The 136,287-nt window shown below is 39.8% G+C and overlaps 2 protein-coding genes, 2 long non-coding RNA genes and 1 other non-coding gene across 8 annotated transcripts; 3 read left to right on the top strand and 2 right to left on the bottom strand.

The window, feature by feature from the left end:
* Positions 1–1,044: 1,044 nt before the first annotated feature.
* LOC114022376 lies at positions 1,045–3,805 on the top strand. The gene is made up of 3 exons (XR_005225110.2): positions 1,045–1,508; positions 1,984–2,026; positions 2,863–3,805. It is a non-coding gene; the product is annotated as an uncharacterized LOC114022376 (long non-coding RNA).
* On the top strand, positions 1,767–1,897 carry LOC114022499. The gene has a single exon (XR_003566582.1). It is a non-coding gene; the product is annotated as a small nucleolar RNA SNORA24 (small nucleolar RNA).
* Positions 3,806–9,297: 5,492 nt separating the features above from the next.
* PRSS12 (serine protease 12) lies at positions 9,298–75,605 on the bottom strand. Of its 3 annotated transcripts, XM_007054444.4 has the most exons (13): positions 74,802–75,605; positions 63,870–64,008; positions 60,125–60,303; positions 57,150–57,294; positions 47,683–47,861; positions 46,626–46,767; positions 45,029–45,225; positions 41,534–41,675; positions 30,764–30,969; positions 29,129–29,207; positions 25,246–25,368; positions 15,180–15,460; positions 9,298–12,909 (listed from the first exon to the last, which is right to left on the bottom strand). In XM_007054444.4, the coding sequence occupies exons 1-13, from the start codon at positions 75,187–75,189 to the stop codon at positions 12,602–12,604; spliced, it is 2,508 nt and encodes an 835-aa protein (XP_007054506.2). In that variant the 5' UTR covers positions 75,190–75,605; the 3' UTR covers positions 9,298–12,601. The 3 variants fall into 3 exon arrangements, with proteins under 3 accessions (XP_007054506.2, XP_027689742.2, XP_027689746.2); XM_027833941.3 differs by lacking the exon at positions 25,246–25,368 and having other exon boundaries at positions 74,802–75,353; XM_027833945.3 differs by lacking the exons at positions 57,150–57,294; positions 60,125–60,303 and having other exon boundaries at positions 74,802–75,358.
* Positions 75,606–102,009: 26,404 nt separating this feature from the next.
* Positions 102,010–102,925, bottom strand: LOC122465417. Its single transcript, XR_006290263.1, has 3 exons — positions 102,628–102,925; positions 102,276–102,512; positions 102,010–102,153 (listed from the first exon to the last, which is right to left on the bottom strand). It is a non-coding gene; the product is annotated as an uncharacterized LOC122465417 (long non-coding RNA).
* A 2,371-nt stretch (positions 102,926–105,296) lies between these two features.
* METTL14 (methyltransferase 14, N6-adenosine-methyltransferase subunit) lies at positions 105,297–135,980 on the top strand. Of its 2 annotated transcripts, none has more exons than XM_007054445.4 (11): positions 105,297–105,579; positions 106,093–106,181; positions 107,226–107,313; positions 110,235–110,315; positions 110,998–111,085; positions 120,129–120,219; positions 123,030–123,171; positions 125,711–125,803; positions 127,349–127,465; positions 130,553–130,763; positions 134,222–135,980. In XM_007054445.4, the coding sequence occupies exons 1-11, from the start codon at positions 105,358–105,360 to the stop codon at positions 134,533–134,535; spliced, it is 1,536 nt and encodes a 511-aa protein (XP_007054507.2). In that variant the 5' UTR covers positions 105,297–105,357; the 3' UTR covers positions 134,536–135,980. The 2 variants fall into 2 exon arrangements, with proteins under 2 accessions (XP_007054507.2, XP_037753044.1); XM_037897116.2 differs by having other exon boundaries at positions 105,430–105,579; positions 110,124–110,315.
* Positions 135,981–136,287: the final 307 nt, after the last annotated feature.

Raw genomic sequence — 136,287 nt, forward strand, 5'->3', positions numbered from 1 at the left:
ACCCAGGTATGGGAGGGAGAGGAAATGGGTGGAAAGGGGGTGCACAAAGAGCCTTTGGTATGGGAGAGAAGCACTGGGGTAATGCAGGAATAGGAGGCACAAAGAATCCCTTGCTATGGGAAAATGGGGAACCCTGATATGGGGGAATGGGGAGGCATGGGGGAGAAAGCAGAATGAGAATGCACACATTTCCCCTGGTATGGGGAGAGGGGGAATTATGGGGCAGTCCGGACCCCTGGTGAATGGGGGGTCCTGCTATGGAAGGAAACAGGGAGGGAGAAATGAGGGAAAGGGGGCCAAGGGGGGACACACAAAATCCATGGCATGACCAAAAGGGGTCCTGAAACAACACACAGGGAGTTTCTGGAGGATTGGCAATGGAGGAATGCAAGGTTCCCCGAGGTCTGTGCAATACACTCAGCCTATGGACAACGTGTGCAACTCCTGAGGATACATAAGCACCCTAGGGGCTTCTATATCTTGAACTGGCTGTTGTGCCCCAGGAACCATTGGGCAGCTGCATAGGAGAGCCAAGCTTTCACAGAATCATAGAATATCAGGGTTGGAAGGGACCTCAGGGCCCTGCTCAAATCCCCAATTTTTGCCCCCAATCCCTAAATGGCCCTCTCAAGGATTGAACTCACAACCCTGGGTTTAGCAGGCCAATATCTCAAACCACTGAGCTATCCCTCCCCCCAGAAGTTGCTCCGGACCAATGCAGATAACACACAGGCGCGCGCGCGCACACACAGGACGGAATTCGGGTGCAGCCGGTGTATCAGTAACGTTCAGCTAAGTGTGCACAGAGCACGCGGCAACCTCCCCGGCTGCGACCCCGCGCGGTTGACAGGGAACCACCAGGGTCTTTTCTCGCGCGCTCCCTCCTCCAGCCGCGCGCGAGGTAGGCCCCGAACAGGACAGCTCGCACCTGCGCAGTCGCAGCGCGGAGAAGAAGGGGGAACTCGCGCCCGCCAGGAGCGACAGCCCCTAGCCCACGGGGAGGGGCCAGGGCGCAGCCACGCCCCCCTCACACACGCCGGAAGTACGCCTTGCCGGAAGGGGCGGGGTTGCTGCCTTGGCGAGAGAGAGCCGCGTGGCGGGCGGCCACGGGCGCGCTTGCTCTAGCTGAGGAAGGGCAGCGGTAGCCGCTCGGTTGGGGTTGGGAGCGACGTTCCCTCCGTGCCGGAGAACGGGCCCCGTCTCGCTCCCAGCTACGGGGCTCAATTCTTCCGGCGCTCTGCTTGGCGCGCGCTCCCGCCTGGCCGAGGCCTGCCTTTCTGGCCGGCGCGTGGGTGCTCCACGCTCCGGGCGCGCGGCGCTGACCGCGGGCTGGGGCGCGGGAGGCGGAGAGGAGACCATGGCGCCGGGGTAGGGGGCGCTGGTGGCGTGGCCAGAGGCGGCGGCGGAGGAGGAGGCCGCCGCCTTTCCGGTAACGTGGCTCATTGTGTCCCTGCAGGTGGGGACCGGACCGGCGCGGAGCCGCCGCCGATGGGAGCGGGATGCAGCAGGTAGGAGCCGTCACGCCCGGGAGGAGGGAAATGTTGAGCTCCGGGCCCGCACCGCACTATCCACTCTCGTCTCCTCCGACGGTTCGGGAGCGAGTCAGGGCCTGCCGCCGCTGCTCTGGTACCGGCCGCCCCCGCGTGCCGCCAGCCGCAGGAGCGTCGGGTCCGTGTGGCGGCTGGCACCTACCGCGGGCCCTGGGCCTGGGCCCGGCCCCGGTGTGCGTGTGGGGTGGGGTTGTCTCGGTGCCGCCGATCGCATCAGTCCATGAATCCGTGGGACCTGCCTCCTGTGGCAGCTTCCCTTCCTAGCCATGGAAGAGCAGCGTCTTGCTTTTTGGCAAAGCTTTCACTATCTAATTGGTGAAAGTATCTGACTGGGGCAAGGAACACGTGTGTCATGTCCAAGCTCGGCAGTCACGTGCCTGGCTGATAGAGCCCAGCAATCCTCACTCCCTTCCGTCTCTGTGCTCTCTTCCAGGGTCCTAGCAGACTTGAGACCCAGGGCAACCATCTGTTGCCAGGTAAGTGCTTTGCTTTAAATCTGGGCTCGGAAGTGAGATGAAGTCTTGTAATTATTTAAAAAAAAAAAAAACAACCTGCTTGGTCTGGGGTTAAGACTGAAACTGATTTGCCCTGTGTTGAAGTTGGTATTAAAACAACTGGGTTAGACTTAACTGTCCCACAGTGTGGTGGTTTGGAATGTGTACCATAGTCAAGTACAGGCTGAAAAAAAATCCAAACCAAGATTAAAATAAGTAATTTGGGATAGAAGTCAATAAAAACTAGGGAAATTAAAAGCTGTGTCTATATACAAATCGTTTGATAAGAGTGCATTTGACTATTAATGCTCAGTGTCTTTACTACTAAAAGGAGTAGTCCTGTTCACATTTTAGCTTATTTTAGCCATTTCCTGTCCCTTCAGTGGGAGCCTAAATATGCTGCTCTTTTTGTATGTGTTTTGACGTATTGGATGTTTCCTGTATGTGTTCCAGGTAAACATTTCTGTGATTAAAAAGGTTATTGTGTTGTTTCAGACTGGTTAATAAAGGTGACCTCACACTGGGGAGGCTTTTAGAAAACGTACCTAAATTTTGTTGCTTCAGGACTACTTTTAATACTTGAAACTGGCTGGCATAACACAACACCTTAACAAAATCCGTAGTGCAAAATTAATCACAGATAGGAAAGTTGTACTGTGAACAAACTTTCTAGTCAATCCAGCAAGATAACTGTATTTATCTAATTTGATTGTAAACTTCAAAACTGCCTTTAAGTAAAGCATAGGATGTAGTGGTACTCTTTTTTAATCTTTGTTGTTGGAAGCACTTTCAGTTACTTCAAACTCTGTTTTTTGCAGGACAAACATTCCTAAGTTGTGACGACTTTGAAGAAGGTGGGGTAAACAACACAGCCAGACTTGTAGAAACTTGAAGTAAAACAAGTTTGCTCAAGGGCCATTTTAAAAAAAACAAAAAACCCCTTTTGATTGCTGGTTGGAAGGAGAGCCAGCGGTGAAAATTGTACTATTTGCTTTGGAAAGTGGTGCAACATCATAACCCAACCCAAGAAAGGCTGCAGCCAGCCAGCAACATGAGCCAGTGTTAAAAAAACCTGTCCAATAAATGCTAAAATCTGGTGTGTATGAGGGTAGTGAAAATTGGATTTTTTTGGATGGGTCCTAAAAACTTGAGATGCCATTTGGTTCATGAAGACTGTCTTTTCATAGTTCCACACACAGCCTCTTGGAAGCTGCAGTGCACTGCCTTTAGACTTCCATGCCAGCTGACTTAATGCAGCAGTGTGGCTGGCAATCAAGCAACTAAGTGGGTTGCTAGGACAAAAGCAAAAAAGAGTTTCTAAAGCTCGTGCTTCTGCTGCAAAAATCATAATCTTTCCTCATCTCCCTTCCACCTATTTAAATATGTATATATAGAATGTGTAACTTTTTAGGTTTAGGGAGAAATTAAAACTTTCACTGTTTTATTTCTTTCTCCTGCAAAAAACTAATTCTAAATATCTGACTTAATTTTATAACACCCCCAAATTTTTGTTGAATTGATTCCACTAACTATTTATAATCCAAATATTGGACAGATAACTTGAGATCATGTGCTGCATTTGTAAGTGGTGAAACTAGAAGGAACAAATAAAACTGCACTCCTCAGAACAGCCACAATTCTCATCTCAGAAATTAATGGTCCTTGGTAACTACAGAGGGAGAACCGCACCACTACAGATATTTAAAGTATTACATTCACAAAAATACTAAGCCATTTGAATAAAATACACTGATTACACAACTTCTTGTATATTCTTATTGCAAGTGTCATTCTTTCTTTCTTTAGCATTACTGCCAAGTAGGGCCATGTCTACACAAGGATTGCTGTTCCAGTATGGATATGTCAGTATAGTTTATACTGGCAAAAGCATAGTTTTGCTGCTGTCTCTGGTGGGGACTTATGCCAGCACAACTATGTTCTCAGATCACACCGCACTGATGTAGCTATGTCAGCAAAAGTTTATAGCGTAAACTTGACCTAATGCAGCTCATTGGTAAAGGATACTTCCAGAAAACTGAATGTGCCAATGCCTGCCAAAGTTATTTAGAAACTTTACAGAATGACGTAAGTCATGAAGAATATGGGGTGTGGTGGTTAAACAGATTTCCGTGAGAATATTGTAATTAAAGCCCTAGTCCTGAACGATAGTTGAGCACATTCCAGGCCCATAGTTAGTAGGTACTGAATAACTGAAGGGGAATACTTAGCTGCTTGTAACTTATCGTACATGTGAAACATATCAAAGGATAACTAATGTTAAGCTCTTAAATAGTCAAGGATTTCTCTTTTAGATTTCAAGGAGGTTCACCTAAATAATTCAGGAAACAGGGTTTTGTCGTGCTTTGTTTGGCGAGTCTTTATTTTTAATGAGCTGCTATTTTCCTTTTTTAAATTCCCATAACAGGCTGGGGGCTTTGCAAGAACAGTTTATAGCTTTAATTCATATGTCTGTTGTGCTTTTTACTAAAAGGCATTCTTTTGAATATCTACATTTTCCACAGATAAGTGAAAAGCTTGGTTGAACAGATACAACTGTACTGAAATGTTTTACAGTAGTTCCTTTTGAAAAGCAAAAAACACCAAATTATTGGTTATTTAACTTCTGTCTTTTAAAGTTTTGCCACAGGCTATTGAAGTATGCTCTATAAAGTAGCACATCTGCCGTATAAATGCTAGTGGTCCTTCAGTTACTACTCATCACTTTGTGTTTGAGCAATGCACGAATACTTCGTAAAGAAAAGAGCTTTAAACATTGGTGTCACTGTTAATTTGCTATTTTAAATTTAGCAGAAGAGCAGTTAAGTTTGTTTGGATTCCTAATTATGAGTTTTGAACTCAGTTTTTCACAATCAGACTGTTTTTAAAATGTGTAACTGAGCTAGGTCAAATAGAATGCTCTCTAACATTGGTATTCTAAGCAAATCCCTTAAAAGCATTTGTTCTTCCATGTGAGAATAAATGTTCTTAAAGCACAGCTATGGTACTTAAGCAGAACAAATGATAGTGTTAAAACAAATGGTTTATCTAGCTTGGAGCTGGGACTGTACACCCAAATTGGTAAATTTAAAATGGTTAATGGGTAGAATGCCTCATCTTCAGTAATTAAACTTTGAATAATCGTTCCTTAGTCCTTTTCGGGGGAGGGGTGCTGAGGGAAGTGCATGCACTACTACTTCCCATGGGTATTTCTTCCAAACTGTAATTACACCCACGTGATAACAGGTCACGGAGTTTACCAAAGTGTTATGTCGCTGTCCTGGGTAAATTGGAACCATGTGAATGCATAATTATGAGAATTTTATACTAATTTTGTGGGATATGCCTGTCTTCCACTTGTTCTAAGTGTACCTCTGTTGTGTATTGAAAGGGAGTTGAACATCTGTCGGTATCACTTTTTGTCTGATAGCATAACATCAATTTGTTAGCCAAAAAAAAAAAGCAAATATAAGGAGAAAACATCGTCACTGAGAGTACTGGCTCCTTCAACTCTGATGCTGGATCAACGGCCATCTACAGAGAAGCAGAAATTCATGGGGTGGTAGGTTCTCATTTTTAGCTGCTTCTATGTGTGGGGAAAAAACACCTGAACAAGCAGCTGTAACAAACAGGAAGGGGATTTTCAAAATACCCAGAAAATTTAAGGGGTGGGTTTGATGGTTGGTCACCTGAGGGCAGGGCAGTAGAGTTAAGTGATGACCAGAGTGGCTAGAACAGGCATTGTGGGACACTTCTGGAGGCCGGTCAGAGCACATTAATAGGCCAGGGCGTCCACACTGGCACTGTGGTGCTCTAGCGGGGGTGCATCAAACATCATTCCACTCGCTGAGGTGGATTACCAGGAGCGCTCTAGCCATGGAGTCAGTGCACTACATGTGCCTTGCCAGCGTGGACGCATTGTGAGGTAGGGCCCGCTTTAATGCGCTCTAACAAGTGTAGCCGTGGCCAAAGAAACCAGGAAATCTTCCTCCACTAGGGGTTGCTGCTGCAGAGGAGAGAAAGCAAGATGCCCTTGGACTTGATCTGTCAAGTACCAACTGCAGCTGCTCTGGGAGAAATTTGGAAAGTGCTATGGGGACAAATTCTTGAGTAGGACTAGAACATGCAGGACAGATGACTGGCTTGACTAGGTATCACATCCTATGACAGGAACCAGACAGCTAGGCAACATACGCAAGGAGTGTGGTGGAAGTGAAATGGGGCTGAGACAGCTTTTGCTGAGCTCCGACAGCAAAACATTGGGGGGGGACTAGAACTACAGTACAGGGATGTATCTAAGGAAGAACACATCAAAGGAAAAATGCCTAAGCACTTTTCCTACTTCTCATGTAGAAATACCTTGATAAATAAGTGTACAAATATAAAGATTATTAAGAGGGGCTGTCAGTGACCAGTATTAAGATGTAGCACAGGCTGAGAAATCTTGAGCACCTCAATAAAGGCAAGCTTTAGGGGTTTGTAAATAGCTAATTTGTTCTATTTAAAAACTATCAGGTGAAGGTATTGTGCAGGGGTGTTCTGTTTAGTGCAAGTATAAGCTACAGGGTAATAGCAAGCTAATGGGATGCCATTAGGTCTGGTCTGAATCAAAGATCTGGTGAGATGAGTAGATGTTTATAAATGGGGGGGGGGGGGATGTTGCAAATAATTGAGCTTGGGGAAAGAATATGCAGAGATTGGAGAAGAAAATAGTTTTTTTTCCTAACATTTGTGAACAATGCTGATATATTTTAGGGAAGTAAATACATTGCTTTGTTACTCTATTTGCATTTGGGGATTTTAATACCAAAAGACACTTAGGCCTGCAACTGGTTACACTAAGACATGTAATCATTCAATCATCATGGACCTGTTGTCTGGAATTTATGGTAGTCAGTCCTTGAAAATTATATAAAGCCCTCCTGGCTCAAGTACTATTACTAAATCTTTACTGTCCAACATTTTATGACATAGTTTCAATGTTTTGTAAAATTTCACAATTGAGGACCCCAACTTTCTGATACTCTGCAAGCTGTGGGCTTCACAATCATTTATTTCTGATTACCATTTTTGTCTTCGTTTTAACAGTTTCAGTGGCAGTTACTCTGCTATTCAGAGCCAACATCTGCTTTCATACCCTCTGAAAATTTAGTCTTAAGATTCCAAGCAGCTTACAAATATTTATATCTAACTCCAGAGCTTGATCAGATGTTTTTTTTCACTTGGATGTCAGCGTAACTAATGATATTTTTATGGCTGCTATCTTGTAATGTGACAGCACTAATAACCTCGCCTATGGGTGAGTATAAATAATTCAAGGACTCATACATTTTTCCAAGCACTGGTTCTGCACTTCATCACTGAGAAGAAAAATGTTTTAATTCATGACAGCACTGTTACGTTTAAAATAAACTTTATATTGAAAGATTCTCTCATGGACCAACAAGCACATAGTCCGTCTCTGTACAGAACTGCTGAAACTATATCTAGAAGCCTGTGTCTAATTGATGATATCTGAAAGGATGTTGACAAATTAGATTAAAATGCATAGAATAATAAAAAGCATTGAGGGGTTGGAGAAGCTGGGGGGGGGGGATTCAAATACTACATGCAGCTGGACCTAAAGCAATGTTTCTGAAAATGTGGGGCACATCCCACAGGTGGTCAGGGTGGAAAATATATAAATTGAGTTATTGGCCTTTAACAATGCATGATGGTGTTGAAGGGGAGAGTGAATGGTTTCATTTTTGTTGAAGAGGGGTCAGCTTTCAGAAATCTGGGAAATGTTGACTCAAAGGGTGTTTACTAGAATACATCAAAGTAAACTAACTTTTGTCGCTGTAATTCTCACTAGTAAAAGTAATGATGGAAAGTAGGATACATATCTCAAGCTTGTCACTGTAATCTCATCGCCTATGATAAAATGCCCCAAGTCTTGTCTGTGGCTTCCACCATTGCTTACGCTAGTGATGCATTATGGCTATGAAATGGAGTAATAGCGACAAGGTTCTAATATTTTTAAGTCAGAGTTGAAAATGGTAAGACCAAAAGTGTGCAAAACATTGGAGAGTATATTGTAGTTAGCAATCCTGCATTGGCAGAGGTATTTATCTCAGGTCTGTATTGTTTCTTAATTTCTATCAATATAGCAAGACTTGTTTAGCTGGTTCATTCTAGATTCCAGAAGAAAATTCCGCTCAGTGATTATTCCCTAAAAAAAAATTGTCTGGATATGAAAAGCTTTGGCAAAAACTGATCCACAAAATTCTTCAAAATACACTTTTCCGCCTATTAAAATTCATACCATTGTTAGCTGATTAAATATAGTGTGGCACACTTCCTATATTGAAGTTTGTACATAAATTATTATATACATTGACTTTTACCTATGAAGAGGGGTTCTAATAAATGTGGCAGCTTTTATTATACCAGTTGACACTGTACAGGTTCACTGAAAAAAATATAAAGTAGTAAAACATAAGCCAACTCCATTTACTTCAGATAAAAATGGCATGTTGTCTGGATAAAATTTTAGTGCAACTTTTTAAAATCTAGTTCGGCAGTTCTCAGACTAGCAACCTGAGGATCCCCATTTTGATTGAAAATTTTTTGCAGACCCCCAAGCCCACCGCTCACCTCCAAGCCCTGCCCCCACTCTACTGCTTTCCCCAAGGTCCCACCCCTGCCCCTCCTCTTCCCTCTCCTAAGTGTGCCCCATCCCTGCTCCTCCCCCTCCCTCCCACGGCTGTGCAGGAGGTGCTGGGAGGAGGAGTTGATCAGAGCCCATGGAGCCCCACGGGTATGCAGACCCCAGTTTGAGAAATGATGATCTAGTTAATTACTGAAGTCAAGCTTCTCATGAAAAGAGCCCAGTAAGCAAAAACTAATGGACTGCTAAGAAATCTAAATGGATACTACTCTACTACATGATGATTTTTCTTAAATTCTCCAAATCTGATTCTTGGTGATCCGGGTTCTAAAAATCAGACAGTTCCACATCCCCACCCCAACACCTTTCTTTCCTAGCTTATTGCGCTTTATAATCTACTTCACTACAAAATTCTCAAAGCAATGCACCCTGTATGGCAAGGGTTCTATGACACAGATTTTTTTTTGTTAGATTTTCCTCCCTTTCATTTAGCAGATTCACTTTAGTTATTTTAAACAACAAAGATTTGTGTATATAAGCAATGAAATGTTAATAACTTCAGATTGCATCATCTGATTGTTTCAGATAACAGCAGGCTCTCCAGATGTTGAACCCAATATATTTATTTGCATTTCTAACATACAGTGTTTTATATTCTCCAAATAGTGCAAAATTACAGAAAGTTGTACAAATAGTGTATAAACGCATCTGATTATACTAATATAGCACCAATTCCAACAAGATGTTTAAATTGGGAATGGCCCTTTAAAACACATTCATTGCCATTAAATTGAGGGCCAAGTCTGAATAAGAATTAAATCACATGTAGGGAGTCTACAATATTGCCACAACTCTTTTGCATGCTAACTAAGGTGTGAAATTGGATAATAGTAACAGAACTGAACGTGTACATGGATACATACAGACATGAGTGTAACACTTAGTTACATATCTATCAAATATTAGTACAAGCATTGCATTTTGTGCACAAAAGGCCACAACACATTGTCACAACTGGAATTTCCAGAGTCGGGAAGGGAACCACATACTATTAAATAGTAGTTACTTGTCACAATATTGTACAATCACACATTGGCAATTTGATGACATTGAATGGCCACATTTCACACACTTGAATGTTCCTTGGCCTACAGAGGTTTCATTACATCTTTTAAAAAGTGATAGTTTGTCAAAGATGTCATGAGCAAAGAAAATATTTGTGTATAACAATTTAGAATGCCCTAATGGGCATCCCATGCATCCTAGAAATAGCACAAGTTTCATGTTTGTTTATCTTGAATAATTTTGAGACCACTAACAAAGAAAGGTTAGTATAACAATGTAATAATGCAGTGACTATTCCTTATGGACTAATTTATAATTTTGCATCATTAATACTTGTATTGCCACAGCAATAAGGGTTGCTTTTTTCACTGTGAAATACTTTTTATAGTGTTTAATCATAGGTTTCTATAGTCTTGAGAGTAGTATTTATTAGAGAATCAGCTGAGGAAACACAGGTGTGAATGAATTTTTTGGGGGTAGAGGACTAAGAAAACTGGCTATTATATTATTTTTTAGTCATGCATTGTGAAAAGAAAAATCTTAGAATTTGAAAGGACTAACCTGTAGTCATTTGGCTTTGGGCTCTAATTTTTTTTCTCATGTCATAAATGTAATATGAACAAGCTGATTAGGAATTGGATGAACTATCTGCAAGAAAATATGTTGCAGGTATTGGTATTATGTAGCTGCCAGACTGGACCTACAATGGGTGTGCATGAATGGACTTTGAATCTGTCTGCTCTTGAGCAGCCATGTTTGCCTGTGCGGTTTTCATTATTGCCGTTGCATCAGCCAGGAGAGTAAGTGAATTGAATGCCCTTGTGGCTGACTCACATTTTTAACTTCTTTTCATAAGGACAAGGTAGTTCTCAGTGGATTAAACAATGTACTGCTGAGTTCTACACATTGGCAAAAGTCCCTGTACCTGCTGCAATCCAACAGCATTTCATTACAGCTCTGGCTACTTCCTTTGCCTTAGGCAGGTGGCAGATGCTGAAATTTGCAAAGCTGCAACCTGGACTTAGGTGTATACTTTCACTTGGCACTGTGGTCTGGACTTGGCTTCTAGCCTGGATGCCAGATTTGGCAAGGGGGTGCCTCAATCTATTCAACTAGGAATTTGTTTCTGCCTCCAGGTTAGTTTCAGCACTGCTTATCAGTCTATCCTGTAAGTGGGAATATGCAGAACCACTCAAAGAAGAAATGAAGGTTACTTAAGTGTATCTGGAGTTCAAGATGGGTTTGTGTATTCATGCTTCCTACCTTCCCTTCTCTGACAGAGTCCTTGTTATTCCGTGTCTCTTGCTTTGCAGTGGAAGGACCTGAGGTGGTGAGGACACTCCACCCCCCTTATAGCCTCGCTTTCAGTGTGTTGTGATGCTGAGGGGAGGGGTGAGGGATACAGGAGCACTCTGGCTCAGTGGTTCCCAATATTTTCTTTGCCATGACACACCTCGAGCTCTACGGGCTCTTCCCCTCACCTTGTGGCTACAGCAGGGAAGGGGAGGGACAGAGAAGTGAACCCCTTGCTCACACAGGAGCAGGAGATTGAGCTCTGATTGGTTGCTCCGTCCCTGGAGGAGGCAGGGCAGTGAGGGAGACAGCCAACTAGAAGGTGGCTTTCCCCCATGACCTCACACGTACTTTTTCAAAAAATTCTGCGGCACACCTGTTTGAGCATGGTGGCACATCAGTGTGCTCTGGCACACAGGTTGGGAAACACTGCTCCAGCTGACACTGTTGGAAGAGGTGTTTGCTGTAAGGCACCACAAGGCAGTGAGTACCTGTAAGTGTGGAGTACCTATAAGTGTGAATATGCAGACCCATCTCAAAGAACTCCTATTATAGGTAAGTAACCTTCATTTTTATTCAAGGAAAATGTTTGGCTTATTCTGTATCCTTTAGGCCAGTGCTTTTGGTGCATCCATAGTTAGTAGTGGATGTCAGGATAGGACAATGTAATTCTCACCAAAAATAGCATGTGCCCTGTTTTTTGGCATTTCTTTAAATGAAGATACTCTGTGTTTCAGAAATTCAAATATGCCCCTACCTCCCCCACCCCCTTTTATTTTTTAATCTGGCACACGTAGGTGTACAGGGCACTTTATTTGCAGGAATTTTACTCTACCTTGCTGCACTGACCAGTTGTACTTGGACATTGTGCATTATTCGGGGAGTGGGGGACGCTAACCTGTGTGGACATTTGTTCTGAAGAATTGGGTTTTAATTATTGGCAGGTCTTGCAATCAAACTGCTCTAGCGAAGGGTGTAGACCTACTGTGTTACTAAGAATGATCCAGTGACAAATGTGACCTGTGCATGCAAAGCCTGTGCTGCGCTTAAACCTGAAACATAGATGAGACGGAATAGAAGGACAATGCCTTTTTTTAAAATTAGAGGAGTTCTAAATGGGGCAACCATCGACCTAAATAGGTTACTCTGGAAGTGCGGATTAGAAGTTATTCTGGGAGGAACCTGAAGCATAAATGCCAGTGCAGTCTTCTCGTGGGGAGTAACTAGTCTACTGAACTCTCAAATTGTCCCAATCCAATATTGGAGTAAAATGTTGGCCCCTTTTCCCCTCCAACTTTATGTATATTGCATTTTTCCATACAAATATAAACTTTTGCTCAACATGAAGGAAATTTCACATTAATCTGTAACTGTACAAGTAGTGTGAATATGCATCCTTGATTCAACAAAAATAAAAACATGCAAAACAGAAGAATGTGTCCATTTCCCACCCAGTGTGGGCCCCAGCTGTGCATTGGCTGTGCTGTTCAAGCTGCCCCGTCTGACTCAGAAACTTCCTTTTATTAATGCTTACTGTTTCTGAGTCGGGATGATCACAATTTGGTCACACTTTTTATCCAGGGTACAAAGGATGAGACTTTGGTATAGACACCTGGAGAGTCTTTGATTGCACAGCCATAACCCCAGGAAGTAACCCCATACACAACCCAGCTTTCGCCTGGACGTTCACACATGAGTGGTCCACCACTGTCTCCCTGACAACTGTCCACATGTTTCTGTTCTTGGAGGTTTCCAGCACAGAGCATCCTCCCTGTGAACCTTCGCTTATAACGCTCTTCACAAAGTCTCTTAGGAAGTAGGGGGATGGCAGCTTGTTGTAATGTTCTTGAATAGGCCCTTCCTGTAAAGAAAGGCCAAATAACTGGTATTGAGAGACTTACGATCACCAAATCAGGTATGATTTAACTGCATTTATTAATGTGACTTAAATATTGCTATACAGTGTTACAGCATTAATTAAAAAAGGTGAAAAGGATGCAGACCTCAACTCCCTCAAAAGACTGCAACTTGTAAGAAAGACATTTGGTTTAGCAGCACTTGTATCACAGATACTTCACAAGACAGGATTTTTTTGTTACATTTTAGGTAATTGATTCTACAAAAATATACGATGTAATACTTAAATGTAGTGGGAAAGCTATTCTTAGATAGTTTGAATGGCTATGCGGCTATTGGCAGAAGGGATTTTCATCTCTAGGTCACTGTTCAAAGCCACCTTATTTGGTAATGATCAGAAGTCTTTATCATCTAGCAAGCTACTCGGTGTTAATATATCAAATGGAGTTCATGCTTTCAGTCTGGTTCCTAGTAAACAGTTGGCCAACTATAAATCTGCTCTTACAAAAAATTACCATCACTATGCGATAAGTCTCCTTGAGAAACTAAAGTCAATGAGACCATTCTACCCTTTTCTCCCAAGAAATGATTCCTCAAGGTTTCAATTGAGAGACAAGGTAGAGAAGTTAGCACTGTCACTGCATAAATAGACTTCAGAGTTGTCAGTCTAGCACCTTTCATAAATATCACACTTAATTAAACAAAAGTTCTGTCTCAAATCTCAGTGTTGTTTCAACATATTTTCAGTCTCCTTTTGTCAAAATAAAATACTGGTCTCTAATAAAGTTCATTCAGAAGGAACTAGATTGTTGTGTAGGCTGAACATTTTTGAATGTTTGGTGCAGTAAGTAGCGGCAAATCTTCAAATTCAATAATTTCAAAAGATTTTTTTTAATGTAAATATATATGTGTTTGAATTTTTGGAATAGCCCAAATGGTTATTTCACTTTAGAAGTAGAGGTCCAAGTAAGATTCCATATTTTAAGTCATTTGAATATTTTTTCTGTAACACATCATAAAAACTCATCTCATGCCTCATGATTCTCTCTCTCAGTTGAAAAAAGTGACAACAGCAGCATTTTTTGTTTTTAAAAAATCCTTAATTACCCTTGTATAACAAACTTGATTGCAGAGAACATTTAAAATCTCAGTAAATGTTGCAATGATGTAATTTATTGCATTTAAAGTAAGTTTTGAAGTAGCTAGTATTTCCATTTAAATAGAAGTTCTAAATTTAGTGGTACTATTTCAGAGCTCTTATACAGTGAATTACTTAAAACACTAAGAGGTGTGGGGTTTTTTTGTAAAACACATACAGTACTGAAAACCTTTCTTCCCAGTTTTTAGTTCTCCGTATTTTCAGTATGCTCTCATAGATATGTGTGCATACATGCACACAGATTAATTAATGTAAAAAGAGAGAACTGATATTTAACCACATTTTCTTGCCAATTTTAATGAGTCAGAAGATTAAAGGATTAAAAAGTTGGCTTCTTTTTGCACTGTCGTGAACCCAATAAAAACATAAAAGTAAAACATGGTTATTAATTTACAAAGGAACAGAGCCCTCTGGAGAAGAAACTCCTTCCGCACTCAGTAAAGTAACAGGACCTGCTAGTTATCCAAGTTTGATTGTAAATGTGCTTTGCCTCCCCTGCGTCTTCAGTAGGATCTTCTTTCACTCAAATCTAGCTGCTGAAATTTGGGATTTGGAAAATGGCAGTGGCAGCAATAGAGGAGAAAGAAAGTGCGCTTGATTCTCCGTTACATACGTGCTGTGGCCATTTTTCATTTGATATCCTGGTGTCACTTAAATAAATCAGTAAAAGCATTTCTGGTCCTCATTAATAAGACTAAATATGGCAGAGCTGGTATTGTGTTTTTAAAGGGGTGTGAATGTGTGGGCTCCCATTTGATAGGAGGCTGTAGGAGTGAGTGGATGATTTAACAGTACCATTTAATGTCATTCATTGTACAGTCTGGGAGAGTGAAGAGACAAGGTTAGTGACAGCTCCACTCTTCTTTTTTTTTTTTAAGCGCAAACTAAATTAAAAGAAACTAGTGCTTTTATTCCTCTACAATGATGGAGGGGCTGAGGGAGAGAACAAGCAAACAAAAGCTTTTCTCCTATTTTAAAATGAGGGAACCCGGTACAGTCATTCCACCTTGAATGTTAGAAATAGCAAATTAAACAATTGGTTAAGAAATAGTCAATCTTTGTTGTGGGTGAGGCAGAGGAAAATTTGGGTGTATTAATATATAAATCACTCTCACCTGTGTCACCCCACCCAGTGATGTAACAGCTGGGGGCAGTTTTCTGTGGCCGCTCTCGCCTCAGTGGCAAACATGCAGGTAAGACATGGGTGCTGAATCTGGCACACTGTTCTTCTGGTCCCCGCAACCTCACTAGCGCAATGTCATAGTCGTTGCTGTCAGGCCTGTATTCTTTGTGCAGCACGATCTGTTGGACTCCAATTTCCTCCTCATACTCCTCAGGAACCAGCGTGTGATAATCCCCAACTCGCACGGCATAGTTCCGAGTATTGTTGCCATACCTGAGGATGAGACCAGGGCTCACATCACACAAATTCGCAACCTAAATAGACAACCAACTGACCAAAGTGTCTCTTTACTAATCATATAGATGACAATGCTAAAGTAGTTTTATTAGTGGTAAACCCAATTATCTCAACAATGGTTATGTGAAATTCAGAAGTGTCTTGAAATTCCAAAGGGTGCATTCTCCTTGCTTTGAGCCATACAGATAATGAAAGTTTCCTGTATTCATTTTTAGAGTAGACAATTATTTTAAAAGAACAAGCAGGGACCAATAAAACCTAAAATAATTATGAGTAATACAAACATCCAATATAAAACCACCAGTAAAGACTAAACAGTACTGCAATACTCCCAAATAAACTCATGAAAGGAAAACAACTGTAAAATTCAGCCTTGAATGAAGAAAATGTTGATTAATACTAAACACTTTTTTGGCGGACACCTGAGCATGAAGGCCTCTACGCATCTGAACTAAAGTTATACTAATGAAAGAGCAGTGGAAAAATTATAGAAGGCAGGAAGGACCCATGTCCCCAGATACCTGAAGGCTGTTCAAGCACAGGCAGCTGCTTGTGTGGGATATCCCACACCTGATCATGATTGTTGATATCTGTTTACTACTGTTGAGGGTTAGGACTTACAGGGCTATTTCCAGAAAAAGAAAACTAGTTAGGCTGGGGAAGTGTTGGGTTTTTTAATTATTTTTTTAACCCTAATCTAAAATCACACGGCCTTTTGACTCTCTTCCTGAGAAGTCCCTTTTATAGTAAATAGATAACTAGGACATGTAATAGTTCAACATAAATGTGTAAAAATATCAGGCAGAGATTTCTCAAAACTCTCTCCACATACCCTCTATTCCACTTGGAAATTTTCATGCCCTCCAGGGTCTCACTGTTTCCTGGGTGTACTTAGCTTTGCTCAAGAGTAGGCAGGAAAAGGCTGAGTCCCTCAGGCTGGTCCTGAGCAGCATATAGTCATAGAACTGAGTATCTGTTATCATTAGAGCTGGGCAGGAAAAGGTTTTCTTGTTCTGCAAAAGATTTTGAGATTTCAAATGTTTTCCTGTTCTTCAGTGGGATATATCAGACTTTTCAAAATGTTTTGATTGATAGAAACATCTACCCAAGATAGCTGGTGGTTAAGGAACTCAGCTAGAATGTGAGAAACCTAGGGTCAAGTCAGGCAGAGCAGGGACTTGAATTTAGGACTTCCACATCCCAGATGTGTAGCCCTAATTACCAGGTCGTCAGCTATTCTGGGATCTCCTTCTCTGGTTTTGAGTGGAAATTCCATCCTGGACCTGATAAATTAGTCAAAACTGATACATTCCCAGGAAAAGTTGCAATGGATCAGCATTTTCTGATGAAATAATCAAAAATTTCCTGACCAGCTCTAATTCTAAATTCAGGCAGCTTTCCTGGCCTTCCCCATAAAATGACATGTTATAGGGTCAAATTCTACAGGCCTCATTCACTTCTTACTCAAGAAAAACTTGTACTGTTTGTGGAATTCAGTGGGAGTTTAACCTGGGTAAAAACTTAGAAGTCCAGCAGGATATGGCCCAATATATTTATTACGTTTTGCTCTAATTAAGCAGGAAGAATTATTTAAAATTGCAACATCATCATTTGATGTATTTTCTACATTTTATGTGAAGGTTGCTTTATGGTACTGGAGAAAGTCTTTAACAGCCTCCTTAACAATACTAATATTGTTCTTTCTTCGTAATACTCTTATCCACTACACTGTACTTCCTTTGTGGCTGGAAATTACAATCCAAAAAATTGCAGCTGGCCCATAATAGCTGAAGATTACGGAGTTGTAAAAACTGATCTTGTTTTTACATGGATCTTTCTTAAAATACTCTCAGAAAAACTAACCAGTGAGTCTGTATGATCAGAACATACTATTGATGAAGTTTTAATAATCTCATGCCTGAAAAATAAACTAATGAAGATATTTCCTCTTTTTTTTTTCCAGCTTGGATTTATTAGGTTTATTTGAAAGGTCTTTAACAAAACAAAACTCCACATTTGCAGGTATCTTTTTAGCAATACCCAACTTACTGTTTAGACAAAACATCAATCTGTTGATATCTTAGCAGTGGATCCATTTTCATTAGGGAGTGTCCTTGGAGAATTCTGAGCATTAATGCTAATGCCAAAGATCATTAGGAACAACAGGAATGTGTCCCTTCAAATAAAGGGATGAAAAAATAGTGCTCCCTTTATTGATGTCTTATTTCAGTATATTCAGAAGCTTTTGGTCCCCGCCAGCATGTTTGAGTGTTTGCTGATCTTATTTCTAAGGCTCCTCTCACCAGAGAATGAAAATTTTAATAAGTTTCTAAATCTTCACTGTTAAACACCTCATGGTTTCTCCAGTAATAAAAGTGTCTATTTGACCTTAAGGTTCTGTTCTGTGCCTGATCAAATAAATGACAAAATTCCAACTGACTTCAGTGGGAGTAGGATTGGGCCCTAAGATATGGTATTTACTCTGGTATAGCTTCGAAGGAGATTTTCCACAATAACAAAGTCCATTAGACCACAACTGGTTTCTGGAGCATGATACATCATCTGAACTATGACATCAGCAGTAAAGTCCAAAATTCTGCATCAAAGCAGAGCTGTCAAAATCCCTGACATCTGCAGCCTGTCAGTAATGCTAACCATTTCCTGCTCTGAGAATCCCACGAAGAATCCCACTCTTCCATGTTTGGATCAGCACATACCTTATTTTAAACAGGGCAAATCTATTGACTGCATTGAGTCACTACATCCAGCATGTAAGTTAGTGGTCAGTCTCTGGTGTGCTGATTTAGCCAGTGTTCTTGGATGTCTGGGTTATTATGGTCTTTACTTCAATGCATTACACACAAAGTAAAAGCAGTTAGAGTGATAATTGTTGTGTTTTAAAGCAGTAGGCCTAATTTGGTCTTTTAAAAACCTCTATATTCTAATTTTATTGTATCACTGATGTGTAGTTCTACACTGGTCTCAGATGTCTTTTCCTGTGTTTCCTTTTTACTACAACTTTAACTATCATGTGTACCAATGTGATAAGGTACTAGGTTGAGAATCAGGAGACCTGAGTTCTCATTGTTGCCCCTCCTGTGTGAGCCTGGGCAAGTCTATTTCTGTGCCTTATTTTCCCCATATGTTATACTCTCTTTCATAAAGCACTTTGAGATCACAGTATAGTTTGAATTTTTACATATATACTGCTACAATAGGTTAATTGTGTTAAATAGCAGAGTCCCTGCCTTACATAGCTTCATATTCTGTCTGTTTTCTGATATTTCACAATTCTTGACTTATATGAGAAATTTAAACATCTTTCTGGTACATCTTTTGGTACATCTTGGCTGTGGCTCTAGAACCTGAGAGTGGTTATGGGTTTTGTTTGCTAATGCTGCCTGGGAACTTGTTAGAAACTGTAGTTTACATACAAGTATGTTAAATGAGCTCCAAAGATGGACTAAGCATGGGTTGTATGCACATTTTTCAGCAATATTTCTTGAAAACTATAGAGCTCAAAGTGCTCCTACATATTCATGTATAGACATGTGCTTTATTAGTGAAAAATACTAGTAAGCCTGAAAATATGGAAAATTTTAGCAACATAATGAATCGGTTTCCTTGTTTAATCATGGTACGCCCATCTCTGCATGAAGGTGCAGAAGTAATTCAATAAGCACATGAGCAGTCTTTGCTGCCTGATCACTATAAGGAGCATAGGATAGTAGGCTGCAGAAGTAATGTTGGTACCTTCTGGAAAGTGACTTAAGGATTTCTGTATCAGTTGCAGGGTAAACTCAGTAAAAGGCTATGAGATGTGACATTACCAAATCAAGGGCTCTTTAAGTCAATCAGAGCCATGTTCATTTTTGATGAAAATGCCTGAGGCTGAGTGCTAGTATATGACACCCCTAGTAATGAGACTTCTTGGCAGGCTTTTCACACTCTGTTTATAAGGCTTTGATTTTGTTCCCACTTGAAGTTGATGGAACACACTCCACAGTGATGTACTTTGCAACTGGAACACTATCAAAGTCAAACTCCATTTCATCTTTCTTACTTCTCATCTGTGAAATTATCATAACAGAGGAATAAACATACCTCTTCAGAAACATTTTTACACCCTGCCAAAGAAATAACTCCACAGTTATCCCTGTGTAGCTCACCAAGCTGGACAAGATCAAGGTAGCTGAATGGTTAAGGCTGCACAGTTTGAGCACAGTCTCCCTTCACTCTTACAGAGATTATTTACAGAACAAATGTAATGCTTGGAATGTAAAGGGTATCCTGACACTGGAATGGATTAAGTTGGCAGCCAAATACTTTTCCTCCAGTGTCACATCTCCCAGTTTACATACTCACAGGATAAGAGTTTGGCTGATGTTACCAACATATTAGCCAACTTTTTTAATTTTCACTGAAGAAACTAAGAATCTACAAAGGAAACTGATACAGAATTTCTCCTTTGTAACAGTAAATGGCTCTTTTAAGTGTGGTCTAATATAAGAGATTATATGTTCACTTAAATGCAACCACAACCTACAAAAATGGAATATACATTGTTTTTTATTGACATCTCACTTGTTTTCTCTGCTCAAATTTCATAACTCTGTGACTATATATAAACATTTGGTTGAATCTCACTCGGGAAACCAAATAACGCAATATGTGAGCCTATTCAGTTTAGCAAAAGATGCTCTTTCCTTTGCCACTTACACAACGCTAGATAGTCCAATGATTTTTGCCTTAGGGCCTTTTTTAAATGCTGATCTCATTGCCATTAATAGCTCTCTATTCCCAATGGAAGCCTATACACAGAAACATACTGCTACAGATAATCCTTGATAAAAGTTAGAAAACATTGTATTAGTGATTTTATTAATATATGTCTGAATGTCCCTACTGTATTAGGATAGAAAGATGCAGAGTCAAGAGCATTAAAAGTAAATATCTGCAATTTGCCTAGTGTATCAGTCAGAGGCATACAAATTATAGGTATACTTTTGTCTGCTTGAATGAAACCCTTGAATAGTTGCCCATGTAATACTGGTAATTGTTTGGGAAAATAATCATTTATTACACAGAAACAGGTGTTTGTCCACCCATGCACCCATTTTGTACATTCAAATAAGGGTTTTGTGCATACAAATGAATGTAACCATATACTTTTCAGGTGTATTTTCAGTGACCTAATGGAAATTTAACCTTCTAAATTCAAATGGAGAGAGGCACCTCTTATGTTGTAGAATCAGAATATTTTTTTAAATTAAAAGGTTACAGTTGCATTTCAGTAGATATGGATTTTCCCACAACATTACAGTGCACAAATTTGAGTATGTGCCCTAATGTTTGTCACTGCATTCACCATTTTGAAATCTGCTGGAGGTCAGAATAGTGTTAAATATCTGACACCAGCTATATGACTTAATGTCATAGAATCATAAAATATCAGGGTTGGAAGGGACCTGAGGTGGTCATCTAGTCCAACCCCCTGCTCAAAGCAGAACCAAACCCTAATTAAATCATCCCAGCCAGGGCTTTGTCAAGTCAGACATCAGACTGCTTTCTTTCTTCCTTCAGTATAGGTTTAACAATAAGAACCTCATTATTTTAAAAAATGTTTCTTCTAATTGCTAAACCAGCACTACAGCAAGAAGGAAAGTGGTTTATGATCTCTGATATTGGACTCTATACTGCCAGTTGGGGCTCAACCAGTACACATTTAGCTAGAGAAACTTGCTTATCTCTTTGTCCTCTTTCCCCTGCCTATTGAAGCTCATCTTCCTCACATAACAAGAGGAACTACATTCTCCTTAGTTTGAGCACTGCTTGCTGCTTGTGTTATGGATGTTGTTAATTTTTAGCAATATGGTGAAAAACAGGAGATTCAAGAAGGCTGATTGAATAACAAACTGTAATTTCCAATAAAGTGTAACAGGGTGAGAAAGGCATCTTCTCATACAAATGCACAGAAGTATGAATTAGCTACAGTGCTTCTAGACTGGGGCTGAATGAGCTGTCTGAATACTGATTTACCCTACTCCAGTGCACGGGCATTCACACAAGTCCTGTATAGACTGCTCAGAATTGACTTTGATCTGTAGACAATGATCTTTTGTTCTTTCCAATAACTCTGAACATAATTACGCATATTGTCAAATTTAAACATTGCACAAGGGCCAATACAAAAAAGAGGCAGAGTTGTCTAGTGGAAGGGACTGGGACTGGAAGACCTGGGTTCTATTCTCAACTTTGTCATTAACTTTCAGTGTGACACCGGGCATTGAGCTGCTCAGTGCCTCAGTATCCCCATTTGTAAAATGAGATTAATATTAACTTCCCAGGGATATGGGGAAATTTACTTCATTAATGTTTAAAAAGCACTAGCATCCTCAGCTAGAATGTGCTAGAGAAGAGCTTAGGTCTAGTATGAAGGAAGTACAGTGTTCAAGTAACCTAATGTACTCCTAAAGTGACATCGTGGTCATTATCATTTCATTTTTACTGAATGACTCATCTTTTTAATTACCTGGATCTAGCAATGTGTTACTTCCGGAATTGCAAATTGTCCTGAGTTCTCAGCTGCTATGACAGCTTGTGGCAAAACTTTGTAATAGAATGGGCAGGATATCAAGAAAAATAATATCAAACAGTGATATAATTCTGAATCAAAATCAAGTTGCATCTGTTTGGAATTAGAGAAAAATTAAAGATGGAAGTGGAAACACTACTGGAGGAAAGTGTGGAGTAAAGCAAGCCTACAACTTTGTTAATTTATTTTCACGAACAGCATTGGATTCCTTTAGGCTAGTTAAGCACTGCTGTGTGTTGGAACATCCTGGCACATGGGGAGTGAACCCATTGCTGTATCTCTTAAAAGGGATTTGATGTATTCCCTTTGAGGGCTGGTCAGATCCTCCAACTTGTGAACATGTGTACTGGGGAGCATTGGGGGTGGTATATGGTCCTGTCTCCTCCCCTACTTCTGCTGTAGTGGTTTGTGCCACAGGGGGTGCATGAGGGAGCACCTGAGATACAAAGAGGCCAGAGGCTGTAATTGTGCCCACCAGTTGGATATTCCACCTCTTACATGCACAAGAAGCATTTGGCCCCAGTCTAGTCCTTGATACTTCAAAAAGATAGTCCTAAAACAGCACTACTAGTTCAAAAATTCTTCCTTACCTGACCACTCAATATGAGGCTAATACATTCTCCACACTAAATCTACTGCTAACTACTACATGTGCCTTCATCTATCATTCTCACTGTAAGGCTCTGCATTCTTGCTTTCCCAGATAGGCTTTAGCGAGAGTAAGCACTGTATAAATGGATATTTCGGACACAGAAGGCCAAATCAATCCCTAGTGCAACCATTCAAATCAATGGAATTATACCAGAGATTAATTTGGGCCATAGAGTTGTTTCAGTCCTCACTGAAGATTTGTGTGTAGGTTTATGTGCTTCCTTGCTCAGCTGCATATTAATGAGCAGTTCACGATGGAGGCGTCTGCTCAGATTCAACCCAAGATGAGATGCTCCAGTTCAGTTGCTACATGGGGACAGAAGGATATAATAGGGAAAATATCAATTTTTCTATTTACAACAGATTAGAAAAGCTGAAAAATGTACCTAGTGGATGCCTATTCTTGTGATGCAAGGAATGGTAAAGAGACTGTGGGGGACACCATGAGGCTAGAATTTTTTTATCTTTAGCCAGAGATAGTCATTGGAGAATTTGCCCTGGGTACAGGAACTCTCTGGTGTCAGAAAGATCATGGTGGCAGCTCTGCCACTCTCTCCCCACCACAACCCCAGCAAAATGGGAACGGGGTAGTGTGCCTTGGGCATTCCAGGGACAGGACATGTGCAAACTGGAAAGTTAAAGGAGGGGGCAGAGCATCACCTAGTTCTCCACAGATGTAAGCTAGAGCTGCTTCCTGGCCAGTGGCTGAGGATCAGGGAGCCACAATTGGCTTGCTCCTGTCTTCCCCCTTCTCTGCTATGCCTTAGTGGAGTGCTGATGGGGGTAAAGAATCTGCCCCCATGTGTCCAAAATGTGAAATACACAAATTACTATTAGACAAGATTTCAATAACAGGAGAGAAGGAGAGAGAGTGCTTTGTTTTCAAGCCTTGAATAAAATGCTCTATCAAAAGTCTTTCTAAAGTGCTTCATCCTTAGTTATTACCATGGGACTCATGAACAGGCATGAAGAGGTCAGTTTATAGTCATTTTAATGACAGAAACCCAAGACTTTGCTCTTTCATTTTCTACAACAAAAACAGCTTGAATCTCAGTGGAAAGAGTCTGCGATTTAATGAACAAAGTCTGGCCATTAAGGCTTGAACAGTTACCAAGAAGAGTCCCACATGACTGCTGGAAACATGAAAATGAAAAGATGTTGAGCAGCTGCCTCTAAAAAAAGGTACCAATTTCCATTCATTGTAATGAAAGCAATCTTCTGCCTCTTTTCTAGTGGGAAGTGAGGAAAAAGAAGGGGCCAAAGGTTGAAATTAAATTGCTCCCAGCACACTTAGGCAAATTTTAGCCAACTTCCTTATAATTATTATGAAGTTATTCTATATTTCTTTCCCAGTCATTGCTGCAAGATGTTGGTCTCAAAATGAAGCTTTCTCCACAGCTGTTGATTATATCCACCTCCTTGCTATTTAAATCAGTACTTGTGACATTGCAGTAACTTCAGTGGCAGTGAACTGTGATGTTACAAATATTGGACTGGGCTGTCACAAAAGAAACTGAGCAGGAAGATCGTAAAAAAGAAAAAGTGTATACAAAAAGCAAAAATGGGAGAATAAATATAGAAAAGTTAGATGACAGTTTAATGTAGGTGGTGAAATAGAACAGGCCAATTCAGAGATGATTTGTAAGGGAGCTTTAGTTACATATCAAGTGGTAAGTAGGTGGAAGGGAGCTGAAGGTGGTGTAACTTACTGTATAGTAGGCTGAATAGCTGGAAGAAGGTGTAAGTTACAGCAGCTTAGAGCCTCGTAGACTCACCCCTGTATTTGGCTGAAGGTGTTTTAAAGCTTCCCTGAGAGTGCTGGCGGAATCCTTAAGATGGCTACAAAATACTTAATTTTTGTACACTAAGAAACCAGAGAGTAAGGCAGTTGTTGTCAGCCTGGCTGAAGGAATAAGAAAAACTAATTAGATCCAGACAAGGGCAAGGTGCAAATTTACTTTTCCCTTAGATTCCACAAAATAAGAAGAATGTTTTGATCAAAGAGAGGGTCTTAGAGGTCAGCTCAGGTAGTCTGTAAAACATTACAGGAAAACTGTCACTTAAATTTCATAGCTGACTGTGCCTTACCAAACAGAACATCAAAATACAACACAGGATCCAAGTACTTGTTTGTTCTCACCTCAACTTGCCAAGTTAACAGATACCTGTACACTGTGGTGTTTTGAGGGGCCAGGCCCCTTAGGTGATTATGCTAGGGAAGTCTGAAGCTTTCTCTATAAAGTTTTTCTCTGGAAATGGTGAAATTCTGAACATAAATCTGTTGAGTGATGAATGCAATCTATGTAATGCTAGAATGTGGGAGTAAGAATAGTTTTAACATACGAGTTAAATACAGAACTTTTTTTTTAACAGAAGTCAGTCTCTTTGGGAACAATTTTCAATATACTGGTGGGCAAGAGTGGGGTTTTGCCTCTGTATCATTCCCACTGGCCTCAAAAAGGTAGCAATGCAGTGGTACTGGAAATGTATCCCATTGTTAATCATGCAGTACTACCTCTTAAAACAGTGTGCTGCAGTGATCACCCAGCAGCTGCTGATGAGTGTGGCACCACATAAGAGTCTTCCATCACCATGAGATGATTTCAGTCGGAGGGCAACCTGCCAGGGCCAACCGCCCCTAAAGAGAGAATAAATCAGTCGTGTCTTTTAGTGTACTAAGCAAAATAGAAGAGTAAAGGTAACTGGCAAGCTGTCTTGAGTGTAGAACCACTATTGCTACATTGGTTTAAATAACTTAAGACACATTATTTACTGAGTAACAATTGGGAGACCATTTAATCATGTTAGTATAGCATTCAGAATTCCATTCAACAACCCCCAAGGTTAGTTTACAGACTACTTGGACATCGAACTCTCTCAGCACTTCATCCCACTATGAATCAGTTTAATCATCCCTTCTCAGAATACATCCTTCGTGCCAAAAACATACGATCTGTGTCCCCCACCAAATATTATCCAAGTGAGAGAAGAGATATAGCAGTTCTAATAGTTACCACATAAAAATATGCAACAGTGAGGAGAAGGCTACCAGGCCAAAAATCTGGGAGTAGAGAATGGGGAGAGTTCCATGAGCTTTTCTGTTCCCATTAATGCTAACTGCTCCATCTGCCCTTGACTGGATGTAAAGCAAATCTTCAAAATCAACGAGATTAAGAGAAAAGCAGAAACAACAAGAAATACACGGATTAGCTCCATCTCATCTCTCCACATGTGGTCATCTATTCAAGATAAATCTAAACAATTTAGCAGATCAAGGATACATATTCCCAACCCTATAAAGATGGAATTGACAGTGGGATCAAAAGATTCAGTTCTTACATCTTCCCATAGATAGATGGAACTAGCAAGAAGGGAAGAGAGAGAACAGCAGCCAGAATATAAGTAGCAGCTAGTTTAATTTTGACAACTATCCATTTGAATAGGAATACTGGAACACAGGAATTGACAAACAGGATCAGAGCAGTGTTCCATCTAGTCCAGCGTCCTGTGTCTGACACTAGCAAGTACCAGATGCTTCAGAGGAAAGTAGGGTAATCTGCCCTTCATATAGGTCTCATCCTGGTCTCTAATAGTTAAAAATTGACTTAAGACCTGAAGCATGAGGTCATCCTGGTCTCTAATAGTTAAAAATTGACTTAAGACCTGAAGCATGAGGTTTGATATCCCTTTCAAAATTTTTGTTATTAGTTATGATTAAGGCTATGATTTAGTCATGGGTATTTTTAGTAAAAATCATGGACAGGTCACTGGCAATAACCAAAAAGTCAAGGCCAGTGACCTGTCCGTGACTTTTATTAAAAATACCCCTAACTAAATCTTACCTGCTGAGGGGAGATGCTGTTGCTCCTGGGGAATGCGGGGGTGGCCCAAGGCCCTGTCGCTGCTGCTGCTCTGGAGGTGGGGGCGGCCTGGGGCCCTGCTGCCACCACTCCAGGCTGGGGGGTGGCCCAGGGCTCCACCGCCACTGCTCCTGGGGGCAGCCTGGGCCCCACCACCTGCCTCTGGGCCAGCCCGTGGCCCCACCACCACTGCTGCTCCTCTGGGCCGGGGGATGGCACGTGGCCCCACCACTGCTCCTCCGGGCTGTGGGGCGGCCCAGGGTCCCACCACCACTGCCACTGCTCCAGGACAGTGCCCGGGACCAGTTGCCTGGGGCCCCGCCGAGTCAGCCTCAACAGCTGCTGCAGCTGTCACCAAGGTCCTGGAAAGTCACGGAATCTGTGACCTCCATGAAAGACTCACAGCCTTAGTTATGATAATTCTGGATATTCCTGAGACCCATATAATACCCAATCCCTTTTTGAATCTGTTAAATACTTTGCCTCAATGATTGTCCTGTGGTACTAAGTACCACAGTCTAATAATACATTGTGTGAAAAAGTATTTTCCCTTTTATTGGTTTGAATTTCCCACCTTTTATTTTCATAATCTATCCCCTTTTTCTTGTGGTATGATACTGGCAGAACAGAATTTCCTGATCTACTTTCTCTATACTATTCATTATTTTTTATATGCTTATCCCCTTATTTGTCTCCTTTGTACGGTAAACAATCCCAGGCTTTTCAATCTTTCTGCATATGTCAGTTTTTCCCTGGATCATTTTTGTTGCTCTTTTCTGAAACCCACTCCTGATCTGCAATAGCCTTTTGGAGTTGGGGTGACCAATACTGTGCACATTATTCTAAACAGGACACACCATTTTTTTATGAAGGCTTTATAATATTCTTTGTATCATTCACCATCACATTCCTTATACTTTGTTCCTTATTCCTGTATTCATAAGATATTATGAATAGTCTTTGTGGTTGTCATAATTCACAAATATTAAGAAAACAAGTCTATCTGTATTTGCAGTTATACAAGTGTGGGTGGGTGAACATATGGGAGCATGTTATATACCAATATGGCCAAGAACCAACTACCAGTTAATGCAAAGTCTTATTTTACAGCTATATCATCATCAAAGAAGTATATTTACTTGAGAAAAATGATGTTTTTAAAGCGTTAATAATACCCAACCTCCTTTCATACTATTTAGCCTTTTACAGTTCTGTTAAATGCATAGCAGACCCACAGATCCATCTGTATGGTTCACAGCTATTCTGGATTTGCTTCTCAGGAGAAACTGAAATGGCTGTTTGTCTAAGGAAAGTAATTTAAGCTGATTAAAGAATAAAATTCCAATGTACCCAAAAGTGAAATGCAATATCTGACACTGAGTTTGGTAAATACTACAAAAATTTATCAATGATTATTTTTTGATCTGGTCTTCCGATTTGCTTTGAATGTGTTCCTGCTCTCTTTGTGTGTGCTTTCTGGGAATATTCTAGTGAACAAATTCACCAGCAGGAATGTTAACTCAGACAACAAAATTGACGTGCATATTACAAAGTATTCACATAAAGCAAATTTTAAATTCATAATCCTAAGATTTCCCACTGGAAATCTGTCTGTAAGAGTTCCGCACAGTCGATCAAGAAATTGAAACATGAAATGTGATTTGTGTATCCAACCAATTACTCAAATTTTGAATATTGCATATTCACATCAAATAGCTCACAAATACACTAGAAATAAAAAACCATCCCCTATGCCCCACATGTGGGCTATACAGGAAGGACTATAGGCAGAGTGGCTTCATGGGAATGTCTGCATAATTGGATGTGGGTATGTACCCGAGTACATACCCTCCATAGCTCTCTGCTTTCCCAAGCTGTGCTTCCCCGCTGCTGGAATCTTTTGCCACAGCAAGAAAAGACTGCGGCTACCGGGAAAGGCTCTGGCAGGAAAGAGAGGCTCTGGCAGTTCCCTCTGCTGGAGTTCTTCCCTGCCACAGAGAAACACTCCAGCAGCTCCCCACTGCTGGAGCTCTTCATCCATTGCAGGAAAGATTCTGCCAGCTGGGAAAGGCTCTGACAGAGGGGAGGCAGCAGGGAAAGGTTCATCTGCTATATACCACAATGTGGATGTATAGCTACACGTATTGCCAGTGGCATGTAGTGTAGAAATAGTCAGAGAAAGGTCATGATGCACCATGATGTCCCAAAGAGACTGAAGATGAGGAGACAGAGGAAGAGATGTAGGCTGGAACAGCAGCCTTTAGATGGGGCTGCACAAAGCTTCACTCACTCTGAATTAATGGGTGAATAGTTCATCCAGTTCTAACTGGCCTGGAAAAAACTATACTTGTTGAACAAAATTATGTTCTTTGTGCCAAACTAAGCCCAACATGGCAAAATTCACATTATTAATCTGCATTTATTTCATGAGAAGCAAAAAATTTAATCAGTAGCTAAACAAGGCTGAGGGCTTATGGCAACTGCACATCCCACAATTTTACACTGAAAATGACTTTCACTGTACTGAATATCATTTACCTTAAAGAATTTTTCCCACCAATTATCCGCTTCTGTCGACGATGCAGTAACCTCAATCCACAAACAGAAGCAAGGGAATCTAAACAGAAAATAAGGTTTAGGCCTTAAACTCCCACACAGCAACAATATATAGGGTTTGGTAGAGTACCATCACCATCCAATGAACTCAGGGGGCGTTGTGTGCTCAGGACCTGCCTTGCAGGATCACACCTTATATTATTCTCAAAGTTTGTCAGTGAAATCCAATTAAACAATAATCACATATTCCTACAGCAAAATTTCATTCTGGTATCTTCATGGTGGATTTTGACTCCCACACTGTTCTCTCTCCATACACAGGACTCCCACACAAAGATTTTTGACCCACATCTTTTACAGGTTCTGTCTGGCTGAGAATATTTTCTGAATTGTGATCACTAGGCAATGAGCACTATCACCCATGCCTAACAGAAAGCTAAACAGGTGTTCAAACCATTATCTGCAGTTTTTTTCAGTTCACAGTGTAAGAATGAGTTACCCTTCTGCATGTGATCCACTAAAAAAGAATCTTTTAATAAATATGAAGGTTATAATATGAATAATACACACAAAGAGCTGGAAATCTTTCCTTATTTTTCATGTCTGAAGTGATTTAAATGGAAGACCAATATTCTGCTCTCAGTTACATCAGCGTAAATCTGGAGTCACTCCTTTGACTTCTACAAAGTAATTTGAGAGACAGGGTGGGTGAGGTAATCTCTTTTATTAGACCAACTTCTCTTGGTCAGAGAAGTTTTTGTACTTATACAGAGCTCTCCAGGTCTCACTGGATGGTGATGGCACTCAGCATCTTGCAAGCTCAAAAACTGTACGCTCAAAAGCTTGTCACACCCACCAACAGAAATATGTCCAATACACAACATTACCTCACCCACCTTGTCTCTCTAGTACCCTGGGACTGACATGGCTATAGTCACACTGTATACAAGAAGAAAAGGAGTACTTGTGGCACCTTAGAGACTAAAAAATGTATTTGAGCATAAGCTTTTGTGAGCTACACCTCACTTCATCCTTAGCTGTAGCTCACGAAACCTTATGCTCAAATAAATTTGTAAGTCTCTAAGGTGCCGCAAGTACTCCTTTTCTTTTTGCGAATACAGGCTAACTTGGCTGCTACTCTGAAACTGTATACAAGGAAGTAATTCCTAATTTACACTGATGTGAGAGAAGAATTTGGCTCTGTGTAGGGCTTAGTCCTCAGCTGCAGCCAATCTATGCTTGGCACAGATGGTGGGAGGGAACAAAGGTGGTTTTCTCTCACCTTTATGCCTCCCTGGATCTGGTTTAACATCCAGCATAACTTAAAGCCCTGGCTGCACCTAACTGCAATGGGCCCCATGTGGTTAAGCTAGAGGATTCCTCTGTGCCATTTAAGTTGGCTTTGTGGTTCCTTTCCACTGCCAGAATGACAAAGAGCAAGCACCTGACCCATAGATTTTAAGGTACAGTGCATTTCTTGCCTTTTTTTTTTAAATATAAATATGTATGTTTTTCTCCTGTGAGATCAGATTTTTCACTTTCTTTTATTTTTCTAGCAATCATCATAATATACCTAGTTTTGAATCTATTGCCATAAACCTCACAAAGGTACTTCACCTTTATTACTGTTCCCGGATGCTTTCTTGCCAAGGTAGTCGCAAATCACACCAGCATCTTCACTGTGACGGCAGTTGTGTGTTCCAATATCCTGTTTTATGCAGTCTGTCAGGGATCTCTCATTTCCTGTACATTTCACATTATCCACATGGATTGGTCCTTTCCCTTCCCCAAAATATGCCATAGTCCTTGCTCTAGCTGAGCCTCTGCAAGCAGAACACCGTTGTTTAATTAAAATGTTGTAAGCATTGTCCTACATTTGCCTAAACTGAAATATATAGAAGAGGATGTGAGTAGGGTACTAAGGATGAAGACTTTAAGGTTTTATTCCAAGTTCTGTTTCTAGTTCACTGCAGAACTTTGGATAAGTCACTTACTTCTCATTGCCTCTATTAACTTATCTATACACTAGAATAATAACTAACTAACTTTGGAGGATTTATTTGTTTGTAAAATGCTTCTGTATCCTTAGCTAAAAAGCTCTATGAAAAGGAAAAGGATTTTTATATTGTAATAGCATGAAACAAAAACCCACGCTAATTTTTTTTCCATAATCTGTTTAATCCTTGTCTAAACTCAGCATCTGTGTACATTAAAAATAATTTATTTGTGTTACGATTCTTTCCAAAAACTAAACTGGCGAAATAAGGAAGGAGACCTACAGTTTACTGGGAACTATGTCTTCAAGTATACCATACATTAATGGCAACTATGAATATAAATCATGGCAGCATGGCACAGAAAATCACTAACAGTATATACAGAATATAACCTTCAAACTGAAGCCCCTTGTACTTTTGTTTTAGATGTAAAATAATAATACAATTAGAGAAAGAGATAAATTTCATTGTTGTAATAATACTTTTGCAAAGAGTAAAGTTCAGAGTTGGATCTTTTCCAGCCCAGGCCATGTCCCATACTAATAACTAGTAAGGAGCTGCTATGCTGTCTTTGTGCCACCAGAGGTAGGTAGTTTATCTATCAATTTAGCCAAGCTTTAATCAAAATATTAGAGACTACAGTGATGGGCATTACAGATATCCTTAGATTAGATGGAGTTCGTCAACTTTATCCCAGGTGTAACTCCATTGAAATCAATGGAGTTACACCAGAGATTAATTTAGCTTCATAAGGGCCCATTTCTGCAAAGTGCTTCAGTAGCAGTTGAGGACATGCAAAATCTTGAAGTATTGGGCCCTAAATCTGTAATCACCACTAAAAAACTTGTGTGAAGCCCATTTTGAAATATGAGTTCTTTCATAGGATGTCCAAATCCTGAACTTGGGATGATGAAAACATCATTTAGGTACATGAGACATACATTTATATGGATAGGTGTCAGGCTGAGAATCCATTTGTGGGATTTAAGGCATCTTATTAGGGTTTGAAAGTCTGATCCTTACAGATTATGTGCAATACAGTAGCATTTCACTAATAACTGGAAGGCCCATTGTAAATGACTGAATTTTGCAAATTAGCCAGCGAGTGAACAATAAAAAAGCAAGAATAATTCATCTCAGCATCCACTTTGTTCATTTAAGTGACAGATATAGTTTATTTTTAATTACTTATGATAAAGCTTCATAGTGTATTAGTAAATGTTCTGTAGTGTATTGTGTATAAGTCTATGAAGTATTAGTGATCGAAGACATCCCTGCTGGCTTTGCTGAGAAGTGGGTGAGCACACAAGAACACTCTGTGTGAGTGAGAGAATTACAGGTTTGCAGATTAGTAAAATGAAAGTTAGGGTCGTTTTGTTGAAATACAATGTACTGAAAGAAAAGGAGTACTTGTGGCACCTTAGAGACTAACCAATTTATTTGAGCATAAGCTTTCGTGAGCCACAGCTCACTTCGTAGCTCACGAAAGCTTATGCTCAAATAAATTGGTTAGTCTCTAAGGTGCCACAAGTACTCCTTTTCTTTTTGAGAATACAGACTAACACGGCTGTTACTCTGAAACAATGTACTGAGTGCTATAGAGCTGTAGGGTATGGTTATATTATACCATGTGCATATATTTTCAACTAAGGTATACTACATCTACACGGCAATACAAAATCCTTGGTACGGAGTCTCAGAGCCCGGGTCAGCTGACTCAGGCTTGGGCTAATGGGCTATTTAATTGCAGTTCAAGACGCTTGGGCTGGTACCCTGGCTCTAGGGCCTTGCAAGGTGGGAATGTCCCAGAGCTCAGGCCACAGCCTAAGCCAGAACATCTACACCAGAATTAAACAGCCCCCCAGCTTGAGCCCAGGAGCCCACATCAGCTGGCATGGGGCCAGCTGCAGGTTTTTAATTGCAGTGTAGACATACCCTTCCCTGAGGCCTACCCCCATTCACGGGATTTCAGAGCCTGGGCTCCTCCTGGAGCCCAAACGTCTACACTGCAAGTTTTAACCCCACAGCCTGAGCCCTGTGAACCCGAGTCAGCTGACCTGGGCCAGGCATGGCAGTGCTGCAGGTCTTTTACTGCAGTGTAGACATAACCTAAGGCTACATTTTGAAAAGCAGGACATTATTATGTGTCCAAAGGGATAACTGCATGTCCAGTGAGAAGCATGAGTGCATTTGTGCAGATTAACATTTCAAACCGGGATGTTTAATAATACCAAATGAGGCAGCAAAATAAGTAACACCCCCCCGTGTTGGGAGGGAGTAGCCCAGGAGCAGCTGCACAGGCTCTGCACCAGCTGGGGATTCCATAGTAATGGAAGAATCCCCTTCCACTGGAGAGCAGCACAACATGGCTGGATCAGGGGTCAAAGATCTCGAACGTCCATATAATTTAGACTGGAGAGTGGTGGGTGAAATGTTCCTCTCTTTTCAGACTTGAATATGCACATCTATATTCCCTATGTGGATTTTTGACAACACACTAAAAAGGAGGAATAAAAAGGGAATGCAGAATAAAATAAGTGAATTGCAAAAATCTGCAAAAGAAAATTTTAGAAGACAGCTGACAGAGTTGGTAGCACAAGGTCAAGCTGTCCCTAGACATTTTAATTTGTATGACCTGAACGTACATGCCAGATAAGACAAAGCCTCGCTGACTTTGGAAGCATTATAGGACAATCTTTACATAATGGGTTTAGAATGATTTGTTTAACTTGTTAGCCACAAACGGTGTGTTCCAAATCCTCCCCCTACACCTCTCCGAACAATTATACTGATTGCAGTCACAGACACAAGGAACATACAAACTCCCTGATTTCTGTGGGGAGCTGATGTGTACATATATAGTATCACAAAACAATGACAAATTCCAGGCTTTTATTGCAAAATCGTATCTACTTTGGGGATCTGCCTTTAAGAAAACTTTGTCAAGAGCATCTAGTAATGTTTAGTGAGCTATTTTCCTACAGTTCCTCAGGGTAAATTAATTTACCTGATTGTGAATTACCACCTTTCATTGCTAAACCCTTCTCCTAGGAATAGTTATTATTTACGGTGTGTCATTGTGCTCATAGTGTTTTATTAAATACTTAAAAGTCCACACCCCCCAAAGAGCTTAAAATCTAAATCTCACACAAAACAATACAACATACAAGTCAACAGTTTGTACACAAAAAGATATGGAGGCAAAAGTAGTAGTTTTTAAGAAGAAATATGAAGGAGAAGGAGAGAGAGAGATTAGATTATTCATTGGCGCAAAGGGTATAGCTGCCAAAGCATCAGAAGTATCAGTATGAGTAGCCTGTTTCAAGGGAGCTCTTCCACACCGTTTTAACAAACTTTTCTCTTGCCATGCACTGGTGCAGGCTGCCACACTGCTGATCATTTCTATGCATGGGAGTTTATTCAGTGCACTCCACTTAATCGACACTTGCTTAATCAAAAAATTGTTTTAAAAAGGACGTCTCCCATGGAACAGACTTAAGTCTAATGATGCTCAACGACAAATAGTACTGCTTAATGGGGAAAGTAATTCCACTCATTGGGAAATCTGGATATTTAATGTTATTTAGGTCTTAGTTTTGTGCAAGAATATGCTGTAACAACAGCTTTCAGTCCATCTTTATCAGAAAGTGTATATATTACTTAATTACCACCTTCCACTCCAGCTGCACATGCTGGGTCACCAGAGCCGGTATCTCACAGTTGCCCCAGGACAGGCAGCAGGGTTGGCGCCAGAGCCTCAGATGTATTTAGTGAAATCAGTGGCACTTACGCATCTAAATACCTCTGAGGCTCTGGGCCTCAATCACTATCTCAGTAGTTCCTCCCAGGTTCATGGCCTTATACAGTAACATGATGAGCTCTGCAGGGGCATTACTGTTAAAATGGAGATATCTGTTAATTGGGAAATCCTGTTAATTAGTTCAAAAGGCCCCAGTCCTTGCTCTTTTGAGTAGGACACTAATTGCAGTACATACATTTCTTTAATACATATGTGTGATTTTAATTTGATCTTCTATTTTCTGTTTTCATACCCTGCTATCATTTAAAAAGAAAGGAGTACTTGTGGCACCTTAGAGACTAACAAATTTATTTGAGCATTAGCTTTTGTGAACTACAGCTCACTTCATCGGATGCATGCAGTGGAAAATACAGTGGGGAGATTTATATACACAGAGAACATGAAACAATGGGTGTTCCCATACACACTGTAACAGGAGTGACCAGGTAAGGTGAGCTATTACCAGCAGGAGAGCGGGGGTGTTGTGGGGGGGGGGAACCTTTTGTAGTGATAATCAAGGTAGGCCATTTCCAGCAGTTGACAAGAATGTGTGAGGAACAGTGGAGGTGGTAGGGGGAATGAACATGGGGAAATAGTTCTACTTTGTGAAATGACACATCCACTCCCAGTCTTTATTCAAGCCTAAGTTAATTGTATCCAGTTTGCAAATTAATTCCAATTCAGCAGTCTCTCGTTGGAGTCTGTTTCTGAAGATGTTTTGTTGAAGAATTGCCACTTTTAGGTCTGTAATCGAGTGACCAAAGAGATTGAAGTGTTCTCCGACTAGTTTTTGAATGATATAATTCTTGACGTCTGATTTGTGTCCATTGATTCTTTTACGCAGAGACTGTCCAGTTTGACCAATGTACATGGCAGAGAGGCATTGCTGGCACATGATGGCATATATCACATTGGTAGATGTGCAAGTGAACGAGCCTCTGATAGCGTGGCTGATGTGATTAGGCCCTGTGATGGTGTCCCCTGAATAGATATGTGGACACAGTTGGCAACGGGCTTTGTTGCAAGGATAGGTTCCTGGGTTAGTGTTTTTGTTGTATGGTGTGTGGTTGCTGGTGAGTATTTGCTTCAGGTTGGGGGGCTGTCTGTAAGCAAGGATTGGCCTGTCTCCCAAGATCTGTGAGAGTGATGGGTCATCCTTCAGGATAGGTTTAGATCCTTGATGATGCGTTGGAGAGGTTTTAGTTGGGGGCTGAAGGTGATGGGTAGTGGCATTGTGTTATTTTCTTTGTTGGGCCTGTCCTGTAGTAGGTAACTTCTGGGTACTCTTCTAGCTCTGTCAATCTGTTTCTTCACTTCAGTAGGTGGGTATTGTAGTTGTAAGAATGCTTGATAGAGATCTTGTAGTTGTTTGTCTCTGTCTGAGGGGTTGGAGCAAACCTATCCTTGCAACAAAGCCCGTTGCCAACTGTGTCCACATATCTATTCAGGGGACATCATCATAGGGCCTAATCACATCAGCCACACTATCAGAGGCTCGTTCACCTGCGCATCTACCAATGTGATATATGCCATCATGTGCCAGCAATGCCCCTCTGCCATGTACACTGGTCAAACTGGACAGTCTCTACGTAAAAGAATAAATGGACACAAATCAGATGTCAACTGAGAACACTTCAATCTCTTTGGTCACTCAATCACAGACCTAAAAGCGGCAATTCTTCAATAAAAAAACTTCAGAAACAGACTCCAACAAGAGACTGCTGAATTGGAATTAATTTGCAAACTGGATACAATTAACTTAGGCTTGAATAAAGACTGGGAGTGGATGTGTCATTCCACAAAGTAAAACTATTTCCCCATGTTTATTCCCCCTACCACCTCCACTGTTCCTCACACGTTCTTGTTAACGGCTGGAAATGGCCCACCTTGATTATCACTACAAAAGTCCCCCTCGCCCCCCCGCTCTCCTGCTGGTAATAGCTCACCTTACCTGATCCCTCTTGTTACAGTGTGTATGGTAACATCCATTGTTTCATGTTCTCTGTGTATATAAATCTCCCCACTGTATTTTCCACTACATACATCCAATGAAGTGAGCTGTAGGTCATGAAAGCTTATGCTCAAGTAAATTTGTTAGTCTCTAAGGTGCCACAAGTACTCCTTTTCTTTTTGCGGATACAGACTAACAGGGCTGCTACTCTGAAACCTGCTATCATTTACTGATTGAAGCAGGGTGTGTAGGTCACCTAGTTAATAGTGTCTGGTGCAGAGCAGAAGGGGAAGGAACAGCCATATTTGGATACTGATTCAGCTATTAAACACTGTCCCCCCTCAATCTTCCTCTTAAGGATTTCTTTTGGAGACAGTGAGTCAGGGATTTTCAAAGGAGCCTAAGGGAGTTAGGCACCCAAATTACACTGAATTACAAGTTGCCATTTGCATGTATATTTTCCTTATTTACACACACACCCCCACCCCTGTGGAAAATTAATATATATATATATGTGTGTGTGTGTGTGTGCGCACATTTTTGCACCTGAATATAGTGTTTAAAAAACTGTCCTTTCTATCAATTGTCCTTACTGCTGTGCTCCAGACAGCATTAGTAGAGTGACCTCCAGCCTCTGTCTTCAGTCAGAGAGCAATGGCTGAAGGCTGAAAAAACAAAATATGATAAAAAATTAATGCCTTTATATTTAAAGCAAAAAGCAACAAAACACCACACCGGGATTGCTGTTGCACTTAGGGTATGTCTACACAACGTCTGGGAAGGTGCTTTGTGGCATGGGTAGATGGACACACACTAGTTCCGCTTGAGCTAGTGCACTAAAAATAGTGGGGTATAGGCAGTGGCTCAGGCTAGCAGCAGGAGTACAAGCCCACCCATCCCCCAAGAAACCTAAAATGGTTCAGTACAGAAATATAAAAGGAAAAAAAATCTGATCTCTATTACACTAGTGTAAATCCAGAGAAACTGAGACCAAAATTTGTTCCATAGTGTAGACTGGGAGTATAACCATGCATTGAAAGTGAATTACAAAGCTTTTGCTAAAATACACTTTGATATTAAGATCCCAATACATTAATCAAATATATGGTAGGCTTAACCATTAGAAATAAACATTAAAATTAAATATTTTAAACTGTTTCTCATTCATTATCAAGCTGGTATGTAAAAGAAAAACAGATAAAAAGCAGGGATCTGTACTCCAATATGGTAGACTAGACCCACCAAGCGCATAGGCGCACAGTGGTATATACTGATGTTCCAGTTAATGAATACCTTACAAGGACAAAAACCTGTCCTCCCACATAGAAAATCTGCATGGAAAAGGTTGAATGGAAGTTTCTGCTACATTACCAAAACTGTACTGAAAAAATACCCTAATCTTCATTTCGTATATGTTTATATATTCATAACCCAGTTCTTCCAGAAAAGGGCTCCAAATATCTTAGAATTTTCATCATGCCAATTAACTTGCTCAACAAGCATAAGAGTTTCTAAAACATCTCTCTTCTATCCTTTTCCCCCATCCATAAAATTACTCTACTTGCTAGTCTTTGTCAGACATTAAGTAATGCTCCACGAAAGGTGCATGTTCTTTCAGTTTTAAGTGTGTTTTGATTAGCCACCGTTAATTTTTTTTTTTATTTCACAACTGCTTTTCCTGTTAGGAGGATGGCTTTCTAATGTTCTTCAGATTGTTTTTCTGCTACTAACATTAATCTACAAGTATGCAAGCTGGCTTAATGACAGATCTTTAAGAGTACTATTAAGTGGGGCCTAGACATCTTGCCAACTTGGGTTTCCAGATTCAACTTCAGAAACAAATCTTAATTAAAAGGTTATTAATGTTGCAAAGCAGTATTTTGTAAAAAATAAAAACACAGTTCCTTGTTAACCTTGGGAGCAATATATACAGTAGAACTATTAATTCATTTGTTTTACTCTCTGTTGCACAAGTCTGCATTTTAAGGAAATCTCCACTCCCCTGCTGGCCTGAGTCAAAAATATGTATGTATGATTTACAGGCTTCACATTTTCCAGAAAAAAAAAAACGTAAAGTCAGACACCCTAAGTTTCCCAGTAGCAGTGTTGTAAGTGTAAATCACAGTTATGTAAGTGGAAAATAATACCTCTTTATGAACTTTTAGTTCCATGGTCATTCTTAATGAAAATTGATGTCAGCTTCAGTATTTAGCTCTTTGCCAACATTTTCCAGAAAAAGACTAGTTTTTGTCTCTAAAAAGCAGCACTCACAGAGCCCAATTTTCGAACCTAGGTGTGTAAATAGAAGATCCTAACCTTGTAATGAGACACTCAAATCAGCACTCAGACTGAAGTCTGAATCAGAGCAAACAAATATATGCAGTAAAATCCTCAGACCTGATTGTTCTCACATACATGGCTGCACATAAGAGCAAAGTCAAGCTCCTGGAGTGTACCTGTCACCATTTACTGAACAAGCAAGGAATAAGGAAACAGCCCTCAGCGCAGACTTCCAAGTATGCTGGCTGACTCTCCCAAATATCAGAATCCCCATATATACAAGATTTGTACTCTGCCCCAAGTCCTCTACTTGATATGTACCCTACTATATTATCTTCCTTAATTCTGAACCCCTGTAATGACAGGATATAAATTGAGAATCCAACTATCTGTCTTTGAAATGGCTTAAAAATGGAATGTGGGGATGAGTGAGTGGGTTTGGTGCGTCTGTGACAGAAATATGAAAAGCCTGTGCGTCTGAGTAGGCTGAGGAAGAAGCAGACTAAATGACTCAGTAGGAAATAATACAAATCTATAAGGTTCTTTAGCTTGGAAGTTATTTGAAAAAAAAACACTTAAAGCAAAACAGTCTTTTCTGGACTATTTTCAGATCTTATTAGCACTACTATTTATAAGTCTGTCCTTGGCCATCACACCTACCTTGATTCCTAGTGCCCCAACAAGAAATGTCTAATGAGCGGTGGAAGGCTGATTGAGTGGCTTTGTTCACCAGTGGCATATAAAAGTTAAAATTTTTTTAATTAAATATTTTTTCCTGTTAGCTCTGTTATTTTATTTCAGCAGGCTTATTCAAGTTATTATCATGTACCCTGCAGCCAGGCTCCTTTTATGATCCCTTCAAATCTCACAAACTAAGCAGGGTCAGGCCAGGTCAGTAAATGAACAAAAAACCTCTCAGTGCTGTTGATTCAGTGGCTACCACTCTTACCTCTGAGTCAGTACTAAAGCAATGCCCAAGTCTGGTGGCACTGGGCAGTGTGCTGCTGGAGTTGCTATCTTTTGAACTAGATAGAAAACCAAGTTAATCATTAAAACCACTTAAGACTTCACAACTATTTGAGGTCATTCAAGATCACAGCACATAGATATTAATAAAACCACAGTTTATAAAAACTACTTGTGATCAATAAACAATTACATTGAGCTCTTTGCATGAGTAAGATCATTGTCCCTAATTAGGGTGACCAGATAGCAAGTGTAAAAATAAGGACAGGGGGTGGAGGGTAATAGGTGCCTATATAAGAAAAAGCCCCCAAAATCGGGACTGTCCCTATAAAATTGGGACATCTGGTCACCCTATCCCGAATAGTCTGGCCAAATTCAAAGCTGGTTTTATTGTCTTGACCATAAGTAACTCTTTTCTGTAGTTTCACTGGGAAACGCATTCTGTACTACCTTTCCTTTTCTAACGTGTAACGTTACACTGAACTGTTAAATATTACCCTTTGTTTCACCCCAAACATGGCTACATTTCAGGTGACAGATAAATTATGTCCATGTGCATCAGTTTAAAATCTTTCAAGATTAAAGGTGTTATATAAATTAAGATAATTGTCATTTATCACCAAAACCCAGAAACAATAATTACAATAAAAATAAAATAAAAAAGCCAAAGAATCTCGAAGGTTCACAGATACAGAAAATCATTTCCGTTAACATGAATGGTCATTATCTCTACTACTCAACTCTAGGCTACACCCCAGTGCATTCTTTTAAATATTAATTTTCTTCTTGTTTCCATTATCTTTCCATTCCTGAAGGATGTGGCAAATCATTTCCTTGAACTTTGTTAGTGCTTTAGGAAGACTGGAAACCAAGCTCAGTTATAATCAAAGAAGTAAGGTTGAAATAGTTCAGAGCAGGAAAGAATACTGAGCAGATATGTTGAGCCTAATTCTCTTCTCAGTTACATAGGTGCAACTCACAGAAGTTGAGTGTAAATGAGAATTTGGCCTATTGTGCGTAGATAATATGAATAGCCACATAAATAACAAGTTAAATATCGTATTTATACAGCAGCTTAGTCATTTTAAAATATTTGGTTTTATTAAACAGATTTTTCAATAACTGCTTTTAACCTACACTTCAGTTGTTAGCTGAGCTTAGTAAAGACAATTATGCTTTGGCATTACTGCCCTTTTTCTGAGGCATATTAGCTTCCTTATGAAGAAGTAGTAAAATTGTAGCAGGCTTTACTTTTGTATACTTCAAGGATAGCAGAGTAAAGTATACTAAGCAGACAAGTATTACCTAGTCAGATAATACTCAGTTGCACAAACTTTATGCAGTCAGATATGGTAATCAGATAACCTGAAGAATAGTTGAAGGATTTTTCTTACTTGTAGCCAAGCTGTCGACAGACCACAGCTGCATCCTTATCAGACCATCCATCATCACAAATTGTGCCCCACTGGCCATTGATAAAAATCTCCACACGTCCTTCTTTCTTACTCTCACCATCCATCAGCCTGATGGGAGGACCTAGGAATAAGTTACACAACAGTAGAAACAAAAACTATTATTTTAGGTCATTTCATCACATTCCAGGGATAGGGTCAACTGACACTTATGTTCAACAAGATTTCTACTTTAATGATATCATCTGTTAAAGTATTCATGTATTTTGTCATGGCAGGCAGCATGAAGCATTTTATACACATTACAACAAATCATGAAGTACCACTGTACTCCTTATGCTTTAAATTTTAGGGTTCATCGGTTTCTTCCATTACATATAAATATGTAACACAGCTTATAACTTGCCTGGAACTTACACAGCCCAGTTCTTTCCCCAACCGTAGAGAACAACCTGACTGACTCTTGTGTTATGAGACTACACCCACGATACCCATTTGAGCAGACCATATTCTTCATAGAGGACTTTTACAGGAGGATTTAGCTAAACCTCAACAATAAATACAATCACTCATACAAACCACCCCCACCAAGCTCACCCTACAGCCCAGCAACAAATGTACTAGCCCATGTTACTACAAATGCATTAGTTATACAAAGTATTCTCCAGCATGTTGACTAGTATACTCTGAAGTATTATCATCATTAAAACGAATACATTTGTCCAACTGAATAAAGTATATTCGGTTATAGATTTTCCTTGGCTTTTTTTAAATGATGTTTGTTCATTTACTCTCATTCAGAAAATTTGATAATACAAAATCAATCCGTCTCCCAGTTATTGATATGAATTACTGAGATTTTTACTAATTATGTTCTCTTACCCAAAGGCCAATTGTATATATTATTATTCTAGCTGAGTATTTAGACTGCAAGTTTCAAAAAAACTGTGTCATAAAAAGCCCTAAGGGTATAATTCTCATTTACACGAATGCCCTTTTTCAACCCTTAGGCAGTGCAAGGGCCTTAAAGTAGGCATAAATTCAACTTGAGGCCCCTTTACTCTGTGTAAATGAGAATCATCTCCTCAATCTTTTTGTATGTAGTACTTGATATATCCCTAATATTTTCCATTAGAGTTCTTTCCAATAATTGGACAAGTTATTGTTCCTCCTCACTCTCCCACAAATTGAAGACAACTTAGCTAGAAAGCCAGTGAAAATTACTGCCTACCCAAGAGGGAGAGCAAATAATGGGCCAGATTTTGCTCTTAGTAAAACTAGTGTTAATTTGGCATTAGTCATTGGGCTCAATTCACCCAGAGTTATCTTATTAAAAGTGAAAAAGCTTTAAAACTGAATTATTTTAGCATAAAAATGTTTTTCACTTCAATTTTTTTTTATTATTTACAGTTTACCATATATTTCCTTTTTGCAATTAACTTAGGCTGCACAATTACATTTATTGCTAAGAGAAACTGCGTCAATTACATTTTTGGGGTCTCATATACTAAAACCTTTTTGTTGTTGTTATTGGTTCCTCACCACTCTATGGGAAACATTTAAATTCATAACTCAAATTTGTTAAGTGTAATAAAAAATGAATTACAAACTAATATCTGCAGAGCATTTTTTTTTTTAACAAAAATCTGGTTTGTGTCTTAAACCAGTTGTCTGTCTCCCTTTAATGTTTATATTTAAAAATACTCTTTCTTATACTTTTCCTCCACTGAATTCCTTTTTAGAGGAAATATTTAATACTTTCTCAAATGTTAGGAAACCAATAGTAGCAACATAGCCTTTGTTTTCTGTCAAACCAGAAACATTACAGCAAATCTCAGTCTCCTCTTTATTCTTCTGTTGTAATGAAGTGTGCTATTCTGGAAGAACATGATTTTAGTGTAAATTATACTCATATTATCCAGATAGGTACAGAAGATTTTAGCAATAAAATATATGTATTTTATTGTTACCTCATCTTGGTATATTTTAGCAAACAAGTCTAGATGTGTGGAATTAATATGACTTTCAGGTGAACTGAGGGGGATACGAGAATGTTACCCTATGGATATATTTAACTGAACTGAATCTTGTTCAGCTAGGATTATGCTGTATAGTGTCTCAAATGCAGCAGCGTAAATAGTTTGTATCTGTGCAGACAGCCGCCGTGATTTGAATGCCTGTTATTAGAGGGTTTATTTCTAGCAAACACACTGTAGCAGTCTCACCCATATGTAATCATTGGTTGTATGATACCACAAGAATAATAATTATTTGTGGAGTCTGGGGAGCAGGAGGTTCTGAAGGGAAGAGAGGAAGGAAGAGAGAAGAAAAAGATTGAAGATGTGGAAAAGTGTAGTAAAATACTGTATTATTGCAAGCTGAGATAGCACTTTAAAGCAGTAAATCCATGTTTTAGTTTCACAAGGCAAACTTTCAGGCTGGGATTTTCAAAGGAAATTAACTCAGGGGAGTTAGGCACCCAAATCCCTTTAGAATTCACTGGGAGCTGGAGACCTAACTTCCTTAGGTTCCTTTGAAAATCCAAGATTCAACAACTACTACAATATACTTGGGTAAACTTTTAAAAATATGGGCAACAATTTTACAAAATATGTATCTAAATATAAGCTCCTACATCCATATGTAGCCAACTAAATAAGTAACCTTGTTTTCAAAAGTATTGAGCAATGATACTGTAGTTCCCACGATAGTCAATGTGTGACATTTTTGATAGCCAGACTACTTATGGATTTCGGCACTTATATTTAGGCACACATTTTTAAAAATCTTGACCATAATATTTTATGTTTCTTCTCTTTAATGCAACTTAACTATATTTCACATCAGAAAACAACTTCTGTGTTTGTATAGTGCCTTGCACAAAAGGGTCCTGGTCCATGACTGTGGCTCCTAGGCTCTTCTGTAATACAAGTGACTGATAATGATAATTAATAATACAGACGTAATTCCATGTTTCTAATAATTTTCACTGTCCATCTCTGAATGCCCTCTATTTCTCCAATCTCTCTTTTCAGATGGGGTGCAAGAACCTAAGTCCACAGGGAGGTTTACTAATGATTTATCATTCTTTCAGTTCATTACAACTTGCAGAGTACTAAGTGAAACTCAGTATACCATCAGGAAGGGCTCACTAGGACTAAAAACCCATCCAGACACAGATTTAGGTTTCATTGGCTCTGGATTCACTGCATTACAGATTAACGTTGTTTCTTTATGCCCTGAATATTTATGTTCCCATGTGCAACCTTAACAGCTCCATGTGCTCTTCAAAGGGAGAACTTTCTCTCCCCCTTCACATACACATATGCCTACCTCTGACTGATTAACAGCTTAACTACATACAGGCAGCAGAATAAGTGGAGATTCAAATTTGTAGCATCTTTAAAGAGGCTGCATTCTGTTTGAATCTTTAGGCAGAGGAATGCTGACATTTATTAGTTACAAAGAATGCCTTACCCAGTGAGAATCTATGGCTATCATTATCTGCGTGACAGGTTATTCTGACATCCTCCTGATGGTTGCAATCATGCTTTCCCCACTCTCTCTTTGAGCACTGAAGAATGGTTGATTCTTTTCCTGAGCAGCTGACATCATCCAACCAAATAGGCCCAGTCCTCTCTTCTAAGTAGCTTTCTGATGCACTTTTTCCATACCTGTGTAACAAATATGTATGCATAATTTATGAGCAATACTGCACAGGGGATATGATACTTCAGCACCAAAGAGGAAATTATTATTTGTGAGTGGATAAAACCGACTGCTCTCAAGCACAAAGAGAATAGGCAAATTTAGCTCTGGCAAAAGAAAGTTCAGCTTCCATTTGAACATTTATTTGGAGATGCCACAATCCTGGAATTACGATAGCAGAATTCCTTTCTGTTGTATCATGAATAATGGATGATGACTTCAGAGAGTGAATAAATGAAGCAAGAGAAAGGCAATGTACATAGTAAAAGAAATTCCATTTGTAACCAGACACAATAGGAAAGGTGATGCAGAGGAAATATATGACATTGGAATGAGAGTTTTGTAAAAGATGTATTCTAAAAAATTGCGTTCCAGAGCATGGCTGTTAATTTTTTTGAGCTAGATACAGAAATACCTATAACATGGGTAAGCCTAAGTGACTTTAATGGGAGTTCCATGGGCAAAAGACTGGCAGAATCAAACTTTTGGTTTTGCATGGTGAAGCAGCTTCTCTTTCCAGAATGTGCGTGTTTGGCCTCAGCCAGCAAGTAGGATGATAGAAAGGAACTTTGTGCATGTCTAGGGACTTCTCCATCTCAGACTAAAGTCTCAGACTGAGACAAAAAGTTTCTGATCTTTGTTAAGAGGCCACAAATGTCTAAAAGAGACTGGAGGAAGAGAGGATGGAGCTTGATGGATTTCAGCTCAGATTTTTTGCACATAGCACATATTTCAAAAATTCAGAGGCCCAATTCTCCTCTTCCAAGGTAAAAGTGATTCTCACTGAGATTGAGTATGGGAGTTACTGGTATCCTGCAGAGAAGAATCAGGGTCCATGAGTGCAATGTGTCTCCATGAAACACATCAGTTGTAGGTGGAGGTTTATAACTTCAGTAATATCAAGTTATGGCTGAACTATGAAGTTCTTTTAATCTCAAGGATGAATTTTCCTCACATCACATCCCATCCTGAAAATGACCATTAAGAATTCTCCCAAAAGGCCTGACCAAAGCCCCGTGAAGGCAATGAGAGTCTTCCCCTTGATTTCTTCCTCTACTCATTTAACAGCATAAACAGATCAAACTGACTCAGAGCAGCACTGTGTTAATGTTCTTCCAAATCTGAGAACAACCAGCATCATAAATCATTTAGGAAATTACTTTTTGGTTTTTGTTCAGTGTTCTGTTTCTTACTGCAGTGCAGTATACAAAGCTTTTCACAATACAAAACTGATGCTCATGAGATTATTAGGGAAAAAGGGCAACACAGCACATTTAATAGTTCGCAGAGTACAGACAGTATTTTGCAAAGGTTTATCACTACTGCTAAACCAAGTGTTTAGTTGTCTCATATAAAAGGATCTTACTTAAATCCCAGCTGCCGACAAACCACCTGTGTATTCATCTCAGTCCACCCGTCATCACAGACTGTGCCCCACTGCCCGCTGTAATGTACCTCCAGACGTCCTTCATGACTGCCTTTCCCACCTGCTAGTCTTATTGCACCATCTGTGGCATTAGCAAGTAAGAAAAAGCAAGAATCAGTTCTGCTTTAAGATGCAGTTATCTTGTTATTCCCCAGGAAAAGTAAAAACAAAATTTACAGTATTGGTTCAGACCACACGGCTACCATGTCTGGCAATAATGTTTGAACAGAAGGTGAAAAAAAACCAACCCCATAATGTACCTGTCAGCTGTGCAATGCTTTATATGTAGCAATTGTTCAAGTGCAATGGAAAATTGTTCAAATCATTGATCCTCCCAACTTTACTCACATGAATAGTTTGCAGGACTGGGCTTTAACTGTGCAATGTCAACATATACAGTTTACCTGTAGCTCTACACATTCCTTTGTATATTCTATTTATTTCCAAATGACTGCCATTAAAAAGTCAACATTCACTTACTTCCACCACACAGTGGGAGCTGAGATGCCACTTATAGAAAAATACTATAGTATCTCATATACCACAGGAGAATGACTGTTGATAAATGCTGACCTTTTGATGGTGACCAAACAACAGCCCTCACTCCACATTGAGATATCTATTGTTGTTGGTGGGAGAAGTGTTACAAAATGAGAGCAGCATATGGTTGTAAATTTATATGAGCCAGATTATGCTCCTGATATGCATGTATGGATAACCCACTGTACATGGATCTTTCCCCTTCTGCACAGAAGGGAAACTGGTTACTCAACTTGTTACTGAGATGTAAAGGCATCTTGCTGAACAGCAAGACCTTTTGTAGTTGAAAGTTTCACACATGCTTACAGCTGGTCCTGCAGGACAGAGCTGACATATTTTACTTCTGCCTGTTGCTTGACTTCAGTGCAACCAACATTCTAAAACATATCACTCTTCCAAATCTCTCAATCCTGGGTTTGTAATTAATCATCAATATGCTTATTGCTCAGTAGACTACCTGTAAGAGGTGTGCAGGAAACTCCTGCATCTTCTTTGTGGGCACAGTTGTGGTCTCGCCAGGAGCTCTTTGGACACTCTTCTATGGACAGCTCGTTCCCTGTACAACGTACTTCATCCAGCAGCACTGGGCCTGAGCCTTCTCCAAAGTAAGCCTGGCTCCATGCCTTGGCTATTCCCCTGTCCAAACATAATAAGGAAAGACTCAAGAATCACAAGCCATTAAAAAAAGTCTTTAACTTGGTGGTAGTGGCTGAAATGTTGAATACCCTCTGATCAGCATAATTAACAGCAGCAAATTTTCAAGTAGCAAGTTGGGATTCACAAAAATAGTTATCTGGCTGGTCCCTGAAAATCCATCCCACATTATGCCAGATAGGATTACTAAATCCTGGCTTCTGCAGCCAACTGAGAGCATGTTGATTGTCTCCCCCCTCCCTTCCCCAATTACTTTCATGCCTCACAATGTTTTGTATAAGGTTGTGATATTAGGTATCATCACTATATTCTATCATGTTTTATGCATGACATTTTCCTTCCCTATCCTTTTGAATCTTAGTGACATTCCTAGAAAATATCATCTCTATCCATTTATATCAGCCATGCTGTCCAAATATTCATTTATTACACACTAGGGCTGTCGATCAATCGCAGTTAACCCACGTGATTAACTCAAAAAATTAATCATGATTCATCGCCGTTTTAATCGCACTGTTAAACAATATAATCCCAATTGAAATTTATTAAATATTTTTGGATGTATATCTACATTTTCAAATATATTGACTTCAATTACAACACAGAATACAAAGTATACAGTGCTCACTTGATATTATTTTTTATTACAAATATTTGCACTGTAAAAATGATAACCAAAAGAAATAGTATTTTTCAGTTCACCTCATACAAGTACCATAATGCAATCTCTTTATCATGAAAGTGCAACTTACAAATGTAGATTTTTTTTTGGTTACATAACTGCACTCAAAAACAAAACAATGTAAAACTTCAGAGCCTACAAGTCCACTCAGTCCTACTTCTTGTTCAGCCAACCGCCAAGAAAAAAAAGTTTGTTTACATTTACGGGAGATAATGCTGCCTGCTTCTTATTTACAATGTCACCTGAAAGTGAGAATGAGCGTTCGCATTGCACTTTTGTAACCAGCATTGCAAAGTATTTACGTGCCAGATATGCTCAATATTTGTATGCCTCTTTCTGCTTCGGCCACCATGCCTCCATGCATGCATGCTTCCATGCTGGTAATGTGTTAATTAAATTTGTGATTGAACTCATTGGGGGAGAACTGTATGTCCCCTGCTGTTTTACCCGCATTCTGCCATATATTTCATGTTACAGCAGTCTTGGATGATGACTCAGCACACGTTCATTTTAAGAACATTTTCACTGCAGATCTGACAAAACGCAAGACGGTACCAATGTGAGATTTCTAAGGATAGATACAGTACTCGACCCAAGGTTTAAGAATCTTAAGTGTCTTCCCAAATCTGAGAGGGACAAGATGTGGAGCATGCTTCCAGATGTCTTAAAAGAGCAACACTCTGACGCAGAAACTACAGAACCCAAACCACCAAAAAAGAAAATCAACCTTCTGCTGGCAGCATCTGACTCAGATGATGAAAATGAACATGCATTGGACACATGTCCTCTGGAATGGTGGTTGAAGTATGAAGGGACATATGAATCTTTAGTGCCTGTTCTCAATTTCAGATGACACTGTAAATAAGATGTGGGCAGCATTATCTCCTGCAAATTGTAACCAAACTTGTTTATCTGAGCAATTGGCTGAACAAGAAGTAGGACTGCGTGGACTTGTAGGCTCTAAAGTTTTATATTGTTTTATTTTTGAATGCAGGTTTTTTTGTACATAATTCTACATTTGTAAGTTCAACTGTCATGATAAAGAGATTGCACTACAGCACTTGTAATAGGGATTGAAAATACTATTGTTTTTTTACAGTGCAAATATTTGTAAAAAAATATAAATATAAAGTGAGCACTGTACATTTTGTATTCTGTGTTCTAATTGAAATCAATACATTTGAAAACGTAGAAAACATCCAAAAATGGTATTTTATTATTGTTTAACCGCACAATTAATCATGATTAGTTTTTTTTAATCGCACAGTTAATCGCGATTAATTTTTTTAATCGCTTGACAGCCCTATTGCACACATATAACAATAATGCCATGTACTTCTATAGTGACTTTCACCTGATCTCAAAGCACATTAATTAAACCTAACCCACACCCTCCATAAAAACAAACCTGACATGAAGTAGGTAAGCTTAATTATCCACATATTACAGATGAGGAAACTGTGGCACTGAGTGGTTAAGTGACTTGACAAGCTTACACAGCAAATCAGTGACAGAACTGAGAGTGCAGTTTTCCTACCTCTAGTCCTGTACTACCAGAATTTAACTCCTTTTTCTACATAATGCTTCTTCAATGCAAAAAAACTACAGGAATTCAAAATGTGCTCTTATATTAAGCATCATAAAAGACATTCTGTACTTTAACACTCAGTGACCTATCAGGACTTTTCCATCTCTACTTGCCAGTATCCTATACATCCATATATTCATTTTAATTATCTTAATAGTTTGGTTTCTCTCTATACAATGGTACCTCTGTCCACACTTCCTTTCTAGTTTTAATGAGCAGTGCTTTTCCGATATTCTATTATTAGGGGAGTGGGTGGATCAGTGGATACTTCAGAGAAACTGCTGGCTTTTGGGTTTAAGTACCTAAAGGATTAGTTTAAATTAAAATAAATAGTTGTTTAACAATTTTTACTATTTATTTATTTGTGCATGGGGAAGTGTGCTACTTAACTAATTTGCTTTGACAGAGTAAGCCATTGTCAGTAAAAAAAAGCTTCGCTAACAAGCAACATCTTTTTAGAAGCAGGGAAGGTTCTGTGCGTTCTTAACTTGGACAGGCCTTGAAGATTTTGATCTTAGATTTAATTATTACAACCCCTAAATATCTTTAAAACAAATACTCAGATGCTTTACTGTGATTTTTCAATCTTTATGCACTTAAAATTCAGATAGTCTGACAGGGTAAGAGGTTTCCTTTTCCTTGATTTATCAATTTTAATTAATTATGGAATCACAGAAGTAGAGGGCTGGAAAAGACCCTTGAGAGGTCACATAGTCCCTTATCCTCTCCTTCTCTCCCCCTCCGCACATTGAGGTAAGGGAGACAGGGGTGCGTGTGTGGTTGTAGGCGTGCGCATGCGTTCCAATCCATTTAATGCTTTGCTCATCCACCCTGTCATATATGTCACTGAGTGCACTGCAAGCAAAGACAATGGGCATATCTAGACTAGGAAAAATGGTCATGCTTTAAAATATGTTAGTAACTAACCAGCACCATTTTAAACATAACGTTGCACCTTATATAGAGGATAGATAATGTTTCAAAACATGAAAACATTTGTTTGTGGTCAGCTCGTTAGCTGAGGGGCCAAGGCTTCTGGGAGTTGAACTTCTTGTCCTCTCCCCTTGGTGAATACCTCCACTGATTCAGCTACCCCTGTGCGTCATTTTTGGTATCTTACAACCCTAAGAGTTTGTCTGTGCAAAAGTTGTACTGGTAGAGTTAAAGTGACACAACCCAGCAGTATAGATACTGTTATAAAAGTGTTTATACCATTATAGTTATTCCCATATGGGAAGGGAAATAAACTAAACAATAGGGCACCTTTATGCAATTATCACTGTATCCACATCTGGGGTTGTACTGATATAACTATTCTGATTTAAAAAAAAAAAAAGATCACACACCTAACTGAAATAGTTGTGCTGATACAAAAACAGTGTGTGGGCCAGGCCTTCAATACCCAAAACTCAGGTAGTCCTGATCTCTACATAGAGTAAGGATAAAAATCCCTTTCACCTGCATGTGTAAGGATGGCTTAGAGTAAGGATGGATGGGGGGATCTAAGAAGTCCACTTTATTTTAATAATCTGATACTAAATACTTTGCTAAAAATGTTCTTGTAGCCAAGTATTACATGACACTGCATATAATTTGTAAAATAAAAATAAAAGGTACATTTATTTATACCAATCTTGCAGTCCATACTGTAGCAAAACTTTTATCCATACTAAATTATTACACAGCTTTATGCCTCTTCCTCCCAACAACATCCTCTGAGGGGTGCTCAGAACTTCTGAAAATTGGGATACTTATTTAGGCATCTTAGTAAGGATTTAGGAGCCTACTTTTAGGTACTCACTCTTTAAATCTAGGCCTTCCCCACCTAGTTTCTTGCAAGTGCTGCAACATCTTGCATTTGTGCCATTTTTTTCAGCATCCCTCGTTTCAACATTTCTCCACCTTCATTTTCTTTTCCCCCACCCTCGGTGTTGAGGGATCTCCCTTATCTTTCCTCATTCTGTAAACCTTTTAATATCCCATCCTAAAGCCCGTGCATCATAATGATCCTCCCTCTGACTGAAAGTTGGATGGAATTCCTTCTAGATACTATTTCTGTTAATTTGAATGGAGAAGTGAGTATTAGGCCTCCCTAGAGAAGCATCACATGGCATTTTAGGAACCATTGAGATCTGGTCCTCCAGCAGCTAGAAGGGCTGAGGATGAGCAACAGACAATCAAGGTCTTGTCCTTGAACCCTATGCTGCCACCACCAAGCGTGTTAAACAAAGAACAGGGAAAGAGCCCACTTGGAGACATCTTCCCCCAAAATATCCCACCAAGCCCTGCACCCCCTTTCCTGGGGAAGGCTTGATAAAAATCCTCACCAATTTGTACAGGTGAACACAGACCCAAACCCTTGGATTTTAAGAACAATGGAAAATCAATCAGGTTCTTAAAAGAAGACTTTTAATTAAAGAAAAGGTAAGAGAATCACCTTTGTAAAATCAGGATGGAAAATACCTTACAGGGTAATCAGATTCCAAACATAGAGAATCCCTCTAGGCAAAACCTTAAGTTACAAAAAGACACAAAAACAGGAATATACATCCCATTCAGCACAGCTTATTTTACCAGTCATTAAACAAAAGGAAATCTAACACATTTCTAGCTAGATTACTTTCTAACTTAACAGAGTTTCTGAGACTGCATTCCTGATCTGTTCCTGGCAAAAGCATCACACAGACAGACAGACCCTTTGTTCCCCCCCTCACCCCCTCCAGATTTGAAAGTATCTTGTACCCTCATTGGTCATTTTGGGTCAGGTGCCAGCGAGGTTATCTTAGCTTCTTAACCCTTTATAGGTGAAAGGGTTCTGCCTCTGCCCAGCACTGTATACAGAAAGGTGGTTACCCTTCCCTTTATTTTTATAACAGTCTTCAATATTGGAAGCCAAATAAAGACAACCACATCTATTATTCTTAAAAATCTCATGATTGTAGGACCTGACTCTTGACTTTTCAATGCTTGGGGTTGGCAATACTTGTATTAGGTAGAGAAGTAGCCAGTTCAACCAAAGTATCCCTTGTAACCAGACCTGTTCTGTTTGTTATACTTCATAAAGTGCTGTTTTAGTAAGTGATACAAATTTGGGTTAGGTACTATATATTATGAATCTGTAGTATGTTCTGTTGTGTGCTGTAAAGTGCAAAAATATACGAAGACCAATTTTTTAAGCCTAGGTGGCTAATCCATATTTAAACCATTCAATAATAGTTGCCCAATCTCAAAGATGCTGAGTGCCTTTACTTCCCATTGATTTTGAGGGGCTTTGTGGGTGCTCAGCACTTCTTGGTATCAGGCTACATTTACATACATAGCTAAATATGGACTTAAGAACCTACTTTTAGGGCATTCGGTTTTGAAAATTTTGGCCTCTATATAGTACTTTTTCATGAGGTATATTACTTGTGCTCCCTGCATATTGGCAGACAATCCTTACTGCTGGTGTGAACGCACTATTTCGTATAACAGTAAGACTGGCCTACTGGTAGACTTTTAGAGGGCATTATTTTAACACAACTGAAAGCTCACTACAGCATAAGCACATCTTCTTCCAGGATCCAAATACAATGTTTTACTAGTAGTAGAGCTGTGATGGGTCCCCCTTGAAAACTCAGATATTTGTAAACATCAATCTCTGAGCTAACTATAACCCCTATTCAGTGTATATCCAGTAAGGTGTGAATCTTTGGTACGACTCTTATTCGTATTAGAGAGCATCTTCCAGAGATAGTACTTCCAAGAATAATGTTAGCATGGCAGGGTGGGGACAGTGATGTGATACATTACCAAATCATGTAATAAGATTGTATGCATGGGAACTACTCCGTATAGACAATTACATATATTTAATAAGATAGGAAACTCTGCAATTCCATTATCAAAAATCGAAAAATAGTTTCCTTACTTTGAAAATACACTCATCCAGAAGACTTCACAAAATGACAGGGTAAGAAAATTAGATTTGTGCTTAAATTCCCCTCCTGCCACCTTTGCAATTTTAACATGATATAAAATCTCATCTCTTGACTTTCCCAGAAGCCTTGTTAACATCTTGCTTTCATCTCCCGGTCAACTTCACCAATATTAAAAGGTCTTCAACCTTTCTTTTAAAAAATTAAATTAGGAGTTAAATTTTAGATGATATTTCAGTTTTAATGAACTGTCCTTGCTTTGCAATTGTAAAAGGTAGGCAAGATATAGATGCCAGAAGGAGAGCAGCCCCAGACTCTCACAGGTCCTAACTGCTGGACTGGGATAACTGTGATAAATTATCTGACTTCAGTTTGTGGGGTAACATTTCCATAGCATGCTAACCACACATGTAATAAAAAAGCCATTTCCAGTATCTCCTGCTTCTTGTAGGTCTCATTACACTGCAGATGGAGACTACGGCATGCAAGAGAGAGAAATTTACTATCTGCTAAGAGGCCTTCAGAAATCAGGGAGATAATGTTTCAACTCCTGACTGTGAAAACAAAGTCTATTATACTCTAATGAGACTCTAGATTTCCAATGTGGTAGAGACCACAAATCCCACTGAGATAACAAATTGGTGTTTATCAAAAAGTATATGGGGAAACCAAATCATGAAATAAATGAGCAGTAGTTTCTGCTTATCACCAGAAGATTAATATTCTGAGGTTTTATATTCTAGTAATGCTAAAGCAAAGCTGAAAGAGCATAGGACACTATTGCGGAGAGGGTTATTTTACACTTTGTAGCACATTTCCATTTGGATTAACTGTAGGCAAATGTGGATGGTTTGCCCTGTTTTGTAACTGTTGTGCCTGCCCCTGTTGGTAAAATTTTAGTCCAGGGATAATGAGCACACCTGTCAAGACATCTTGCTTCTTTGGGTATATCTATGCTATATCTGGGAGTGTGCTTCCCAGCTTGGGTAAACAGTCAACATGTTAGCTCTTCTCAAAATAGCAATGCAGCTCAGGCTAGCTGCCTGAATACATACTTGGGGATCCAGGCAGGTTTGGTCTCAGGCAGCTAGTCTGAGCTGCTGCCCATGCTCTCCGTGGCTTATCCTGCTATTTTTAGTGCACTAGCTTGAGCAGAGCTAGCATTAGTCTGTCTCCCAAGCTCGGGGAACACTCCCCTAGATGTAGCCTTTGAGATCATATAAAACTGTAGACTTTTTTTCAAAAAGTCTAAGCACCATCCAAACACACGTGCGCCTATTAATCCACTTTTACTCAGAAAACAAAAGGAAATCAGGTCCATCTCAGAAATAAAATCTATAGAAATTAACCAAAAGCTTGGGTTTTGTAATCCTAATGTAATCCTGCCAGACACAATAATGATACTGCAAGTAGCCCTTTCCAATGACACTCTATATTAAATGCAATTCACTTGCTTTTCCAACTTACTGATAATAGCCCAGTAACATCTGAGCATCATAGAAAAGCTCATGAGGAAATGAATAATTCTCTATTCAGAGCACAACTTGAATGGTATGCTCTAAGTAAGGCCTGGGGCCACAAACTGAATGAGCAGGATACCCATTCAATGAGCACTATCCATTCTGTCCACTGAATCAGATAGGGGTCCTGTGGGAAAAAATAGTGTGATAGAGTAATTGAAGACTGTATCCTAATCCACATGCACAATTGGGTTAAATCAAAGTTACACAGGCAACCTAAATTTTGATATTTCCTAATTTTTGGGTGCTTCACTTTGCCACCTTAATGTTCTTTAATGTACCTTTAGTATGTAATTTCCCAAGTTTAAAAAAAATCAGTGTTTTTTTTAAAAATGTGGAACTTATTGATTCTCATATGAGTGATCAGCAGGGTTAGACCTCTTAGATCCACCACCCAGACTTCTGCCACTTGAGCTAAGTAACTGATACCAGTAGTAGGTTGTCAGTCTCTATGTGGGCCAGCCACTAGAGGGAGATGACACACATATTTCACTTACAGGTTTCTTAGGTATTTGCTGACAGGAGACTTAGAAATCCTGGGTTCCATTCCAGGATTCTGGAGCCATTGTATTCTAGTGACCACTGACCTATGCCTCTGGCCCCTGCAATCTGTGTTCCAGTCCCAGTTTCCCTCCAGCACTGCTCTCCTCAGCTCCTCATTCTAGCCTGTCTAATCACCATTCCCCCATGGTTCCACATCCCAGTCTTTCCCCACCCTTCTGTTTTGTCCCAGTCCACCACCACCATCCCTCCAGCTTCTTATCTCAATCCCTCCACCCTGTTTTCCCCCAGGCTGAGCTCCTCATCCCTTTGCATTCTAATCAGGTAGCTTTCTCCCTCTCTTCCTCACTGCTTGGATCAGCAGGCAGAAGACTGTCTCACTGCTCTCAGTTCATGTGCCCAGAGCCACAGTCATTCCTAACTGCCAGAAGGAACAACTGCAGAAAAAGTACTGCTCACCCTCTGCATCCATGGGATGGAACATTCTCAATGAAGACAGCATATTCAGAGAATTTAGCTGCCAAATGTTAACAAGTCTCTAGCAAACGTGCAAATGGACACATTCCAGAGGCTCATAACTTGGCCAAATTTGGGCAGATTTTCACAGGGATAGCAAAAGGCAGGGCAGCGCCCATGCCAAAATTCAAGTTCCTGCTCCAAAGTAAAGAGGTGCTAGGCCTTTAATTAAATGGTTGTACAATTTTATTTTATTTTTTTTAACATGAGCAAAACATTTTTTCTTAACCTCATGACTGGAAATGACTGAACGGTTTTTGATGAAATTTTCTGAAAAAAATCTTCACCCCAAACCAGCCCCCCATTGTGGAAAACTTCAGCTCAAACTGCTAAAGTTTAGTTAAGTTATAAGCAACTGAAAACAGGGTATTATGATGGAAAGCGTCAGGCCTCTTTAACTACAGACATTGATAAATGTGCCATCTGTAACTTTAGTGGCTTCAAAGTGTAAGTGCAATTTTTCAATGTTCTCCTTGTGAAAGCATTGTGTACTGTTTGTTAGCTTTCCTTCTTTGTTAGAAGTGAAATGTATTTAGAAAAACTAACCCAAGGCCAAGCTGCCTACAGACAACTTCAGCATCTGCATCATCCCACTGGTCATCACAGACAGTTCCCCATTGGCCAGTGTGGTAGACTTCCACTCTTCCTTCATGAGCATTGCTCCCGCCAGCCAGACGGATTGGAATAAAGGCTACAGTTAAACACAAAACAGAGGAAAAGGTCATTTATTTCCCAAAATGTTCTTCTAAGCTATACACAAATGGAGAGCACTCAGCTTCACCTGGCTTTGGTCAAGTATTATGCAACTTCTTAACTAGATGAAAATCCTGAAATTGAACTAGTTAGAAAAGCTTTTAAGATCACCATCTGCAAACGCTTAGGCAGGTGAATAATATTATGCTGATGAGTAGCCCCATAGAACTCACCCACATAAAGTTATGCAAGTGCCTAAGTGCTTGCTGAATTTTAGGGCTATAGGGACAAATACTGCCCTCAGTGAAGGGGGTGGGGTGGTGGAACTGCACCAGTGTATGTAAGGCAGCATTTACTCCACAGAGTCTTGATCACATAGGGTGAAATCCTGGCTCCCCTAAAGTCAATGATAAAATGTCCACTGATATGCAGTGGGGCCAGGATTTCACCTAGAATGTCTTCTGGCACTGATCCCAGTCTTTACCATAGTCAGTCTATCAAAAGTTACTCTATCTGGATTACTTTAACTGAGGAGGGTTTTTCCCCCTAATCTCTCTCTGCAGTGAGTCTTCCTTGTTGCTCAAATTGGGGGCACAAGGTTCCCTCCTGCTGTGACTCCTGTACAGTTTTCCTTTCAACAGCTAAATATCTGAGCATGAAACTAAGGTGATGGAAATGACACAAAGTCATATAATGCACTTAAACTATTTTGATGTAACTTTTTAGAAGAGTATATCAGTATCCAATGTCTGGATGACTAAAGTGTGACTCAGTTCAGTTTACACGCTCCAGCAAATTAATTTTACCCTGTTATCTTTCATTTATTTGCCTGCTGAAAGTGAGCATTTTGGAATTTCTGAAGACCCCTCTGAACATTTCACCGGCCATGAAAGCTGATGATTTTTCTGATGAAGCTTACGTAGAAAGGCTAGTGGTGGCAAAAATTTGAAAAAAACACAAGCAACTTCAAATAACTTTACCTAATTAACTTCCACTACCCTAAACTATGAATGATAAATCAATCTTCAAGCATTCTTAAAACAGACAAAGCTATTTTATTCCACTATGCCTAAATGAGCCCTCTAAGCAAAACAAAGAGGCTTTCTGTTGAAATTTCAACTTCCTTTCAATGGAAGGGGAAACTTGGTGAACTAGGTAGTGTGACTTTCAAAATGCGTATTTTTAATTTCTTCATGTATTATCGAACCAGAAAATTGAAAGCTTACCTGCCCTAGAAATAATATGTAAGAAACTTCACTCTCAATTGCACTAGCTTTAAACTTCACAACAAACGATTCAATGCAACACTGACATCAATGGAATTATATCTGCATCAGGAATGCTGAATGACGGCCAAAATGTGAATATGTGCCAAAAACAGTTGGATAGTCAATACACTCTAATGACTTTTCTAAATCTAAATGCATACATAAAACATCAGTAGTTTAATGCACCTCCATAGTGTGTGGGGGGGTGGGGGGGGGGGAAGAGACGGAAGAATCTACAAAACTTAAACTGTAGCTACTTGTATAGTCTTTCTTTTCTGTTTTGTGCAAATAATAAGGGTCAAATGTTTGAATTGTGGCTGACCTATTTGTGCTAGCAACTCTTGCTAATGCATTCATGTCACATTGACACTCATGTACCTGACTTGCAGGCACAGTCAAGTACTTAAATATTCAAGAGTCCTAAATTATATCCACAGTTATTTGAGGCCACAGTTATGCAGGTAAAAAAAAAGAAGGCCTAATGAAAGCAAGGCTGAAAATTTGACCTTAAGTGTGGCTGAAGACAATTGCTTAAATGCCAGATATAACCTATCTCTTATGGAAATTATTTCTCCTCAAATATATAACTGTTCACTTAACTTGGTGGAGTTAAGATTAAGTGAAAAGATTTAAATTAAGTAATACATCTATTTTAAAATATTTTTTTTAAAATAAGAGGCACATACTACCTACAGATCCCAAACACATACACTCTGATAGCAAAAGTGAAGAACTCTGTTTGTGTAGAATGTATACTAGGAGTTAAATCTTGATCCTATTGAACTCAATGGCAAAATTCCCATTTGGCCTTCAGCATAACATCGTTTCCCTTACTTCAGTGGTCCAGTTTGTTTCCTAAATTAACTGGAACACTGCCTCCATTTCCTGTACAACTGTGAAGGTAAGTATGACCAAAACAACTTGATCACTTACTCTTTGAACATTTTAAAATATCAAAATAGCCTCCATAGGAACTTGGGCAAAAATGTGTCCATCCCTGCGTGGGCCATAAGGTAGAAATGGGGAAGAGAGGGTACAAAGCCTTACATTTCCTTGTAAACCTGTGCAGGAGCCATCTACAATCACAGCTCTAATCTAGTGCCAGTGGTGTTAATTCCTCAAAGAGGGTAAGGTGAGGATGGAATCATGGCCCCCCCAACACCCATCACAGAGCCCAGGGGAGCTGCTGCATGTGGAAGCAGAGAGCACACTGCACCCTTTCCAAGAGTGACAAACTCACTCCAGCATCTGCAGCTGCCCTAGACCCCCTGCCCCTCTGCTTTGGAGGGATTCTGGCTAGTTCAAACAGAATTCCCTCTGGGATCCCCATTGCTGCACAACTGACCCTTCCTCACAGCCTGTGTTTTAAAGCAACAATTAGCTATTTGCTGCTCTCACAATGTGGAAGGACTTGTAAAAAGTGAATGATACTATGCTACATTTTATTTTAGATCTTTTCTTGGAAGAGGAAATTAAACTAGGATTGTTTATTAATGTAATCGTGTACATTATGACACTTCAAATAAGGCAAAAAGTTAATCAAAAATTATATACTTTTACCATGGGAAAAGCTACACATGACAGCAGCTGCCATTTTTTGAGGACATGTTCCACCCTGCCAGATGTCTTTTTCACACAGCAGTATATTTTCTTCATCACCATGGCAACGTACATCACTCCAATAAACAGGGATAAGGCCCAATCCAGAAAATGGCGTATGCTTTGCTGTACCTCTTTTGCTGTAGAAGGAAAGATCAGCATTGGATATTAGGGAAAAGAGTTGCAAAATATTTGTTTGAGATGCCTGCTCACAAATACATGGGGGGCCAAATCCTGGGGTTCAGGAAAAGGGTTTTGCTCAGCAAGAAAAAGTTGCAGGGCAAAATCCTTGTCTGCAGTAAGTCAGGATGTTCATGCATTTGCGCCCTCACCACTAATACAGGATATGAAAAGGAACACCAAATGTAGCCTGTTTTTTCCCCACTCCAGTATAAGATGAATTGGTATAGTGGAGCCAAACCTGCACATGGACCAATTGGGTCTCCATAACCTCTGACCCAATCACATTCCCCTCTTCTGTATGCTGAGTGGCAGAGACCAACCACAGAGATCTCTTCCACAGGCCACAAAAAGGCAACTTCCCTACATGAGACCTCCAGTGCTCTTGTTCCACTATTCAGCTAACACAGTTTTTAAGGGTACGTCTACACTGCAGCTGGGAACTACCCTCCCAGCCTGGATAGACAGACTTGCACTAGCTCAGCTTGAGTTAATATTCTAAAACTAGCAGGGTGGACACTGAGGCTTGGGGTAGCCTCCTGAGCTCAGGCTCGCTCCCAGCTGCAGTGTAGACATACCCAAAGCCACTTTTGTCCTTTATGTGCCTACACAGGGTGCCCCGGATTTGTCCCATAATTAAATGAACTTTGCAAACAAGAAAAAAGCAGACCGTGTAAGGTCAGAGGACCAAATGTGTAGAGGTGCTGGGCACTTGAGGAATACCCACAATTTTACCTCTTAGCATTTGGCCCAAAGTTTGTGCTTGACAACATAAGCATACATTGTTTTCCACTCTTATTTGCACGGATTCTTCTTTTTAGTCATCCTTGTTTAAATGGTTCTGTCATTTACACCATCACTAAACTTTCCTTGCTGATAAGGATCCTATACAACCAAAATACTGGAAGTACTGAAGGTAGGAACAAGTTAAAATGAAAACAGGATAAAGAAATATTGCACGTAGGCAGCTAAAACCAAAAGCAAAATCACAGCCTCCAGATGGGCTGAACTTTTATCTCCTCTAATCTGCATATTTTTATAAATTGGCTTGGTGTACACAGATTAACATTAGACATTCCAAAACAGCTTAGATTCAGTTCTGACTGGCACTCTCAAGAGTGGAATAATCACCAGAAACGTCAGAGTGCAAATACTGCACACTAACACCTACAGCCTGTAGCAAACAAAAGGACATTTGATGTATAGCTGAAACAATATCAGAAAGGCAACAAAGCCACCATATTTTGTGAGTTACTATGAAACTGTAAACTGAATGGGATGTTGAGATGATTCAAGTAATTTGATTGGCTAATGCCAGGGCATTGATTCTCTAGAAGCTTAAATTGCATTATCCTTGAAAAAAAATCCATACACTTATAAGCATTTCTCACCACCACACCCCTCCCCCATTTTCATCTTATAATAATTACATCATCTATATGGGCACTTCCTAGAGATAAATGACTGGCTAGGGTTAGTGGCGCTCAGTTCAATTCTTCCTAGCTGTGTAATTTATCCCCAGAAAATATCCTGAAAGTTATTATTTAATTAATCAAACCACTAGGGAATATTTATGGCAACCTACTGAGTCTGATATGATAGTTACACCTGCCTGTCAGATCCCGTAATTTAGACAGTCATTCTCCTGTCTCTGACAGAGATTAACTTTCACTATCTGTAAAGTTAATATACACATGCCCTTCCCAGCAAATAAATTTGGAGCATTGACAAAACATTTTGTTTTCTATTTCTATTTCCTGCAGGCATCTGGTAGAATAGATATTTCTGTATTTGTCTATTCAGAAATTAACTGCTGCTTGCCAGGCCCAGAAAGTCCCAGGGACAATAGGAGTGCTGAAGTATTAGCCTAGTTCAGGGCTTCTCAACCTGTGCAACATGACTAGAATTCTGTAAACTTTCTCCATGAAAACTTGAAACCATGCAAAACTTGCTTGCTTACAGCTTTCATTACAAATCTGATGTTCAGAGAAAGTCTCTCAAAAGATTTGCTGTGTCAACATTTAAATTAACCTTAGGATAGGGGATGCAGACACACACAGAACAGCTAGTCACGTGAAGCCCTATGTAGCAATAATACCAAGTTTCACCAAAAACTAATTATGACTCCCTGTAAAGCTTTTGTTGGAATGGGTGTCGGGGATTACTGTTAAGGTGACAGACCATGTTTCCCTGGAAACTGGCAATATCCCAGATTTAGAGCCTGTTTAGGAAACCTTGCCGGTTTTACAAAAAATTGTTCTGCCCAATGCTGGCTTCACTTACATTGGTATAGCTCCACTGACTTCAGTGAGCTACAGCTGTAGCTCACGAAAGCTTATGCTCAAATAAATTGGTTAGTCTCTAAGGTGCCACAAGTACTCCTTTTCTTTTTGCGAATACAGACTAACACGGCTGTTACTCTGAAAACTGACTTCAGTGGCACTTTTCCTGATTTACCTCATGTACAGTGAGGTCAAAATCAGGCTCCATATTTCTTCCCCTCAGTTAGTATTTATTCCCCTGAGCCTAGAGACCTGAAGGACCTACTGACCAGATGAGCATGTTAAATTCGCAGGGTTGTTGTTAGTATGTATGCATCAAGGGTCTCCCCACATCTTAACAACATCTCTCAGACTTCCCAATGAGCTTCCTCCTTCAGACAAGTCCTCAAGACATCCCTTCTTTGCATGTGAGAATCAACTCTACAGGATGGTAGGGAAGAAGAGAAGGGGTTTGCTTGACACTCTTCACTCACTATCCCATGCACTGCTCCCCAGTTCCCATGGAAACAGTCCTTGCATGTCCTAACCTTTCATGATCAGTTTCCCAGTTTTCAGTGGGAAAACCTGGTTACCATCTTTGCCTCTCATTCTCTACAGCCTAAAAACCATGTGTTGATTCTCATAGCAACTCCTTTGAATCATTACAAGAATTGGGGGTAAGGATTCTGGGGAGAACCAGCTTTACTATATAAGATGAACTGGTAAACACCTCAGGCAGCAAATATTAGTGGTTGCAACATGCTTACTACCTAGTTATTGTGTAACTGTGGACTGCTGGGTAGAGGGCACTTTTTAAACTTGCCTCAGGCAGCAAATGCTTGGCGCATCGGAGGAGTAACAGTTGTGAGTGTTTGAAAGTTGGGTCATGGGAGAAAAGATATTAAGACTTAGGCCTAATGTTATTTTGTGGCATTGCTTCACAAATATCTTAATAGCATTGGACACATAGTTATGGATTCAGCTGCAAAGTCTGTAACACAATACTCATTTCTTTGAAGAAGTCATATAAAGGTTTTATGTACACATTCCCAACTCTCTTACTAATACCTTTGCTAAGTGGAAGTACCACTTTCTCTGTCATTTAGAGACTATCAATTGAGAATGAAGCCATCACCTAAGAGCAACACTTTTTTTCCCAGAATAATATCCCATTCATAATGGATTTTAAAAATATCTACCAAACCCAGAGCTCTTAAAGATACATTCAAATAAGCTACTAAATTTGATCTGGGACTAAAACTTACCCAAGCTCAAGCTGCCGACATATGACTGATGCATCATTATTGTCCCAATGACTGCTGCAGATTGTTCCCCAAATTCCATTCAAATAAACTTCAACTGTGCCTTCAAACTCATTCTTGCCACCTCGAAGTCGCACTGACCCTAGATAAGAGAATTTTAAATTATTTAAATAAGATGTTTGTTGTCCATGACTGAGTTAACTTGTGCCATTTGAAGGACATGCAGTCTCAGTTCCACTCTGCTATAAATATTTTCATGTATTTGCTTCATTAAAGAGGTTGCTTCTAATTAGCACTAATAATTTCTTTCTGTTGACTCAAAAGGAGGTAACCCATTCCATACAACAATTTAATGAGGAAACATCTTGATTCTAACACTGCAGCCAAAATATCAAAGATGTGGGGAGAGAGAGAGAGTATATGTACATATCAATATAAATATGATAGTCTATACATGAATTTTGTCAACATAATCGGCCATGTTATAAAAAAGGAAACAAAATATTGTACATAAGTGGTATATTTTTATCTTCCATCTGATTTAAAGGAATTATAAAACAATCACATGGATTGCATAGCTTCTGTACTGACCCACATAATATTATACATTTCATGGATGCCAGCAGTTTATTTCAGGCCAAAGAATGCATTTGTTCTTACTTGCCACCAAACGCTTGATATAGTTCTTACAAATTCATTATAGGCCTCTATCAAATTTCCAAATAAAACAACCAAAAAACATCATCATAACACACATTCTTTTCCAGTCCTTGTGTGTATATCATCAAAATACAGGTTGAGAGCACAGAACACAAAATCAAGAAATTGAATAGTATTATATGAGATACCACAGAATTCTCTTTCCAGCAGCGTAAAAAGTCCCTATAGCTACATGCAATTCAAGCACCAACAGCAAAAGTGTGAAACAGTCACAGTCATATTTGTTATGCTACAAAGGGTGAGCAAACAATGAATGGTCCATAGAAATGTTACTAATTTGACAAGGGGGTAATATATTGCAGTTGTTATCAAAAACCGTGGATGAGTATTGCATGAAATATTAAGTGATCCACTTGCCTATGCTCTGTTCTATTTAATAGCAAAGCATAGGCCCTCTTCAACTCAGATTTTTTTTTCCCTTGCTTAAAAAATGACATTCTATTTATTATAATGGCTAGGTTAAATTTTTGTTCCTTCCCCACAAATTTCACTGCTAGTCTGTTCTGTTTTTAATTCAGTTCTCCAGGGTTATAAAACCTTGAAGGTGAACCATTCCCAAGTAATTCAAGTCCATTAACCTCAGACTTGATGTGTGTATTTTTTTGCCCATGACTTATTTTCACAGCATGTTATACAGTAATATACAAGTCCCGCTTATTAAATCAAATTTTATAAGGTGATCCTTTTATACAAAATACATGATTTTGTAAAAGTTTAATTATAACAATACTGTATAAAATCACTGAAAGAACAGAATTTGGAAGACTCTACTATATATCTGGATGAATCAATATTTTACTCCATTTATAGCCTTCCCCTTCACACACAGACATAGCCAGATACACACACTGGAATTTTATCTCCTATATCTGTTCTTTCCAAAACCCTTCTGGATAGGCTATTATTTTAATCACAAGACAGCAATATTTAGAACAAAGTGATTCCTGACATACCAAAAAGGGGGGTTTAATAGTTGTCTGTCTCTTAAAAAATAAAAGGGTTATTTTTGTACAATGATCTTTTTCCTTTCACAATCCTGTGGGACTCCCATGGTAAGCAGTAAGAGTGCTTCCTGCATAAATATTGCAAGACCTTTCTGTTATCTGGATAAGTAAATACCTGAAGAGTAAAATTCTCCTTTCAGAGCCACAAGACAGATCTTGACTTCAATTCTGCTCTTTCTGCATCTACAGAATTCCCACTGGCAACACTGAGACTACTCATATACAGAGCGTAGACTAAAGTAGTCAAGATTAACTCTGCACATTGGAGAATTTTGCCCTAACACCTGAAGTCCTTTGCTTGTCTAACATTGCATAAAACAAGAGCGAGGATTGGTCCCTCACTTTATTCACCATTTTATTTCATAAATTCTCCACATTTTACAAGTCCTCTACAAGTTTTATTTACAGGATGTCTGTTTGCACAATATCTGACAAAAGTAAAGTGATACAGTACCGTATTTACTTCATATGTTATTCATGCACTCTAAAGTATGTGTGAGTATATATCATGTGACTCATGTCATAATTATGTAGTGGATAAAACCAGTTTGCAAATGAACTAAAACACCTTCCCCCAAAGTTTACTTAACATGTTGCAGTATTCTGGAACACTGGCAACTGCTACTCTGAATTTGACTCACTGGATTCATATAGTTTTAAAATACACAAATGACAAAATGTGATACGTAATTTCTATATGAAGGAATAGAACTAACTTTAAATAAACACATCAATCTTTTAAATATTTTTTTGGTCCAGCTCTTTTTTCTATATATAAAACTCTTGATTTTGTAATAGGCCTAGTCTCTTAATATGAGATATATGATGTACCACTGCGGAACAAGGAATTACATTTATCAACACTAGTATATGTTCATAACGTATTGCTAATTAGCTATTCATTACTATACCCTTATAGAGAATAAATGGTCCATGATAATGTATTTTCCTGAGTGTACGTGATTCTGTGCATACATTTAGGGCCATAGTCAGGTTCTGTTAAGTCAACAGGAAAACATCTGTTTACTTTAATGAGAGCAGGATCAGACTCTTAGTTACAACAAAACAATTTAAAAGACTATCACCTTAAGAGTCATATACTGTAAACCTAAACCCCCCAAAACTGTTACTAATAGTACCTTAAAAGAAAAATTTAAATTTAAAAGTCCCATTTACTTTTCTCTATTCTGTTTTTTCAATTTTCATCTTGAAAATGAAAATAAGTCAATTTCACTTTTACAGACAGTTTCACTGTCTGCACAGTATTGCTGTGCTTGGGTCTGAAAGCAACAGGGGAATGTATGTTTGTTTGCTTAAAGCCCTAAGATTCCACTGGAACCTTGAACAATTGTGGAAACACTTCCATTGGTTTTAGGTTTTATAAAAGCTTGTTTTTTACAAAATGTAAACTTTCGCCCAAATTTGTGGAAATAGTTAAAGAGACAATGTTATGATCCAGTCTTGCTATCATAAATTCAAGTAAAAATCACTGTTTTTTTTCCTGAGAATAAATGGCAGGATTGGGCCTTTTTAGAAATAAATTTCATAAATCCTGCATGAGCTCCCATGTCTGGTCACATCCCTTACCTCCTGAAAACATATGGGAAGAAATGAGAATGTCATGAGGTGCTAGTCAAGATATGTATGAAGGGGTTACAACTTTCTTGCTTCTTCAGCATGCACAGAAGTGGAGAACCAATAGGAAGAAACTATTCCCCATCCCACACAAACTACTCATTCTTCTACTCATTCTTTCCGCAAGGAAGAAAGTTTGTGACCTTATAGAAGTGAAAGAGAGAGACACAGCTCACTAACTAAGGGTTCACATGCCCAGGTCTACCCTTCCCCTTCCCTAGTCTACACTATAAAGAAAGTTTCAGAGTAGCAGCCGTGTTAGTCTGTATTCGCAAAAAGGAAAGGAGTACTTGTGGCACCTTAGAGACTAACCAATTTATTGGAGCATAAGCTTTCGTGAGCTACAGTAAGGTTCCGCAAGACCCTAGAGCAAAGACCCTAGAGCAAAGCCGCCATAGAAGCCAAGCCCATTGGCTGCATCCCTGGCAGCTGTGACTATCCCCTCTCTGGAGGGGATACGGGCTCTGGAGTAGAGTTACCTCTGGTAAAGTAGCATTAACTCATGTGTGGATTTCTGCCCAAACTGCTGGGTTAGCGGGAGAGTAGACTCAATTTTAAAATGGTGTTGTTGTTTTTTTAATTTTTTCAGGAAAATTTCAACAAAGTAAAAAAAAAAATAAAAGTTGACCAGCACTAAAGGAAGCATGCCACAAAGAACTACTGCTTGTTTCTGCTACCATCGTATCCATCATACACACCCTCTCAGAACCCACTGAGTCCTGACCATTGCCTAGAGTAGCTTCTCAGAAGTCAGGAACACACACTGGAACTTCTGCTTCTCCCCGTCTATTATCCCTGCCCCATCTCCAACCAGTACTTTCAGAGGTTACAGATAATCCTTTCTGACTAAAGGTGTTAAGTGAAAGACATTGAAGCAGACTCAAATCCACCTCTACCACATCTTTAACAAGCTTTCTTCATACAAAACTATGTGGATTAACAACTGCAGATGCAAAAATAACCAAGTCAAAAGTAACTGTGGAAACGGGCCTGGATGAAGATGTAAATGCTCCATGCTTCTGGAGTGAAGTGATCTAATCAGAATCTGTTTCATTTACTTAAATGTAAGTTTCTAGCTCTGTTGGTGGCAAAGAAAAGCTTGAAAATGTTGCCTGAACATAACTGATACAGTGATAATCTCCCTGAGTCTGCAGGTTGCCTGAGAGAGTGCTCTAAGAGGTGCATCTCGATTGGGTGTTATCACCAAGACACTGTTCTAAGGAGCCCCATCAACACTATCCCGGTAGAGGACTCTGTGCATGGTAGGAGAAGAGTACTGCGAGTCTGCTCTTTCCCTAAGTAGTTTAACCCCCGGCCTCTGTGTGTGGGAGAGTGGACCTGTGCTGCCACCCCCTATGCTCTCAAGGGAAGGGAGACCTTGTTGCCAATCTTGGGAGGAAGAAATGGGGCTCTGCCTGTCTGGGAAGGGAGAAAGCCCCATGGCATGGGGATGAGGCACAAGGCCAGGGCTACTGCGTAGGAGACGGGTCAGGGGTGCATGTCCTCGTGTATCTCTAGGTGCCTTAATCTAGTTCAGAATGGAGAAAGAGGATCAGAAAAATCACATATACAGGACTATAAACCCACACTCTCAACAGAAACTCCCTTTCACTTCTACGTGTTTTATATTACCGAGGAAAAACATCCGATGAAGTGAGCTGTAGCTCACGAAAGCTTATGCTCAAATAAATTGGTTAGTCTCTAAGGTGCCACAAGTACTCCTTTTCTTTTTGCGAATACAGACTAACACGGCTGTTACTCTGAAATTTGTATTGTGTTTCTCAATCAGTTTCATCCAAGGTTACTGACAGTCAATTATGTTTATATACAGTTTGGTAATTTTAGTTGCTCTGGGATCTGCCCCAAGTCAGATGAGTTTCATAGCTGGTGTTACCGTTTAAACCAGGTTGGGTTTGCTTCTAAATGCAAGTAAGGGTATCTGTTCAGCTATTGCTGAGACTTGCTCTGCAACACCTGCCACATAGGCTCAGGATGAGACACAGGGAAAAAACTCTCAACCAACTTTTAATTAACTCTAAAGAACAGATGGGCTTCATGTTTCTTGCAGCTTGTATAAACAGTATGACTGTCCCACTTGCCCCTCTTGTTAGTTTGCTCCTAAATCCAAAGATTCTAGCTGTCTGTATCCTACATCTCACCGAGAACAAGTGTCAGGATAGATTCTATTTGAATCAAATGAGATGTGGATCACTTCCAATTGCTTATGTGCAAATTTTACAGCAGACGTGTTTATGGTGTTAGCTAAAGGTGTGCCAGCATTTCCTTTCTAGACAGCTACTATGTTCAAAGGTTTGTAACTTGGATGTAAATCTATTTTTGAGAAGCAGGATGGAGGCTGATACTTGATACCCTTAGTTCTGATGCTAGCTGTTCTGAAGTTACAATGGTAGAGCAAAGCACAAGAAATATCTTAAGTTTGGAATCATATGCAAACATGTAACATCTGTATTTTCATTTACATTTTAGGATATACTATACAACACATTGTGGGCTAGTACTTAATGAACTGTTAAAAACATATGTTTTAAAGTCAAATGTTGGAGTGGGTAGTGCCCTGGAAAGTCATTGCACTAGTCTTTCATCCCTGAAGGCCTGGGATCAATTGCTAGTTAGATCCAAACTGAAAATTAGTTTAGTGGTCTTATCCTTATATGTAATGGTCATTTTTCCACACCATTTAACCCCCTTCAGTAATTCAGCAAAGATAGAGAATGATCCAGGACTTGCAAAACTGGGCCTGTCCTAATTAAGGACTGAACTGCATTGACTGGTCTGTATGGGGATGTTAGTGCAAGAACTGCTTATGTTATGGGCCCAATCAAACATCCATTGGAGTCAATGGGAATCTTTTCGTTGACTTCAAGGTGTGCTGGGGACCTGATCCAATGTCTGCTGAAGTCAATGGAAAGACTCTCATTGATGTCAGTGGGTATTGGATCAGACTATGTCTCCCTGTAGCCAGTGCTATTAATACCTCATTTTCATGAGCATTAAACTCAGTCTAAAATGATGATCTAATCCAAGTAGTTTACCCTTGGGGAAAAAATGGATATTGTGCATCTATGAGAACTACTTTTTCAAGAACTAGCAAGGGATTTTAGTATACAGTCTTACTGCACATTCAGGGATCTTTAAGATGGAAGATTTCTAAATACTGAATGTATTAGTTGAAATAGTTGTTTGGAGCACTACAGTTCATCATGTCAATGATTAATGGCTTAAGACTCCTTTAAAAATAAATTGAAATGATAGGCATGTAATGGAGCTGCAGTTATCTAGCTAATTGGATAATCAGGGGATAGTGTAGAACTGTAATCAGAATGGCTCCAAAGGAGTTGCTTCTGTCTGAGAGAGAAATATAACTTTCAGGTATAATTTTTAACCCATGCTTTTTTTTTTTAAATTCCTCAAATTTATAGACTATAACATTACAGGGAGAAAGTATACACTGATCAGCCAGGGGCTTAATCGTGCTTTCACAAATGTATAAAGTGGTGGTAACTCAACGGGCTTTAATGTAGTTACTCTGACACAACTGGTATAAATGAGAAGAAAATCAGGCCCTGAAATTCTGTAGACCTGGAATTTATTTTCAGCTCTGCCACTAATTTATGCAATCTTGAGTAAGTCACTTAACCTCTCTGACCTGTTTTCCCCATTTGAAAAATGGAGGCGAAAGAACACCTCTCTCTGAGATTCTCAAACGAAACATTAGAGCAGTTTTATGTTGTACAACCATAACATTGTTTATATTAACATTTTCTTACTAAGTATTTTGACAGGGTAGTATTGTAGTCGTTTATTTTAATTTATGGTTTCTTTGGCTAATCATGAACACTTTTTTTGTTAGGTTGCTTTCAAAAAGTAAGTAACATCCAAATGTTTATCAATTCAGAAGGAAGGAAATTAAATAAATATTTTAAATTATAAAAACTGGGATTACACTGATCAGACAAAGCACAATTTAAATGAGATTTTTTTTTGTTTGACTAATGTTAAAACATAAAGCAGTTAAGTGCACACACACATGCACAAAAGGTCTGTCCTATTAACATTAAGGATAAGACAAACTTAAAGCCAGAAACTCAGAGTAAGGCTTTACATATCCCATAGTGTCTAGCTATTGCAGGCACCTTGTGGCTTCTGCTTTGTGGAATATTACACAAGAGCAGATGCTGAGCATGCAATGAGGTTTATCAGTGGCACCCAACTGGACGACCGGATCATCAGGACTGACTGGGATGCAGGGTTTAAGGAGGGACGACAATTTGGGAGAGGAAAGACTGGAGGACAGGTGCGGAGACGAGTACCGGACAGACCATGATGTGGGAAGAGGTGGCTTTGGCAAGATCATTCAGATGCAGAAAACCAATCACCAGACTATAATCTACTAATTGCCTAATCTGTCCCAGCACACAGAGGGGCTGTGTCCCTCTGCAGTTAGTCCTGTCCTGGCCCTTTGGATGGGGATGTGGCGTGGAAGCCAAGTTTCAGCAAAAGGCAATCCCCCTGAGATCGGCTGTTTAACATTTGTTCATTCCTTATATCTTCTGGGCTGGAATGGCTGTTCTGTCCTGATACAGGGCAGCAAGAAAATAGTGGCCAACTCTGCAGGATTTCTCACTAAGAGTAAGTGCAGCATGTCAAGCTCAGACTTCTGCCTCCAGTTGTCATTACAGCTGAGGCTGCTCTAGAGCACAGACGCCTGAGAAATACAACAGCCATCAAAGGCCTCCTGGCTGCTTGTGCAGCTCTGGAGTAGGGACAGGAGTTTAAAATATGTAATTTACAATCTTGTCTGCTCCTCTAAAGCATAGTTGCTGGTATAACTTAGAGAAGCAAAGCAAGATCTTACTGGTCACTTGCAAGTGCCTGTCTGCACTCCTGGCCCTTAGCTCAGTCAGTCCTGCAGAGTCTTAGTCCTTGCTGTACCTGGGGTGTTGCCTGGCTGTTGAAGAGCCTCACTATTACACCATGGTTTTGTTTGTGACTTTGGGCTTTTTAAATAAACGTTGAGTCCTGTAAAAAATAATTTAAAAAAAAACTATGCATGAGCTTCCATACCACATGTGCACTGTGAGTGATAGACTGAGTGAGATTAACTCTGAACATCCTGTCTTTTATTCATGTAAATCACATCTTTGACATAGCTTTCTTTTTATGGAAAACTATTTATTTTGAGTCAGTGTTATATTAGTCTTTGTAAAAAGTGGGGCTGACTTGTTGCCATGTTCCATCAGACACATTCTGAACACACTGCCTAGAATTTTTGGTATTTCTTGACGAAGGCTTTAGACACTTGTCCCATTAGAATTAATGGGAGTTTGCTATTAATTTCAAAAGGACCAGAAAAGAGTTAGCTACTAACCAATAGCTATGTCCTCTATCTTGACTGGTACTAGACGTAAATTTCCTTTTTGTAAAGTGGTAGCTTAAATCAACAGAGAAGAAGCCAAGTTTAGACCAAATCTTGCAGTCCTTTTAAGAGCATTCTGCTGAAATAAAACTCCCATTGAATTTAAAGGGAGTTTTGCCATTGATCTAAATGGAAGCAGATTAGGGTTTTTTGTAGAATCTGACACATTAAAAGCTCCTGACTCTATTGGTCTAAGATGCTCACAAAGACCATTGGGAACCAGATTGAAAAATTGGGAAAAGAACTATTAAAATGAAAAAATAAATACAAAGGCCAACATGCAAACCCTTCATCAAAATTAGGACTGTATAATAAGGGGTGTAGTAGTTGATTTATTCTCTCTCAACTCCCTTATGAGCTGCCTGGTACTCTCCCCAAGGAAACACCTGTAATACATAACCACTTTCTATCTTCTTGTAAGGGTACAGAAAACAGTGTTTGATTTTGAACATAAATTTCAAATAGGTGAATGAAGGGAGTCCATCACTTTTATTTATGTATAAACAAACAATGTAGCTGTTATTCTCCACATACATGTCACATTATGCATCATAGCAAAAGGTATAATTATCTCATAATTCACATCACCTTCTCTTTCTCATTCCCAACCTCTCACACACACACACACTGCAATTATTGTTGAAAGAGAGAGAAAAGCACTCCTAACTACTATTGTTGTAGGATCTGAAAAGGAAATCAATCCTTAAAAAAGAAAGAAAAAGTATAAGAAAACCCAAGTAAACAAAATCAAATAAAAATATACTCCTATACCTACACTCTGATGTTACAAAAGACATGAAAGGGAACTTGTACAACAACAGGTCTCCTAACTTTTTTATTTCTTTACAAAAGTTTAAACTTATTTTTGGGGAAAATAGATGTAAACAGAAAGCAGACTTGCCTGATCTAGAAGGAAATGTTTACAGCTAGGGCAATAATTAAAGATCCGATTATCCATGTACAAATTTGACCCCCTGGAATGCTCCTAAGGGCGGTGACATTTATGGCTGATCTACTACTGAAATCCCTCCTCAGTCCTCACTCAGGCAAAACTCCCATTAAAACCAACGGGAGTTTTGTGAGTAAATAAGTGCATGCAATATCTGGCCCTCTGGGCTGGTTACACACATACAAGTTGTCAAGCAGAAGCATTAACTTGTACACCCAATTTTCCCAAGACTTAAAAAATAAATTGAAAGAGAATAGCTGCAAGCTGCTTGATTAAAACAATTGCTTCCTATTTTGCTTAGCAAATTTCTAGAGAAGTGCACCAAAGTGCAAAAAGGAGATTATTGTAAATTGAATTAGTGGTATACTTGATACAACTTTTCAGTTCAAACAGTATAAGAAATATATTACCAGAAAAAAGGACACAATGTTTATGCCGCAAAACAAATGTACTATTACCTTAAAAGGTTAAAAACATGCTATCAGAATATCTCTTAAGTATGCTGTCTTTTATATATATATATATAAGAGATATATATTTTTCAATGTCCTATTCCCTGAAAGGTCTGTTAGCAGGGAAATTGGTGTTAACCTCACCCACTTCTACAGTGAAGTGAAAATGAGATTCGGGGAGTTCAGCTTAGCTAAGACTCACCAAAGGAAAGTCATTATCTATCTGTACAAAATTCCCTTCTAGTGAAATATGGCTCTGCCAAAATCCCCTTTACAGAAATGATCACTTGCACACACTTAAGACGTGTACACTCTGTAATAGCACAGCCAGTTCGTTACAGCCTTCCCCTAGGGAAACGCGTTCAATACACCAGCACACCCCAGTGCGGGCACATGAACTGCTCAGCACACCCATATCAACCACACACACCAACCCAGACAAAACACACAGCAGCCAACACACTCACGCATAGCAACCAAACGGACACACACAAGACACCGTGGAGCCAGCACACAAGCAGCCGCTACACGCACCCCCACCCCTCGGCACGCAATCAACCCACGCGCACCGCAATCTCGACAGGCACGCAATACACCCAGCTGCGAGCAGCACACACCCACCACCCACGCAATCGATGCAGCCGCCTCCACAGGTATCCGGCTGAGGATAGGCTGGAGCCCGCGTGCCCGCTGCTGCCCGTGCAGCGCTCTGCCCCCCCCTCAGGCGCGCACGCTCACCTTGTTTGCAGTCACAGTAGCCCCAGTCTACCCTGCCCCGGCTGTTCCGGTAGAAGCACCAGGGTCTGCTCCTGCCGTCGGGGTTCCTGCAGAAGTTGTGCTGGCCCCACAGCCCCTTCCCCTGCGGGGTCTTCTGCAGGAAAGCGGGCACCTCCGCCCAGGGCAGGCACTCGGCGCCGAACTCGGTCACGTTGACAAAGCGCCCCCCTGGCCCTTCGCCCCCCGGGCAGCCGGGCTGGTGCTGGGGGGCCGGCGCGGCGTGGGGCGAGCGGGGATGCTGCGGGCCACGAGCAGGGGCAAGGGAAGGGTTAAGAGAGGCCGCGTCAAAGCTGCCAGCTGCGGGGGTCGTCCCTAAAATCAGAGCCACCAGCAGGCTGGGTAATGTCATGGTGCCAGTGCCGCCTCTCCCGGGCCATCTCCCCCTCGGCTCTATCCCAGTGTGAAGGGGGAGGGCGGGGCCGCCGCTTCCCTCTAATCCTGCCCCCACCTCCCCCGGCGCGCACACACCCTCCCCCTGGCCGGCTCACGCTCCGGAGCAGCGGTGCGGCGGTACTTGCCCCCGGAGCGGAGCCGCTCGGCTCCCCGGGAGAAGGGGGGGGGGACGCGAGAATTGCTGCTACCTGCCTTGGCAGCACCTCGCCACCCCAGGGTGCGGGCCGTTAGCCTACCCCCCCACACACATGCACGCTCCCTTGCAGAACATGGGGTGGCCTCACTCTCCTGCCACCCCAGCAGCTGGGCAGCCCACACCAGGCACCCACGGAGGGCCAGTTCCGCTTCCTCCCGCCCGCTCCGCTGGGCGCCCCCCTTTGGGGGCATGGAAGACAATAAACAGCAGCCCGGAGAGTAGGTGTGAACATCCCAGGGAGCCTCTCCGGGGTCCCCCCCCGCATTGGTGCTGGGGCACCCCTTGGATCGAAGTGGTTTCCATTAAATACAGGGTTTGCAGTTTGGTTAAATGGTTCTCAGTACCACACTATAAAAATTGTTCCATCATCCCTGACTCCTGCCTCCCCCCCACTCCCTCCTCAAGCCACTGATGCGGTCCCCATCCCCACCCCATCTCCCTCTCATCCCCTCTCTGCTGCGACCCCAAATCCCTCCCTGCCTTGGTCCCCCCCCCGCAACTCTTCCTCTTCCACACCCTCTCCTGCTTCTCTTCCTGGAGTCTCTGCTGCCCCCGTCCCCCGAAATCCCCCTTTGCTTTCTCCCCAGTACCCTTCCTCCCTTGGAGCCCCGTCTGCTCTTCCCCCACCTTGTCTGCACCCAGCAAATTCGCTCACTTTGGTCCTCCTCTCTCAACCTTTCTTTCTCTCCCTTCATCACATCTTCCCTGTCACACGGGACCCCCTACCCCAACCTCCCGGGGGAATCTTACAGTCTCTTTGACACCTTCACAAAGAGATGCAGGAGGAGCCTGGACACCAATTCACAATGAAACTTCGGGAATGGGGAGTGTCTAGGTTGAAAGACAGAGAAATACACCCAGCACCAGGATCTGGGAGAGAGAGAGGCCAAAGATTCCCAAACAGGTCTGGAAAACACAAAGGGGCTGAAAACAAATGCAGAAGGGGAAAATGTCTTCAAGTGCTTCCTGCCTCCCCCAGAACCATGTGTTTTGCATAATAGTAATGCTCCCATCCTCAGGCATTGGGGTTCCACATGATCTAGTAATCCTTGATTTGCTCCTTTTATCAGGTTGGCCATCAGTTTGCCTTTTTGTTACAGACTGTTCTTTTAAAACAGGCACGCACAAACCCATTGTCATTGTTTTTTTAAATCTATTCTATTCATATTTTACAAAGTCTGAGGCTCTTTGGTTAAAGAAGTGTGCTTTACTTGGCAGCTCTGTCTGTAGTATGAATCTCTGGATTCTCCTCTGTAGTTTTCCTCCTCCCTCACTCCCCAATGTTTGTTGCTGGTAGGCAGTGTCATTCTGGGTTGAACCTGTCCACACTCAGGTTGCTCTTGTATTAGATGTCCACAGAGAGTGAGAGAGAGAGAGAGATTAGTTTTCTTCTTCAATTGCACTTTCCAGTTCTCCACAAAGTCCCCAACACATATCATCACATCCCACAGCAGTACGTCTGTGACAGTTGTCCCTGACTGAGTGAAAGGGGCAAAACAGTTATGGGTTTAAGCTTTTATTCATAAATAGAGAGGGGCTCAAGGCACAAAATTTCAGTCTGATCAGGATTCCTGGCGTTCAGACATGAATGACAATGCTTGTGGTATCTGGATCCAGGGTTTTAGTTTTGCTTCTCTCTGATTAAATCATTTTTGCAGCTCTGTGTTTGGTATATTAAAGATCAAGAAATTCCCATTTAAGTTTTCCACAGCAACTTTATTTTTACCCCCTTGCACGTAATCATTGAACTATAATATGAATTTGAATGCATATATTGTTCTCTCTTTTAGAGCATATATATTTGCATTGGTGTAGTTATGAGTCTATCAGAACTGAAAAGGGTTATAAGATGACTTTAAAAAATTCTATACTGAAATCTGACATACAAGACTTCAGCCTAGGAGCAAAATCACTATGATCACTTGTAAATTGTGTGTAAGTATACCACTTTATAATGATGGCTAGTTAGCCTAGTGCATTAATATGCTTGATTTTACCCTATGCGTCAAATCATACTCACCCAACTTGGGCAGTGTTATCCTATTTCCTAGAGAACATTTTTGGACATCATAATAAAACCAATGTACAGTTTTCCCTAACCTGAAGGCTTTTTTTCTTTGCCCATGACCGGAAAGCAGGGGTTCTGCAGGTCAAGACTGAAGGGAATTGGTAGAATTGTGTGGTGAAGCTTGCCAGCAGGACCTATGCTGCCAGACTTGAGGCAATGCTTTTAGTCTCTTGGTTACTTTAGCATTGTAGTTCAGTTTGTCTCTCCAAGATGTGTGAGCCTGCAGGGTATCTTGCATTATATGATCTTCCTGTGTACAATAAAGAGTGTTCCATCTGAGGCATCCAAGCCCCCTCCCTGGTATTACCCTGTGGCTCCTAGTGGAAATATCTCCACAGAGGGTGGGTTTGGGATGTAATTGGGGCTTCAGCACTGGTGCATCCCACATAATACTCCCCTTCTCCCCAAAGAAACAAGAAGGCAAGCCTCAGAAAAGTAAATGCATCTCCTTTCCCTGCCTCCTCAATGATCCCCTCCTCAAAACACAAGGTGGCTCAGTTTGGGATTACTCACATGTGTAGGTTTGGTCCTAAACTATTTTTATTATGTTTACCATGGTTGGCTATAATCTTTGTAATCCTACTAGTAAAAAAGGCTTCAGTTTTAAAACAATGGTTATAAATTAGCTCGCAGTAAGATGAAAGATCTCTTGATGTTCCATATATTGAGATTTACCAACTAGGGGCCCAATCTTGCTCCCATTTAAGACAATTACATTGATTTCAGAATAAGTAGGAGAAGGCCCTATCTGTTGAATATTTTTGAATCTGAATCTGTGCTATCAAATGTCACTTGGGGCGTGAAAAAGATTCTGCCATTCATGTCTACCATACTGTTTGTGGAATGGCTACCTTGTTTCTAAAACTTGGCTCATTTACATAGGTTGTTGGCCTACTGCTCAACCCCCAACTTAAACTGCTTTTTCTCTAGCAGCTTGGATGGCCCTACCAGGAGCATTCTAAAAAATGAAAATGAAAAATAATTATGACAGTTATATTGTGTTTAAAATGAAATTACATTATATGCTTCAAGAACTCTAAAGGATTCTTTTTAAAAAAATCATAATTGTAAACAAGAAATCAACTAGTCTTTCAGGCTTCTCATATTAGACTTGTATGGCAAGGATTCCTGAATGAAGGTACCAAATATTAAAAGTTCTGAGTGAATCTGGTTTCCCCTAAAATGATTTTGCTGTTTTATGTGAAAATTGGTACAATCTTGTACACAGAGGAAAGAAAAAGTTTTGTTCAATAACATCACCAAATTATGAAAATAAGAAAAGCAAATCAGATAACTTCGTAAACTTCCAATGGTATCATACATTTGTGTGTTAAAATACATTGCTAATCCCTGAATGATAACCGTTTCTGAAAAGGTGTGTGCTATCACAGAATGGTGAGAAAATAATAACCTTTTAAAATAAATAAATCTGTGTTTAACAAGGGCTGTAATTATGTACGTAGAGAATGGACTTTCTTTGTCTTTTTAAATTGGGAGACAAAGCAATTTTAACTATCAAAAATATCCATTAAAGTGACATTGAAATAAAAGATTCAGCTCCCACTGAAGTCAAAAGCCATTCTTTCTTCTGCAAAACACATATCACCAGATAAATTAACATAAACTTAAGGACCAAATCTTGCTCACTGTGAGCAAGTGGTCCTATTAAGGAGGAGTGCTATTACTAGCAGTCCCATTGAAGTCAGTGGAACTACTTGCATGAGTAAGGCAGGTTTTGCTCTTAAGCCCTGATCCTGCAAATGATTGTAACGATAGATATAATTACCTGCATACAGCCCGTGGGGCTCTATGTGGGTGCACAGGTCTACCTACGTGGAGTCAGTTGCAGGACTAGGGCCTTAGTACGTATGAAATGCCAACAGGATTGGCTGGGCTTTGTCCATGCCTAAGCATTTCATGGTCCAAACATCAAATTATTTACAAGGCAAAAAACCAAGAGAATGATTAGCTTGTGTGATCTGACCAGCTCGAAAGAATCAGTTCGTCCACATTCATTTAAAGAGTGTTCAGTAGCAAGAATTTAAAATTTGACTGGGGAGTAAGGGCCCTGTGCTTCTCCCATTGAAATCAATAGCACAATTCCCAGGTCAAAATTTTCATAAGTAGTCACTAAATTTGACTGCCTCCATTACTGAGATATCTTGTGCATGACTGTCAAATGTGCTGAGCACCAGCAGCTCCCATTGATGTCAACATTCAAGAGTTAATGTTCAGAAGTAGGGACCTGATCCAGTTCTGATTTATTTGCCCTGACACAAAAGGGAGCAGGCTTGGGCCATAGGTAAAGAAAACATTTTGTAGCCCAATCTTGCTCTCACTGATGTTACTGGCAGTCAATAGAATCATGAATTGTGAATATTAAAAAGCAGGAATCTTATTTATTGTCAAAATTAGAAAAATGGAAAACATCTACTGATTTATTCCTTGGATTCATTTGGCCTACTCCAAAGCAAAAAAAGTGTGAATTTTATTTAATTGATCCCTGAATGATGTCACAAGAAGTGATTATTTTGGTTTTGTTTAATGAGTCATACAGCGGAGCTTACTTAAAATAGCAGCTTTTATAGTTTTGATTTTTTTAAAATCGTTTATCAGACCAAATGTATGTTAATAAAATCATAACCTTTAAAATATATACATCTCAAATCTCTTCTCACCCCACGCTGAAAAGTAAAATCCAAACACAAAGTGACCAACATAGTTTGCTAAATAAATACAAGTGTTGTGTATTAAACCATTTGTTCCACACCCAGTATTTATTAAAACAATCAAAGGGCAACATTATTCTTTCTGGTCTCCACTGCAGTGGTCTTATATCTGCACTATAGCTTTCTCTCTTGCATATCCTGTATTTGTTCTGTGTGTAGAATGTCCAGTGTTGCCTATGGGAGGAACAAGGGCAGAATATGCAACACAGATCCAGAAGAACACAGAAGAACTCCACACTGTGGACTGAAGAGTAGGATTTGCCCAAATCCTGCCCAAAAAATGATTAAAAAAAAAACAAAACTTTAGGTGTTCAAATCTCTAAGGCAAGCGACAGGATTTCTGCTTGCGCATGTTACATAACTGGCCACCTGTGCTCAAACTATAGAGTGTAACTATAGTTACTCCTCATGTTACTCAGTTCTACAAGACCTTCTTACTCCTTTTCCACCCTGCACAAAGCAGAAAAAGGGCCCTGTGGGCAGTAGAGAGGGGGTGACAGAGCTCAGACAAATTTACTCCTCTTAGGCTGGATATGGAAAATGATTGTACCACACCCATTTCATATGTACAGGGTTACTTCATCGTCATTTGTTCTTCAGATTTTCAGTCTTCTTAAATGGGAGTCAGCACATATAACACATCTTATTTATTTATTTATTTTAGCAAATGGTTATGAAAAAGTCAGATTGGCAGACATGAAGAGTGAAGTCCTCTATTTATCAACTGAACAAGTATTGCACTGGAATCAGGAATGTAGCAACCGCCATCTTTGAGTTTCAACCCTGACTGTGACCTGACCAGCTCTAGGGATAAGAAGCTGGAGTGGTGGGTGAATTTTGTGATCTGGACAGTTCGTTTACTAGGAACCATATTGAGACTTCTAACTCATTTAATGTTAGCCAAATAATTTTTGGTCCCTACTGACCAGGTCTAGATTCAAACAAGCAGCCTAAATATGAAAGATTAGAACAAGCGGTCATGGAAATTAGATTAGATCAGGCTGCATGGGAAAGTTTGATACTAACATGTCCAGCCCTGCAATTTCTATGATTCTATCATATGTAAAATTTCCGGGGAACTAATGTGTGGGGAGGGGGAATGCAACCAAACAGGCACATACATCACATTGAAGTGAGTTTATAACTTCCTAATACTTCCCTGCATTATTGCTTTTTAATGTAACCAAGCATGGTGGGCCCAACTGAACACCTAACTAAGTCAATGCAAAAACTCCCATTGACCTTAATGGGCATTGGCACAGGCCTTATAATAGCGGTAGGGAAGGTTTGGAATCAGGATTGGGAGGATCGGTGGAGGGATCGTGTACAAGACGATCTCTACCTTAAGAAATGGTCCACAATATGAAACAGTTTGAGAACCACTCCCATATATGATTCAAAATATTTAGGCTGTAAGTCAGTGCTTCTGCAAAATAAATTATCCTCTTTAATTCCATTATCTCTAACAAACTATCATAGACAGTAGAAATTTGGAGTCCTGCCAAGTCTGAGTTATAGATGTATTTAGTTTTACACTTGTATGGAAGAGAATAGGCCTTTTGTCTGTGATCATAAATAAACTCAACAGGGTGACCCTGCATTACACAGGCTATAGTTGAACAGGCGGTAATTGATGGGATTTCCATTACTGCATGACACAGTCTATGTCATAATGAGATCATAGGAGAAACTTTTTTAAACTATTAAATACTATCTTGTACAAGGCAAACAAGATTCGTATTTAAACATAAAAGACTTGATTTACTGTAACTCTTTAGTGACATGGGTATAATAAAAGTTGGCTTATATAGGCATATGTGAAATAATTTCGTTGAAAATTAAATAGAATATTGAGCTATGTGAAATCAGTGAATGCTTGTTGTGTGAAATGGTGAGTGAAAACTTTTGCCATTTTGATTCAGATCATTTTGACCCCTCAAAAGTATTTGTATATGAATTTCAAAGGAACTATAATTTTTGCATAGAAAAAAAAAGTAAACATTTGAATTATTATATGAAATGTGGAGCAATTTCTGCTTGATAAATGGCCCTACAGAGAAAAACTTTCAGTTAGAAAATTTTCACAAAAGTAAGACCATTTTATATCTGTAACAGCATGTTAAAACCTCAGTTTCAAATACAAGTTTTTCTTTCATTGGCTGTATTTTGCACATTACTGGAAAGTAAAGCCAAATTTCCAGAAGTGTGTGCAAGCATTTTCACAATCAAAAATACATACTCTTTAAGTTCCCAATTCTGCAGATACATACGCATATGCTTGACTTTATGTACATTGAATAGCCCATTGACTTCAGTGGGATGACTCTCAGTGCATAAAGTATGTGCATAAATGTACATGAATAAGTCTGGGAGGATTGGAGCTGTAATTTGTACATGCAATTGCCACAGTTGCACATACACTCATGGTAACTGCACATACAACTGACTATACTGGTAGCAATAATTACCACATGATGGTTTCTGAGTTATGTATTATTTCCTTATATTACAAAATAGGTATAATATTACATATACTGTGGTGTGTGTTAGCTGTTGGTAAAAGGCGAAATTTAAAAGTGGTGATTACTGTATAGAAAAGGACATTTAAAGACACAAACACCTTTTAATTCAATTGAAATACACAAGGCAAGGAGGATATTTTGGAGAGGCAGAATGGCAAATAATATCTATTAAATAGTTTGGTTAAAAAACATGGACTTTTCTTTCTCAACAGGGATGACTGGAATGTGTGGATTTTTGGGGGTAGCTATATATTGAACCCACCCCTCATAAGAGGTTCCACAAGTGATTTATTCGAATCTTATATTGGAGAGACAACCCTGTCCAGACTAAAAAAAAAATCAGTGCACTGGCCATAGATATTCTGTTAAATCATTTGTTGATTCAGACACAAAGATCAGCAGTGTGAGAGAAGCTCCTTTGTGTGAAGTGTCTATGCTCTTTCATGTAGAAAATGGCTTCCAGAAGCCAGCAACATTTCTCCTGATTAGCATAGCCTGCTAAAGGGCCAGAGTCCTTATTCATTCAAACCTTCCACTAAAATCAGTGGGAGCTGTGCACAGTGGCATTGGAACAACTTTTATAGTGGGGGTGCTGAAAGCCATTGAACAAAACTGTAACCCCTTTATATGATGGGAACCAATGCTGCCTCCCCCAGCGCCTCTAATTCCAGCACTCCTGACTGTGCCTGGATATGGACAGCTGGTTCATAGAGGTAAGACAGATGATTTTTCACAATTTTTCTGACATTAATGCTGTAGAAGGCCCTATCAGTTAAACAGTGGGTTATAAATATAGTTGCTTTGACAAGTTAGTCACCTATTAGTAGTCCAGGTAGTCACATCACACCGATCTCTTGCTTTCTGAACCTCTAGGAGGTGAGTGTCCCCACTCAGTCTGCCTTTGGATATGAATCCTTTCCTATGTACCTTAACAGTGTCTAACTCAGAATATGGCACCTCATTCTTGTGAGATGTAAATTAATATGCGGTAATGACCTCATGGCACAGATGAGTAGAGCACTCTTTGTTCCTTCTTCCACCCAGTCCAAGTGTCAGCCTCTGATTAGCAACAGTGATACTAGGGCTACTAATATTTCTATTTCCGGCAGGGACTTTCTCAGATGTCCTCTAGGAAACCTGAACCCAATTTATATATAAAATGTAAATAAGAGAAATTCCCCAAGGAACTACAAAATCTCTGAGGGATAGAGGAATTACTTTAGCACTAACCTGCAGCTAAATAAATGCAATAACTTCTCAAGTATTCTATTCATCTTCATTTCATCAAGTTACTATATTAATGGAACATGAACAAGTACACCCTGACTCATATATGCATTTGAATCTGTCTCTATGAGAAATCATGTATATTTATATATGAAAAAGTATCAACATGATGTACAATAAAATTAAAAATATTTGAAACGTGCAGAATAGACCCATACACAAATATGTAAAAAGGTTGAATACTAGTTGGAACTGGGATAATTTTGTTAGCCTTAAGAATTGACAGCAGTTCTAGATTAGCACAGTGCTTGAACACCTTCCTGTGACTATAGCTGGCCCACATGTAGGAATGCAAAAGAAGGAAGGCTCCTTTTGCCCTTTCTACATTCTTATGCATTGTTATGCCCTATATGTTTTATTTATTGAACAAAACAAAGAAACAAAATCCCAGGTCTTTTCTGTGAAATATCTGTTGAAATCCCCACAAAGTGGGCTTATGTTTCTGCAATTTTCCAATAGCTATGGGCACATCCCTCTGCACTTCTCTGTTTAAAGTATATTAAAGTAGATTTAATTTATTGAGACCATGTAAAATGTCCTGATTAATGTGGAAAATGTTGCCTCATTTTCCAAAGCACTTCTGAATGCATTGCTCACTTTAGGGGCAGGAAAGAATCATATCTAGTTCTCCCAGTGCTTTTTGATATTTAAATTTAGTATTCTGTCTGTCTCTAAGTGCTAGAGACACTGACAGTGTAAAAACTTCCATGTCCTGCCAAAAGTCAGTTTTACTTCTATTTTTTTGAATCAGACCGCTGAAAATCTTTTTAAAAGATTTGAGGAAACGGCACCACTGTACATAAATCAGAAAACTGAGGTGTTTAAATCAATGGTTATAACCTATTAGGAATGATTGAGTGGGGAAAAGGCAAAGGATATTGCACTCTATGTAAAAAATGGTGCCTGTTTCCAAGTCACCGATAACTCTGAAGAAAATGATCTTGAATGCTTATGGATCAGTGCCTTAACCATGGACAGCGGGTACCATAGGCTGGTGAGGCTGTGCTCCCCCAAACAGCCAGGTGTGGCCCTGCTAACACTCCACCCCCAGCCCCCCCTGCAACCCCGCTTTTGCTCGGCACAGCGGCTCCAATCTCCCTGTGGGGTGGCCCTGCCTCGGGCTGCGCCACCCACCCTCCCAGGGCTGGAAAGGCTGGGGTCGCATCGCCTGCTCTCCCATCGCTCCGGGGCTGGGGGTGGAACTGCCGCTGCACTGCCTGCCCTCCCGGTGCTCCAGGGCTGTGGCCGTGCTGCCCGCTCCGGAGCTGGGGGAAGGGAGGCTGGGGTCACTAGCCTGGGGTGGGGGCTGGCGGCTATGAGGGGGTAGTTCTGGGCTCCAGCAGGGATGGGGGGCATGGAAGGGGCGGGGCCTTAGGCGGAAGGGGCAGGGCTAGGGCTATCCTCCCACAGCCAGCGGTTCACGTGCTGCCCATGGCTTTAACCTATAAAGAACAAGAAGGGGTATTAGTTGGTGACTGCTACAGACCACCACATCACACTAGGGAGTGGGATGACGGGCTTCTTATTCACCTATCTATAATGTGTAGGAAGAAAACCTACACGATCATGGGTGACTCCAATTTGAGTGATATATGCTGGAGGTCTCATGCTGCCAGTACTAAACCATCCTTGGAATGTTATCATCTAAATATTATAGATGATGGTTTGCTAACAAAAAATGTTACATCGAACATGGGGGAATTCTATATTAGACCTCATCTTGACAGATACAGAGGAACAGATCACAAAAATTAATGGTAGCTCAGGTACAAGTGATCATGAATTGATTACATTTATAATGTGCAAACAGAACAAAGTTCAGACCAGTAATATATAGACACACTTGGTCCTTTAAAAGGGCTGATTTCCCACAGCTGAAAACAATGATGAGCCAAATCAGCTGGGAGCAAGAATGTAATGAGGAAAATGTAGATGATAGTTGGGAATTGTTTAAGAACACTTTGCTAGATGCCCCAAAAGCTACAATATCACAATCAAGGAAGAAGGCCATATTGGCTAAAAAAAAATGACTTGGTTCAGTGGGGAAGTGAAGACAGCTATATAAAAATATATATACATTTAACAAATGGAAGAAAGGGGAAGTTGATAGTAAAGAATATAAATCAGAAGCTAAGAACTGTAGAAAATTGATAAGGGTAGCAAAGGGACACAAGAAGAATTTTTCTGACCAGCAGGGTTAAGGACAATAAGAAGGAGTTTTTAAGTATATTACGAACAAAAGAATCCTAATAATGGTATTGATTAATTACTGGATGGAACTGGTAGAATTATCAGTGATAATGCAGAAAAGGTAGAAGTGTTCAATAAATGTTTCTGTTCTATATTTGGGGGGGAAAAACTGATGATGTAGTCTTATCATATGATAACACACTTTCCATTCCACTCATGTCTCAGAAAGATGTTAAACAGCAGCTGCTAAAGTTAGACTTTTTTAAATCAGCAGGTCCAGATAACTTGCATCCAAGAGTTTTAAAAGAGCTGCCTGAGGATTTGATGTACCATTAATGTTGGTTTTCAATAAGTTTTAGAAGACTGGGGAAGTTCCAGAAAACTGGAAGAAAGGTAATGTTGTAGTGGATGTAATAAACTTCTGTAAAATGTTTGACTTGTTACCACATGATATTTTTGATTACAAAGGTAGAACAATATAAAATTAGCATGGCACACATTAAATGGATTAAAAGCTAGCTAACTGATAGGTCTCAAAATTTAATTGTAAATGGGGAATCATCATCAAATGGATATGTTTCTAGTGGGGTGCTGCAGGCAACAATTCTTGTCCCTATGCTATTTAACATTTTTATCAATGGCACATAAAATCATTACTGATAAAGTTTGCAGATGACACAAAATTGGGGGAATGGTAAATAATGAAGAGGACAGGTCACTGATACAGAGCAATCTGGATCGTCCGGATAATCTGGGTGCAAGCAAACAATATGTGGTTTAATACAGATAAATGTCAATGTATATATCTAGGAATAAAGAATGTAGGCCACACTTACAGGATGGGGGACTTTATCCTGGGTAGAAGTAACTTTGAATTTTTTTTTAGGATAATCAGCTAAACAAGAGCTATCGGTGTGATGCTGTGGCCAAAAGGGCTCATAAGGGGCAAGGCTGGGCAGAAAGGCAAACCTACCCTGAGGACCCTTGAACAAGGATGCCAAAGAAGCCTCACTGTGAGGAAAAAGGCTATCTGCTGATCATAGTTGGGGCTGAAGGTTTAGTTGTCTTCTCTTTTCTTATGCTATCTTATATTGGACTTAAAGACTTTGCGGGAGACAGATGGTAAGAACTGATCCACAGAGGCAGCTCTGAAGCACTCTAGAGTGCCTAATATTATTGACCCTCGGAGGGCCCTAGTTCAGAGCCCAGTGGAGTGGGATGGCCCAGGCTCCCCTACTACTGTCCTTGTTGCAAGAGGGGCATTTTCGCTCCACCGCCCCCTCTAGTAAGGAGAGGGTAAGGACACTGAAAATGCTGAGGTGAGGATAAGCTACATATAAGTGTTAGGAACTAGAATGAAGGTCCTTCCTGCTGGGAGGCGAGAAACTGAAAACCAGGTATGCTAACCCTAGGCCACCTAGCCCTCCAACTACTCTACTACAGATGCATAAATGGGGGGAATCTCAAGTAGGAGTAGAGAGGTCATTTTACCACTGTATTTGGCACTGGTGCAGCTGCTGCTGGAATACTCTGTCCAGTTCTGGTGTCCACAAGTCAAGAAGGATGTTGATAAATGATTTAAGGATTAGAATACATTCCTTATAGTGATAGACTCAAGGAGATCTGTCTATTTAGCTTAACAAAGAGAAGTTTAAGGGGTGATTTGATTACAATCTGTAAGAAACTATATGGGGAACAAATACTTGACAGTGGTCTCTTAAATCTAGCAGAGATGGGTATAACATGAGAGTATGGCTGGAAATTGAAGCTAGACAAATTCAAACTGGAAATAAGGCATACATTTTTAACAGTGAGGGCAATTAACCCTTGGAACAATTTGCCAAAGGTCATGGTGGATTCTCCATTACTGGCAATTTTTAAATCAAGATTGCATGTTTTTGTAAAAGAAATGCTCTCAGAATTGTTTCAGGGAAGTTCTATGTCCCATGTTATACCTGAGGCCTGTGTTATACATGAGATTTTCCCTTCTGGCCTTGTAATATATGAATCTGTGAAAATAAAAAGTCTGACCATGCTAGAACTGAAAGTAAATCAGTCTGTTGCCAGTTCTTCTTTCCACCATCATTCATTTTCTAGCCAAGGCTAAAAGAAGAAAATTGAACTACTATGGATTGTTCTTAATGCGTAACGGCCCATTTCTGCAAGGTGCTCTGCATCTGCACTCTCAACTCCCATTGAAATTGATGGGTGCTCAGCACTTCTCAAGATTAAATCCTAAATATTCACACCACAAATCCCTCATACACAATTATATTTTTAAAAACATGTGGCAATTTGAATTTGAAAGGGAATGCAATCAAAATATATAGTAAATGGAAAGCATATTTATAGTTTGAGCAAAAAGTCATAGCAGCTGCATTCTATAATCATTAGTAATGGTACTGGATAAGAATAGCATACCCACCCCTTCCAGAATTTATTATTGTTTTTAAGGAACACAATTTCTTTGACTTAAAGTGTGGGGGGAGACACAAACAGTTTGATTTTACTTGCCTTCAGGGTGTCTGACTTTGTTTTCATCATTAGTTGAAGGATTTAAACACTGTGTTACCAAAAAGTATTAACAATGGTAATTCTCATCCCAGGAGGCACTGGGAGACTATTCAAAGCTGTTCAATCTTTTTTTTAAAAAAAAAAGTAATATATTTTTTTTAGTCCTTTCTTCCAAGGCTGCTGCATTTTCAAATACTCCTTTCCCCAAGAACTGAGGACAGGCTCAATATAAATGATGCTATATACAAGTCTCTGTTATTGGGAAAAAATGTTAGGATTATGCTTTGTTATGTTTTATTTGTGGTTTTAGTTAGCCAAAAAGTGTTACTGTTTAAAAATGGAGTATATTGTTGGCTGTGTTGCTGAGCCAAATCATCGTTGCCTTACTCATAAGTACTCTCATTAAAATCAGAGGGGCTTCTCATGTGTGTATATTGGCCACCGTAAAAAGGGGAATTACCCCATTTGTCCATATGTATTACTTTTGATTGTCTTATTATTTGAATCTTTTGTGTGAAAAACTAACACAAACTGCACAAAATAATGTATTTTTAAAACTTGACATTAAATATAAATAACCCTGGTGCTTCCCTTAATTTGATTCTACAAATGCACAGAGTTGAACAAATTGTTAAAACATTTCATGTTGACTAAAGTATTAGAACCACACAAGCACAAAGATGCACTTTGTTACAGTCCTCTATGCTGGTGCCTCCTTTTTATATTTTGGTTGAAATTCTCAAATGCAATTCGATAAGCATTAAAAAAATGAGGCTAGATTATTGTCTGGGGTAGAGGGAAGAAGGTATATACAGGGTGGGATCTGAAGTGACCTTGCACTATTGAACCAGCCCCTTGTAGCTGGAACAATTCGGGCATTGTTGCAGCCCTATAGTGGATGTTTGCACTTAGAACCCCCTCATTGTCATAGAATGTTGAGAATGTTAATCAGAAACTATGAGATATGCAGGGAAGTGGAGGGTGCAGAAGGGGGGAAGACTCACTACCATGACACATTGCTTACTTGTAATCTTCACTATTGACTTAATTGTTCCTAAATCTCTCCTGACTCCTGACTGACTGCCCTTCCTTATCTATTCTCTAATTCCTCTTTGTAAGCCATATATTTCTGATAACAGTGTCAATAACCTAATGGCAATGTAGAAAGCTAAATCCTTTGCCATTCAGTTTAATTCATCTTTACATTTATATTCATCTTGGCTGAGATGATAGTCTGTCATTCAGAGATAAAGAAAGGGGATGAGTATTACCAATACCTTGGCACACAAGCCTTAACTAAAAATCTCAATAGTTACTTAGGAGCCTACATTTAATTGAAAGTCAATGGGTCTTAGGCTTGTAAGTCACTTGGCACTTTTGAAAATTTTAACCTTTGAATAGATGAGGATAAAACCTTCAAAAGGCTAATGTAGACAAGTCACACTGCCTACAACACATGGAAAACTAATTGAGTTAATATCTGGTGGGGAGCCTTAGCTTTAACTTGATCAACTTAGCAGGTTATTTATATTTAAATAAAATAAAACGTTATGATAGAGGATATACTACTTTGTCTTTATTAGACTTTTAAACCATGTTAATTAGAACATGTCAGTTAACATGTTCTAACAATATACCATTAAATCCTAATGTAGATAAGGCCAAATATTATGTCAGCTAAAATGTACTGTTAAATTTAATGGCCCTAAACATCACAAAACCTCTCTGTTTTTGATTTTCCTTCACTTTGGGGAAAGTTTTGTGAGTTTTGCCATATTGGACTAGGACTTGGACCTAAATGAAGATTATAAAGAATAACAGTTAAATTTGTTTCTCTTATCTCTGACTTCTGGAGCTGTGTGAGACTGGTGTTTCTGTTTGCAGGGGTTTCATGTTTGCACTTTTTTTAAGTTTACATGGGTTCTTCCTCCTGGAGTTTAGCTTTGAACTTCAGATTCAGAAGTAACCCCCAAATTCAAAGTGAAACTCAGCTGAAACGATCACATTGTATCTGGTTAAGGATTCCATCACTGCTTTCTCAGAACTAACCAAATTTCACCTGAAGGTTAGTGATCCTCAGCAAACATTTTGACAAAACTAGACTGATTTTTGGGCTGAACCTGAAACATTTTTGGACTACATTTTAAAATCTTGAATCAATCTCCTACAGAAATAGTATATTATAAAAAACTGGACTGGGAACAATCTTACTATAAACGCTTCAGAAAGACAAAATATTTGTAATAATGGTATCCCTTTTGGCCCAAGTGGTTACCCAATATTCAGGGTAAGAGGTTGTTTCTGTTAGGAGAAATTGATGATGGAATCAGGTATTTCTTTGATGCAATCCTCTTTATTTACAAAGAATATATACAAAATCCTGTTTCCCTGAATACTGTGGGAAGTATACAGAAGGAGATGGTTTCTTTGTTCACAGTTCCAAGCCCCCTTCCAGCCAGCACTCTACCTAAAAGCTCACGCTCTTTTCTCAGGGTCATGCTACAAGTGCTTCTCTGGTAATCTCTGGGGCTTTGCTGCTTTCTCTGTGTGTTTCTGTGGTGTTCATGATCCTTCTTCTCATACACAGTTCCCTCAAACAACACACAGCCCTGTGTGTTTGCATTCACACTCGAGGAGAAACCCCTCATGGCTCAGCTCCTACTCCAGCCTTGCATGTGGCCTGTGTTCTAGGCAGTGGTTCCTGTCATGTCAGCTATTCCATACAGGTGCTTAATTTTTTAAAAAATTTATCTTGAATGAAGGGCACCTATTACACACCTCAGCTTCAATATGATTTTCCCCAACCCCGAGCATAACCACAACAACACAAGCTCCCTTTATTATATGTTTATCAGCATACATGGCCCTCATTCTGTCATGAGCATATGCTAATTATATACTTATATGTAATTGAAACCTACCTAATATGGGACCCAAAAATACACCACTTACACGTTCCTGTTGACTTCAATAGGAATTTTTCCTCATGAGTGCCGAGTCAAAATTTTAATTCACATCCCCCATTAATAGGGGGGAGGGAGGGATAGCTCAGTGGTTTGAGCATTGGCCTGCTAAACCCAGGGTTGTGAGTTCAATCCTTGAGGGGGCCATTTAGGGATCTGGGGCAAAAATCAGGGATTGGTCCTGCTTTGAGCAGGGGGTTGGACTAGATGACCTCCTGAGGTCCCTTCCAACCCTGAGATTCTATGAATGTTAAAATGAAAGAACTGTGTGAATGTCTAAAAAGCACTTTATGGAATAATAAAAATTAGAAAACATTAGGACTTAGATATTACAAAATGATAGTATTTTAAAAAGCCACATTTCATGGATAACATTATTAGTTACTAGCAATGTTACTAGTTGGTGGCAGGAGTACTGTGGGATTGGGCGTTAAGTAACCATCTGAAAGGATAAGTGTATGCTGCTTGTATTTTGTCTCTGCCTGCTCTATGGTTTGGAACTGATGTGTTTTTCGAAGATAGAAGAAAAGAAGATACAGGTAATAGAAAATAATATACTGAGGAGAATGGCAGGCACATGAAGGGTAGACAGAGTGTGCATGGAAGAAATTAGGGGGAAGATGAATTTAGGATTATCAGTGATAGACAGGCTGGAGAATGAACATTTGAGTTGGGCTGGATATGTAATAAGAATGAGAGAAGAACAACCAGCAAAGAAATCATGGGAGGAAGAGGACATCAAAAAAAGCATGTGAAAGATCAAGGATATGATGGAAAGACTCTGTCTTGTGAAGTTTGAAAAGAAAAGAAATGGAACCTCAAGACCTACAGGCCAGTGCCATGGGCTGGAAGGAGAGGCGGACAATTGTGAGTACCTCTAACCCCATGTAAATTGGGGAAAGAGTCAAGAAGTAAAGTGAAGTTAGTTGACATTACTGGGAAACATGTTAACAACAAAACATTAGGGACAGAAGGTAAACCATAAATTCCATGACAAATTTTAAAATGTGAACAAGTGACAGAGTGTAATTGGTCTGGGACAGGGACCGTCTTTTTGTTCTGTGTTTGTAGAATACCTGGCACAATGGGGTCCTGGTGCATGACTGGGGCTCCCAGATGCTATGGTCATAATTATTAACAATAAGAATGATAACAACAATAATAATAAATAATGAAAAACATGTAATCGCTATTGGTGAAGTGTGCTGGAAAATATTGGAATAATATTGATTGCAAATTTAAACAAAGGAAACGTATTGAGTATATGAGGGTCCTCTAAAAAGTTGAGTTTTCTGGTATATAAAGGCTTTAGAATATTAAAGTAGGTAGTGCAGCTTTGTATATCTAACTTTATTATTATTTAATAAAAGCAATAAGGAGAAGTAAAGTAGTGCTAGTATGGCCCCATGAAATGGCACAAGTAAAGTATGTTAAAGAATAAAAATGTTATCACATCAAATCATAAGCATGACAGGACACCATTTCTGTTCGATATAATTGGCAGTATAAAATAAATATATTTTGTGTGAAACAGAGCTAGAGAAAAAAATTATACGTGAAATGTTTTCTCATCTCACTGCTCATGGATTTACGTCTATAAGTCAGTGCACACTGAGGCAAATGAAAATATGCCTCTTTGGTATTTGGAGCATAATGAATTTACACTTTTTTGGAGCTTCTAAAATTAAAATAATAAAGCCAGCAGATGTTATGCAATTATGTTTATACTGCCTTTGAGGAAAATGGACCAAATTCTGCTTTCAGTTACAATGGTTTCAGTTTCTATTATGGACCAAAATTCTGGACCAAAATAAATGGACCAAATTCTGCTTTCAGTTACATCAAACTGTGGAGTAACTCCATTAAAGTCATTGCAGTTAGCCCAGATTTGCATCTGCATTACTGAGAGCTGAATTTGACCCAATGTATTTAAAGTGTGAAAGAAATAAATGCAGGGCTAGATTCAATACAACATCCATCTGGCTTCAACACAAAGCACTCCAGCATGCTAGTTTTTGAAACATGTGCAGCCATTTCAGTTAGAAAACTAGATGCATTTTTTGAACTCATCCTCACAGTGCATAGCATGGAGCCATTAACGTTCATGTCCCAAGTGATGCACTGAAGTGGACTCTTGAGGACTTGTAGGACATTTTTGGTTAAAATTTGACAATTATTTTGGAGGGAGGATTGTGACTTAATTCGCATGATACTTTGGGTTTATCAGATGAGGGAACATTTTTGTGGGAACTGCTTATTAAAATATTTGCAACATATCATTGATGGACTTTTTACAAGCTAGCTGGATGTGACTGTTGTATAATGTGTATGCAATGTACTACAGTGATGATAAGGCCAGTGTCAGATTGTAATACCCTGACTCACATTTGTTAGTATCTCTGTGAATAGTCCCATTGTCTTCACATGGAGTAAGATCTTTTATGTGAGTCAGGGTATTACAATCTTGTGGTCTAACCAAAATTGGAATGCCTAAATTGCCTGGAACTAGAGAGCAAATTCTACTCTTACACTACTGCTGTAAATGGTTCAGGCCAGATGTAGTACATAGGAAAATACTTACTTTTTCTGTTGAACTGGTTTACTACTTCAGGAGGTAGCAACAGAAAATATAGAATATTTTGTTACAAAGGGCTAAATCCTATTTGTGGTGTGCACATCGAGAAAACTTGGGCTTAAAGGAGCCTTTCTCCCAAACAAGAAACAGGATTTCTCCATAGCAAGTACAACCAATTAGTACACCAGCATAGGTACCACATTTACAAGAGGGTGTGATGTGTAATTTAAGGGGCATATCTATAAAGAGTTGGAGAGCACACACAACTGAAATCAATGGGAATTGTAGGTGCTCCAAGTGGGTTCAAGAATTAAGGCTACCAAAATTAGTAGGCATTTTTCAATAAATAGGCCTAAGTGACTTGTCTAAAGTCACATGTGAAGTATGTGAGACAGCCAGGAATAAAACCCAGACTTTTTGAGTGCTAGTCTTGTGCTCAAATCATACTAGACCATTTTCTCTTTCTTTGATTTGAGATGAAAGATGGCATTCCATCCATTGCATCTATTTGATCATTCAGTGGTCTTAATTTAGCAATTTAATTGAGCATTTAATTGGACATAATTTGGCTTCAGCTTTGCAAAGGGAAGGAGGATTGAACTGAGATAGTGTTTTATTAAGACAAGAGCTTGTGCATGATTTTCTGCACCTCGTTTAGTAATTTACAACAGTGCAGAGTGAAATAGCAGTGGTTTATTAACCCAATATATTGGAACTGGTTCTGTGTTGCCCTGCACCTTGCATAGTCATTTACATCAGTGCAATGTGAATGCCAACTGGGTGTAAAATGTACCATTATTGTTTAGTAGTGTTTTATATCCACTGGGCACTCACTTTGTACCAGTGTAAATTACACAAGGTTACTCCTGGGGCAATTCCGTGCCACTGTGCATGTGCAGAATTATGTCCCCCCGCAGATTTATTTGCTTCCCTGCAGAAAAATGACTTTCTGACAAGGAAGCAAAGGTATGCCACAAGAGTGGTCATATGACCCTCCTCAGCAGTATGTTTCAGGGGCTCAGGGCAGCAGGCAGAGAGGTAAATCATTGTGGGGCAGGAGGCAGGACTGGGAAAGACCTGGCTGGTGGCTCCTACCCTGTGGCAGGCTCAGCTGCTAGTCCCAGCTGGGCTGGGAGGAGGTACTTCCTCTTCCTTTGCACGGCATCCGGGGCTGGGTCAGACACACCCCCAGATTTCTCCCCCAGCTGAAAGAAGCTCTGCAAACTCCACCCCCGCCCCCGCTTCCTGCACCCATTGTTCCTCAGCTGCAGGGGGAGGGATCCCTGAACAGGGAGCTGCTCCCCCATCCCCCCAGCCCCTGTGCATCCAGACTCCCTCATACCGAGACCCTCCCACCGAACCTCACCCTCCCATACACTCAGAACCCTCCCCCCGATGAGCCTCACTTCCCCTGCACCTGGACCACCATGATGAGCCACCCACACCGGGATCCCCACCCCACCAAGCCCCAATCAACTGCATCTGGACCCCCCACTGAGCCCCCCACACCTGTATCTGCCTGTTGAGCTCTATCTCCCCCACACCCAGACCCCCCCCAACTGAGCCCCAACTATTTACTTGATGCTTCACGTGGACCCCCCCCCCCCGCAGAGTCCCATTACCGTTGCACCCAGAACCCCCCAACAAGCCCCAGTGCATCCAGATTCCCCCCCCTCACCAGATCCCCCACTGAGCCACCCACACCTAGACTGCCCCACACAGAACCCTCTCAACCCACACCTGGATCCTCCCCCCCCACCCCCTGACTAAGCCCCTCCACACTTGGATCCTACCTTGCTGAGCCTGCCTGCTCACACCTGGTGCACCTGGATCAGAGGGGCAAAGCCCTAGGGTATTTTTGGGGCAGGCCCGGTCCTTGTGCCGTGTCAGGGTTCGGTGCCGCCTCACAGCTGAATCCATGTCCCAGGGGGAGCTGCACAGTGATCTCCCACCTCTGTGCAGCAGTGGCCTGTCCTCTCCATGCCATTCTGGAGCTTCCACATTTATTTGACAAATAAAATTTGCAGAATTGTGTAGAATTTTAAAATATTGTGTGCAGAATTTTTATTTTTGGGGGGCATAATTTTTAATGTTTTGGCACAGAATGCCTTCAGTAGTAAAAGGTGCAGAGCAACAGGGAGTCATGCCCTTATTCTCTGCATCTGGCACTATAAACAATATTCTCCAAGGTCAGTTGTCAAAACCAAAGCCATAGGCTAAATTGTGGTGTGAGGTTTGCATAATGCAGCTCCCTTTGGCTTCAGACTGGCCTATTTTGGCCCAATATTTATTAATAGAAAATAACTGACTACAACGTGCATATAATGTAGACACCTCAGAAAGCCAAATGGCACCACATACAAAAGAAGAGGAAAGGGCAAACAGCATTTTGCAATAATATTAGCTTTTTATTTTAAAGCAGTACAGATATATAACATGACCTTCTATTTTCCACAGCCTTTAGAATAGAATTAAAACTAGCTTGTCTTACCAACCAGCTCTAAAAATAGCATGCACACTCATACAAACTTCTCCTTCATCATAGCTATATATATTTGTGGAAGTCCATATATCCAAGAGGAAGTGATTTTGTTACTGTGCAGGGACTTCTCCTGTATTCATTACAGCCAACAGTATTAGCAAAGTGTACAGTAGTTTGAAATAGCATTTATTTTTCCATGGAGTTTCTATAGATGGGATGGTATAAGTAGTAACTAGTCACTAAGGGAGGTATTAAATCGTCTTATAGAATTCAGAGGTATAGTAGTATGAAATTTCCATCTCCTTGAGAAAAGTTAATGAGTGAAAATATTATTTTTCTGCATTAATCCATACTGCTGTAATTTCCTTGTATCAGTTTTAGATTTGCTCTGCATCAAATTGTTGACATCCAATACCCAGCTGGTACAATAGAAACACAGAGTAACATCTGGCACCACATTAGACTACTGCATGGTGAAAGAACACTGTCTTTGGTTATAATATAAAACTAAATACTCCTATTTTCCAGCTCTTGCTGTTCACATTTTCTGGTCTGACAAGTGTAGGAACAATTTATCATTTGGGAAGAACAAAGATTAAAATGTGTTAGAATACTGTGACAATTTTTGATATTTCCTTACTGTTTCATAAGTTTCCCTCAGGAAGGCACCGGGAACCAAAGCCTATTCAGAGGCATTTGAATCAAGCCTGGTGATCCTTGTTTCATTCTTCCATTTGTTTCAATTGCTAATTGGCCAAAAATAGGTTTGTGGTATAACCATTTGGAATAAATTCAATAAGGATGAATAAAAGGTTAAAATCCCAAAAATCAGAGGAAAACACTATAAAAATTCAGCAAGAAACACCCTTTGAACCATCACAAATATGCGAGCAAAGTGTAAAAGATCAATGCTTTAGAATCAATGAAACTAGATAAGGAAAAGTCAGGAAACTAAGTAGCCATAAAATTCATTTTAACACTAGCATTGAGAGAGAGAGAGAGAGAGAGAGAGCTCCCAGTCTTCAGCAAGATGTATCTTGGAATGTTGCAAAGATGCACCCAGGGTTCATTGGAGGCCATAGGAGACAGAGCATAATTTAGAGTTGCCCTAATTTACATAGCAAGCAAGGCAGGCTCCTGCATAGCCCAGAATACAGGAAGCATAAACGTGGTTTAAAGCCATCTTCCCCCCTACACTCCTCCCTCCTTACCACAAGTGCAAGAACGAAATAACTGAGAATAAGACGTATTATTTCCAAAATAACCAGGAATCAAATTTTCCTTTAGATATGCAGGCCTGAAGCCCATTGGGCCACTCATGTTTAAAAGTGATTTGGGTTTAATTCATATGTAATGCATCAAAAAGCTTCTTGTTTGTTTTCTCACGAAGTGAAGAGTACTGGGACTCTGCAGGAGGATTACTGCCACATCTGTGTCACAGTCATGGAGATTTGCCTTAAGTCACAGTCCTACTCTCAAACTGTAACATAAAATATTTTTAAAAATCAAAGTGTTTGTTTGCATTTCTTTTTTTCTAAAATATTTCTGCGGCTGTACTCACTTGCAAGCTCCATGTGGTAGTATAGCATGGTAATGTTGTTTGAATTGTTGACATTCCACTGAGAGAACAAGTGCTTCATTGGAACTTAATGTACTGTATCTAGTATCTGACGTACCACTGGAAAAGTATTTTGTCCCATCCTTTTTCTAACAATCAATAGTATGCCATACATATGTAAAAAGGTTATAAAATTAGGCAGCACTGAAACAGGTAAAATCTAGGGGAAAGTTTACAGTCACATAGTGGGAACTTTCTGAGCATGGGACTTTTACAAGGATCAAGTAACACACCTATCATACCACAAGTCAATTGTACCTAAATATCATGCATCATACCAAATGGACTGAAGGTAAAAAATCCATTGTAGTTGACATACTACACTGACTATGGTGAGAGACTGTGCCACACACTCTCAAAGAAACTGTGGAACCACCTGTTCAGCATCCTGTACAGCAGACAGGAGAAGATCAGGAATAAGCTCTCAAAACTGGAGACTCTCACACAAAACCAACCTTCCACACAAACTTCCATGTAGCTGGACTTTACAAAAACAAGACAAGCCATTTACAATGCACACTTCACTTCTCTACAGAGGAAAAAGGACAGTAAGCTATCTAAACTCCTACATGCCACAGGGGGCTACAACAGTGGTACCCTCAACTCGCCTAACAATATTGTTAATCTATCCAACCACACACTTAGCCCGGCGGAAGAGTCTGTCCTATCTCGGGGACTCTCTTTTTGCCCCACCATCCCCATGAACATGATACAGTTCTGCGGTGATCTGGAAGCCTACTTTCGTTGTCTCCTACTTAAGGAATATTTTCAACACACCACTGAACAGTGCACTGACCCACAGGAACCCTCCTACCAACACTACAAGAAGAAGAATTCTGCGTGGACTCTTCCTGACGGTCAAAATGATAGACTGGACTTCTACACAGAGTGCTTCCACAGATGTGCACAGGCTGAAATTGTGAACAAACAGCATCACTTGCCCCATAACCTCAGCCATACAGAACACAATGCCATCCACAGCCTCAGAAACAACTCTGACTTTATAATCAAAGGGGCTGACAAAGGAGGTGCTGTAGTCATAATAAACAGGTCGGATTATGAGCAGGAGGTTGCCAGGCAACTCTCCAACACTACATTTTACAGACCACTATCCTCTGAGTACCAAAAGAAACTACACCGTCTGCTCAAGAAACTCCCTGCTACAGCACGGGAACAAATCTACACGGACATACCCCCAGAGCTCCGACCAGGGGTATTCTATCTGCTACCCAAGATCCATAAACCTGGAAACCGTGGAAGCCCCATCATCTCAGGCATCGGCACTCTTACAGCAGGATTATCTGGCTACTTGGACTCCCTCCTCAGACCCTACGCTATCAGCACTCCTAGCTGTCTTCGAGACACCACCGACTTTCTGAGGAAACTACAATGCATTGGTGATCTTCCTGAAAAAACCATCCTAGCCACTATGGATGTAGAAGCTCTTTACACCAATATTCCACATGAGGATGGATGGACTACAAGCTGTCAAGAACAGTATCCCTGATGAGGCCATGGCTCACCTGGTGGCTGAACTTTGTGACTTTGTCCTCACCCACAACCATTTCAGATTTGGAGACAACTTATCCCTTCAAGTCAGTGGCACTGCTATGGGTATCCGCATGGCCCCACAATATGCCAACATTTTTATGACTGACTTAGAACAACGCTTCCTCAGCTCTCGTTCCCTAATGCCCCTCCTCTACTTGTGCTACACTGATGACATCTTCATCATATGGACCCACGGGAAGGTGGCTCTTGAAGAATTTCACCTGGATTTCAACAATTTCCACCCCACCATCAACCGCAGCCTGGACCAGTCCACACAAGAGATCCACTTCCTGGACACTACAGTGCAAATAAGTGATGGTCACATAAACACCATCCTATACCAGAAACCTACTGACCGCTATACATGCCTCCAGCTTCCATCCAGGACACATCACACGATCCATTGTCTACAGCCAAGCCCTAAGATACAACCGAATTTGCTCCAATCCCTCAGACAGAGACAAACACCTACAAGATCTTTATCAAGCATTCTTAAAACTACAATACCCACCTGGGGAAGTGAGGAAACAGATTGACAGAGCGAGACAGGTACCCAGAAATCACTGACTTCAGGACAGGCCCAACAAGGAAAACAGCAGAACACCACTGGTCATCACGTACAGCCCCCAGCTAAAACCTCTACAGCACATTATCAACGATCTACAACCTATCCTGGAAAACAATCCCTCACTCTCCCAGACGTTGGGAGGCAGGCCAGTCCTCGCTTACAGACAGCCCCCCAGCCTGAAGCAAATACTCACCAGCAACTACACACCACACCACAGAAACATTAACCCAGGAACCAATCCCTGTAGCAAACCTCGTTGCCTACTCTGTCCCCATATCTACTCTAGTGACACCATCAGAGGACCCAGCCACATCTGCCACACCATCAGAGGCCCATTCACCTGCACGTCTACTAATGTTATATATGCCATCATGCACCAGCAATGCCTCTCTGCCATGTACATTGGCCAAACCGGACAGTCCCTATGTAAAAGAATAAATGGATTCAAATCAGACATCAGGAATGGTAACACACAAAAGCCAGTAGGAGAACACTTTAATCTTCCTGGACATTCTATAACAGATTTGAAAGTAGCTATACTTGAACAAAAAAACTTCAGAAATAGACTTCAAAGAGAAACATCAGAACTAAAATTCATTTGCAAATTTAACACCATTAATTTGGGCTTGAATAGGGACTGGGAGTGGCTGGCTCATTACAAAAGCAGTTTTGCCTCTCCTGGAATTGACACCTCTTCATCGGTTATTGGGAGTGGACTACATCCACCCTGATCGAATTGGCCCTGTCAGCACTGGTTCTCCACTTGTGAGGTAACTCCCTTCTCTTCATGTGTCAGTATATTTATGTCTGCATATGTAATTTTCACTCCATGCATCTGAAGAAGTGGGGTTTTTACCCACAAAACTTATGCTCAAATAAATCTGTTAGTCTTTAAGGTGCCACCGGACTCCTTGTTGTTTTTGTGGATACAGAATAATGTGGCTATCCCCTGATACTTGTGTATCACCCTTGTGATCCAGGAAAGACATCCAATCTCAGGCTTCCTGTTGCTGTCTCCTCTCTTAGGGCAAAGAAAGACATGTGTGTCTCTCTTCCTTCTGACAGGGAATTTCCAGGCTGCACAGTTCCCTGACTACATTGTGACAGGTTATTCGGAAAAAGAAAAGGAGTACTTGTGGCACCTTACAGACTAACAAATTTATTTGAGCATACATTTATTTGTAGCTCACGAAAGCTTTGCTCAAATAAATTTGTTAGTCTCTAAGGTGCCACAAGTACTCCTTTTCTTTTTCCGAATACAGACTAACACAGCTGCTACTCTGAAACCTGACTACATTGTGAATCCCCCAGCAATACAGATTGCTTAAGCAGGCCTGCTTTGTCTTCTCAGAGGCAATGAACAGTGTAATTGATACAGTTAAGTTACCACACAGCTCTTTCAAAGCAAGCATATTTATTCTCAAGGCAAAATCATTACAGAAAAATATTAAAAGCAATGAAAGAATCAACATGCATATGAATAAGCTTCCTAGAGCTCACCCACTGACTCCAACAGGGCTCTGGCCAGTGAACGTTAAAATCCATCACCAAGGGATTTTTCTGCAGTCACAAGTTCATAACAGCCATTAGCTCAGAACAAACACACCCATGAATTTATGAGTCACTCTTTTATCCACTTTGGGTCTCTGGTCTGGTCCTAAAGAAACAGATATCAGCAGACAATGAGTTTCTCCTCAGGCAGCAGCATCAAAAGGATGGGTCTGGAAGTGAGAAGTGGCTTTCTCCTCCTCCCAAATGTTTCCTGGGAATCCCACTTACCTTTGTTTATTGAGCTAGCACATTGTTTCAAAGACTCCTTTGAAGCTCGTAACATTTCCTAAGATTTACATTCGTCATGGCTCTTAGAGAAGTTACATACGGTCCACAGTAATATTTGGATTTTTAATGCAATGAACTCCTAAAATACTTAAACTTAATTCAATAAGGTTTGCCAGGATGTTGCAGGAACTTGCCATATCTGTCACAGCATCCTTTTGAAGAAAAGCCACCATAGACCTGCAAAGTAATATGTGTAATTACTCCATGATATGATGATGCTTACACATTTTAAGTTAGGTTTATTATTTAGAATTTCCCCAATATTTTCTTGACATTTTAGCCTGCATATTACCTCTCCAGCAAAATACTGCAAATTGCACTTATTCATGGGAAAACTGTTCCTTGCACACACATGCACACACATACTTCACAGTTTCATGGTAATCAAATCCTCATTAAATATAATCCTAATTCTTGCTAACTGGGCATTTCTGTAGAACTGATGTTTATCCCTTACGCAAAACACTTCATATAAATGACACAGTTGAAAGGTCAGTATTGGCAGCAGCTGTGAATGGGAGATTACAACTGAGTGTTTTAAAAGGGATTTCACCTAAATTTCTCTCTCTCTCTCTCCCTTTTAAATTTAAAACCAGGAATGAACCCAAGAAAAAGCCATATGTTTAAATACTCCAGGGACACATACAGTAAAAGATGATGGATGAGTGGCCTTTTTCTTCATGAAGATTTACATGGTTGTCTTGAAAAGCACTCATTTTATGGCATTAATTCGATCCCAAAATGATATACTTAAGGGTCATTAAGCAGTTTCAGCCAATCAAACATTTGGTAACTAGGATCCAGTTCATACACTACTCTCCTATTGTTTCTCCTTTGTCTAACTACAAAACGGTCAACAGTCTGGTCTCTTTTACCTTCCATGAATGATTTTCTTTGATCAATTTTGTTTTCTTTATCTAAAATATGCTTAAATAGCTCCATCTATTATTGGTGATGGCTTTCATCTCAAGATTTCTCAGGCTACAAAGCTTCTACAGATGCTTGAGTATAGATACCTCTCTGTTTCCCCCTCCTGCCCCCAACTTTTGTCTCTCCAAATCCACTTTTCTGATCAACGAGGGATTGGAAAATGTGGAATAACCGAATAAAGCTGATTTTGCAGCATTTTGAAGAGCTACTTTCCCTGGGAGCATAGAGCTGTGTTGAGATTAGAGAAGGGAGGGATTCACTGCAACAGAGTTAAGATGAGGAGTACAAAGGTGCTGACAGCAGTAAGTATTTCTTGCTTCCCCTTTATTTGCTTCTGGTAGGCCCTAGTATCTTCAGGATTTTGATTTTGATTTTTTCCCCTTCAAATCATAGGCTGTGACCTAGTTGGAGTCTTGCCCAATAGGCTGAAAAATACTGGTGTGATTCGCTATCGAACAAATAGTATCTAATAGTATCTAACAATATTTAAATACTGATGTGATTTACTCTCCAACAGATGCTGCTCAGTTACAGCTGTTTAAAATCTATGGCCATAGGGGCCATATAAGAACCTAGATTTGTAGACAGATATGGAATAAAAATCTCAGCTATTAGGTATGATAGGATGGGGTTAAGGTTAAGATGTGAGAAAATAGAGCAACTGATAAAGAGGATAGCAGAAGGCAGGCTTAGCACAGTTAGGAACTGTACCACATTGCAAATGGTAAAAGCCATATGGTGGTAATCATATCATGTATCCTTAAATCTAATTTTAAAAAATACTAACTTTTATAGAAATATACATCTAGCATATTATCTGGATTCATGTACAATTGGATTCTGGTTCATGGCTTTGTTGCTAAAAGCAGAACACGGTAGTGCATTTATTTTCCAGTAATTTTGGCAATAGAATGTTGCATTTTTAATGTGGATGTTGTGTTGCAATATGAGAATATTACATTGTTCCACATTTGAGTTGCACTCTGAAGTGAAGGAGTTGTGTTTTGATATGAAATTTTATTGCAATGCGGTGATACCGTATTGAGGCATTTTTGTGTTGTTGCATCTTGGGATTAGTGCTGACTTGTGAGACTGTAAGACATATCATTGCTAGGGTCCTACCGAATTAGTGGCTGTGAAAAATGCATCACGGACCATGAAATCTGATATCCCCCATGAAATCTGGCTAGTGTAGGGGAGGGACAGAGCTGGGGGCTCTTACCATGTGCTGGTCTCCAGATGCTAGTCTGGACAGGCTGCAGAGGGATGGGACTTCCTCTTCGCCTGCAGGGACCAGTCTTGGGGCTGGGTCAGACTCACCGCCGGGAACCTCCCCAGACTGCAGTAACCTCCACGGTGGTTATTCTGTGATCCTCCCACACAGTAGCCTTGCGACCCCCTGCTATGGTCCCCTTTTGGGTCAGGACCCCCACAGTTACAACCCTGTGACATTTCAGATTTAAATATCCGAAATCTTAAAATTTACTATTTTTAAAATTCCATGACCATGAAATTGGCTAAAATGGACAGTGAATTTGGTAGGGCCTTAATCATGGCATGTCTGCCCCACACGTACAGGGCCCAGCAAGGAGCCAAGGAAATACAGGACACGAGTGTGAAAACTAAGGAACAGAGTTCACTTTCATAGCGCGCACTAGCACGTGTGGTACAGAGTCAGGCACAGTATAAATCAGACAAACAGTGCCTTCCGGTTGGCTGTTACTGCAGGACAGCCTACAGTGCGGGCGCGCATGGGACACAGGCTGGGAGGTGTCACTGCAGCAGGCTGACCAGACAGCAAGGGTGAAAAATCGGGACGGTGGGGGGGTAATAGGAGCATATATAAGAAAAAGCCCCCAAAATCGGGACTGTCCCTATAACATCGGGACATCTGGTCACCCGACACTGGAGGGATGGGTGAGGCAGCGACAGACCGTGGTAGTGGCTGCGATGAGGCCATGTGATCCTGGGGCACTTGGCCCCTCCCTCCCTGGTGCCCGTTTACTAACAGACACGTAACACGGTCTAGCCACATCCACCACAGCTGCCCGTGCGAAGAACGGGCCTGCCAGGGTTCTTGCCCTGAGCAAAGATGGCCGCCGGGGTGAGGGCAGAGAGCAACGGTCTGCGTCACGTGGTTAGCGGGCTTGGGACTCGGCCTGGCGGAGTCTCTGGGGGAGTTAGGACAGGAAGCGGAAATGACGTTTTAAAGAAGCGCCAGGGGCGAGCCCGCCTCGATTGCATGGCGATGAACAGCCGGCTTCAGGAGATCAGGGAGCGACAGAAACTGCGCCGGCAGCTCCTGGCCCAGCAGGTAGCGGGGGCGGGGAGCGGGTTCGACACGAGGGAACGTAGGGGCCGGGCCGGAGCACTCCCAGAGAGCAGCGCCCGCCGCGGAGGGCTGTGTGTCTCAGCTGCTCTGACCCCGCCCACACAGCTGCGGCAGGCGCGCTAGGCCTAGCGCTGGCAGGTGCGGGTTTGCCCCGTGCCCCCCCCCCCCCTTTTGGCTCCTGGTGGTTAGGTCCCGAGGGCGGCGGCGGCGGGCCCAGAGCGCTAGTGGCGCGGGGGAGGCAGCGTGCCACGGGCCGTGCCCGCGTGTGCCCCCCCAGCCCCGTCCCGACGCTGCTGCGCTGCTGGTCTCCAATACAGCGTGTGCTGAACGCAGCGGTAGGAGCCAGTGTCTGAGTGACTGTTGCACAGCGAGGGGTCAGTGATCAGAGCATCCCCGGTGCAGAAACTAGCCGGCTTAGGCTGGGTTTGAGGTGGTTGTGGCCGTTACTTTTTGCTGGGCTGTAATATGTGTGTGTGTGTATTGCCCTTCCTTCAGTTGGGAGCTGAAAGTGCGGATAGTATTGGTGCCGTATTGAACAGCAAAGATGATCAGAGGGAAATCGCTGAAACGAGAGAAACCTGCAGGTCTGTATTGAAGCAGTTCTCTGTTAAAAATCAGTTTTTGCTCAATGTAACCTATCGTTTTTTGAAAGAGGGGGAGAAAAGAGCAGGATCAGTTTCATAAGACAAACATTTTTTTTTTTCATCCAGGTTAACAAAAGTAAAGAAACGTTAGTCCACATCAGAAAAGAAGAATTAAAAAATATTTCACAATCAAAGGCCTCTGCTCATAAATCTTATTGAGATATTGTTCTAAAAATAGCCTTGCCATAGTGTCCCTACTTTTCCTGTGTTTACAGAACTCCATTGTTTCCACTTGTGATTGCAAAGGGAAACCTTAAAACAGCTCTTAATTGACTAGGAGAGAGACCTTTGTTAGATCTGTTTAACTAGCATTTGGTACAACGCTGGATGTTGAACTGAGGTGGTTGTTAGCCAGTCCTGGAGGACTATAAAAACAAAAGGTAAAACTGTACAACACACAGAAACACAGAAATAGTAAAAGAAATACCCTAGCCAACCAAGTTTTAACAATATTAGAGCCAAAACATGCTTACCGTAATCAAAGAAAAAATCCCTTTGAAGTGATTGACTGCTTGTTTGAGTAAGGCCAGCAGGATTTAGCCCCCATCTTCAAACTAATCCCCTGGAGACAGAAACTAATTTCATTTACTCCAGATTTACACTAATGAAATCCTAACTTCAATAGGAATGATTACTGGATTTACACTGCTTCAACTGAACTGATAATCTGACCATTAGGGTCTGGTCAGTTTGAAACACTGCAAAGTAAATGTGTTGTTTTAAGGTTCTAGCAATATAAACAACTAAGAAAATAACTTAGAACTCTTTTAAAGAGTTCTTTTGTCACGAAGCTGTGGCAGTATGGTATTATGAGCGAGGCGGTCCCAAGCCATTTTAGGCTTTATAGATTAAAACCAGGCTCTTAAATTCAATTCAGAAACTAATATGCACCCATTGCAGATAATCCCAGATTATGAAATATGTTCTAATGTAGTAAAGAGAGAGAAATTGCTTTATATCTATGACTTTTCTATATGTTTTTAGGGCTTCTTATGATACTTCAGCACCAAATGCAAAACGGAAATATCCAGATGAGGGAGAGGCTGATGAAGAAGAAATTGAAGAATATAAGGTTAAAAAGACAGTGAAATAACAGTCCAAGAAACAGAATTTTTTTAAAGTGGTGAACTTTCTGTGCTGAATGATAAAAGATTAGTTTGTGGGAAATTTATTTCAGGAAGTCAGTCACTAAAACTGTTAGATTCAATTTCATGGTATTGATATGCCTCGTGTAGGGCTAAAGGAAAAGGAGGACTTGTGGTACCTTAGAGACGAACAAACTTATTTGAGCATAAACTTTCGTGAGCTACAGCTCACTTCATTGGATGCATTGAAAGCTTATGCTCAAATAAATTTGTTAGTCTCTAAGGTGGCACAAGTCCTCCTTTTCTTTTTGCGGATACAGATTAACACGGCTGCTACTCTGAAACCTGTCATGTAGGGCTGTTTAACATATATATTTAATGATTAAGTGTCTTCCATGGGTCGTCTTTGAGCTAGCGAGGAAGTTTAGGTGATGAGGAGAACCCCTTGGATGCAGTTGTGGTGCATTGTTCTAGTCTTGGTACATAGTAACATCTGAAAGCTTAATTATTTTTCTCATGTAGGTCGTTGGAATATGGGGATGATTACTGTGAGAATATGGGCGGTATTGGAAGAGACAAGTTTGAATAGATGTGGAAGGGCAGAGTTAGAGAGGGTCTTGACAGCATAGACGAGTATAGTGGTAAAGGGTGAGCAAACCAGTGGACAGATTCAAAGAAAGGTGTGATGTCGTCATAGGAGTTGGCTAGGAACATGTTACTAGTAATGTTGTATGAAAAGAAATTGTGATATGTATGTGTTGAGAGGCCAAAGAGAAAGAGGTTGCATTACCAATGCAAAATGGGAAATGAGTTGCTGGCCAAGAATAAATATTTTGCAGTACACGTACAGTATATTTTGCAGGCCACCGCTTCCCACAGCTCCCATTGGCTGGGAACGGCGAACTGCAGCCATTGGGAGCTGTGAGAGGCTGTTCCTGCAGACACTCAGGTAAACAAAGTGTCTCGTGGCCCGCCAGGACCAAACTGTGAACCAAGTTTGGGAACGCCTGCACTAGACTGAATATGCCCCTTGGGATAACATTAATAAACAGTTATAGATTGATTTGTCAGGTTTATGAAAACGAGACAAAGTACTGATTCAGGTTTTCCTGGTTATCTCTCACTGCAGTCTGGACCTGCAACACTCTTAGTATTCTTCTAATTCCAGAGCTATAGTGAGCATAGGTGGCTAATAATGCCTAATTATGTTATGGTTTTGTTATACAGACAAAAATCTGTCAAGTGAATAATAGAGACTAAAAAGCTCATTGTGTTATCTAAAGCAAGGTTGAGCCCAGGTTTTCAGACATGAGAAGTAGTGCACTAAATCATTGCCCCACCCAGACACTTGGGAATTTCTGATACTGAAATCCTGTTGCTTAAGATAGAAGAGCCTTAGCTAGTAATGTGGATAATTCATTAATGTCTAGTTGCCATGTTAACATTACTGAAGTAAAAGTAAATAAAGAGCAACTTGTTCCTTTTTGAGTACAAAGTCAGGTTTTTTTGTGTTTCTCAGGAGTTGTCGTGAAATCCTGTATGTAGCACTGATATTTTCTCTCCTCTGTGCCATTTAAAAAGAATTATTTAACTGCTAGGCTTAAGGAATAGAGAGGTATTTTTATACTGGCATTTCTCAAATTGTGTTCTGTGAACTGTTGATAGATCACATGCTACTTCTACTTGCTACTAGCTGCTGTAGCCTATTTTACAATTTGTATTGCTGTAGAAACCAATCAGTTTTGGGGTCTCATTGCCTCAGCAAACCGTATGAACAAAAAAATTAAACATTCCTTGCTCCAAGGGGAGCTTGCAGTCTAAGGCCTAGACCCCACAATCAACTTCAGGTGAGCAGACCACCGTTGACATAGGACTTAACTACAGAAAACCAAGAGATTGGGGGCAGGGAAGAGAGGCATAACTTCTGGGGGAAAATTGGTGAGGGATACCAAAGTTCAAAGATTTAACCACTGTCCCAGTGAACTTCCGTAATAGGCCCATTTTTGTTTTTAAGACCAAAAAATTAACCATTTTCTCTTACTGTATGTTTTCAATTGTAATATGAAACTAAAGAGAAGGTTGACTGTCCTGTATTTTCTCCCAGTGTAGTTACTCTGAAGATGCATGATAAACCCATTTGGTTTATACAGGGCAGGTGACAGGAGCTTGTGTTCACAAGTAATACACTGAGAGTGATACACTGAGCAGAATTGACACTTGATCGGGACACTGTTATACTTTAGATTGTGAATGTACCAGACTGGCATCCTTCTAGTTTTGTAGTCTTGAGTGGGAGCATACATACATGATGATTACCTTTACAGGGAAAGGAAATTTCTTGTAGTTCTTTAAAGGTAGCAGTTAGCCAGTCACCCTTTTTGTAAAAGCTTTGAGTTGTTTGTTAGTTAGGTATTTTTTGAAGATATGGTTGCGGAGAAGGAGTTAAGTGTTGGCTTGTATGATGGGCTGTGGTGACTCATTAAAACATTGGCAGTAACTCACAAGAGGGAGTCTTAATTACTAAGGCTTTCTGGTTTCCCCTGCACAAAAAAATACTTTAGTAGGTGTATATATAAAAAGGGAGTGTAAACTCTTCAGGATAGTGCATATCTGATTTTGTGTTGTGTAAAGCACCACATATATTTATGGTGCTTTATACATGCTTACTTATTTTCAAGGCCTTGTTGGTAACCCAAGCTGCATAGTAATGAGAGAAAGAGTGCCTTTTTTGGCAACACGTCAGTTATATTTCTTTTCCAAAACTGGCATTGGAAACATTCATGATCTACTGTTGCAGGAGGCTTATATTCATAGACAGCCCACTTCTTCCTTCATTAAGAAGCGGAGTCATAATGAGGAGAGAAACAGCATGTGCCTACATGCATATAAAATCTGCTTTATTCCAAAGGATGAAGTAGAGCTGCATCAGGATGAAGAGAACTTGCCCTACGAAGAAGAGATTTACAAAGATTCCAGTACCTTTCTGAAGGTAAGCCCCTTTTGCGCCTTGCAATCATTGCTCTCCCATCATGTGGTTGCATTGAGCTGTCTCGGCAACTGAAGCGGTTTGAGATATTTTATGGGATGAACTTATGCCTCTGAGTGTGAGGTTAATGAAGGGTCTTTATGGATGACATGAAATTAACACTTGGTCTTTAAATTATTCATGAATCACTTGGCCAGTGTCTGACACAAGTGCATGTTATCAGCCTGTTCTATTTTTCGCCTGTTTCAGGCTTGCAACGAGCCATGGTATCAGTGAACCCGTGCCAGTGGCTAAAATTTATAAGAATACGTAGCTTGTGTATTGCAGAATCTTTACAGTGTAGAACAGTGGCTCTCAAACTGGGGGTTGCGAGGTTCTTACATGGGGAGTCGTGAACTGTCAGCCTCCACCCCAAACCCCACTTTGCGTCTAGCATTTATAATGGTGTTAAATATATAAAAAAGTGTTTTTAATTTATAAGGGGGGGTCGCACTCAGAGGCTTGTTATGTGAAAGCGGTCACCAGTACAAAAGTTTGAGAAACACTGATGTAGAATGATATGTTGAGGAAGGGGCAGAACAGTATTTTGTAAGCTAGAAAGTTTTTGCCGTGTGGTATATAAAATCAGTTGGAAATGTGCATGACCTGAATCATCTCTCCCCCTTTTTGTTCCTTTTTTCTATAGGGAACCCAGAGCTTAAATCCTCACAATGATTATTGTCAACACTTTGTGGATACAGGACACAGGCCGCAGAACTTTATCAGAGATGTGGGTATGTCAGAATAGCCCAAACAATTAACTAAGAAAGTTCCTCACTGTTTGCTGTAATATAGCTTCATCTCTTGCTCTTCCTCCCGACCCCTCCTTCTCCTGCCCCAAACTGTAATTGTTTGTATTTGGGCATGCTGTCTTTTTTGGTATTGAAAATAAGAAAGGGAATGGAAGAGTGTCTCTCTGTTCTTTCATTTATAAAATTACCTGGGACTTGGTTTTTGTCATTATCAGTGTTATAGAAGTAGGAAAATGCTATTGCCCACTTTATTTTAAACTATTTAGTTTTAAAAGCTTTTTAACTGGTGAATTTCATGTTCCATTGTGGTGTAGTGCAGTGGCTTTCAACCAGGGGTCTGTGAGCTGTTTCAGGGGGGCCGCAGGGCCCCATGGCTGAAACCTGGATCTCCACGTCCTGGAGCCCATGCGGGGCTGAAGCCAGGAATCACAGGATTGAATCCCAAAGCCTTGGTGCCGCCCCTGTGGGACTAAGTCCCCGCTTTAAGTTGTAATTTTTGGTTGCCCCCCAACCCAGACAATCTGGGTGGCCTGCTGAGCTGAGTCGGGTTGAAGGTGGTGTTCCCTCCCTGGACTCCACTGTGCGGAGCTGGCCTGAGCCCCGCTAACTCTTGCTCCCCAATGGAAGTCAAAGTCTATGTCTGAGGGCCTCTCTGCCCCCACAACTGGGCCCTGGAGTTTTATAGCAGGAAAAAAAAAGGTAGAGAATCTCTGGTCTAGTGGACTGATCAACTGTCCCTAGGTCCCATGGACAGTTTTTTAATCTTGGTTTAGCAATTGGTTTCACTCTGCTGCCCCAGAGAACTCATTTTACATCTGTGCATTCCATATAAAATGGGAATAATACTTTGCAAAGTAAGTTAGTTCTGAGAATTCATTAGCAATGAATTTAGCCTACTAATTTAGAAGAGCATAACTAAGTCAATGTAGTTTCACATGTTCAGGCCAATGCTGAATTTACTCAACTGTTTGAAAAGTGCTATGTAAGTGATAACTGGCTCTGTGTTTTGAGTTTGTAAAATGAAAATAACATCCTTTGGTCCTGTCCTCCAACATGGATGTCTCATGGCAACGTAGTTTAAAAAAAAATCTCTGAAATATTTTATCTCACTGTGAACCAATTATAAGACTGTAAGATTTTCAGAGAAGGGATTGTGTGTTTGTACAGCTCTTAGCACATCTTAGTCATGTCATCTGGGTGCCACCTCAATATAAACATACTATCACAGTCTTTTGAACACTTCAAAAAAATCTTTTGGCATAAGGTATTGAAATAAGAGGTTTTAGATAACAAACTGCTTTCCAGGATAAACAGGATATTCATCTTGACAGCTCTGATTATCACTCCTAAGAAAATCTGCATATTCTGAGTCAGGTATATCTATATTCAGAGTAGCGGCCGTGTTAGTATGTATCCGCAAAAAGAAAAGAATTACTTGTGGCACCTTAGAGACTAACAAATTTATTTGAGCATAAGCTTTCGTGAGCTACAGCTCACTTCTTTGGATGCATTCAGTGGAAAATACAGTGGGGAGATTTATATACATAGAGAACAAGAAACAATGGAACAATGGGTGTTACTATACACACTGTAACGAGAGAGATCAGGTAAGGTTAGCTATTACCGGGGCAGGGGGGGATGGTGGTGTGGAGGAAATGGAACGGGATGGGAGACGACCTTTTGTAGTGATAATCAAGGTGGGCCATTTCCAGCAGTTGACAGGAACATCTGAGGAATGGGGGGGTGGGGGGAGGCTGATGTGATTAGGCCCTATCAGAGGCTCATTCACCTGCACATCTACCAATGTGATATATGCCATCATGTGCCAGCAATGCCCCTCTGCCATGTACATTGGTCAAACTGGACAGTCTTTACTTAAAAGAATAAATGGACACAAATTAGACGTCAAGAATTATAACATTCAAAAACCAGTCAGAGACCACTTCAGTCTCTGTAATTGAGTGACCAAAGACCCAAAAGTGGCAATTCTTCAACAAAAAAAACTTCAAAAACAGACTCCAACGAGAGATTGCTGAATTGGAATTAATTTGCAAACTGGAAACAATTAACTTAGGCTTGAATAAAGACTGGGAGTGGATGTGTCATTACACAAAGTAAAACTATTCCCCCCACCCTCCCCCCCTTCCTCAGATGTTCTTGTCAGCTGCTGGAAATGGCCCACCTTGATTATCACTTCAAAAGGTCGTCCCCTGTCCTCCTTCCCCCCAGTCTCTAAGGTGCCACAAGTACTCCTTTTCTTTTTATATTCAGAGTGAATGAGATGTTCATATGCTTGAAAGACTTATTTCGCTATTTTTACCAATTAGAGAGAATAATGAATAATCTATATGTCTGAAGATAAGTGAATGAGAGCTTGCCTTGTTAATATTTGCTCTGACGTATTGTGTAGCCATAAAAGGAATACAGAATAAATGTAATTGAAATTGGTATTTCTGTGAGGTGTCGTATGCCAGTGGCTCTCAACCTTTCCAGATTATTGTACCTCTTTCAGGAGTCTGATTTGTCTTGCACACCCCCAAGTTTCACCTCACTTAAAAACTAACGGCTTACAAAATAAGACATAAAAATGCAAAAGTGTCACAGTACACTATTACTGAAAGATTGCTTACTTTCTCATCTTTACTATATAATTATGAAATAAATTGTTTGGAATAGAATTGTACTTACGTTTCAGTGTATAGCATGTCAAGCAGTATAAACAAGTCATTGTCTGTGTGAAATTTTAGTTTAGACTGACTTGACTAGTGCTTTTTATGTAGCCTGTTGTAAAACTAGGCAAATATCTAAATGAGGTGATGCACCCCCGGAAGACCTCTGCATAAACCTGGTTGAGAACCACTGTCGTGTGCAGTCGGGCTCTTCTGTAGCAAAGAAACCTATATGAGGATCAAGTAAAAGGAGTCTCTGGACAGCTGTTTCTCTAGACCCTCACACTTTGCAGACATAAGACTGGAGAGATAATTGGTAGCCTCCTTTTTCTGCCACTTTGGGGCTTTTTAAACTTTTAATATCAATATTTAATTTAATAAATTTTATAACTTTTAATTAAAAATTTGGTAACTACTTAGGGTCCTGGGCATGGTCCCAGTTTGTCTCCATGTGGCAGCTCTTCAGGCATCAGCAAAATATTTGTGCTTTTGCACCTACCTTGTAGCTTAGCTCTGTTTATATATGTATACTGTGGGAAATCTCTCTTTGAGACTTGGGCTCACATCACAGTTGGAATATCTGACTGTCTCACAGTCTTTGGTTCAGGGTGGATTGATTTCAAATCATGGTGATTTAAATCACCAAAAGAAAAGTCTTGCTTTACTACTTTGATTTTAATCAACTTTTCCATTTGCACTTGAGTTATTTTCTAAAGAAAATCTATTCTCACTGGTTGCTACATGAAAACATGTTAATTTACAGCTAAACAGAGCCTTTACTCAAGATTTGATGCATCTTTTAACTACCTAGGAGGGTACACTATGACTATGAACATTTATTTAAGCAATTATATAGCTTAATATTTTTAGATTCTTATTAATGGTACATTTTTAGTGTGTTAGAAAATCATGAATGATATATTGGTCATTGGTAATTTAACTTTTTGCTCATGATTTGTGTCAAGCTGCATTAGGATGGTAACTGGAATTTAAACAAACACACAAAGCAGCATATAAAATTTATTTTATATTAACAAAACAACCTTTGATATTTTGGATATATACACTTATTAAAATATGTTTCACATTTACAACTAAATGATTTATAAAGGAACAGCGGGATTACCTGTAGTCAGTGAATTAAACTGATTATTTAGATCATCCTGGGACATTTTTCAGATGTGCCTAAGTGAAAGTTCCTACTTGCTTAAGTCTCTTGAAAATGAGACAATAGTCTCCTAACAATAGACAATAGCCTACTTAGGCTGTCCTTCAAACTTTTAAAACCAGTAGATCTCTTCCACTCCCTCTTTGTTTTTATTCATAGACTGGAAGAAAGAGAAATTTTCTTGCTTTTTCAATTCCCAGTTGATTTCTTAGCTTCGAAGGAAGAAAATATTCTTTCTGTGCCTGCAGAAGAGGTCATTGCTGTCAAAGTTGGTTTAGCACTTATTTCAACAAACTCTGCTTCCAGGTGCTAGCTAGTGACATCCACCAGTTCAGTAGTGTGACTTTCTTTAAAACACTATCAGCAAACATGTACTGCTTGAATGATTCACCTCTAGCCCTGGAATTTATTATGATTGGCGGTGATGCCCATGTCATAGCAGCTGCATCTTCAGCAGCTAGGCATCTATCATCATACTTTGGGTTGAGAATATTGGCAAGAAAATGAGGTGGAGTGAGTGCTTGATCCGTCCTCTTTTTTTACTGGTTGGTTGGTTATTTTTGGGTATGTCTGTTTTCAAAGACTCTGGAAGTTCTTTCTAAATTTCAACAGCATCAGCAATACAGAAACAATCTTTCTGCAGTTTGTCCAAGCTTTCAGTATTTTCAGCATATCTTCCACATTTCTCTTTAGTCTGATGTTGACTATTTTGACTGATAGTGCCATCTGTTTTGTCACGACTTTCTTCACAAATTGTCATCAGAATAGGCCAGTTCTAAATAAATAGCTCAAAACAGTCAACCACTGAATATCATTGTACATCTTGGGGGACAGTTGGTTTGGATCCTCCTGCTCTCATCAGTGAAGCTGAAGCAAAGTGGTTGTTAGGGAAGAATTTGCAATTTCAGCAATACTTTCCTTTATTCCTAGAGTTGGGCATAAGTCTTTGGCTAAAAGATGCACCAAATGAGCACTACCTCCATATGGTGAAAGTTTCAGGTTCCGTTCATTATCTTCTAGATTTCTTCTTGATTTGCAGCATTGTCTGTGACAAAGCTATGTACTTGATGCTTGCATTTTTGTTCATAGTTTGTTATAGCTTTTACTGCTTCTTCTTCTATGTATTATTCTGTATGGGTATTTCCTGATGTATTAGTTGTTTTTGTAAGATAGACAACCCCATCTTCTGTTGTCTCTCTCACACGTATTACTGGATCACTTTGTAAATTGGTCCACCCATCAAGACTCAGATTAATGAATTTCCTGTCAAAGTTTTTCTCATACAGTGTATGCAGAAACCTTACAGCAACGTCTACTTTATAGAGTGGCGTGTAGCCTGATTGTAATGATTGAACCATGTCAATGAAATGTTTGTTCTGAGCAAGATGAAAAGGAAAATTCGATGCAGAAATTAACAAAGCCGCCTTTTCATCTATGGAAACTTTCTGGAATCTGTCAGTCCTGATTATGAACTCATCCATGATTTTACTGGATGGTGAAGAAAGTCTTTTTTGATGAAGGTATGGTTCTGCCTGACGTATGTTCAGCTGCAGCATTGCTGCTGGTATCAGCCAGATGGCTCTGCAGTTAATGGTATTGGAGATGATGGACATTCATAAATCCTATGTCTAAGCTGGACCCTGAAACAAAATGGTAAAATCAAGTCACTCACTCAGAGCTTTACTCAGTGCATTGCTTTAAAATAAATTGTAAATGAAAGATCCTTCCTACTGCAGCTGTTTGTATTAGTGTTTAAATCATATGATTTCTTTTAAACAGAGTTTTATAGGGAATATAATAAATTATAAGGATTATCTAAATCTACTCAAACCCTTATCTCTAGGAACATATCAAACAGCTGTAAAAAAACATTTTTTTAAGTTTTAAAATTCATAAGTGCCTTATAAAATTTTACTTTTAAACAGAAAATCTTCACCTAGGATGTTTGATTATACTGACCAATAAAAAATTGTTTGAGAAGTCCAGCAGCAACAATAAAAATGTATTTGATAAACGCTTCCACAATAAACTAACATGCCAGTTATATTTTGATTCATAAATAGGTAATCTACTCTCTAAACACAAATTTATGACAGTCTCAATTATTTTCTCGTGTGGTAAGACATGGTGGGCTGTCCATAAGAATGGTGCAAAAATAAGTTTACTAACCAGTTGATCCAGATTGTTCAGACATGTCCACATCATCATCTTCAAAGGCATTGCCTTCTGAGGAGGATTTTTCATAACATTTCATTCTGACAACCAGGGTTTGCATCTCTTTGTTCCACTGTTTGCATTTGGCACATGCTCCTTTTTTTACCTAGAGGTACAGGGAATTTCTTGAAAATATTCCCAAATCTGACCTGCAGCCATAGCAGTTTTTTCCCCCCTCCAGTTTCCAGGCGTTGAAAACAACATGAGACTGTACTCTCTGAAGGAATATTGTCCCTTTTTCCCCCATAGTGTTCTGTGTTGACCCGACTGTTTCTCTTTTCTGGTTGCACTCTGCTCCTTCTCCTGTGGTACTTAACTACTTTACCCTTTTCCCCCAGAAAAATAAAAGAACTAACAGCAACCCAAAATTTCTGCTGCTGTAACCATCGTGCCTTTTGAATTGCAGTATTTTATTTGTTTAGCAACAGAGAAGGAGTTAGTTGAGAAATTAATGGATTTCTGTTTATTTGTATCTTTGTCTGTGTACACATGCAAGGAGACAGAACAAGACTATTTACTGGAAGTGCCCAGAACCATCCAGAAGCAAGGTCTGGTAGTTACTGGGAAGTTCAGTGTTTTTTCATGAGCAGGAGAGTAAGTTTCCATGATGGGTGGAGTCATAAATATTCATAATTTAAGAACTGAACCAGTCAGAGCTCAGGTCGGGAGAAGCTATAAAATAGGACAATGAGACAACACAGGTGGGCTCAGTGGATGATCCTGGTGAGGTACATGATGTCTCCAGGAGTCAGTGGCTGGGTCTGAATGCCTGTGATGACTTTGCCAGTCTCTTGCATCCAGTAGCATAGCCCCTGGTTCCCACCATGGGATCAAGCCCTTAATACAATACATGACCGATTGAGTCATAGTTATAAAGCTTGACCTCAAAAGTTAAATGTTTTCCCTGTTTTTTTATATAGAAAAGCAGCCTTTGACTCAAAGCTTTCGATAGAGGCTCATGGATTCATCATATTTATTTTTTATTTTAATGTTTTAAGAGACTGTAATAAATCTGATATTTTGTATTAAATTCAGATTTCACTTTACACAGATTTATTTGGAAAAGGATTATATTTTGACCCTGGTTCTCCCAGTTCCTTGGCTACTGCCCTAATCATTGGACAATCCTTCTAATCAACTCTAGGCAGGTATTCATAGTGCTAGCTGGGAATTGAGGGCCCAGAGGATATGCACACAATAGCATTTGAGGCAATACACTCTGGGGTGTTCTTCTGCCTGCAGAGCTGGGAGTAAGGCGGACTGGCCGAACTGATTACATGGACATGACTGTGGTGTCCTGTTGTTTCTAAACAGATATGTTAAACCAGTTACAGGAAGACAGTTGTGTGCCATACGAGGCAGCTGGTAGGTGTGATGCATTGTTAGCTGATCATAGTTACTAACTGAATATTAAACATGTATGTAGACCCAAACTGTATTTTAGATGCAACTCTGACAATAGCTTTTTGATATATCTCTGTTGAAAGTTACAGGGTGCCTTATCAGCACCAGTTCATTTTCATTGATTCCTTCTCTTGCAAGATCAATTTATCTCCTGATGCGATAGAACCTGCTTTTTTATTTTTATTTTAGTATCCATCACTTTTTAAATTTTTAAATACTCTTATTCATCCTTGAAGATCATCTTTTGGAAATACCCCTTTGCCTTCCGCTCGTTTGAGTTCCTACTGTCTGAGATTTTTGGCTTTTCCACTTCCCACACACAATGTGCTGGGAGGCAACAAAGTAGCAGCTGTAACTAAAAACATAACTGTTTTAATGCAATGTGTAAATAAAGTATGTATGTGAGAGGGGGAAAAAAAGATACTATTTGCATTTCATTGGATACAAATAGCTGTAATGTCAGCTGTGGTGGAGCTTAAGAACCTCTGACACCAGTTTTTCCATGAAATTGGAGGCAGGGGCCATAGCCACTATTCTTAATTAAAATAATCAGGACAAGAATTTTGATTAAAAAAAAATAAAGTAGAAGTGAATCTTTATGGTTTCCAAGTCTCATAAGCTGACAAAGTGGACAAATTTAAAAAAGAAAAGCTTTGCAGGTCACTCATGAAGTTGAGCTAATATTTCTTTGGGGGAGGGAACTACATGACAATCTTTTTGTTTTCTCCTATTTAGGGTACTACTAGGATTTACAAAAATACTTCCATTTAACTTTTTTTTGGTTGTAAGGGGTTTATAGGGAGCAGTGCTCACAGCCAGTGTTTAAATGCTAAGAGTATAACAAGGTCTCTGTCTTACACATACCAGAGCCAAAATTATGCCTTTCTGATACAGGGTTTTAAAATTAAGTCTAAGTAATTAAGAAATGAAAACTTCTATGAAACTTTTGTGTATGCGTGTCTGGTAGTGTTACAGTTACAATAAAACCTGGCTTAAGTGACTGCCTAAGGGACCAGCCGCAGTCAGTTGCCTATTAAAAGTGGTCTTTAAAGGTCAAACAGTTGGTCTGGAAACAGTAATATATATTGGTTACCAAAAAATGTTTGTATCCACCCTGCTTTAGTATACTTAATAAACTTAAACTAAAATTGCAGAAAAAAAACATAAAACAACTCCACTGTATGTCTTTTGCCCAAATTAATTTGAGCAAAAGTGAATCATGGGCTTCTAGAAAAATTTGGAGACTTTTGGACAAGGTATCGTTCATCTTTTCTAATATTTCTATACTTTAGTATTGTAGAGAAGTTCAGTGCACTGGAATGTTCAGTAACTTTGGGCATGGATGACTGAGGATAGCAGGCTTTTATAAAGTACTGGGGTAACCTGAACAGGTTGTAGATTGTGTTGAACAGGGTCTTTTTTATTTAAAAAAAAAAAAAAAAAAAAATATGGCTACTAAAATATCTGGCTCTACTTCAGAATACTTGTTGGGATTGTCTACTGGCTGTCTGTATAGATTTCATTCTCACAGAACAGATTGAAAATTAACAAATTTTCTTATTTTCCTCAGGTTTAGCAGACAGGTTTGAAGAATATCCCAAACTTAGAGAGCTCATCAGACTAAAGGACGAACTAATATCTAAATCTAACACTCCCCCCATGTAAGTGTTTTTGTTAGAAACTGGTTTCTGCTCTCCAGACTCTCTTAATGTTGGCTGTCTGCGCCACAAATCTTTTTATCTTTCAGCACCTGTTTAAGATTTACGCTTTCTATTTCTGGTTTGTGAATCTAAATTAAATCACTGAATCCTCAATAGAATGCAACCATTTTATTTTGGATAATTTAATTTAGCGTTTAATTGATGTCTGTATATAAATTAGATTTTCTTACCAGAGCATGATGGTCATGAAGCCTGTAAAATATCTTTTGTAGACTGTGCTTTGAGCCTCATTTGGATGTAAACATACATCTGGCAGCCAAAAAGGAGAAATATATATGAAAAAGCTTGACCTAGAACAATGTAGTTTCAAACCACAAGAAAACCTTGTTTTAAGAAAATTTGACATTTTATTTAATGTTCAGTGGCCTAAATATTTTGAAAATGCTGTTCTCACCATAAGTATCTCTTCCACACGTGCATAGTAGCTACCACATTGGTATCTAGCTCTACTTTACAATAAGAGAAGCAAGAGACTGGCTTGAGGTGGCTTGCCTTGTTAAATTTCTTTGTTTTCTCCCTGTTCCTACAGAATTTCAGCTGTATTTTAAAATATGCTATTTTTCTACCCATATGCTTGAACCTCATGCATGTGGACCGATACAGTATAGTACTGGCTTTAATCTGTATCCAGAAAGAGTAATTTTCTGTACTCCTTATTTATCCAATTAGCTTGATTGAAATCAGTTGGTTCCAAAATAAGAACCGAGAAGTATGAAGTACCACCTTTCATCTCAGTGGGTGTTGACCCTGAGTAAAGATGGTACACATGTTAACCTTAATTGTTGGCTAATAAAGAATAAAATAATCATGGTGTTCTAAGATTATGGTAGCATTTTGCTTGTCATCGCTCTTTATCTCACTAATACAAAAATGGGTAAAATCCAACTGGCATTCCCTAAATAGATCAACCAAAACTTCCTAGATCTGGCCAGGAGGAATATTATTCCATAAATCAAACCTAGCAAGTCTCTCATAATATTGTAGAATTAATTTTTCACAGAGATAGAACAGTAATTAGCAACTGGTGAGGAGGATAGGCTATACATGAGCAGGAAATGGGACAAGTATTAAATCTGCACATTTGAGTCCCAGAAATAGCTTGCTAAAAGCAAAATTTATAATAGTGTTTTAAAACACATTCTACATATTGGGAATGCAAATTGCCCTCCATATATATAGGATTCATATAGTGCAGATAGAAACTATATATTTTAACATTGCCATTTGTCACTTTATATATACTATTCTCCCCCAAAAAATCAATCATAGCTGAGTAGCAACTGGTTTTTCTTTCCTAAATGGAGATGTATGTCAAAAACATTCCATGTAAATGATTGTACCTTGATGCTGTACCAGATCATGTGTAGATGGTTGTCTAGCCCTTTTCCCTACTCGCTATCCCTGAATCCTTATTGCTGTGTATTAAAAGGACTCCTCTTTGAAAGTATCATTAGTTTAGTTATATTGGACTTTCATAGTGTAATGGTGTAGACCACATTTTGGGACCTTCTACTTTCCTGTTCGTTATTCCACTACATCTGTGTAGTCACTGGTTTCAGAGTAACAGCCGTGTTAGTCTGTATTCGCAAAAAGAAAAGGAGTACTTGTGGCACCTTAGAGACTAACCAATTTATTTGAGCATAAGCTTTCGTGAGCTACAGCTCACTTCATTGGATGCATACTGTGGAAAGTATAGAAGATCTTTTATACACACAAAGCATGAAAAAATGGGTGTTTACCACTACAAAAGGTTTTCTCTCCCCCCACCCCACTCTCCTGCTGGTAATAGCTTATCTTAAGTGATCACTCTCCTTAGAATGTGTATGATAATCAAGGTGGGCCATTTCCAGCACAAATCCAGGGTTTAACAAGAACATCTGGGGGGCGGGTAGGAAAAAACAAGGGGAAATAGGTTACCTTGCATAATGACTTAGCCACTCCCAGTCTCTATTCAAGCCTAAGTTAATTGTATCCAATTTGCAAATGAATTCCAATTCAATTAACTTAGGCTTGAATAGAGACTGGGAGTGGCTAAGTCATTATGCAAGGTAACCTATTTCCCCTTGTTTTTTCCTACCCGCCCCCCAGATGTTCTTGTTAAACCCTGGATTTGTGCTGGAAATGGCCCACCTTGATTATCATACACATTGTAAGGAGAGTGATCACTTTAGATAAGCTATTACCAGCAGGAGAGTGGGTTGGGGGGGGGACGACACACCTATTTCCCCTTGTTTTTTCCTACCCCCCCACCCCCACCCCCAGACGTTCTTGTTAAACCCTGGATTTGTGCTGGAAATGGCCCACCTTGATTATTATACACATTGTAAGGAGAGTGATCACTTTAGATAAGCTATTACCAACAGGAGAGTGGGGTGGGGGGAGAGAAAACCTTTTGTAGTGGTAAACACCCATTTTTTCATGCTTTGTGTGTATAAAAGATCTCCTATACTTTCCACAGTATGCATCCGATGAAGTGAGCTGTAGCTCATGAAAGCTTATGCTCAGATAAATTGGTTAGTCTCTAAGGTGCCACAAGTACTCCTTTTCTTTTTGTGTGGTCACTACAGCACTTACTTATGTTCAAGGTAATTTTAATATATTTTTACATGTATTTAATGCATTGTAGCCCGTAGAAACCAAGAGGAGACAAATCTTTCCACTGATCCCCAGCAAGCGCTCTGTGGGAATTTGGGAACTGCAGTTCTACTTTGTCCAAGCAATTTGTCATAGTTTATTATCTCTTTAAATAGGTATTTACAAGCAGACTTGGAAGCCTTTGACATTAGAGAACTAAAGTCCAAATTTGATGTGATTCTTTTGGAACCTCCATTAGAAGAATACTACAGAGAGACTGGCATCACAGCCAATGAAAAATGCTGGACTTGGGATGATGTAAGCTTTTTTTCTTACTGTGCAAAAAGTCTTTGTAAATGCCTTATAAAATAGATTGAAGTGTAGATTTCGGTGTACAGCATTTTTACATAGGATTTGTGTGAGAAAAATGAGGTCTTGCAAAAACTAAGGGGTGGGTGTGTGGGTGTGTGTGTGTGTGTGTGTATTTGTATTTACACACTTAAATGGTTAAAGGTGACTCTCAAAGGATTTCTTCAAAACTAGGCTTATGCCCTTCTTTGGCCCATCATGATGTATAAAGAAGGCCTGAAAGGATTTTTAAAACAATCCGCACATCCAAAAAACCCTTCATTTTTGCTGCTTGTTTTTAACCTTAGAAATCTTAGGAATAGCCAGTCTTGTCTTTCCTGGCTTTGCTGGATAACTTCTTGAGGAGGTCTCAGATGTGTATGAAGATCACTTGCTCCTTAATTGAACAGGTGCAATAATTGAATCTTTAACAGACATCCTTTCTCCCAAGTGTTCATTATGTATTGGAGTTAAACAGGTATTAACAGAAGACAACCAAAGCCCATTATAATTCTGAAAAGTTTGATTAAAATTCTTCCCCTTAATTGTTGTTTCTCTTATGTCATTTTTACTAAATGTCAAGTCACCATAGACTTTTCCAAGATAGAAACTCTGTTCTTGTCTAATGTAAAAAACAAAGAGGGAAGCTCCTTGATAAAACTTTCCAGACTTTATATATCATAAAGAAGCAAAAAATTATATAAATCCAGTTTTTTTTCCCTTGTCAGGTCATGTTTACTGTAGTATTTATTTTATTTAAATGTATGTACTCTGCCTATGTTAGCACTAGGAAAATTAGACATAAAATACACTTTTAAAATGACCTCCACTCCAACATAATGAAGAAGAAAATCACTTTGTTCTAATCTCAGTTAGCTCTGAACTATATAATTTTCCCTCAGTTATCCCATATGTTAACCTCCCGAGGAAAACAGATGGGGTCTTGGGTCTTAGTTCTGTTACCCCAGTGTGTTGTCATTTAATTTTACACACCCATGGCCATCTCAGTTGTTTGTCATGACTTAAGACCACAGCTATGGCTTCCGTTCAGACAAAGAGCCACAGACCAGTCTACACGTGGAGATGTTCAATGGGCACACAAGAAAGGCAAAAATAACAGAGAAGCAACTGGTAATGGAGAAGCAAACGTGCATCCAACTGTAATGAATGAGTTTGAAACAGTCATACCATGCCTATGATAATAGACTTCAATATTAGGATTCATCAAGAAAAACATTGAAGCAGTTGAGAAACATAACGCATCAAATAATCTAGAAGAAAAAACAAAGTGTACAAGGAGAGCAACTTGTTATAAGTTTCGCTATTTTATCTTGCAGTAGTTCCTGTTGCATTTTTTTTTTTTTTTGCCATTGCAGTAAATGAGACTTGGTTTGATGTATTAGCAAGTTACAGATAATCCCTTCAACCTGCATGCATCTGTTAGTCGTTACACCTGAAGTTGTTTCACTCTAAACGTTACTCTTGTTTTTGAGCCTCGATCTTGATATTTTTTTCTATTTAAACCTGGAAATGAAAGGAATGCCTCTCATATAAATGACTATGTATTTGCTTCACTTATCTAAAACTGGGTCACAAGACTTAGCTGAGTATTTCTGGGTTTAAACTGCTAATGAGATGAGACTAAGATAATCTCATGTTTTCAAGAAAACTCTATATTGGCTATAGATACTTTCTGGACTTTAAATAAATCAAATCTACACAGAAGAGAATATTATGGATTTAAAGTTGCATACTTACCACTATGGCCAACAAGTATTAATGTTTCCAAAAGTGGCTGAAGCAGTGGTAGTGCATTCATTTTAATTGAGTAGTGCTGACCATTCTCCTACTTCCATTCTAAAACAGTGGTTCCAAAACTTCACGGTCGCACTGCCCCACTCCCCATGGGGCTGTGGCTCTAGGTGAAGAGGGGGGGAGGGCATGGACAGGAGTAAGGCTGCCAAGGCTGGGGTTGGGTCTGGGGCCAGGAATGGAGCTGAGGCTGGGCGCTGAGGCTGGGGGCAGAACTGGGGTTGGGTGCAGGAGTGAAGCTGGGGCATGGCAGAGATGGGGTTGGAGTGGGGCTGGGTGCCCCCATGGGGGCTGGCCTGGGCTTTGCTGCACACGCCCCCCTCCCCCCGAATGTTTCTTTGTGGCCTCCCTTGGGGGGGTGCACCCCACACTTTGGGGACCACTGTTCTAAAGTGTTCTGATTGCTATGTATGGCCCAGGTCAGCGTGAAGAGTAACAGAACATGTGGGAACGGATGGCACTGATTGGATACTAGTAAAATAATTTAAAATCCATTCTCCAGCAAATGTATTGAAAGGGCAACAGTGAAGAGAATGAGGGTCTAGATTAACACCAGTAATATGTATTCTTAAGGTTGCGGTGGCAATGTTAGGCATATAAATATTGTTCCTGATATAATCTGTGACCATACTACATATATTAAACAAAATCTTAATTCAGAAAGCATTTAACATTTTGTTCCTTTCTGTTTTTGTAGATTATGAAACTGGAAATTGAAGAGATTGCATCCCTAAGGTCTTTTGTCTTTCTGTGGTGTGGCTCAGGGGAGGGTCTGGATCTTGGCAGAGTGGTAAGAACATATTTTAACTTAACTTAGGCTGAGACAAAATAAATATTTACTCAAGAACGCTATGATGGTCTCTTCTCTGTGCATAGACTCCTCAGTTTTAGATGTTGACGGGCTTTTTGTTAGTGTGAGAGATGCAGAGGGGAAATTAATCCTTTAGACACTTATTTTCCTTATGGGTAGCTGTAGATATCTGAGAATGAATACATCTGTGGTCTCCAAAGAGCTACCTTACTGTTTTATCTCTCGTTTGTTCGTGGCTACTGTGGGAGTAGGATGCCTTATTCTAGGTGATTACATCACTGTCTGTACAGAAATCCAAACAAATCCTAGCAGAATGTGTGCTTTTCAGTGAACGTTTTCAGGATGGCACCAGAGTTGTCATATCACAACTTCGAGAAACTCTTACGTGTTAGACTTCTTATTTTTTTTTAAACAGGTTGAGTTTAGGCTCTTAATGATGTTTTTAGTGAGCTGTATAAAGTTAGAGCATGACTATTTTATTGTTATGCAGTAATTTTTATATCTATATATATCTCTCTATATATGTAGTTACCCTAAATTCAGGTGTACTCTTATTTATTGTGTCAGTTTTTTTTGTCCTGCTCCCTGTAGAAATGTTTTTGAGCTTTAAAATCTTTCATCTCTCTTACAGTGTAGCTTATTTAGCTGAACAGAGTAGCTGTGTTTGTTTGTTTGTACTGAAGGGGAGAGAGGTTCAGGCCAATGAAATGTTCTGTATTCAAATGAAGGGCAGTATATAGCCATTAATTTCTTTCTATATAGTACATTTTATTTAAGTTCTTTTGATACAGGCTCACTGAATAACTTTTGCTGCAAACTTGATTCTGGTCACATTGAAGCAAAAGTATGTAAGTTGAGTAGTTTTCAAACGTGAAAAATAGCCAGCACAGTTTCAGAGTAGAGGGTTTTTTTCAGTCTGTGCTAGCAGACACTGGGCATTAGACTCCACCAATTCCTCCCTCCAAAGCAGGTTTGTAACAGTTTTTAAAGAGAGCTATTATAGCACTTGTAAACATTGTGTCCTTGTTCACATTTGTTTTTGTGCAGTCTCCCACTGTTGAACTACCAATGCAGCTGTACCAGTGGTAGCAACAATGGGAGCATTACTTTAGATGGAACTAAAACAGCTGCCCGCATTTTCACCACTGCGTTGTTTAGACCTGCTCTGAGCAAAGTCATTGTCACAGAGGTAAAAACGCCAGTATCCAGCTACCCAAGTGCTCCATAGGAGCTGCACCAAACAGAGTGAGATGGTGTGAGACTTCCAGAAAAGGGTGATATAGACACATGAGAGAGTATGACTGCAAACAATGTTTGGAAACTTGATTTCAGAACATGGTTAAAATTAAAGTGTGGAGATAAGTGTTTCATATATTGATGATTGACCCCTCCTTCAAACAAGCACAGAAGACAAACCTATGACCTCTTACTAAGTCTATCTTAATTCTTAAATACATTGTTCCAGTATTTGATATAATACAAGCATCTTTTATCTTTGTGACTATTCTTGTTTAAATATTTTAGTGTCTACGCAAGTGGGGTTACAGACGATGTGAAGATATTTGTTGGATTAAAACCAATAAAAACAATCCTGGAAAGACGAAGACTCTGGACCCTAAAGCTGTTTTCCAAAGAACAAAGGTACAGCTCTGGCTGAATTTTTCTCCTCCCTCCTCAGTTGATTTAAAAAAACACCAGGTGCTCTATGGCAATTGGTGGTCTCTGTAGTTTCAGAAAAATAGGTGCTAGGATTTTAGATTTTTTACTTTCTTGCATAGATTGGTTTTCACAGAATGGGTAATTAATTTTTCATCAATTCTAGATTCTTTACTCAATTTGATTAAATATACAGTCATCATCCACATCTAATGTTGCTTTAGGAAGTTCTTTTATGATTTTCTGAATGTTCTTATTCATTCAAGTCTCGTTGAAATGTTGATAGACAGGAAAGGGAATCATAGAAATGCTTTCCCGTTTATCAACCTGCAGGAAGATGAAAGCTGTATACAATTTTCTATTGTTTTCATTATGCCTACCTGTTGGTAGAGTTGATTGTTTTTGACTTTTAGGCTGTCAGATTTTAAAAACCACTATTGAAATGTAAATGATACACGTTACATGAACAAATGCTGGCTTCACAAATGTTTCCCCTCATTACTTGCTCAAATGACAGATGGAAATTGGGCTGGGATTTAGATTAGTCCTGTATAGAAACTGATTGATTTATTTAATTCTGGAGCACACCAGTTGCTTAGAAACAAACCTCCTTCCAAATCAGAATGGCAATAGGTTTTTTGGGAACAGCAGCTTTTGATTAAATTACTTAGTTTGACTATAGAACTTGAGTATTTATTTATTTAAAGATGTTTATTTAAACATTTAAAGCTTGCAGTTATAAATTGACATGGGCACTGTAAAGGCACATTATTAATCTAACTTTGACAGTAAAAATCCTGTTGAAAAACATACACAGGCATGTTCTACTACTTTTTTAAAGAACATGACCTTAAGGACTACAGCTGTATAACAGCCATCTCCCAGTGTCCTACAAGAGGCTTTTCACTGCATATGGATGCACGATAAACTTTGGTTCAAATTAAATATTTACTTGATGATGTAGACTAAATTAGATGCGTATTTGAATGAGTAGTGTAGTAAGAGTAGGTTGTAGGTTAGAAAGCTTAACAACGTATTATGTGAGAGTCATAGTGGTAATCATAAATAGGCCACAGTTGTTAGGAACTGTTTTAGGATATTTCATTTAACATAGTAATCGGAACACATTTGTTTTAGTGAGTACAGGGAGCTGTCTCTCAATGCCTGGCTTATAACAATTTAAAATTTCACTAACCTGATCACCAATTGATATGCTTAAATCATTAAGCAGAATCTCAATGGTTGTTACTATTTTAGTTGTGATCCAACTTTTACTTCTTTGACTTAAATGGGATTTGGACCAGTCCTTTATATGCTTTTCTAACGTAAATATGGGTAGGTGTGGGTGTATATTTATTGTGTATGGTGGTTAAAGGCCAGATGTTTTACAACTTCTTCATGAATAAAAATAAGGGTTTTATGTACATTGGAGATAGATAAGGTTCATGTTGTTTTGTCAAAGGAGTTAGGTTGTTGATGCTGGTAACTGAGAATTTGCCTGTGTACTGTTGTGTATACATGAATTTGGTATCAAGGTTGGTGTCAGAATTGGTTATATAACAAGAATATGTGGGGAAATTAGAGCCAATTTTATTCTGATCTGTCAGATGGCCAAGTTCATATTCTCTGTCAAATGTGAAGAAGGGAATATTCACTGATAGTATTTCTATACAGTATCAAGTGTCAAAACTTAAGACAAGAAGTTGATACAACCTACATTGAGAGATATTACTTAAATGTAATGTATACCTGAGGCATTTATAAACCGTATTCCCTATGTTAGAAAGATTGTTTTTCACTGATATGCTGGTAACCACCAGGTTTATCAATCTTGGCATGATGGGTGATTTGCCTAGGGATTTTCTGTGCTCCATCCTATTCTACTTGAATATTTGTCTGAGAAATGGTAAAACCTAAAACGTAAGTGCTGTCAGTAAGCTCAGTATGTTGGATAGATCACTTTTTCTTTGCTTCTTTGCAGTCGCTCTCTAACCCCTAGCCCTTCTGCCAAAAATCTGGAAATGATTATACACTGTCTGCAATTTTGAGAACCATCTGGTGATGCTTAGTAAATCAGTGTTTTATGATCTGAGGAAAATTTCTCATTGGAATGTAGTACTCACAGAAACAGAACTCTGACATCAATATGCACAGCCCTCATTTCCTCTCATATCCAGTAAGGAGATTCCCCATTTGTAGATCCTCTGTTGGTCACTTCCTACTATGTTATAGAAGGAAAAGAAACATAGTGCTTGTTTCATTTAATTCAAGCATTATACTGTTCTTTGATTCAAACTGTACTAATCACTTTACACTGGTTTTATTTTTTTGTATACTATGGTGGCTATAGGAAGGAATTGGTGGATGGAGACCAGCTTTGTAAAAGGCATACTATGAAAAGAAATCTGTAAAGGACTGGCTGTTACTCTCATTTCTATTGTTTGATCCTTTCATGGCCATAAAGGAGAAAAATTATGGAGTCTTCTTTTCACAGGTTACCTTAACATCATGATTTAATTTAATGTTTGTGCCAATGCATAATAAAATGAAGGAGAAACAGCATTGAGCTGTCTGACTCTGTACGGTTTGTAGCACCAGCTTGCACTGTACTGGATTCAGGAAATCTGCTTAAGGACTCCTTTCCACCTTAGACCTCTTCATGATAATCTGAAACAGTTTTAGAGTTCATAATAAATTCCTGTTTCAGACCATGAATAATTTGATTTGCAGCACTGTGTGACTTTGAGAAAAGGGACCACAATCAGAAACTCTTTAAATTAGGATCTCTTTTCTCATTGTTTTAGAAGGGTTTTTGGTACCTTTTCTGTTTGTTCCATTCTTTTGGATAAGACCTTAAAAACAGTTCATATTGGGTCAGTCCTATATGATTATCATAAAGATAGGAGTTTGCCATGTGGCTTTGCTAGAACATTTTCTGCACTTTATTGTGCTGTGCACTATTCAGTTCTCAAAATCCAGAGATGATTGCATTGAACATATATGGTTTGTAATGGGCTTTAGAATCTTTCAGGATGAGACACCCTCCATAATTTTTTTTTTTGTTCTGTCTAGGAACACTGCCTTATGGGTATTAAAGGAACAGTCCGCCGTAGTACAGATGGTGACTTCATCCATGCTAATGTTGATATTGACTTAATTATCACTGAAGAGCCTGAGATTGGCAACATAGAAAAACCTGTAGAGATTTTTCACATCATTGAACACTTCTGCCTTGGAAGAAGACGCCTTCATCTTTTTGGAAGGGATAGTACAATCCGACCAGGTAGATGTTCTATTTATTTTATGAAATAAGTGAAAGTTCACTTAATCTGATTGTCCCTTCCCTTGATAACTTCCATATAAGTTGGAATTTCATGAGGTCAGAAAGAAAACATTGATACAAAATAGAATTTAGTCTAATGTACATTTATATTGCTGAGGTTTGTACTAGTCACAGATGTCATGTTAACCTTAAAGAGTCCAATAAAAGGGATTTCAGTAATCCTTATCTGACTGAAAGAAGCCATGTGGCCAACAGTAAATTTTGTGGTGGTGATTCCAACATGGAGCTCATCCAGCGGGAGGACATAGGATCTGTTGGGCAGAAGACTTCCACCTTGCAAACAAGATTTCCACTCTGGTGATTGTGGAGAGTGCAGGCTGCGGGGAGGTGGCGGGGAAAGTGGGGAATCATTCCACCACTTGCCATATTTGGGGAACTCTGCCAGCAGTGAAGAAGCATAGGAATTGTACCCTAGTATTAGTCGTGGGCTATTGCCGACCCTCCCCCCCCCCACTACTGATCAGAATAGGAGAGACACTTGCAAGTGCAGATTAGGGTGTGTATCTATAGATGGAACAGTATACACACAAAGAAAGGGATGTACCTTCCCCTCTCTTGCTGGAGTGGTGTATGGAGGTTATTCTGTTTCTAGGGTTATAACTTCTGCTGCTGCTTATGTGGCTACCGGTGAGGGGTACAGCGACAGACCAAGAATCCAGCTTAGCACTGCTTACTAGTAAGTTGTCTTTTAAAAATGTACAGATATTTGTGTCTACTTTTAAAAATGAACAAAATGCCATAACTCCAGGTTTACAAGCTTTTTTGTACAAACTTATTAGTATAATGTGTCTGTGCTTAAACTGTTCCAAAACACATTATACCTTTTAAAGCCATTTTGATATGTCGTTCCTCTGTTGTCAGACTTCATTTTAAAAAAGAAATAGAAGACCAAACTCCATAGCGGCTTTGGAAAGTGAATGTCTTTATCATGTGCAAGGTAGAAAATAACACTCACTGCTGGTTGTAAATTCTCATCTGTGTGAATATCCTAAAGAGCTTTTTAGACAGATGTGTCCCAGGCCAGGTGATAGATTTCAAGTAAATTAAGAACAGATTTCCTCCCACATCACCAACCAAGCAATCACTAAAAAGCAGCTGAATCTGGAAAGTCTGTGGCAGCTGTTGCTTTTAGAGGGAGAGGGATGCCTTTCTTCAACATCCTCGCCAGCTATAAGTATTCTTCCTCATTATTGCTGAGCTAATGTCAGATAAAATACTTTGATTGCTATGATGGCTTTTTACACCTTGTCAGAATCATGACCTATGTGTGGCTTCTTTCCTGAAAACTATTTTACCTTGGTTAGCCATGTGAGCTTGAATGGCATTGCCAGCAATTTGACACGTCCCTGTATTGGCTCCAAGTCTAAAACTACAACAGCCACTGCGTGCCTAGTCTAGAAGTTACCAGTGCATGCATTAGGCCTTTTGAGGTTACTTTCAGTCTAAAATGTTGCACATTTCCTCTGTCGTGGGCCCTTCCCTTCATCGCTTTCCTGAATGAAATGCAGTTTCACTAGGAAAAATGTGTTGACTTAGAATAGAATTCGTTCTCATGTCCACTTGTTACCAAGTTTTGCAACACTAGTAGATGCTATTTTAACCTTACACAAAGTGGATTTTGGCAGTCTAACTGGATTTGGTTTTAAAAAAGCATTTTAGTTGCCAGAGGAATGGTTACCATTCTTAAGATAGTTAAAATCAGCTGACTCCGGCTGTTACTCTCACTGAATGTTATCCCCTGGTTAATGACTGACTGCTAAGATTAATATCCAAAGCTCAGACTAATGGGATACACAAACAACTTGTTCAGCATAGTAACACATTTATTAAAAAGAAAATGCATATTTGCGAGGGAACTTCCAAAGCTGCGGTCTCAATTTCTATGGACTCTAAGTAGCTTTCTTATTAAAACAATGTGTTGCAGTAAATGGGAGTAACTAATTTTCACTAAACTAGGGAAGTGCATTACACTATGCAGACATGTTATGCCTTGCGATTTGTAAGAGCTAAGGCTTGCTTTTATTATAAAAACAAAATTAGTCCATCTGGGATGGGAAGGAGAATGGTACAACACCTGCAAACAGTACACTCCCAAACGTGTAGCCTGGCTTCTTCAGTAGCAAGTTACATCTATTACTAACCAGCTTCTGTTATATCTAGTCAGCCTTCCACTGTTCTCTAGATGGTGTTCTCGGTCTTAATTTAGTTTTACCTGTCTTTGAGGGAGAGAGAACATTGCATCCTTGAGGCTTCTTTTGACTGTACTGCAGAGATTCACATAACTTTGTTAATCTCATGTTCTAGTCACCTACTGGGCTGCTTCTGTATTTTAAGCTAGTGACGGGCCCTCATGTTCTTTGGAACTGTATTGTATGCTTAATTACAATATATTTAGCTCAGTAGAATAACAGTGGCCCCACTCTTTTGTTAGTTAAGGCAATGGCAAAAATTGGCAGAGCACGCTTTTGCTCGCCAGTGATGATTAGCACTTAAGTAGCGTTTTTCATCTTCAGACTGCTTTGCAAACAACTTCTAACAAATCCTCACAACACTGATGGATGTAAACCTAACCCAGTATTTTTATTCCCTATTTTAAAATTGGGACCTGGGGGGAGTGATGCAAAGTTTTAGTTGACCCTGGCAAAGGTCAGGAAGTTAGTATTAGAGCCTGGATTTTAATTTGTTCCTTGTTGCTAGCACTCAGTCCACTAAACCCTGTCTTTCTCATTAGTAAGTGATATATAACTGGAAGTTCAGTTTCCAGGAATTCTCTTTGGTGGGTGAAGTACTGGACCACTTATATAGCTCATAGTGTCATGAGGTACAGTACAGACTTAAACCTGAATATCTTTCTGGTAACTTCATTTTCCCTGAGTGGTATTTTGATTCTTAAGTAAATTAGTCAATTTAAGGACTATGCATTCACATACATGCCTGCTCAACCAAGTTGTTTGTAGTGTTGCTGTAGCTGTATTTGTCCCAGGATAGGAGAGAGACAACTTGGGTGAGGTCATATCTTTTTTTGGATCAGTTTCTGTTGATGAAAGAGAAGAGCTCTGTGGATCTTGAAAGCTTGTCTCTCTCACCAGTAGAACATGGTCTAATAAAAGATATTACCTCACTTGCCTTGCCACTCAACCCAGTGTAAATTTCCAACTGAAATATTCACATTTCCATAAGTTGGGAACTTTCCCGTGCAGACTTGTTTTTTTAGAAGGGTTCACTGTTGGCTGCTTCTTATAGACCTAAGAAAACTGTTTTTCAGAAAACATTACTATCAACTCAAGAGCTTTATCCAACATCCACATGAAGATGTTAAGAAAAAACGAGTTTGTCCTTAAAGCATAAAATTCAGTTTGCTGTTCTTGCTAACTTTTTATCTTCTGTTTTTTCTTTAGGCTGGCTGACTGTGGGACCCACCCTCACAAACAGTAACTTTAATGCAGAAACCTATGCCTCCTACTTCACGGCTCCAAATTCCGATCTGACTGGTTGTACAGAAGAGATTGAGCGACTTCGACCTAAATCACCACCTCCAAAATCCAAGTCGGACCGAGGAGGTGGAGCTCCTAGGGGAGGAGGAAGAGGCGGGACTTCAGCTGGCCGCGGAGAGAGAGGCAGAGAGAGGAATAGAACTAATTTCCGGGGTGAAAGGGGTGGATTCAGAGGGGGCCGCGGAGGTACCCACAGGGGAGGCTTCCCCCCACGTTGATTACATTTGAGTCATTAGTTCTCCCTCTGGTCCTATGCCTCTTCTTCTTCATATCTTTTTAGTGCTGTTTCCACCAAGATGAGTCATTCCAGGGACTCAATCCAGATGACTTTTTTTTAATTGAGTGTGCTTTCTGCAAGCAGTTCCAGATACTTTGCCTGCCCACATCTGGCACATCACCTTATTTGGCAGTTGGGATCCAGCACCTGATGGCAATGAGCTGAGAAGCCTCCTGGCAGCTTTCATTCACCAGGAAGGAGGTCAGAGCAGCCTGGGAACATCAGAAGGGGTTATCTCCCCAAGCTGTGAAAAGGATTTGAAGAGGAGTCATTTGCTCTGATCTTTTCCAACTTAAAAAAAAATAAAAAATCTTTCAGCTTTTTTCTTTAATGCTTCCCTATAAACGCTGAACAGATTTCCCCCCCCCCCCTTACCTTTTGTGTAGGTATCAGTTTCTTTCCATTATCAATATGATGGGTCAGGACTCAGAGATGCAATTTGAATTTGCATGATGATGATACAGACTTGCATTGTATTTATGGAAGGAAAAATGGTGTGTCTATAATAGCATTTATTTCTTCCTCCCCTATATTCATAACTAAACAGAGGAGTAATATTGAATAAATAGAGCTCTATTTTTTTCTATTTGTTTTAAATTTCCCCAGTCATTCCTGGGAGTAGTTTTGTAGTATTTTTATTTTTCACTTGTCAAATATATTTAGAACATTTTTATCTTTGATATTTGGACTGAAAAACCAGAAACAATTCTATGTTGTCACTTGTAATGCTTCATGGAAAGCAAAAAGTGGCAGTCATCCATATTTGTTCTAGGACTTTTGTTTACGTAGACATGCATTGATTTAACGTAGAGAATCTTGCCCTTTGCCTGTTTACTGTCTTATTCGTGACTAGGGAAAGCCAAGTTTTTATTACAAAATAAATGCAGTATGAATAATGAAACCGCCCCAGTGGAGGTAGTATTTGGGGAAAGGGGAGAAAGCCATAAAGAGGGAAAGTGCTTCCAGAGAAATCTGGATAAACTCCACCTGCAAACACGATGCTCAGAGATTGAAAAATTGTGTTCAAGCTTTGCTTTGCCAGTGGATCTTTAAATAGTAAGTGATGTGTGGATGAGAATGTCTTATAGAAAATCAGCTTCAGAATACAACTTTGAAAGAGAAAGTGATTCACCTTTATTGTAACTGTGTGGTATTTGTTTTTAGATAAGCCAGCTCTGTAAATCAGTTGTACAGTACTTGATGCATATGAACAAATCCTGGCCCCACTGAAGTCCAAGAGATTTTGCTATGGATTTCATCGGGACTAGAATTTGTCCCTAGGACTCTTGTACTACTTATCTACTGAACTTTTAAATGAATGTCCTGTAAAGTGGTGAATAATGAAATTTATTTCAGTATTGTTTTTGATAAACATCTTTCCTAATATTTTCTAGAATTTTTTGGTTTTATTTAAATGTAGATTTTATTCATTCTTCAGTTTGCCTTTAAAGTTTTATTTTGTTGGTTTTCTGCTTAGACAATTCAGCTTTTCTTTATAAAGGAACAGAGGTTCCTATTGTGTTAATGGATGAAATCTCCCATCATTTTTTTGCTTAATGGTTTTTTTTAACACACACATCCTCCTCCCTGCCCCCCGCGCTTTATAATTTGGACAGTTTACTGGACTCTGATTTTAGTAACTGTAAATGACAATTGGTAATAGGTGAATAAATCTCTCCACTATATACATTGT

Source organism: Chelonia mydas, chromosome 4 (assembly GCF_015237465.2).
Source record: "Chelonia mydas isolate rCheMyd1 chromosome 4, rCheMyd1.pri.v2, whole genome shotgun sequence".
NCBI lineage: Eukaryota > Metazoa > Chordata > Testudines > Cheloniidae > Chelonia > Chelonia mydas.

Bases quoted from the DNA above. Each gene is read 5' to 3' on its own strand.
- PRSS12 (XM_007054444.4), bottom strand. From the start codon at position 75,189: ATGACATTACCCAGCCTGCTGGTGGCTCTGATTTTAGGGACGACCCCC. The intron at 64,009-74,801 runs GTGAGCGTGCGC...TCTCTTATCTAG, and splicing joins CTACTGTGACTGCAAACAAG to GGTCAGTGCGACTTCGAGGT. The intron at 46,768-47,682 runs GTAGTCTACTGA...CTAATGCCACAG, and splicing joins TTCCTGCACACCTCTTACAG to ATGGTGCAATAAGACTAGCA.
- METTL14 (XM_007054445.4), top strand. From the start codon at position 105,358: ATGGCCGCCGGGGTGAGGGCAGAGAGCAACGGTCTGCGTCACGTGGTT. The intron at 107,314-110,234 runs GTTAAAAAGACA...TTTATTCCAAAG, and splicing joins AAGAAATTGAAGAATATAAG to GATGAAGTAGAGCTGCATCA. The intron at 110,316-110,997 runs GTAAGCCCCTTT...TTTTTTCTATAG, and splicing joins ATTCCAGTACCTTTCTGAAG to GGAACCCAGAGCTTAAATCC.